The sequence below is a fragment of the Artibeus jamaicensis genome, unplaced genomic scaffold (genome assembly GCF_021234435.1).
Source record: "Artibeus jamaicensis isolate MK-2021 breed Jamaican fruit bat unplaced genomic scaffold, CSHL_Jam_final contig_471, whole genome shotgun sequence".
NCBI lineage: Eukaryota > Metazoa > Chordata > Mammalia > Chiroptera > Phyllostomidae > Artibeus > Artibeus jamaicensis.
Window position 1 is genome coordinate 1,726,155 of NW_026521850.1, and position 138,600 is coordinate 1,864,754.

At 63.7% G+C, this 138,600-nt stretch overlaps 1 protein-coding gene and 1 long non-coding RNA gene across 4 annotated transcripts; one reads left to right on the top strand and one right to left on the bottom strand.

Moving 5' to 3' along the window:
• Positions 1-207: 207 nt before the first annotated feature.
• On the bottom strand, positions 208-56,692 carry LOC128627823 (uncharacterized). 2 transcript variants are annotated; one of them, XR_008392115.1, is made up of 3 exons: positions 56,567-56,692; positions 1,820-1,999; positions 208-1,615 (listed from the first exon to the last, which is right to left on the bottom strand). It is a non-coding gene; the product is annotated as an uncharacterized LOC128627823 (long non-coding RNA). The 2 variants fall into 2 exon arrangements; XR_008392116.1 differs by lacking the exon at positions 56,567-56,692 and adding an exon at positions 3,990-4,080.
• On the top strand, positions 45,086-74,776 carry OLFM1 (olfactomedin 1). 2 transcript variants are annotated; one of them, XM_037127757.2, is made up of 6 exons: positions 45,086-45,413; positions 58,241-58,390; positions 62,290-62,445; positions 64,291-64,510; positions 68,961-69,067; positions 73,182-74,776. In XM_037127757.2, the coding sequence occupies exons 1-6, from the start codon at positions 45,348-45,350 to the stop codon at positions 73,854-73,856; spliced, it is 1,374 nt and encodes a 457-aa protein (XP_036983652.1). In that variant the 5' UTR covers positions 45,086-45,347; the 3' UTR covers positions 73,857-74,776. The 2 variants fall into 2 exon arrangements, with proteins under 2 accessions (XP_036983652.1, XP_036983650.1); XM_037127755.2 differs by lacking the exon at positions 45,086-45,413 and adding an exon at positions 55,892-56,341.
• The last annotated feature ends 63,824 nt before the right edge of the window (positions 74,777-138,600 follow it).

A 138,600-nucleotide genomic window follows, 5' to 3' on the forward strand; every position in this document is an offset into this window, starting at 1 on the left:
GATCTATCCAGCAAAGCTTTCATTTAGAATAGCAGGGCAGATAAAGTGCTTCCCAGATCAGGTCAAGTTCATCTTCACCAAGCCCTTATTATATGAAATGTTAAAGGAACTTATCTAAGAAACAGAAGAAGATAAAAAATAGGAACAGTAAAATGACAACAAACAATTATCAACAACTGAACCTAAACAAAAACAAACTAAGGGAACAGCTAGATCAGGAGCAGAACCATAGAAATGGAGATCATGTGGAGGGTTAGCAGCAGGGAGGAGGAGGGAGGGGGAAAAGGTACAGGGAACAGGAAGCATAAATGGTAGGTAGACTATAAACAGGGGAGGTTAGTGTGGGAAATGTAGAAGCCAAAGAACTTATATGTAGGACCCATGGACATGAACTAAAGGGGGAGAATGCTAGAGGGTGGGGTGCAGGGCAGAGGGGAATAAAGGGGGGGAAATGGGACAACTGTAATAGCATAATCAATAAAATACACTTTAAAAAAACGAAAAGAAATTGCTGCTTGGTAATGGTGGTTCCCCAAACGGTGTCCCTGTCAGGAGGGACGTCCCCTCTCGTTCCACCAGCAGGCTCCCTGCAGAGCTGACTTCTAGTGGAAATGCCACAGGCCGGAAAAGCTTTGCGCAGAAAAGCGCTCCTTGCCAAATCGCAGACACGAGTCTTCGAGCACATCCAACCCCAGGAGCGTGACTGGTTCCTCAAACGGACACGAAGTGACCATTTTAAAAATGCCAGCTGCACAGACTCCAGGGATGAGGGAACTCGCACACCTCGAGCAGACAAACCCAAAGTGTGGACTTCCGCTGCTGGTCACAACCAAACCGAACGTCCTTGTGAAAACAAATAAATATGGACAAGGCTCAGAGGCCCCCTCGGTCAGCCCTCACGGCCAACAAAAGACAGAGGAACGCCCAGGGTCAGAGGCCTCGGAGTAGAAACCCGGAGATTCACTGCGGGCCGGCCGGGAGCCGGGGCAGCCTCTCAGGGGCAGAGCTCCAGCGCGACCTGTGTCTCAGGCACGCAGGTGGGTCCGGGGGCGCCGTGGAGCAGGTAGAAAGAGTGAAGACGCAGAAAACGCCTGGCAGGCACGGGATGTGGTGACCACAGCAAAGCGCCCACGTGGACGGAGTACCTGGGGGAGGGCCAAGAATCGTGGCTCGCAGGAAGCCTCCCACCCATCCCAGAGAAACCCCAAGGCCAGAATAAAGCCTAGAAACAGACACATAACAGGACAAGACCGAGTCCGTCAGGGCCACGTCTAAAATCAGACTTACAAGACTTTACCAACACCCAGCCAAGTCCCGAACCACCACAAGGCTGTAAAGTACCAAACCCGTCCAGACTGCCTCCTACGAAAGCCCCGATGCTACGGCCTGTATCACACAAACTAGGCTAACTTGTGAGTCTTCCTGCAGTTGTGAGACACCCGTCTGCTGAGGAAGGGAAGTGCCGTCCCAGGACCTGTGTGGATGGGGTCAGCCCGGGGTTGGGGGAACTGCAGGGGCCCCTCCTCACGGCTCCCGAGTCAGGGACCCCAGCGGTCACAGGAGATGCTCCATAGCCCGCCTCCCCGGCTCTGCTCTCTTTCAAAGTCGTGTTTACCTGTGAACATAACATACACACAAAAGTGTATAATAGGAATGTGCCCACGTAAGGTTTCTATCCTCATGTGGCCCCCACTCAGGAGGAGAAGGAGCACAGTGCCAGCCCCCAAGTCCCGCCGTGGCCCTTCCCCTCCCCGCCCACCGCCCCACCCTGTCTGCTCCCAAACGCCATCATTGCTTTCCCGACTAGTCATGCACTAACCTCCGCAGGCCACTGGAAAGCCGCTCTGTGTGTGTGGGGGGGGCCAGCATCACATGCCCTTGACTCTCGCTTCTTCGGTGCCCCCGCCCTGCGTGTGGCTGCCCACAGGGTGCACGGGGGACAGAGGGGTGGCCGCTGAAGTGCGTGGGTTTCTTCTGAGGTGGTGGAGACACCCTACAACTGGAACGAGGGGGCGGGTGGGAGCTCTGTGCGTGCGCTCCACACGTGCGAGTGTGCGGTTTTACGCAACGTGAACTGGATCTCAGTGAGGCTGTTTTAGTTTTTAAATAGCTCTTTTTAAAGATTTTCTTTATCTACTTTTAGAGCAGGGAAGAGAGGGAGGGAAACATCAGTGCGTGGTTGCCTCTCACATGCTCCCTACTGGGGACCTGGCCTGCAACCCAGGCGTGTGCCCTGACTGGGAATCGAACTGACGACCCTTTGGTTCCCAGGCTGGCACTCAGTCCGCTGAGCCACAGCAGCCAGGGCTCAGTACGACTGTTGAAGAAAGGGAGAGGGAGTGCTGGGAAGAAGGTGGCCGCTCTGGCCTGTGGCTCCTTAGACAGGGGGGAGGAGTGACCCTGGGGACCGGAAGGAAGTGCCTCCTGCCTCCTGCTCTGGGTTTGGGAGACCCCAGCGTTCTGCTCCACCCAGTGGTTCTCGCTCGTTGCCCGTCCTTCCCTACGCCCAGTTCTCCTCCCCAGCCCGTCAGCCCCTTCTCTGCCCGGCCCCCGGGCTGGTGCCCACCCCCCACCCCCCGGCTTGGAGAGGGGAGATGAAACCCAGCTCTGGGTGGCCTGGAGGTCACGGGGCCACGCAGTCCCCAGGGCTCCGTGGGAAGCATCCCTCACCCGCAGGCCCATTTCAATTTCCTGGGGATAATAACCCCACTCAGAGCAGCACCTGCCAGGCCCCCCGAAGACAGATGACCGCCGTTTGCAGGGGAGTAGCCCGCGTCAGAGTAAATTGGAATTCATGTCTCAGGAGGCAGGTGGTCTGCTCGCAGCCCCCTGCCGCCCTCGGCCGGAGGACTCGGCCCCGCGCAGACTCACGAGACAGTGCTCCACGGGAGGACCCCGCTCGCCTGCGTCCTGTGTTAACACCTTAAGCGCGAGCCTGGAAGCCCCAGAGCACGGGGAGAGAGCACCCTGTGCTGCCGTCCTCCCCCCGGGCAGCGCAGGCAAGAGGTCAGTGTCACCTTCTGGAAACTCAGGGAAAAAAATGTCAGGAAGTAGGGGTTCGTGGGTATGTGTGCATGCGTGTGTGTGCGTGTGTGTGTGGTGGCTTTGGGTCAGGTGCATTTCTAAAGCTTGTGGACAGACTGCAGAAGTGCAGACACGCTCTCTGCCCAGGAAAACCAGTCCCAGCCCCGTCTACCAGTCTTTGGTCATAGTCCGCTCCCCTCTGGTCTCACGGACACGCCGCTGCCCCCTGGCAGGCGTGTGGCGAGACTGGGCTGGGACAGGCATGGAGAAGGCACACACGGGGACCGCCACCAGGTTGAACGCACACGGTCTCGCCTGGGGCTCCGCACTCCAAGCTGTGGCACAAACAGTCACTCTGCGTGAAAGGGTGGACGCGGCTGCCCACGACACTGGCTCACAGCAGCGGGCTTCATCTTTTTTTTATAATTTAATTTTTTTAACTTTTTTTTTTAAGACAGAGGGGAAGGGAGGGAGAAAGTGAGGGAGGTTAACATCAAGGTGCAGTTGCCTCTCACATGCCCCCCACTGGGGACCTGGCCTGCAACCCAGGCATGTGCCCTGACTGGGAATCGAACTGGCTCAATCCACCGAGCCACGCCAGCCAGGCTGGGCTTCATCTTTAACCTCACGTCAGGGCAGGACCGGCCCTGCTGAAGCGTGCTCGGGTGCGGGTGGGATGCCTAAAACTAATCACAGACGTGCATTGCCACGGGAGGACGACTGGGTGGAAGGAAAGACTTACTGCATGTGAGCACCTTCTCCTACCCTCCCCCACTCCCGGGCTTCACCTGCTGTACCAGGTTCTCTGCCCAGTGGAGGGGACACAGGGCCTGGACACCCAGAGCTTCCTTCCATCCTCCCAGCACCCCTACTCCCTGTCATCCCAGTGACAAAAGACGGCTGAGGGCAAGTGGGCAGGTTTGCAGGCTCATGCAAGCCTGGTCCCTGCTGGGGTTCCTTCTCACCTTTTACAGAGGCCAGCTCTCTGGCAGGCAGGGAAACCCAGCCACGGTCGAAGGGGAGTCAGTACCATTCTGCTCTGTGTCTGGGGAGAGGAGAGAGCACGACCCAGCAACTGCAAGTGAAGAATCCCAGGGAAGCCTCTGATTGGCTGGGTACTAGCCAATCATCATGATGAAGGGAAATGGGGGTTGTACTGCTGGACCAGCACAGGGGAGCAAGGCTCAAGCAGGCTGACCAACAGGTTCCTTCTGCCTGGAACTGTCCCCATATCAGCAATTTCCATGTCCCAGAAACCCGTTAGTCCTTTGCAAACCAGATGGTGGGTCACTAAAAGTCAAGGCTCCATCTGGAAATTTCCAAGTTGAGTGAGTCGGGTGAGGAAGTTACAGGCTGTGTCTCCCGCATTTCGTTTGGGTGGTTTCCCCACACAGCGCCGTAAGAAGAGACACTTTGGAAGGGAACGCCAAGAATGAGGTGAAACAGAACCGGGGGTGGCCTGTGGCTTGTCTGAAGCATGCGAACCCCACCCGAGTTCACAGTTAAACAGGAACCGCCTCGTGGGAACCAGAGCCCCTGCTGGCCTGGCCTCTCAAGGACCTCCTCTATCAAGGACGGCTGGCCCCAAGCAGCTCAGCTGACATTTGGGGTCACACATGCTTCAATGTTGGCCACCGCAGGGTCCCCACTCCAACACGAACTCCTAAGGGATGTGGGGAAGCGGTCACAACAGCCCCCCGCCCAGTGGATGTTGTCCCAGGTCCAGGGCAGCCCAGACGTCTGGACGCTTCAGCTCCTCCCCCGCAGGAACAGGACCCAGAGGCCCCCCACCTCCCCTTGACCTGTGCAGACGGCAAGGAGAGGACATCTCGGCTGCCCTGGTCCCTGGGAGCTTGTCCATGGCAGGAGTGGCCCTGGAGGTCAGCTGGGCACGCTTTCGGACACCAGGGGCTGCAGAAAGGAGCCCCCCCCACATCAACCTTCCACAGGTAGGTGTCAACCCCGCGACGGAAGACGTGGCAGGAGGAGCTACCCCTGCGTGCCCAGTACCAATAACCTCACCATCTCCTCGTCTCTAAAGCTGGGTGGGGGGAGGGGCCTGAGGCGATGGAAGGGCTCCGACTGCAGCTTTGCAGGAGGAAGACCCTGGTTTTCCAGATCCCGGCGCTGTCCCCCCACCCAGCGTCCCCAAGGGGCACTCTCCTGGGAGGCTCAGATTTCAAATTAGTTTTGCTTCCTCCAGCGAGATCTCTCTGGTTTGGCTCAGCTCAGGGGATGCCAGAGATCACTTGATTAAAATAATTCACGTCCCCTCTTAACGATCGCTGAGCTTAACCTTCCCGGAAAGGCCCCCCGACTTTGGAAGGCGCACCGCTACTCACTGGGGGGGGATGAGGAGGGATGTCCCCAGGCCCAGGCTGATGCCCCCTCTCCTTTGACTAGGGGAGCAGGGTCTGCAGGGGGCGTTCGGGGTTCTGGGACTCTGCCCGGGCCCGTCCTCCAGTGTGAGCTGGGCATGTTGCCGGTGCTCCCGGTGGGTGTGGTCCCGGAGGGCCCTCCCCGTGGTCTCCCTGGTCTCTGCCTCTCTGGCCTCCAACCGGACAACAAGACACCAGAGAGGGGCGGGGCCCCAGAAGTTCCCCGGGTGATGTGGGACGTCCACCGGCACAAACGGGGACTGTCCCCATACGCTCTGTGGGCCCTTCTGGCCTGCAGATCACGTGGTGGGAGGTCACTCACTTGTCAGCGACAGTGTGAGGACTTTGGCCACAGGTACCTGGGACAGCCCCAGACAGGAAAGAGTGGGGGCCTCAGGAAACGTCAACAGGGACAGCTCACCCCCCACCAATTCCCCTTGGGACCACCTGTAGGAGTTAGTGGGAACTCCACACTGAGACAAGGGGGTTCCATCCACTGACCCCTCCTTTGGAACAGGTTTCCAGAGGGGCAGAGCACACCCAGCTGCTGGCCAGGGAGGAGACGGTTTCCACCCCCCCACAGCAGCCTGAGAGCCTGGGTCCCCCCAGGCACCGCCCCCATCGGGGCCAGGAGGCCGCGGCGTCTGAGGGGCTTTGCTCCGTCCGCCCCTCACGCTTCCCCGTGTGGCGCACAGCGTCCATCTCTGCCCAGAGTCTGCCGCCGGCCCTAAGGGGCCCCGTCCCTCCTGAGGGGGTCGAGCAAGCTCACTGGGTTGCCCGTCGGTAATTAAGTCCCCACACAGCTGTGGGGCAGATGTCCTGGGACGATCGGTCTCGGGAGTGGGAGGGTACTTCTCAGGGGCAAGGTTCTTCCTGGCTGACCGTCGATCATCTCTGCACCCCCACCCCCGCCCGCCGAGCCGGAAGTGCCAGGTGCAGGGAAACTGAGTCAGGCGTGCCCCCCTGCCCCGTCCTCTGGTGCAGACTAGGAGGAGCTAAGTGAGACCCATGGGGTCGCCTCCTGCACGAAGCCTCTGGTGGCAGCTCCAGCCTCATCGGGCCGGGTCACCTCGAGCCATGCCCCACGTCCGGTGGCCGCTCGAGGCCTCGGACACCGAGCAGACAAAGCCCAGTCCGCTCGGTTCCAGCACCTTCCTTCCCGGGGGTGGGGGGTGGGGGGTGGGGGAGACAGACGGTGGTCCATGAGACACGGCCTGGTTGGCATCCCCACGGTGGTGGCAGTGTGAGGCTGTAAATAATATTCTCTCAGTGCTCAGGACAGGATTATTATTATTCACCCCCTAGTTCTTGGATCCCTGAGAACTGCCAGGGTCCCCTCCCTCCATTCCCTTGATGACTGAGCAGCCGGACACCAGCAGGTCTGACCAGTGGATACCAACACAGCCCATCCTCCAGTCCCCAAGGTCCCCCACACGGCCCCTGGTCCAGGCCCGCAGCAGGAGGGCCTTCCCCAGCGGACGTCCGACCTTTGCTCTGAGAGTCCCGGCCTCCGTTCTGGTGTTAAGAGGCCATTGACAAACGGAAGGACAGTTGGAAATACCGCCCTGGACATGTTCCTGGGCCATGAGTTTAAGTGGGTCACACGAGCAGATGTGCAGGGCACTGTCGCTGGCTGGACCTGTCACGGTGGGTGGGCCACGGCTCAGCGGCCTGTCCCGCAGGCAGGGCCTGGCCTGGGTGGTCTGAAGGGCGGGGCCGGTTCTCTGAACTGCATGGGGGTCCTCGTGCGATTCTTTCAGTGGCTGAGCTGGCTGGCTGCAGACAACGTCACCACCCTGCTGGGGACCGCCACGCACCACAGAGCTTCTTTGTTGTCCTCGGCAACGGGGACAGGGTCTCACTGTGTAGGGCCGAGACTGGCTGGCAGCTTTGATCAGAGAGCAGAGCCGCCAGGAGATGGATCTAAAGAGCTGATTACAGGGACCGGCCTGATGCAGTGGCTGGAGCCAGTGGCACGGTCCACGGGAGGCTGTCGCTCCTGAGCCTGCAGCGGAGCCTGATGCCAGCAGGGCGGCCAGCCGGTCGGGAAAGAGGGGCCGTGGGAGCTGCTGGGGCACAGCTTTGCTCCTCAGCCGCAGCTCCCACAGAGCACCCTGCCGGAGCAGCCCCGCCCCCTCATCGGGGGCATGCCCAGCCCAGGAGATGCAGACCCCGGGACGGAGCCCGGGGGACACGGCAGCTGCCACCCACACCCGCAAGACACACCAGCAGACAGGTGACAGTGGGCCTGAACTGCCACCACACCTGGGACTGACCCAGGGCCCAGTGCTGGAAGGGCAGTTCTGGGCATCAACGTGGCCCGGGCGGATCACTGACGGAACCCCACCACAGCCGGGCATGGGCTGACTCAGAACGGCAGGAAGCTCGTCTCCCCTTAGACACTGTGTCGGCCTCGCACAGCCGTGGGAGCTTCCAGGCTCCCGGTCACCCCCTCAGAGGGTCCGTCCTGCCCCCTGCAGGTCGGCGTGTCTGACACCGGAGCCCCACCCCCGGGTCCAGCTCGGCTCGGTGCTCCCCTCGACGTCGCCGACCCTCACTTCTCCCTCCGCATAACGGGAGCCTGAGCTCGGGTCTGCCGCCACCTCGAGGGCTCATCGGAGGAACGGCCAGTGGGGGCCTGGGAAGGACGGCGCTGCCAGCCACGGTCGGCACGGTCGGCATGGCACAGCACGGCACTGGGCACTTTCTACAGCTGTGACGAGGCCATCGTCCCCTTCCCAGGCAGGGACACTGAGGCCCAGACAAGTCAAGTCCCTTACCCCTGATCGGGCAGAGGTGGCTGAGCTCAGAGCCGGCCCCCAGGGTCGTCAGCCCCGGTGTGGGGAGCAGCTGGCACAGCAGATGGGCCCCGCCACTCAAGGGCGTCTCAGGCATGAGTCATGTGCAAAAACCCGCACCTCGCTGTCTCACATGTGTGTGCACACACCCCATGGTCTCATGCACATGCACATGCAATCACACCTCCCAGCCTCACACATGTGTGTATGTGCACACACATCCCATGATCTCAGGTGTGTGCACACCCACACCCTCACACATGTGCATGTACACACACCCCATGGTCCACACCTGTGTGCATATCCTGTGGTTTCACGTGTGTTTGCACATGCCCACAGTGCACATGTGCATCTATGCCATGATCTCACACGTGTGCATACACCCCACAGCCTCACACACAAGCACTGCACATGCCCACAGTCTCACATGCTTGCACACACATCCCATGGTCTCACACACATGTACTACACAGAGTCTCACATTCTTACACACACCCCACAGCCCTGCACACGCGTACATGTGCGTGCACTCCATGGTCTCACACATGTGCACATATATCCCACAGCCTCACACACATGTACTGCACACACCCAGTCTCACATGCTTGCACACACATCCCGTGGTCTCACACACACGCACTGCACACACCCACAGGCTCAGACATGCGCACCACACTCTCCCTCTGACTCATCCTGGGGCACAACTCCCCCCTCCGGTGCCTGAACTAGAGGGAGGAGCGGTCTGTGCGCGGCCCTCCTGCTGAGAACGGCGCTCTGCATGGGGGTGGTTGGCCGCCCAGCGCCAAGTGCCGGCGGTGAGAGGGAACAGGCCGCTGTGTCAGGTGTGGGAATAAAATGAGACCCAGTGAGTCAGCTTTAGAGACAGACCGGGGTCCTGGGTGCTGGACATGCGGCCAGGCCACAGGGGTGTGCTCACCGGGACCGGTGACAGGGCCCCCCTCGGATCCTCCCGACCTCACCCCCTCTTATCTACCAGCCCTGCCGTGGCCGGCACGCTCCTCCGCAGGGCCCTCCGCCTTGGTCTGCTTGGCGGCGGTCACGAGCTCCGGGACGGCGGTCTGGACAGCGGACACTCATGGTCTCGCGTCCGGAGGCTGGGCGCCCGAGACCCAGGCCCGGGCAGGGCCGGCTCCTCCTGGCTCTCCCCTGGGCATGCAGACGGCCGACCTGTCCCTGTGTCCTCACAAAGCTGTCTTCCCTCTGCTCTGTCTGCGTCCAAATTCTCCCTTTCGTGGGGGACATCGGTCATGCTGGTAGAGGCACTCCCGCTTAGCCTGGCTTTAGTGACCTGTCGTGAAGACCCAGTGTCCACGCACGGCTGCACTCCGTGGTCCTGGGGGTCAGGACGACAGAGGGTTGGGGGACACCGCTCAGCCACAACACTGCCCTCGGCCCTGCTCCCCTCCTTCTCACAGAAACCGTGCCCACGCCTGCTGTGTGCTGAGCGGGCCCAGGGGACATTGGGACAGAGCGTGGCTGAGGCATAGCAGGGGCAGATCGACCCCACCCCGAGCACAAGGCTGCCCCGGGGGACCACCCCTCAGGACAGGTGTGGAGTAGGCTCCTCGTGTGTCCATTTATTCAAAACAGAGGCCCCAGGCAAGTGCCAAGCAGGGCCATCGACCTCCTGGGGCACCCCCGGTCCGGGAAGGCGGGGACGGCCCCGGGAACTGAGAGCAGGGTCGGACTCGAACGCATCCAGGAGGCCACCCCCTGCCCGGTCTCTGGCCCGTGGTTCCCTGAACCTGGACCAGGTCTGTGCCGGGCCCAGTGAGAGCCCTTGGCAGGTCCTGCGGGGGACTGAGGGAACGCAGGCAGGAAGGCGCCTCTCTCTGGTCAAGTCTGCTGGGCCAACACGCGTGGCCCTCATGGCTGGGGGGATGCGGTGTGTGGAGGTAACCGCTGACCGAAAGCCTCGTCCCTCCGAGGACGGACTCCGTGAGGAGCAGGCGGGGAACTGGGGAAGCGGCTGCGGGGCCGTCCCACGCCCGAGGCCGCCTGTCTCCGAGCCTCAGGCTCTGCTCCCGCTGCCCGCACCCCCTGCAGCTCCCGGAGGCGGAGGTGGTTCCCGGGCCCTTCCAGGGCGGGAAGCAGCTCTTTGCTCGGTGAGAAGAGCCGGTCCGAACGGACTGGGAACCATGAAAATGACGTTCATGGAGCCAGACGGCGCGTGCTCCCTGCCACGGGACTGCCCGCTGGCTCATGGGAGGCCACTCGGGGGTCCCAACGCAACCAGATGGACGAGCTGAGCTCAGTGCGCTGAGGCCTCGGCTGGTGAAGAACTGCTTTTCCACGCACATCTTTCACTCCCCACCCAGCGTGGGCTCCAGGTCAGCCCTGCCCCGCGGTCACCGGCCAGGACTCGGTGAGCAGTGGGACCAGAGGTCTGGGCGGGTCCCCACCGCCAGGGGACCCGGGCCGTGTCCTTGTCTGGGAGAGGAGGAGGCTGTGGGCAGTCTCGGGGGCTCTAGAGAGGCCCCATGAGGACAGATCGGGGGGACAGCTGCGGAGCCCGACACACTGACTTGAAAGTGGCCGCTGTGCCCAGTGCGTCCCAGCTCAGGAAGGGCAGCAAAGGGTCGTCCACTGGTGAAGGGCAACGGGGTACAGGCCCCCCCTCCCTGAGCCACAGCCCACGTCCGAGCCTCGGAGGTGTCAGCCAGAAGATCGGGGACCGCACGGGGCCTCTCTCAGAGCCCCCTTGAGAGGATGGGGAAGGCGCCGATGCGACCCAGCCGAGTGTCCCCACCTGGGGGATGCCGGAGGGGACAGCAGAGCTCCATGCTAGCCTTTCCCAGCAAGCACGCCGCCGTTCAGTCCTCCACGTGCAACGGCAAACTGAACCTCGGACTCCCTGGGCTCGTCCCAGCTGCCCGAAGTGAGACTTCCTCCTGATGGCCGAGGCTCCTCTCCCCAGCTCCCAACTCCCCTGCAGTTATAAAAAGCGTGTCTGTGGGCAGGCACCGGGCCCGGCGTGGGCAGCTGCTGACAGCTTCCCGGAGTGGGGGACGGTGACGGCAGAGCGACCAGCCCCGCAGCGGGACCGCGCTCCCTGCGCCCACCCCCCCAACCAGGCTGCTCAGATGAACCTGTCGTTTGGCTGCTTGTGGGAGGAAGGGCTGCCGGGAGGAACCTTATTTTTGCTAGTTCTGCTTTCTCGGTATTTTAAGGTTCTGCAGTGTCAAATTCTGATTCCTTTTTCTTACAAGTGAAAAAGACACCCCTGGGACGATCCTCTGTTACTCGACCTCAGAGGGCAGACTTCTAAACAAGCCAGCATTTGCTCCCCCTGGACAGGACATGAGAGGGGAGAGGACAAAACCCAGATTTGGGCAGAACATCAGAGCCTGACTGGTCCCCTCCCTCGTCCCCTCCCTCGTCCCCTCGTCCCCTCGTCCGACCTCCCTGAGGTAGGAGGGATGAGGCTGCATTCCAGCCCCAGAGCCGCCGGCCTGCTGTGCGGGGCTGCAGCCCACCCTCCTGCTGCGCCTTGCCCGAGTTCACTGTCCTGTCTGCCTCGGCCAGGCCGACCAGACCAGACGGGATCTGGCTCGGAACAGGGGCTGTGCACTTACCAGCTTCTGCTCAGTGACCGACGGGACACTCACTCGCCTTTGTACGAAAAGACCAAGTTGAGGGAAGTGCCGGAAGCTGGGCGACCAGGACCACTGGAGGGGCGGGGGGGTGGGTAACGGCACTGCCCTGCGCCCCCCACCCCTCGGCCCTGTGAAGGCTTCTCCAACCATCGCCCCACACCCCCTGCCGTCAGCGCCCCTGGGTGCTCTCTGCCAGGCCTGGCTCTCCCCGGCGGCGGCGACTGCTGGCGGCCCTCCAGCCTCAGCTGACCAAGATTCTGGGGGCAGGTGTGGGCTGGGCCTGCTCTGAACCCACCTGTACCCACTGATTGAGAAGGAACGAACAAACGAACAAACAGCGTGTCCTGAGGGTTGCCTCACCCAGGGCCCTGACAACAGGCCGGGCGTCCGTTCAGTCCTGGCCGGGCCACCCTGAGGTCACAGGGCCTGGGGGGGGGGCATCCCCGGCCATCAGCCCCATCACCCCACATTCCTAATGAGGTGATGCTGAGCCGCACACAGCGTCTGTCTGATCAAACTGAAGTTCGGTTCCTCACGGAGACGCCGAAAGCGCCCTCAGCTCTTGGCCACTGGGCACGGGCCCGTGGCTCCGGGGGTCTGGGCGGCTTGGCCTGGTGCCTTTGACCCCGACGCCCTGCACACTGACCTTCCGTGCGGCCCAGGGGCGCTCTCTCCCCCACTCTCCCGACCCTCAGCGGGGAGGGCCGGCCCTCGGCGGTTCCGGAGCAGCCCTGGCAACAACTGGAGGACCCCAGGCAGGACCGTTTATCAAACAATTAACGGTGTCGGCAGGGCCATTATTTAAATGGCCAGCCACACGTGTAATCAATCCTTAATGAAACAATAATCAGGCTTCCCAGTCGATGGTTGTCCAGCCTCTCCCGAAGCCTCCCCAGAACAGACAACTCACGACCCGGCTCCTGCCCGCGAGGCCCCGCGACGGCCGCCTGGTCCTGGCCCAGGGCGTGTAGGGCAGGCCCAGCAAAGCTGCGGGGAGGAGGGGCCAACCATGCACACGGCGTCCGCTGTGCCCACGGGCGCCCAGCGGCCCCACCCCCACCCCGGCAGCCCCCCCAAAGAGCACAGAGCCCCTCCAGACACACCTGCCCAGGACCACTCTGGCCGCCTGCAAAGGTTGGAGGGACACTTGGGATAAGGCCTCGGGGCATTGGAGTGTCCAGTTTGCCTCCCTGAGCAACCATGGCTGATTCCCGGCTTCCCCACCTGAAAGGAGGGCGTGGGGGGCACTAGGCCCCCTGGGCAGCTTCCCTCTGATAGTTGGGTCTGGGATGGTTGATTCTCGGCCCAAGGGTGCTGAGGCCGCTTCTCTCCTGGGCGCCCCCCTGGACCACAGCCCCGCCGTGGCTCCCTGTGCAAGAGCAAGCCTCGTGCACCCCCAGCCCGTTTCCGGACTCCGACACCTTTACCCCCCTTAGTGCTCATCCTCCCTCCCACTCGAGAACTTCCTCTGCCTCTTCTGATCCTGTGGGTGTGTCTTGTTTGTCTGTCTGTCTCGCTCTTCAGTTCTCGGCACCCAGCAGTCTGGCTGCACCCCGGGGCAGACAGCACCTCCCTGGGGGACTCCTGCGGGGGGCAGGAGGTGCAGAAGCCCCTCCCCCTGCCTCCACGGGGCGAGGGGAGGTGACCGGGTCCCATCCAGGGAACCCGAGGCCCCTTTAGACCACCTCCTTCTCTCTCCACCCAATTCCGCACACACACTCCTCACAACTCACCTTCCAAAAGCGTACATCTCACAGTAATCGCATTGATGAGGCCCCACCCGCTCGGACTCAGTCAGCTGTCAGCCCCCCATTACCTCACAGCCGGAATTTAAGAGTTAATTGCGAGACCTGCCGGGCGGGTCTCGGAGGGCAGCGGCCCTGACCGGCTTCCTGCTCCGCCCACCTCCCCGGGCCGGGCCACAGTGGGCATTGGCGGCAGTGAACGCACATTTGCAGAACAAGTGTTTCCAGAGAAACCTTCTCTCGGCTGGAGCAAATTAAAAACTCGTCTGGCTTCCAGCCAAGAGGAAGCGATAAGAACATCTTGAGACAACTAGCAAAAAACACCCTCAACGAAAAACAAAGACACACTGTACCCACCATGGTCTAAAGACATCTCACAACAAAATAAACATGCCCCAAACGATGTGAACAAAGGAGGTAAGCCCTGTGGCTCTCCCAGCTTGTTCTAGAACGTTCCCAGGTTGCAGCGAGACAGGCCAGGAGGAGCCAAGTTCTCGCAAAGCCAGGGGAACGCAGCTGGGGGTTCAGGGAGGCCCAGGCGGAGTCCACGGAGAGTTCCGGAAGCCCGCGTGTCTGGGCGCCCACCTGTGCGGGACCTGCCCAGGGAGGTGCCCACGAACAGAAACAGGCGGGAAGGAGATGGACAAGGGCAGGAGCAGCAAGCTGACCCTCAGCCTGAGAAAGCTTTGTCACATAAGACAAAGACGGTCGCAAGGGAACTCTCCCCAGGGTCACACAGGACCTGGTTCCGATGCAGGAGTCGTCCCCACGGCGGCTCGGACAGCCCAGCACTGACGCATCTGAAGACACAGCCTCGGAAGCACACAGAGCCAGTAGGGCAGCCCCGCGGGGGCAGGGGTCCGTGCGCTGGCCACTTCCTGGAGCTGGGCAGCCGGCTGCCTGAAGGGGTCTGTCCCAGGCAGCGTAGGGTCTGCCACGGCTGGCGACAGAAGGGCCCCTGGCCAATCGTCCTGGGGCGGGGCAGGGACGGGGGTGCAGAGCACCGCTTCGCAGCCGCTTCACTCTCCACCTGTTCCAGTTTGTGAAGCTAGTCAGTCCCCCACCCGGCTCAAGTCCTGGAGCCCCGAACGCTGCCCCCCGGGTGAGGAGGGTGAGAGCAGGGGTTGGCTGTTGGGCTGTCACAGAGGGGGACCCTCGGCTGGGTGTGGGACGGGGGTGACAATCGCACTGAAGGGAGCATGCTGACTCCCCAGGACGGGGTGCAGAGGGGCTGTCCCCCGACTTCATGGTTCAGCCAGAGTCTCAAGAAGGTCCCATCTGACACCGATGGTCGTTATCCTGAGTTTTTCCCAGAGTGTTAAATCATCTGCACAGACGGGCACGATTTCTCCCAAGGCCCCCCTTCCAGTGGCTTTGCAGCTCCCTCCTTGAGGGGTGCGGGCTGCTTCCCAGCCCCCATTTCTGGGCTGACCTGGAGACCTGCTCTGACCAGTAGGAGTTGGGGGACCAGCTGTGGGATAGACGGGTCTCTCCCTCATCTCGCTGCCCCAAGACACTGAGGGCTGGGCCAACAGTCAGCCCCCACCGCCAGAGGTGTGAGTGAGGCTGTCTGGGGCCCTCCGGACCACCAACAGCCAGGACCCTGCGAATGCCAAGGGGCCCCAGGTGGGGCCAGCAGAACCACCCGACTTACCCACAGCCCTGCAAGCAAACAAAACAGTCACTGTTTCAAACCCTGGTGCGAAAGCCACCTCTTCCAGGAAGCTTTCCTTGATTTGCCCGCTGCCCCCCACACACTGGCTCTCCTTTCTCTAGGCCCCTCGGCGCCCTAGCGAAGTCCGCACTGTTGCCGGGGAAACGCCTTCTCACCCGCGCTGCCTTCGCTCTCGCTCTCCGGGCATGCGTCTCCACCCCACGCCCACATCAGAACAGTCCCGGGTTGGCGACTTTGGCAGAGTGGGGACTCAGCGCGTGGCTGTCGGCCCTGGCTCGCCCTCTCTCCAGTCCCGGGGTGGGGGGGGGCCCACCTGAAGGGCGGGGGGCGGCTGAGCTCTCGCCGCAGGGGTTCAGCAGCGGGGAGGTGCAGCTCACCTCGGTCCCTCTGCACGTGAGATGAGCCAGAGGGGCTCGACCTGGGCATGCGAGCCGTGCCCTCGTGTTTTGCACGTGGGTTCGGGGGGCGGGGGGCAGGGGCCCCGGTTCTCACTGCTCCCAGCTGTCACTGCGGATCATCCCAGCACCCGGCTTCCGAGGTGACATTTCAACTCCTTCACCAAATGACGCCCACGGCGCCTGGCGCGCACAGCCCTTGCTGGCAGAGACACTGCACAATGTGCAGGGGAAAGTGACAGAATCAGGGTCCCCAGAAGAAGAACAGAAGGACGTGGGCAGGGGCCCTGGGGTTAGAAATGAGTCTCTGGAGGGAGCCAGCCTTCTCTGCCAGGGAAGAGGGGCCACCTCCCCCTGGTGCAGCGTCAAAGGAGCAGCGTGACCCCCTCGGCCTGTCCCCACTCCAGGACAGCTGATGAAAGGCTGCCTGGTTGCAGGTGCACGAGAAAGCCGCAGGAGCCCAGAGGTGGGCGCAGGCACGGGCGCGGCAGCGGCCGCCCCACGGGGAGGGGCTGTGGCGCACCTGTAGTCCTCCATCAGGCCCAGGGTGGGAGCCAGGTGGCCGGAGGCGGCATCTTGCTGTCACTGCCGGCTGGTGGCAGAAGTCCCCAGGGCCCTGCCGGATCGGGTCACTGCACACAGGGGGAAGGCGGGTGTTCTGTGCTTTGGCACCAGTCTGCGCTCTGCCGGCCCAGGTGGGGCCCCGCCCTCCCCCGCCAGGAGGAGCGACTCCCAGACCCGACTCTGGGACTGCTGACCCCCAAGTCCCCAGCCGGAGGGGCCAACCCCTGAGTTTCCAGGAGCAGGGTGGCTGGCTTTCTAGACAACGCTGCAGACCACCTGGGACCCCAGCAGGCCCCTCTTCCATCGCTTCAGAAAGACAGCCGCTTCCCGCCCCCTGCCCAGCCTCCAGGCTGCACGGCCCCCAGACCCCGAAGCTGCTAATGTTTGCAAAATTCATCTCCAGTTGTATCAGAAGGTGTTAATTAAAATGACTCACGCTGCAGTGAACGGAGCCAGATCAATCGGGTGTTTTAGCAAATTGGAGCCTCTCTTTTCCCTCGGGATCCGAGCTCCGGGAGCAGAAGGGCAGATGAGGGAGCCCAGCCGTCTTCCCGGCAGGGCCGGGGGGCCTGTGCAGGGGGGACTCAGCCCCCCGCAGACCGGTTAGGAGGGGCTCCTCTTGGCCTGGCCCTGGGCCCACCCTGACCCCCTCTCGGTCAGCACTTTGCAATGCCAGTTTTGTTCGTTCCTGAGGGACCCCAAAGATAGCAGGGATTCACCGAATCCCTGCCAGGTGCCAGGTGGGAAAGAATGCGGTGGATGGATGGGACACCTTGGGGGGCTTGGGGGAGACTGGAGGGTGGGAGGTGGGGGGCAGGTAGGAACAGGGGCAGGGGGAGGGAAAGAGGCAGGAATGGTAAGAAATGGGAGGGAGTTCGTTTTCCAAGAAGACAGCCTGTAAGGTGCACGTGGGAACGACAAGCCGGGTGCAGGAGGGGGGCCTGGAGAGGTGGGGGACGGGAGGCTTTGCTCCAGAGAGGGTCCCCGGAGCACACTGAGTGGGGCGCCCAGCAGGCAGGGCTGGGGGGACCCGCCTTAAGGAGCCGGATTTTTCTGAGCTGGGACGGAGCCTGGGACAGGTGGGGCGTGGTCACCCATGGTCAGCCTGCTCTGTGGGCAAGGACAGCGCGCTCTGTCCTGGTCATCCAGGCACTGACCCCGGACGGTGGCCTGCTAAGGAGCATGACGAGTCCGAATCCTGGAGCTGACCGATAAGGACACGTGGGGAGTCGGCTCAGGCACCATCTGGCTGAGGCAATGAGGACAACCAGATGCGGGGATGGGCACGGGGGAGCGGGAGCAGAGGGCATGGGGCCTGGCTATGGGGCGGTCACCGCGCGGCTCGTCACAGTCGGCGTGGACAGTAGAGACAGAAACCCCGAGGCAGCCACTGGTGAATCCCGGCCACATGCTCAAGGCGGGAGCAGCCCCCTGGCCGGGGGCACCCGGCCACCCCTGCCCCAGCTGGCGCCGCCTTACGCTGCCTGGGCGGAGGCCTGGCGTGCGGTTCCCATGTGTGCGGAGGGAGGGGCCTCGAGATCCAGACCAGAGAGGGGCAAACCCACCTGCAGGAGACTGGGAGCCCCGGCCGGGCCGCTCAGGGGGTTGGCGCCGCATCCTAACACACCGAGGTTGTGGGTTCAATCCCGCGTCAGGGCACATACAAGAAGCAACCAGTGAATGCATCGATAAGTGGAACAACTCGGTGTTTCTCCCACTCTCAAGTCAATAAATAAATTTTAAAATGTTTAAAGAGAGAGAGAGACTGGGAGGGCTTCCCAGGGGAGGTGGTGTGGTGGAGGCTCAGGGCCTGTGGGCGTTTTCGGGGTCGGAACTCCCCAGTGGCAAGGGCCCGCGCTGGAGCCGGTGGACGGAGCGTGGCCCCGGGACGCCTGGATTGAGGGTTTCCGACCTCCAGAACTGGGTGAGAACAAAACTCTGTTTGTCGTAAGTCACCCGTGACGGTGGCCCCAGGAAGCAGACACAGGGGAGCGAACCCGAGTGATCCCCTCCCCAGAGCGCTCGGCCCCCCACGTGGTAATGGGCCTTTCCCTGGGGGTTCCGGGGGGAGGGGTGCTTTCCCTTTCTCTGTCTCTGGGTCTGGGCACAGACCTGGGCCACCAGGCAGGTGGGGGGGAGGGGCCAGGCCTCCGCTGGATGGGGGAGGGGCTGCTCCAGCCCAGCCCCAGCTCCCGGAGCCAGGCTCACAGGGAAAGGGACCCCTCCTTGCCAGCCCCGCCCCCCACTGAGCCAGAGCTGCGCTGGGTGTGTGAGGGGGGCCTGAGGGGCGGGGCCTACGCCCTGCCCAGGGCTGGCTTTCAAACGCTGTAATGTCATAACTAAGAAAATAATTTCCCCAGAGAAGCCTCCCATCTACAGTGTACAGAATAATTTGTTATTTTGAAACTCCTGCAAGATTTATTTGATTAAAAAACCATCAACGGGAGTTTTTAATCTGCACATTTGCAGAGAATTCTGGAAGCTTCCATCTTATTAAAATGGAGAGACTAGCTCGCCACGGGCCTCTGATGGCACCGTCCCCCCCTCCCCATGTCCGGCCAGCCGCATGGCCCCCGCCACGCAACATGCGCGCCCGGGGGAGGCCCGAGATTAATTCTTCGTGGGGCACTGGACCGCGAATGATTTTTCTGTTTACTTATGTGACTCTTACGCAAAAGACGGCGGCATTTAATCAAATCCAGACCCACTGCAAATTACGCTAGATAAACAGTGCGAAAATTCAATATGCTGTTGACTGTTTGTGTACACACCCATATATATTACTGATATATGTGTTTAAGAGTAGCAGCCTAATTCGTATTGTTAACTCTTTGCAAACAGTTTTGTATTTCCAAGGCGCTGGCTTGTAGAAACTTCGATGCAGTTGCGGTGGAGGGTGCCCGGTGGCCGACCTCCCTCCACGCCCACCCGCCCCCCAGCGGAGCCTCTGGGAGGGACATGAGGCCCTGAGGGGAAGGGCTGCACTTGAGTCTCTTCCTCTCTAGCATCCAACGGGGCCACTGAGCCCCCCAAGGGCCACCCGAAATGTCTAGAAATTTTTGTTTGTCACAGCGTCTGCCGGCGTCTGGTGGGCGGAAGCCAGGGCTGCCGCCAAACCCTAAAAATGTCAGTGATGCAGCGCCAACGACGGCGGAGCCAACGCGGCCGAGGAACGGAAGGCTCACTGAGTCTCGACCTCTCTCAGCGCCGAGCGCTCCGCCGTCCCCTGCAGCCTGGAGGGTCTTGCCCGTGTCCATGTTCCTTAGCAAATGCCCTGTTCTTCCTCAGGACAAACCCCGGGACCACCAGAGTGGGACTCTTGGTGGGGCTCCCAGGGCCCTCCTCCACAGCCCCTTAGATTAGAGCGCCCTCCCCAGGACATGTGCTGGCTGGGCGGGGACGAGGCTGGAGTCTGCTCCTCCGAACACTCGTGAGCCCCCAGGAGATGTCGGCTCCATCTTGTTTTCTTCCGGTTTCCCAGAAGCCACACAACAGCCAGAGCCTGGCGGTTCTGAATGAACGTTTGCTGGCTGCGCACTCGGATGGATGGACAGTGGATGGGTGGATGGAGGATGGATTCACTGAGGGATGCAGGGATGGACGGATGGGTAGTGGGTAGGTCGGGAGACCTAGCTGTATTCTTTTTCTGCCACCAAAGGGCTATTTGGCTCTTGAAAGCTCAATGAGGCCCTCTGGGGTTGCTTCCTCGGTGGGCAGTTAGTCTGGCGAGGGCCAGGGTCATTTCCAAGCAGAGCTGCGAGGCCCCTGAGCGCCCTCTGGAGGGGACCTTGGGGCCGTCAGGGGGGTGTGCTGGGTGCTGGGGGAAGGGCCACCACTCACAGAACTCCCTGTGACTTCTTTGTCAGATAACCTTAACTGTTTCGGGCAGGTGTGTTTTAAATATTATACGGGACACACTTATACTGAAAAATTACTTGTTGTTTATCTAGAATTAAGTTTTACACAGACACCCTGTATTTTCATGTGCTGAATCAGGTGACCTGAGGGGGAGGGGGAGGAAGGCTCTGCTCCTTCCTGTGGAGCAAGAGCCTCTAATGCAGAAATAGAAAATCTCGGGCAGAAAGGATCCTCAGTCCCCGCAGCAGCCCCCGGGGTCCTGTGAAGCCGGCAGAGGCGCCTCCTGCCCCAGACAGCTGGGCGGTGCCCGGCTCGGCCTGACCTCCGTGGGCGTGACCCCAGCCCTCCGCCCGCCACCCTGTCCTGGTCCTCCGCTTCCTTTCTCGGCCAGGCCTCTGTGGGCAGAGGAGGGACCCCCGTCCGGGCCTTCTGAGGACAATCCCAGGCCCCGTCTCCTGCAGCCGCAGCTGGGCTTTGAGACACAGGGACAGTGAGGAACGGCAAGGCGTTCCTGGAGCTTCATGCTCCTTTGTGGGGTTTTACGCGCCCCAGGAAACCAACAGTTAAAGGCTGCCGGGGAGGTCACCGGCCCCCAGAGAGAGTTCCAGATGGAAGACCAGGTGTGTGGGAAACCAGCCGAGGTTTAGCTGAGATGGTTGCCCGGGGCTGTGGCCATGGGTGTGGCCATAGAGTGGCCGGGAGGGCTCAGTGCCCCGCAGGGATCTGTGGGAAGCAGAGGACCGGCTGGCCCTCCTGCTCGAGTCTGCGGCTTCCCTACCTGACCTCGAAGCCGCCCCTGGGTTTCTGGGGTCAAACTTTGCCCACTGTGTCCCATCCTCTGTCCACCCAGGAAATGTCCCATCCCTGCCGGGTGCTGGGAAAGAGGTGCTCCCAGCCCTGAGCCCTCAGGGAGGCAGATGGGCACCTCGGGGTGACCCGGAGCATGACCCTGTCTGAGGGCATCAGGGGGGTTCTCCCCGGGAGGCGGCTTCCAAGCTGAGTCCTGAAAACCAGACCGGTGTTGGGGAGGGGCAGGGGGTCAGGGCCAGCCAGGGTGGGGCGGGGCCAGGAGCAGGGCAGCACCTGGGGGGCCCGAGGGGGCTGCAGCTAGAATAGGGGCGCAGCTAGCCCTGACCGGAAGGCGCTGTGGATGTGGGGAGTGGGTTGGGCAGCAGGAAGAGGAGATGCCCTGGCTTCTGCTTCAGGGACTGTTACTGGGCTGCCCGGGAGGGGGTCTCAGGAGGGCTGCCCTTGGGACAAACGTTCTGGATTTCCTGGGTCTGAGGCTTCAGCAGAATGTCCGGAGAGCAGAGGGACCCCCCGGGCCTTCAACCCGGTGGCACTTTTCACCGCCCAGGGGCCTTGGGACAGCCCAGCGCCAGCCACCCCTTTACAATCGGGGGTGGGATCTAAGCCTTTCAAAGCTCCAGGGAGACGGACATGAAGCCAGGGTGACACAGACAGGCCACTGCGGACTGTCCAGGAGTGAATGGCCACCAGACAGACGCCTGCAAACCGCCCTGCCTCCTCGGGCCAGGGGGGAAATGGCGGGTGCCACGTGTCGCCCTGGTGCCCCCGGGCCTCCTCTTGGTTGGGATCTGCACCTGCCGGCAGGGGGTCCAAGGTGACCCCCACACCAGGCAGCCTCTCGCCCAGCATGCAGGCCCTCCCTGCAGGGGTCCTGCCCCGCAGCCTCTGTGTCCGGGCTTCTGTCAGACGGAAGGCGGCTGTGGCCCCGAGCACGTGCCGAACGCCCCCTGCCAACCCGAGACACACTGGTCCCCCTCCGCCCGGCCCGACGCCGGGACTGCAGATGCTCTCGGCCTGAGCAGGTGCGTCTCAGCCTCGAAGGTGCAGACGAGCCTCCCTCTCCGCGGCCCAGAGTGAGGCGGGCCGCACAGAAGCAGGCTCAGTAACGGGGGCCACGTGCAGCGATCTCTCTTCTTTGGGGTCACGGAGGCGTTTCTCGCTCGGCTGAAAATACCCTGCACTGAGTGTGAAGGCTGGGCCTCGCAGCCTCGGCTGGCCGCGTCACGCAGGGAAGGGCTGCGTGACAAGGACAGGCTTCCGTGGGGTGGCACCAGGGTGTGCACTGAGGGCGCGGAGATGTCAGGACGCCTGAGTGGGGGCGGGGTGCGCCATGGTCCCTCCCCCGAGAACCCAGCACCGAGGGGTTAACCCAGGAAACGAGGGCCAGCCCTGCTGAGGCGCGGGGAGCGGGGAGAAGAGGTGCTTAGCTCTGACACGGAGCCCACGGCTCGGGGCTCCACCCTGGCTCTCCCCAGAGTCGTGTGGGATCGTGCCCCCAAGTTCACCGGCCTGCGGCGGAGCCCCCAGGACCTTCGAATGTGACCTTATTTGGAAATGAGGTCATCGCCCATGCAGTTCGTTAAAATGAGGTCACGCTGGAGTGGGGTGGGTTTCAGTCCAATGGGACTGGTGACCTGGTAGGACACTGAGAGCCCCGGCTGAGCGGCTCAGTGGGTTGGAGAGTCATCCTGGGCAACAAAAGGTACAGGTTCGATCCCCGGTCGGGGCATGTCGTATGGGAGGCAACCCACCGATGCTTCTCTCTCTCTCCCCCTTCCTCTCTCTCTAAAATCAACAAACACGGGGGGGAGGATTAGAAAGACAAAGGAGAAGAGGAGAGACCTGGGGGAGGATGTCGGAGACCACAAGTGCTGGTGGAGGCTCCGTGACACGGGCGGACGCAGGCGCCTGCAGGGAAGACGCCTGATCTGGGACCTCTGGCCCCCAGACCGAGAGCAGCAGAGGCCTGTGGTCCCAGCTCCCCGCTTTCGGGCCGAGGGCCACCGACACATCCTCTCCCTGGGCAGCCTCCCCTGGGAGTGACTAGCGTCCCCCGCACACAGAAAGGGAGGTGGCAGCAGGGGACGCCTTCTGCTTCCTCGCGGCGCCGTCCTGTCCCCGGCATCTGGGAGCACCGGGCTCCAATCCGGTCCCTCGGGCCGACAGTGACGGTCCCTCAGCGCACTTCCTTTGGGGGGCACACGGAAAGTCGGGGAGACTCCCCCTGCATCTTCGAGAGCTGCAGAAAGCCCAGCTGCTCGTGGTGCCCTGGCCTGGGTGGCAAGCCTGGCTGAGTCCCCTCGGGTTCCAGACGCCCTGCCCGCCCTGGGGCGCCCCAGATCTGACAGATACGGGAACCAAAGAGATAGGGCTGCCACCAGCTCTCCTGGGGAGGGGGGAGGGGTGGGGACAGGGACTTCCCCTTGGGTGGCGCGGCTGGCCTCTCTGGGGCAGGCAGGTCCACCAGGACAAGGTGTACAGGCCCATCAAAGCATCGTCACCCCAAATGTCCTTCCCACTCCGTGCAGACAGACAGGGACGGTGACACACATGGTGGGGGCCGCGGAGGCAGAGACTGAAGGCCCTGAACCCGGATGGCAATGTCCCCGCAGACGACCGGGACCGAGTCCAGCCAATTGGTGGCTCAGAGCCAGTGTAGGTGGGTGTGAGGGTCCCTCTGGGCCCCCTAAACATGCAGGTTCCCGGGCCCCAGTTCTGGGTCAGAGGGCTGGGCGGGCCGGGAGCCGCAGGTCCGGCCTGAGCTCGTCCATCCACACTCCGTTGCACGGCCCCCCAAACTGAGGACCTGGCTCTCCAGCTGCCCCCACCTGCAAACCCTCCCACAGGTAGGGGGGCACCCAGCGCTCACCTGCGGCAAGTTCTCGACACACGTGTCTCAGTTTCTTCATCTGTCCAATGGGAATAACGTGAGCACCCGCCGAACCGTGAGGGTTAAATGCGGGGCCGGCGCAATCACTCGCTCCTGCAAGGTGACGGTAGCCGTGGCGACGAGCCAGCTGCTGCAATGGGATGCAGCCACCCCCACGACGGGAATGAAATCTTGCAGCAGGGATGGTCCTCCAGGGTGTCGCGCCCAGTGAGATCTGTCACACGGAGACACACCAGCCCCGTACATCCTCCCTCCAACGCGGAGTCCAGAAAAGCAGACAATGGAGGAAACAAACCAGACGGAAATGGACCCACCAAACACGCGCCGCGGGTTGTCGGAGGGGAGGGTCGGGGTGGGGGTAAAACAAATAGAGGCGGAGGAAAAACATCCACACGTAAAAAGGAGCCAGCTCCCTGTTCGGAGAGGACTTCTTGCAAAGGAGATGTTCCTTTCCATTCATTTTTCAAGAGCAATGAAATTTTTATAAATACTAAGTCCATCAGTGAATGGAGTCGACATAATGCTCCATCTTGTAGGCATTTAATTAAATGTATGCGCTAAAAAAATTAAGTGTCCCAGGCCCCGCGTGCGTGTGTGACGAGACATTCGGGACGTGGCGGCGGCGAAAGAGGACGCTAGTGAGGCCGACTTTGAAACATCGGACGCTCTGGGCGGAGCACGAGAGCCTCCGGTCCCAAAGGCAGGTCCGGGGCTGCGGGCACCGTCTGTCCGGGAGCCCGCCCCTCTGGAGGGGGGAGAGGGAGGGACGTTTTCCTCTGAGGCCCGTCCCCCTCGGGTCGGGGTGGGGGTGGACGTGGACGGATATAAGCAGAGATTAACAACGCGCTTCAGGCTGGTCTTGGGTTTTCAGAAAAGTCACAAAGACAATACGGGCGAAGTCCCTGTGGGCCCTCTCCGGGCCCCTCTGCCAGCAGCTGGGGTGGCCCCAGTCCAGGTGTCACAAGAAAGAAGCCACATTGGCTCCATGATCCTCGAGACCCAACTTCAGACTTCAGTTATGACGCCTAAAGACCTTCTCTGTCCCAGGACCCGCCAGGGGACCGCGAGTCCCCGTGGGCTCCTCTGCGCTGGGGCAGTGTCTCAGACTGTCCTCGTGTTCCATGACCTTGTCGGCAACCAGGGGGACTGGTTGGGGATTTCACAGAAGGTCCCTCCATCGGGATGGGTCGGACCTAGTTCTCGGGTCCGTGGCTCTGGGGCACCCCCCAGGCTCCTCAGGCTCCAGGTTGTCCAGGAGTGGAGGGTTTTGGGGGGAAGACCGGAGGGGAGCGGTCTTTCTCATTAGATCCTGTCGGGCATGTCTGCTGTCCCCTGCCACGTCACCTCTGCTGTTGACCCTGACCGCCTGGCTGAGGTCGTTGTGCCAGGTTTCTCCTCTGTGAATCTACTTTTATTTTCCCAAAAGGGGTGCATTTCAGTGTTAGCATTTTGTATAGGCCCAGACTCATGGGGCCCTTCCCCCGGGCCAGGAGTCCCCCAAAATGCCGTGTGTGACCCACTTACTACTTGTTGCCTCCTCATGAGACTGCTGGGATGCACGTGGGACCACCACCCACGAGGACCCTACAAAGTGTCCAGGACCCCCTCCCGAAGAAGAACAGCAATGAAAACAGCAGCATCAGCATTCCAGGCCGGCTGCTGCCGGCCGGTCTCTCCCCCGGCCAGCATGGCCGCCTGCCCCTCAAGCTCCGGGCCTCTCTCAGAGGCACAGGGTGAGACCCACGGGGCTCAGACCCCGGCTGGTGAGGCCCAGACCACAACCCTACAGCCCCCCTGCCCTCCCCAGCGTCGACATCCCCGCCCCACAGCTCTGCACCGCCCAGGGGCCTGTGTCTGAGACGCATGATTCAGGGCCGATGATGGTGACTGTCTAAACCTGGTGTCCCAGCTCTAGTTAAACAGGCAAAGAGGGGCCAGGCCCTCTCAGGCCCAAGGGCACATCTCCTCCCCTGTGGCCCTTCCACAGCGAAGGACGGGGCCGTGAGCTGCCAGCACCTGTCACTGGTGCCCCGGATTTAGGAGACGCCCCGAGGGTCCAGCTCTGAAGCCGAACTGGGGCGCCCGAAGCCAGGCCACCTGCTTCGCTGCTCTGCACTTCCCACAGCTGGGCTGCCCTCAGCCCGCTCCTCCCCCTGCCCACCCCCATCCCCCCTTCAGGGCCACTCACAGCTGCGTCACAGAAGGGGGAGGGAACTTGCACAGGAGCCCACAGAACCAGCGAGCCGAACACCGTAAGGACAGAGAACCAGGCGGCTGGGAATCACCGTGGCTCCCGGTGTGTGCTCAGGTGCACAGGTGTTTCGGGAAGCAAAGCCACCTGCCGCCACCTGTGAGCGTCGGGAGGGAGCTGGAGGCCAAGCGAGGCTGCTTGTCCCCGACCCCTGGACTGGCTGAAGTGCGTCATCTGGAGGACAAACTCCTAGAAACCAGTGACAGCACTCGATCCTCCATTTCTCAACGTCCCCAACCTCCACAGGGCAGGACTCTGCACGTGGCCGGTGCACCCCCCCCCCCCCCCCGCCCGCTCTCCATCGTCGCCATCAGCTGAGCCCCCAGCCTCAGCCAGGGCTTTGGTTACTGGCAAACGGGTGCCACCCCTCTCTGGGACAGACCCTTCGATTCTCTGAGTCTTCCTAAGTGCCCCATGTCACTGGCCATCCCCGAGCAGCATGACTTCGGTGGGGATCAGGGAAGTCACCTGCTGTCCAGGGAGGGAGCAGGGACGCCCCTTTGTCCTGCCTGCACTGGCTGGCCACAGCGCCCCCCAAATGGGGAGGCTTGGGGAGCCCGGTGATGGGGGCACTTGGACCCCAGGAGGAGAACGGTGGAGCCCAGCACCAGGACAGGCAGCGATGCCCAGGACCCGGGGACCGAGGGGCGGTGCCAGCCATGTGCACCGCGGCAGCTGCCTGAGCCTGGGCCAAGTGGGTTTCTGGTGGCCCCGACCACCCACTGTGGTTTCTCACACACCACCCGGGTTCCTGCACTTGACCTGTGCCTGCTGAGCGGCGACCACAGGCCAGCAGGGCTCACGGGCTGCACGCTCCTCCGGGAGAGGCGCACATTCTCGGGCTCTGGGCTGCCTGCGCCCTGTGCGTGGTGATCTTGCCAACCTTGCCGGGACCTCCGACTCCTGCTCCAGCCCCTGCAGACGCCACTGACTCGGCTGGAGGCAGCGGACGGAGGCCACGGGGCCCGTGGGCCTGACCCTCCAGCCAGCTTTGGCTGGACCCGGGGAGTACCCAGGGTGAGGAGGGGGACAGTCAGGCACACTCTCCCGGTGCTTCAGCTCCGTCCTGTTGGGGGGGTGTGGTCTGCGGGCGCCCGCTGGCCCAGAATCTCCAGAAAGCCTCTTTCTGATTGGATCCTGCACTTTCATCACTACGCCCCTGAGTTCGGGGAGCAGCTGGCAAGGGCGGAGCCCCACCTAAGTTCCCGTGGACGAGATTTTCCACGCGGGCCAGGTCTCCCACATGCCCACTAACTCCCACGGTGACAACCAAAGGCCTTCAGTTAGAAGCCACTTCCCCCCGTGGACTTCAGAGCATTTGGGGCTGAACTCCGAGGAGGTCCAGGCGGACCGGACCCGGCTGGCAGGGCCGTCCACCGTCCTCCTGCCAACGACGAGAGCACAGCAATGACGATAATGCTGGCTGGTGTCTGCATGGACTTGTCCGCCTCCTGGCCCAGCCTTCACCTCATTTCATCCAGAAAAGACCCCGGGGAGGGGCGGCCACCGCAAAGTCACAGCGTGAAACCCAGAGGCACAGAGACAGCTCGCCGCGGTGCCCGGGCTGGGGCCCTGGTCTTCAGACTGGTCATGCGAGGGTCTCCACGGCCCCAGGACCCCAGGCGGATCCTGCCCTCCCTGGAGCCCTCCACCCACCCGGGTCCGGAACCCAGGGCTCCGACCGCCCTGCCCATGGGCTCCCACTCCCTGCCTGTACCACCCTGGAGACCGCCAGGCAGCGGGGCGCTGAAGCAGCAGCCCCGGGGGCCTCGGTCCCGGCAACCACACTCCCCACTGGCCGTTCTTGTGGTGCCGGCCTTTGGGTCAGAGCTGAAGGGACCCCGGAAATCACCTGGCTGTTTTCAGATTTGAGGAAACCTAGGGGTGGGAAGATGGACTCACAGACCCGCTGACACCCACCCAGCGGCCCCATCACCATCACCCCAGGCCCAGGCTGTCCCCACCTGGGCTCCCGCAGTTCTGAAGGCTGGGCCCTCGTGACCAGCCGGCCCAGAGCTCCCTTTTCATATGGGGTGGGCCACTCCCATCTGAGAGGGCCACTCAGGGGAGAGGCCCCCTTGGGTGTACCCACCCCCTCTCCCTCCTCCCCATGCCCCCTACCCAGGCGTCTGCCTGGGAGGGCCCCCTGGACCGAGCCGGCCTGACCGGAGCCCTTTATCTGCAGGAGCTCCCTGGAGGGTCCCTGCCCACCGCCTGTCATTTGGTGTCATGTTTCCAAAGGGACCCCTCTGCCCGCCTCCCACCTGCTCTCCACCCCCCCCCCCACTGCGGACTGGGCAGACGCTGGCGCTGCCCCCTCGAAATGGCAATACTGACCTACATGCCTCCCAGCAGGCGGAGGCTGCCGGTGCGGGCGCCGCCCCCCGCCGCCGGCTCTGCCAGGCCTGAGTCGTGAAGGGCGTTCTCCCAGGACTGCTGACACACGCAAGTCGCCGCTCGTCTCGGCGCTCACGCAGCGGACACCCATTTTACTAAGCAGCCACTTTGCCCCAAGGGGCCGCGGAAGCCGGCACCAGCGGCTGCGGTGGGGCAGGGTCCCGGCGGGGAGGCCCCCCAAGGGTGAACTGGGGGCTGAGCGTTCCTGGGAGAGGCTGCGGGCGGGGACGGCTGGGGCGGCACCCTCGCAGCCCAGCAAGAACCTTCCCAGTCGGGGACAGGAGGGGACTGGGAGAGGGCACCGAAGACCGGGCTGGGGTGGGACGCTGGCTCGGATGGCCTGTAAACGGAGGCTTGGGAACCGGAGGGGCCAGCAGGGTGTGAACACGGAGACCTGTCCCCTGACACGGACGCTCTGCCCTGGCCGATTCCCGTGCGGCTCAGTGAGGGCGAGTCACTTCCACTCGGGAGCTCACGGAGCCTGCAGCCCAGGCTCTCAGAGCAAAGTGGGGGTGAGCCCCGCTGGCGGCTGCCTGGCAGGCTGCGGGGAGCTGACCCAGAGTCCCACTTTGAGGGCGGGGCGGGCCTGGGGGCCTGCATTCACCGGCCACCCAGAGATGCCGGGCCGTGCTCGGAGAAGTGCTGCCTGGGGCCCGGTCCCTGCCGGTGGTCAGCCCCCTGGACACCTGGCCACGAGGTGGGGGCCAGGGGCTGGTCTGCAGTGGGAGCTGCAGGGGCAGAGACGAGGTCCCTGGTGTCCCTGCGTGAAATGCTGGCAAAGAACCACGTGGGAGGGATGAGAAAGGGGTCTGTGCTGCCAGGGCCCATCTCAGGGGGAGGAGAGCGTGGCTACGGAAGGGCAGCCTGAGGGCATTTCCGAGAGACCAGACGGGGGGGGGGGTTCCAGGTGGTTCCGTGCCGGTGGACACACGACTGTGAGCGTGTCCAGACCACAGAACTCTGCAGGACGGCGAGGGCACAGGTCCCTGCCTTGGGCTCAGAGACTCACCGGCCCCCTGCCCGCGGCCACTCGCCCCGGCTCCTCTGCTCCTGGCACCGTGGGCCCGGGGGAGTCCCGCTGAACTTGCCACCCCCTCCTCCCCTCCTCCGCCGTCTGGAGCCCCCCGGGCCAGCCCCCTCTCCCCACCACTTCCTGCCTCCCTCACACCCCTTGTGCTGACGCGAGGCCACTCCTTTCCCCCTGGGGAGGTCACCCTGTCCTCATCCACCTCCCCCTCCAGGCCCATCCTCCACCAGCTGCCTTCAGAGCACAGACGGCCACACCTAGAAAAGTGTAAGGCCTGTGTGCACACCGGTTGGTGCACGCTCATCTCCTTGCTCCGTAGCCGAGGGACTGAAAGCGGCGCCCGGACCTTGGCCTCTACCTCCACCCGCCATCAGAGGAGCAGGGCTCCTGGGGACACGGCTGCCCCGGGGCCAGGCAGGAGGAGCCTGGCGCACCTGCAGGAGGTGAGGGGCGCTCTCACGCCCGACACTCTGTCACACACACAATCACACCCTCGCACTCAGGCGCACACGAGGCTGGGGCCTGTCACAGGGACGCAGGGCAGACCCGAGAGCTCCCAGGGTCCCAGGGTCCCAAGGTCCCAGGGAGGACGGTGGAGCAGCAGCGGGAAGGAGCTGAGCCAGTGGCCGGTGCACAATGAATATGCATGAGTGGGCGCTGATGGGGGAAGGGCCTGACCTGATCGGTGATTGCGGAGGAGACAGGCCTCTCCTGCAGAATTCCAAACGGTGCCACAGCCGCCCGCCCCACCCGACTCCTGCCCCTGCTGGACACTCAGCTCAGCTTCCTCCCAGAAAGGACAAACTCAACGGGCCTGTCCCTGCCCCGGGCCCCCTGATGGGGGTTGCTTGGTGGCCCTGAAATATCAGTGCGTGGGGCCAGGTGTCACAGGCCTGTGGCGGGCCCCGGGGCAGCGGCCAGCACGTGTCCATGGGGCGTGGCCATGTGGCTTATGGTGGGCAGTGTGTTCTCTCCACCGGAGCGGCAGCAGCGGAGCCGTTGTGCACGGCTTCAGGCCACTTCCTCCGGACGTTCTCCCGATGCCCAGCCAGATTCGAAGAGGGCAGGCTGGCCGGGCACAGCCCTGGGCCCAGGCCGCCTCGTCCAGGTGCACTCCGGCCCCAGCCCAGCCGCCTGAGTGGGCCCTCCAGCACTCGCGGCTCCTGCAGGTGGGCGGAGCGGCGGGAGTGCCCGGCGGCCCCCGTGCTCACCCCATCCCAGGAGGATTTGAACAAACTCACTCTGGATGCGACGCTGGCTGGAGCCGCCTCGTCCCACACCCCCATCTGACGAGATGCCCCATCCACATTGTCCCCAAGGACAGTGGCCCGCGGCACAGGGGATAGAAGGTGGGGCAGGAGGGCTCTCAAAGGCACGACAAATGTTCTCTGAATGAAAGGCCCGAGCTCCGCCCCCTGGCTGGGCCTGGAGCCTGCCCTTCAACACCCCGTGGGCTTGGACGGTGTGCCCCGCGGTTCTGGTGGGAGACCCCCCGTGAGCACAGGAGACAGGAGCCGCGCTGTCCAGGCTGTCCCCGCCGTTGCAGTGACGGGCTCGGACCCCCCCAACCCGCCTCCCCAAGTCCCAGACGTCCTCAGCCACCCCTGCCCTCTCCCCCCGATGGCTTTGTCCTGGACTGTGACACATGCCCATCCTGCCCCTCCACCCGGCCCTTGACCCCTGGCCCCTGACCCCACTCTCACAGGAGCTGATCACCTCTGTCCCCCAGGCTCAGCCGGTCACTTGGTACAGCCGGGAGAGGGGGACGGAGGTGGAAGATTTGGACAAACTGGAGAGGAGAGGACGCCACACCTGCTGTCCAGGGGGGCGGCCAGGGAAAGTCAAGCATGTGGGGCCGAGAGGGGCTGTGATCGGCCGCAGGAGCTGGAGATGGCCCCACGGGGGCTCGGTGCCACCCTGCCCCACCCACAGCCCGTGCCCATGCCTGGCTCGGCCCAAAAACCACCCTCAGTGTTTGGAAGACGCCCCAAACCGAGGCCAGGGGCCACACTCGTCCGGGGGGGACTTTCCACCGAGCGCTCGGCAGGCTGCGCCGCACACCGGGATGAGCTACGACAGCCGGAAGCCAGTGGGAGTGCTGGCACGGCCCAGGCTGCCCCGGGAGGCCTGTGGTCTCAGGGAGCCTGGGGGGGGCTGGGCACCGCAAACCCGCCTGACCACCCTTCCAGAAGCCACCCCCCTTTGGGGGCCGTCTCAAATTGGGGAACCAAGGCCGTGTGGCCGTGGCTCTTCCCTTCTCCCACAGACTCGGGCCCTGGGAAGGAGGCCCACCCGCAGCGCACGTTTCATGGAAGTCCCAGGAGGCCCCCCCACCCACGCCGCCTCTGCGTCCCGGAGCCTCGCCTCAGCTCAGGACAGTGGCCACGCTCGGACGCTGGGCACGGTGTCATCCCCATGGCATCCGTGTTGCAGTGAAAAATGTGGGGACGGCCTAAATGCCCAGTGACGAGGGGAGCTGCTGCCCGAGGCTGGTCCAGCCCCAAACCCAGGCTGGGGCCTTAAGGGGCAGGTGTGTGTGCGCGGGGCGGGGTCTGAGCGCCCTGAGCCTTTTCTCCCCGCCCCCGCCTGGCCTGGCATGGGACACACTCGGGAAGTTCAGCCGCTCTGAGCCCCAGGCAGCCAGCCCGGCACAGGCCCCCAGCCTCCTCCGTGTCCAGCCCTCTCTGGTGAGTGCCTTCACCCCTCCGTCCCAGACCCCAGAGCGCCCGGGTCCCCCAGGTCCCGTCCTGTCTCCTTGCACCATGCTGTTTAACTGTTCTGCTGGAAGTTTCGGGGAGACGCAGCACCAGGGCCCGATTCTTTCCTCCCGGCCCTTCTGCAGGGAGCCCACGTCCACCAGGGGTGGACGGCCAGGCGGCCAGCTGGAGCCTCAGTCTCAGAAACCAGCAGGCCTGTTCGCAGAGGCCGGGGGCAGGGATGGGAGCCGCAGACAGGTGGGGCGATCCTGCCCCGCCTTCCGCACCCTCCCGGGTGGTGCACCATCCCCGGATCCAGGCAGGCGCGTTCCCCAGTCCCGAGGTCCTTCCTCCCACCCCCTGGTAAAGGGGCCCTGTCTGTCCCCATGGGAGCAGACTGCCCCCCACCTGACGGGGTCCCGGTGGGGTCTGGATGGCCCTGGGCCTCCACGGCCGCCCGGCCCCTGCCTCGCACACCGTGTCACGGCATTTATGGGGACGGCCGGTTGCCGTTCTGTGGGCAGCCTGGGAGCAGAGTCACCTTTATCAGGGGTGACAATTTCCCAAGCCCTCCCTTGTGGGTGGCAGGTCCCTCCATCTCGCTTCCTTCTGGCCCAGAGGTCTCAGACCTGCGCTGAGTGCTCGCCATTTACCCTCTTTTACGGGTTTTTATGGATGTGAACCCTAGGCCTCCAACCAGCAACTCGGGGTGAGGGAGCTGTGGCACTTTGGAAATGGGGGGGCACAAAAAGCATGACGAGCAGGGATGCATGGCTAAAGGGGTGGACGGCCACCCAGGGGGTGAGGCGTCTGGGGTAGGCGCCCGGAGCGGCCCCACCCCTGGCCCAGGGCCTGGAGAGGAGCCGCCGCCCCCCGCCCCCAGCCCCCTGCCCGTTGTCTACAGGAAGTCGCTGAGCTCCTGAGATGTCGGGGGCGGGGTGCAGCTGCATTCGCCAAGCCGATTAACGAGGGGCACTTCTGGGGGGCACCTGAGCCCCACAGGGACGGGTTCTTGTAAAGAAAGGCGCCTGAGAACCGGGTGGTTCACACAGCAGCATCTTCGTGGCCCAGATGAAGTGTGTGAAATGAAGGTGCCAGGAAACAGACATTTCCTTCTCTGAGTGGCTTTGGCAGACACGGGTGCACTTCCCAGGCCCCCGTGCTCCTCTGTCCTGCCTGGTGGCCTTCCGGGGGGACAGACGGCGCAGGGCACCTGGTCTCCTCGTCTCCGGTTCCAGGGTGGCCGAGGGCAAGGACGGCCTTCCGTCTGTGGGCTCGCGGACCCTCGAGTGTGTTTGGTGGGCACCTTACCGTCCCACCTTGGCCTGAAGAAACTTTCCAAGGTCTCCAGGCACATGCCTGACTCAGTGCAGCCACCCCCCGAGGGTCCCCCTCACACCCTTTCCGAGTCACACGTCGTGACCTGTGGACGGTTTCCCGTACACAGCCCGTCTTCTCTTCTGGCGGGAGGCCCCTCCCTGAGATCCGCCCTCTGCCGGGCTGTGCTAGCGCCTTCCCTGTGGCAAAACACGGAACAGCAACGGTCCCCACCCCGCCTTGGGGCGCATACACGGCTCAGGGGCATTAGGGACAGTCACACTGCTGTGCAGCTGCCGCCACTGTCCTCTTAGGACTGTCCGCCTTCCTACAGGGACGCTCTGTCCCCCTGGAGCCCCGCACCCACCCGCCCCACCATCCACTCTGTCTCTATAAACCTGCCCCTCCTGAGAACGTCACATGAGTGGGGCCGCACAGTCCTCGTCCTCCCTGTCTGGCTCAGCTCCCTCCGCGCCGTGCCCTCCGGTCAGTCCACCCGGCGGCCGGGGGCGGGGCTTAGCTGGCCCGTCAAACTTTCCTGAATCTCATCGACAGTCAGAAATCACTTCCCTTCCAAAGGTGATCTTAGTTTTGGGAAAAGCCGGAAGCTGCAGGATGCCAAATTGGGGCTGTAGGGGCGCCGAGTCACCGGGGTGATTTGATGTTTCGCCAAAAAGAACTCTGCACGAGACGTGATGTGTGAGCAGGCGCCTCGTTGTGACGAAGCTGCCGATCACCAGGTGCCCACAGCCGCGGCCTCTGAGTCACCCGAATAGTTTCCGCAGAGCAACGTTCAAGCTCAATGCAAAACCTGAGGCAGATTCATGGCTCTGCTCGCTCAGTCATTCTGAATTCGACGGCTACACAGGGCACACGCTCACTCAACAGCATCTACCACCCCACTGACTAGTACAGTGAGGTCATCACTGTTCACGCCTGCGTGTTCCAGTCCACTCTCCTTGGCTGCCCGGTCACACCGATGTCACGGAAACCATTTTCTTCATAGTAACAATGGCTGGACTTTCTCTGGACAGACTCAAATGTGAGGGACTAACCTGTGGTCACCGAGAAGTGTGGCTGATGGCCCCTCCTGGGTGAGGCTCGGTCTCACGGAATGGGAGAGCCAGCGGCTGGGGTGGGGGGGGGACACTCTGGTGTGGAGCCCTGGGGTGCAGTCAAGCCAGAGGGTGCATTTCACAGAGATGGGCAGCAAGTTCACCCCTGGGGCTTTGGGCAGCCAGAGCCGGGCCCTGCTGGGCCCGCAGGACCACGTCTCCCCAGAGACCCGGGGCTGCTCTTTAGGTCTCAACACGGGTCCCGAGAGAAGCGTGTCAGGAGGCCCTTTGCTCAGCAGATGGATCTGCTGACCTTGACCCGCAGACCCCTTGGCCTCCACTGGCCTGGAGAACGTCGCCCTCGGCTGCCCTGCAGCACCTGTAGATCGCGGCTCTGCCACCCACCTGACCCTGCTCGGGGCGCAGAGAGACGCTGTGTGAGGGCAGGTGGGGGTCCCCTGCCTCTAGAGTCGACACAGCTCAGAGGAAGGGTTGCCCCACGTGATCAGCGCGATGCAGGTGCCCCCTGGCCCCGGGGGGAGACCTCAGGCCAGGAGCTGGCTGAGTGGGACCCAGGCACCCCATCCTCTGCCATCTGAATTTCCACAGGTACAGACTCCAGGTGCAGGCCGGAAAATTCCATCTCCGCAGGACCTGGCTAGGGAGGGAGCGCTCCTGCTTCGCCTTCTGGCTTCCCCCACCCTCCCCCCGGTGGCCACCAGGGTGGGGACGCCACCGACCCATTTGCCTAGACAGGAAGCGAACCGCCCCACATGCCTCCCTGGGCGGGAGGGCGCTGAGGACGAGGGCAGCAGAGGCTGCGGACGCACGGACCGCCAGCCGCCCGAGTCCTCCACGGCCGCGCCCACCGGGGGGTCCATCGCTGGAAGAATGGATGCTCCGTGTTGCAGCAAATGGGGACAGAGCGACCTGCTCACGCTGAGAGAATGGAGCTGTTCGATCGATACTCTTCCCCAGTGACAAAACAGTCTATTATCTAAATCCATCACCTCTCCCCGCAGATGGACTCGCTCCCGTCAGGTGCGCGTCGGGCAGCGGCTGGCAGCGGCGTTGGCGGAGGGAGACTGAGCGGTCCCCGCGGTGGGAACCCTGGCTCGGCCCCGGTGGACTTGTCGGGGGTGGGGGTCGTGCTCACGCCCTCTCCCACCAACATCCCCATTTCCAGGAGGGAAATCAGCCCGACCCAAAACCTCCCTCCACTTCAAATTCGTGATGGGAAACAAACTCTGTGGGCACTGGGGCCGGTGCCCCGCCTGACCGCTAACCCCCCACCCAGCCCCACCCTCACCATCGCCAACGCCCCGACTGCTGGGTCACGGGAAGGCGAGGAAACTGAGGAAAAACTCGCAGTGACCAGAAACAGACACGCTCCCCGGTGCAGCCGGAGGTGACCGGGTGGAGCCCCCGTGGGGTCCCCGGTCTGTCAGGGAAGGCGCCCCTCCCACTGGCCCCAGGGCAGGAGGGCCAGGGTCCCGTTCTGCATGCGGAACCCCCTGCATGTGGACACTGTGAACGAGGCCAAGAGCAGTGTGTGCAAACCAGTGTGGGAGAGAGACCACTCCTGGGGTGACCGAGAGGGCCGGGTGGGTTCAGTACGGGAGGGACTGCGACCCTTCTAGTTTGAAGCCCCCTCAGAGCAGAGGAGTCACCGGCCCCGCTCTGCCTTCCCACTGCCCCTCAGCCGGCCGTGCTGAGCCCTCTCACCTCAGGTCACGACCTTCACACGGGCCTGTCCTTCATGCAGTGCCCGTACCACCGGGCCGCGTGCTCAGGGTCATCGGGCCCCCACCCTCAGCCCAGGGACCCGAGAGCCAGGACAGGGGGGTGGGGGACAGAGTGAGGTGAGGCAGACAGCGGGGGTGGGGGGCAGGGGAGGCTCCGAGGGCCCGGGAGGCCTGGTTCAACCGCAGCACGATTTTCGGGGTCCTCCCTCGGAATCTGCCTTCACGTTTCTCACGGGCGACTGGCAGCCACAGAAGCAAAGGAGCCGACGTCCACGGAGCCCTTCGGGAGCCGCTGGCACCCACTCACCCCATCGTCTTACATAAAAACGACAGTCCTCACTGCCCTGGCTTCCGGCTGGAGGGACCGCAGGAGGGGACCCGGCAGAGAGCAGAGACGGGGACCCCCATTCAGTGTGGACCCCAGGGACTCCCTGGGACTCTGGCTGGGCTCCGAGCTCCCGTTCATGGAGCCAAAGAGAAGCAGGCGGGCGGGGATCTGGGTCCTCATCTTGGGCAGGACGCAGTTGGGACCTAACTATGTGCCGACCCTCTGAACAGACACGGCAGATGAGAGTCTCGTCCCGAGCGATGACAGTCCACAGAGAGTCGGGAAAGAAGGACGGGGTCACAGGCAGAAGGCCCGGAGAGGGGCTGGCGTGGCAGCCACGTGAAAACGGACGGCCGTTTGGAAGCAGGCTCAGGAGGAAGGGGATGTGCCTTCAGGTGAGTGGGAGAGAGAAAAAAACCAAGCAGAGAAACAGGAAATGTATCTGAACTGAACGACCAAACGTGCACTTCACACGCACCGGACGCGCTCGGCGGGCAGATCAGAGATCCCGGACCCAGCGATCGGTGAGCTAGAGCTCGCTTGCCACGAAGAAGGAGAGAAAGACACGAGGAAGTGGACAGCATATACAATGGACGCGTCCTCTGTGTGCGGAGAGGGGACAAAAGCGCCCGCCCCCAGGACTCTGCCGGAACCGAGGAGTGGACAGAGCCTTGGACGGAGGAGAATGGACGCGTCACTTCTGGGCCAGCTGCACGAGCTTTCCCCAGGGTCCCACAGAACAGGACCTCGGTGGGGGGTGTTCTCGGGCAGAGTGGAGGATGCGGGCAGGAAAGCGGGTCTGCCGTCCGGAGAGATGGGCGTACAGGTAGACGGGAAATGGCCGTTTTCCCCTTAATGTCTTCAAAACAGACGCCGGCTAAAGCAAAAGCGGACGCCGCCCTTGGGTCCACAACACGTGCAAGGTCATGTCCAGCGTGCTGGACAGTACTGGCACTGGGCGGGGGTGCAGGGGGCTGCAGCTGTCAGCAGAATGACACCGCATTGACCCTCGGCAGCCGGGCACCCGTTTGGGAGTGCGCATTGCAAACCCTGAGTGACCGCGAAAATCAAGTGCAAAGATGTATAGCTTACAAGTTGAGAGGTTTGTGAAAGTGGAATTATTTTTAAAAGACAGTCAAATGACCCAAAACAAAGGGAAAAAAGAACAAGAAATAAACAAATAAAAACAAAAAACAAATGTCAAGTGACGCCCCTAAATATTAATGGAATAAGCCCTCCAGTGAAAAGGCAGGGCTTCTCAGAAAAGATTTTTTTAGAAAAGCAAGACCCAATGTAGACCCGGCCGCAAGAGAAGCACTTTAGATCCAAAGACCAACACAGGCTGGGGATGAATAGAGGGACGTGCGTGCCACTCAGGTGGTGAGGACAAGAAGTCAGGTGGCTCACTGAGTAAGACGGAACAGACTCCAGGACACAGGGGGCCGCAGGAGTTAGGACGGACATTTCACAAAGACGAAAGGCTCTGTCGGGAAGACACGGCCGTCCTAAGCGCATGCCCACTGGGTGCCAGAGCCTCGGACGGCAGAGGCGACCCCCGCAGAACTGAAGACCAGGACACCGCCCTGCTACTGTAGCAAAACGTCCACTCCCACCAGTGACAGAGGAGCCAGGGAAGAGGGCATAGAAAGGGAGCCCTGAGGGACACCACCCATCACCTCGACCTACCTGGCACCGCTCAAACACTGGGTGCACCCGGTCGGAGCCCCCGAATGGCTGGCCCTGGCTGGTGTGGCTTGGTGGGTTCTGTAAACAGACATGCGGAGGGTTCAACTCCCGGTCAGGGCACAGACCTAGGTTGTGGGTTTGGTCCCCAGTGGGGGGCACGTATGGGAAGCAGCGATCAATGCTTCTCCCACTCTCTCTCATTCCCTTCCCCTCTCTCAAATCAATAAGCGTGTCCTCAGGCCAGGAGAAAAATAAACAAAGCACAACAGTAACAGAATCGTTGTTCCCCGTCCACCATGGAACTGAATTAGAAACCAGGAGTAACAAGGTATCCAGGAAAGCCCCCCCCCCCCCCGCCGCGGAGGTCAGGAGGTCAGTCGCGTGGAGATAGTCAGTGCTCTTGGAAGAAGTCTCGGCGGGAATCGGAAAGCGTTTCAAGCCAAACCGCAGTAACACGCACCGTGTGGCAGCCCCAGGGCCTGCGGCCAAAGCAGCGCCCACAGGAAAACCTGCCACGTTCACCAGCTTCTCTGACAAATGCACGAAGGCGTCACATCAACAACCGACAGCCCTGCCTCAAGACTGAGAAGAGCAGAATCAACCAGAGTCAGCAGAAGGGAGAAAAGACTAAAAATAAAGAAAGAGCCCTGGCTGGTGTGGCTCAGTGGATTGAGCACTGGCCTGAGAACCAAAGGGTCACCGGTTCCATTCCCAGTCAGGGCACAGGCCTGGGCTGCAGGCCGGGTCCCCAGTAGGGGGCGCACGAGAGGCAACCACACATTGATGCTTCTCTCCCTCTTTTTCTCCCTCCCTTCCCCTCTCTAAAAATAAATTTAAAAATGTTTTTTAAATAAACCAAAAAAATAGGAAACCAACAAAAAAAGAGAACATTAACAAAGTCGAAAGCTGATTCCTTGAGGAGATCACACAGCAGGGTCGACCCTAACTAGACTGAACACAGGAGAAAATGAGAAAAACAAGTCATTAATCTCAGGAAAGAAACACGGTGGTTATTTCAGATCTTAAAAAGATGAGAAACTATTATGAGTCATTACATGCCAATAAATTCAAGAACATGAAAAATGTAATAACTTCATGCTACCCAACCTGACAACTCAGGTTAGAAGGGCAAATTTCTTTAAAAATACCACCCACCCAAACGTACACTGGACAAAAGAGAAAATCTAAACGTCTCTACAGCTATTTTTTAAAATGAGTTTTTAATTAAAAACAATCCGACCTTCCCACCAGAAAAACAAAAAACAAACCCAGGCCCAGATGGTCCCACAGGTGAATCCGACCAAACACCCAAAGAGGGACGTGGTCACCTCCACGCAAACCCCGTCAGGCTGCAGAAGAGAAGGGACAACTTCTCGCCTCTCGCCTGGTTTTACGCGGCCGGCGTAACCCCAGCGCCAAACCGACCAGGGCGTTGTGAGGAAGACCCACTTGGACAAACCCACCCTCCTCGAGATCGCAGGCAAAGTGTCCTCGCCTTGGGGGCGGCAGCGCACAGGAGGACAAGCCGTGATGGCCACACGGGGTCTGCGTCAGAAAGCTGGGAGGGCTTGACCTCCGAGAGTCAGTTCTGTGTTCCACCATGTTAACAGAACAGAGGAGAAAACCCACTGATCATCGCGTAGACACAGAAAGAGGCATTTAGCCAAGTTCAATGGCCAATGACAATCACAACATCCTCAGCCAACGAGACCAGAACGACACAGCCAACCTCTGGCACGGACGTGAAATCGACAGCGAACGCCAAACTTCACGGGGTGACTGCTGTCCCCCTCCGCTCCTGAGCCAGGCCAGCACCCTGCCCTCGCCGCTCCTGGTCACTGGGTCCTGGAGGCTGCAGGGACCGAGTGAGGACGACACAGGCACAGGAGCAGGCAGATCGGAACAGGAGCCGACCAGGCCTGTCTGCGGGAGGCACAGCAGCCTGTGCGGTGGCCTCCGGGTGGCCACAGGAGGCGGCCCCTCTGGGCCCCGGCGGTGCTGGCCCCCCCTGCGCTTCTTCTGAATCTGCGGCCACCAAGCAAAGGCCAGGGAAACATGACCCCATGTGCATGGGGTCCTTCACCTGGGGACCCTCCCTGCCGGGCTCACCTCTCGGGGCCCCCGAAGGCGCTCCGTCCCACCCCTGCGGCCCCCAGTCTCTTCGCCCACATGGGGACTTTGGGGACAGAACCCACAGGTCCGGCCTCTACTTGCCTCTCCCCTGAGCCAGGGGTGGCCAAGAAGGCCCTGGATAATTTTTCCTAAGTTGCGGGTTTGCTACAGGATGCCAGCCTGCCTCCGATTCCGTGGCTGCTGCTGACAGAACGCTGGCCCGAGAGACCATGAAACTGATGTGTCTTCTTCTGTCACCTGTCTTACTAAACCAGGGGCCTTCAGTGTTCGTGCCTGCTTGTTCCCGATGGCTCCCCAGGGACAAACAGTGGGCAGGTGCGGCCTCGGGCCGCTGGGACGTCTCTGAGGGTGGCGAGTCAGGGCTGAGCGGGGTCCCTTTCCAGGTGGGTGGGGGGTTGCTGGGAGGACGATGGGCCACGGGAGCCCTGAGGGCCCAGGTTTGGGCAGCCTCTTCCATGTCAGGTCCCGAAACCCTGATCCGGCGACACCCCTCGCAGCCGCCTCCGGTCCCTCGTCTGTAGCCCGAAGCAACAGTAGAGACAGACACCAGCTGTGGACAGTTTGGCTCGGGTCCTGGAGCCGGTTTGCCGGGCAGGGGCGCCGTCTGGGCCCACTGAGGCTCTCGTCTCCAAGGGCGGCACCCAGACAGAGGCGGGCCTCCAGCCAGGGGAGGGGACCCAAGGTCAAAGCTGACCTGACCCCAGCGTGGCCTGGTGCTAGAGTGACAGCAGGAGTTTGGGGACCTGCAGAACCACAGTTCGTCCCCCACAGGGACCTGCCGCAGGCCCTGGGGTGACTCTCAGGCCAGACTCGGGGGCACTGAGTCGGGACCCTGAAGAGCAGCCGTGGGCGGCGCCCCGGCCTGGCACTCTGATGTGGTCCGTCCCCTGGTTGGCCAGCCCCGGACAATGGCTGGAGGCTCCTCCGCGCCTCTGCTCGGTGTCTCCCCCCAGGTCGCTCCCACCCACGACACCCACGCCAAGCCCCTGACTCCCCCTTCGCCTGCTTCTCCTCTTCACTGGGAGCCCCAAACCAAGGCTCCTAGACTGTCCCTGGCCCCCACGCCCACACCCGGCCATGGGCACATCCTGTCCCCACTCTCTCTCGGGACACAGCACTGCAGGTTCCCCCGCCCAGGCCAGTGCCGCTGTCACTCTCGGGGCCCTGTCGGCCAGCCCCCAGGTCCCACCCAACCATGCCCCCATTCCCTCCCCAGGGAGACAGAGACTCAGAGTCCCCCCAGTGCGAATCACACCCCACGGCCTCCCTCCTGCCACCCTGCCGGCCACCTGTCCCTGAGGACAAAAGCGAAGGTCGTCTGAGGCTGGCAGGGCCCCCGGGCTCCGGGCCCCACTGCCCAGCCCCCGCCCCCCGCCGGGCCTCCGTGGGCACCGTCAGCGAGCCTCCAGCCCCAGCACCCCGTTTTGTGGCTCACAGCACTCCCCACAATCAATATTTGCCTGGTTCTCTCCTTTGCTTGCTCAGTCTCCACACCTGCCAGAGGCTACATGAGCTGCTCTCTCTCCGAAAGCCATCCTGAGACCGGCCCCGCAGACGTCACCTCCTGTGGGAGGGGGGTTGTGTCAATGCGATCAAGTTGAGGGTCTGGAGGCAGGGACACCACCACCTTAAACGTCGTTCGACCCATAGACGGGGCGGTGTGAACATGCGGGGGGCTGAGGGCGAGCCTGATGGCCGGAGGGGTGTGGCCACCAGCCGAGGGACACCGGCAGCCCTGGAAACTGAGGCAGGCAGGAAAGAAGGACCCTCCCAGGAGCCTGGGGGGGGGGGAGGCGGGGGGCAGCCTCCGACACCCAGAACCAGGAGAGAACACCCGTCCGTGGGTGCAAGCCCCCAGCCTGGGGCCCTTTGCCCCGGCAGGCGCGGTCACAGGTTGAGTCCCACACAGGGGCCTCTGCTTTGCTTCAGGGGGCTCCGAAAAGGGAGAGAGAAAAGCTACAGCAATAAACGCCTTCTCCCACCAGACGGAAGTCAGAGCGAGGAAGAAAAACACAGCAGGGGGGTCCCAGGATGGTGTGGAGAGAGCCACGTTCACACGGGGGAGGGGAGGCAGCCAGCCTGGGACAGTGACCAGGGCCGGGAAGGACCCCGAGGGTTGGAAGCCCACCCGTGGGCCCACAGGGCCCCAGTGGTGCAGAAAGGCAGCCTTGCATCCTGGGGATCAGCCCGTCCCCATCACCTGGCCGGTGCCTGTGGCCCCAAGGAGGAGGCTCTGTCTGGTCCCACTCACCACACAGTAGGTCCTCAGTTCACAAGCCTCAGTTTAACGAGGACCATGGTGCCAACGGGAGGCTGGGAGGGAAGGGCCAGGCCTGTGGGGACTCAGTGGGTCGCCCGGCTGGGCACCCGGAGGAAGGTGAGGTCGGGCAGCCTGGGGCTCAGAGCACACACAGGACACCTCTGGCGGGGTTGGCCCCATTTGCTAGGAAATTTTCAGAGAGAGAGAGAGGCGAGTTGGTGCCGTTGCCTTGGCAACGGCTGTCACATTGTAACCAGGCTGGCGGGAAGGAGGCTTGTCTTAAAGGAGCACGAAGCCCATCGATTGCTGGCTTCCCGAGTCGCAGCGGGAAGTGGGCTCCTTCCCAGGCTCAGCCCAAGTTCCCCTGGGGGGCAGCGGGAGAGGGGGTGCGAGGGGGGTCTGCTGCACCAGCTGATGAGCAAAGCGGCGTCCCGTAGCTGGACACCCACCGGGCCACGTCCTGGCACCACGCAGGGCCCGGGGCTGGTGGGCGTACAGGGACTAGGTAGCTGCCCCACCCAACAGGCTGCCCCTAGGACCCAGGCCGGCGCCTGCCTCCGCCTGCCTCACTCTGAGTCGCCCCGTGGCTTCCCAGGTGGGACAGCCAGCAGCTGAGAAGGACAAGACTCTGACTGGTCAGCCGAGAGGGGTGGCAGTGTCCCTGGCTGTGGCCACCTTGTGCCTGGAGTTCAGAGGACCGGCAGGGGAGACCAGAGGCAAAGACCCCCGGCCAACGAGGACCAGCGGCCAGGGGTGGTGGTCGAGGGAGCAAGTGCAGACATGACCACCCGCAACGGGGTGGGAAGAGCGTGTGCACTGCCCCCCACGCAGGGCGCTCCCCGCCCCTGCGGCCTCTCAGAGGCTCCCTTGACTCATGGAGACCACGCCGGGGCGGGTAGAACCGCAGGAGGGGCAGAGAGAAGTGGGACCACACACCCCGTCTTTCTCTTTTCTGGACTCTCTGACCTCAGGATCTCAGGGCCCACCTGCCTGAGGGCGCCCCACCAGGAAGGGCCAGTGGGGGGAGGGGTGGAAGTCCAGCCCACCTGGCTGGTTGGGGCTGTGGCCTCAGGGCTCAGAGTGCCCAGGGCAGAACCCTCAGAGAGGGGAGCCGAGGTAGCCCCTCCCCGAACCCCACCACCTGCTTTCTCGAGGCCCCTACGCTCAGGTCCCTCCTGAACGCCTCCTCTGTGCCAGGTGGCAGGGTGACTGGCAGGAGGGGGCCTCTTGTCCTCACTGCTCTGGACCTGGGCAGGTGGCCCCCTGTCGGCCCCCCCCACCCCACAGGCCCCTTCCCTGCCTGAGACGGCGGGGGGCGGGGGGCAGGTGGACGCGCTGCCTTGTGTCACTGTCTGGCTGTCAGCTGTGTCCCTCGCAGAGTCAGTTGTGCGGAGGCCAAACTGAAAACAGGGACGGCGTAGACGCGTCTCCACCACGATCCCCACCTCGGCGTCTCAGGAAGTGAAGGTGGTTGGGTCTCTCTCCCAGAAGGAGGAGCAGAAATGGGGACTGCGGACTCGGGAGCGGCTCCTGCGGGGCCTCCGGGGGGAGCGGAAGGGTGAGGAGGGCCGGGAGGAGGAAAGTGAGCCTGTCCCCGCAGCGGGGGGCGGGGGGGGGGGCGACGAACCTCCAGGCCTGGGGCCGAGAGGGTGGGCCGGGGCTCAGGGGATCGGGAAGCACAGGCTGGCTGGCGCGACCCTGTCCCCGGTCCCGGCTGCAGGCAAGGCTGCCTGGGGAGGCAGAGTTGTGTCCTCTGCTTCGTCCGCACGCTCGGGCACATCACCCAAAGCAGACCCATCCGGTCCTCTGGTGTCTGTGCGTCCCCACCCCCCATGGGCGTGCACAAGCCGGAACCCAGGGCAGACCCCCAGCTGTGCCCTGAGTGGACAGAAGCCCCGGGTCACATGGCCGCTCCCACCTCAGGAGAGCAGCACGAGGCTCGGGTCCTGCCCTCCAGCTCCCAGGCTCCGTGTCCCCAACGAGGGGCGGCCTCTGGCAGCAGCTCTGCCTTTCTGTCCCCGCCTCCTGGAGACACCGCGCCTTTCATTCCAGGCCAGCACCCCAGCTGCCCCTTGGCCCCGCGGCGCTCTGCGGTCCACTCCCTGCCTCTGGAAGGCCCGGCCCGGCGCTGTCCACCCTCTAGTCCTGGTTCCAAATCCCAGGAGCGGAGCACCCCGCCCCCACCCCCGCACCCTCCCCCCTCCCGCCCGCAGCTGCGGTCCCGAAGGATGGCCTTTCTTCCCGCGTTAAATTCCCCCGCCTTTTTGATGTCACATCCTGTCCCGGCCTGCTTCCCCGCCCGCGGCCGCCGCCCTCCCCGGTCCCCCGCGCGAGCGTGGCGCGCAGGTCCCTCTGCGCCACCCGCCCCCGCCCCTACCCAGCAAACTTTTGGCACCGCCGCTGGGCCGCGCCTCCGAGCAGAGAGCGGAGAGCCGCTGGAGGAGGGGCCGCCGCCGCTGCCGCCCCGCCCGCCGGCCCGCCCCGCCCGAGACCGTGGAGCGGGGCCCGATCAATATGCAGAGCGGACGCTCCGCGCAGCAGAACCCGCGCGCCGCCGGCTCCGGGTGCTGAGGGCGCGGGGACAAGGCCAGGCGCCGCGGCGGAGCCAGCCCAGCCGAGAGCGCGTCCGCGTCCACGCACCCGCCGCCGGCGAGCACCAGGCTCCTGCACGCCAGGACATTGGAGGCGGCAGCGAGACATGCAACCAGCCCGGAAGCTCCTGAGCCTCCTCTTCCTCATCCTGATGGGCACCGAACTCACTCAAGTACGTGCACCCAACGCCATTTTCCTCCCTGCGCGCGCGAGGCGCCCGCCTGGCCCCCGGGGAACCTGGCAAAGTCGGGGAGCAGCTCAGCGCAGCGGGCGCCGAGCCCCGCGGCTGGGGAGGACGCCAGAGTGGCCGCACTTGGGGCGGAGGGAGGGGTGCAGACCGACGGAGACTGGTGCCGCCGGGTTTCCCAGGACCCCCAGCCCTGGCCCAGCCAGGCTGCGCAGGGGGGCCGCTCCCGCTGAGAAGTTCGGAGACCTGCGTGGGGGGTCCTTCGGCTGCTATTGTTTCTGGGGGAGGCAGAGCAGGGTGTCCAAGCACCCGGTGTTTTCAGAGGTGGCGCTGCCCTAACTCGCAGCCCGCACCCCGCAGCCCGCACCCCGCACCCCACTCCTCTGGAGCATCCCTGCCTCTGGCTGTAAGGCTGCCCTTGGGGCTCCCCAAGCCGAGAAGCACTGGGACTCGTGCCTCCAGGACCAGACTGGGAAGGGCAGGTGGCAAGCTGGGCTGGGGTGCGGTGGGCTTGGCAGAAGGGCTTGGGGGTGGCCGCCAGGCTCCCGGGTGAAGTGTGAGCGGCAAGCCGCCGTGAGCGCGTGGAGGACCACTGGGCATTTCGCGTGGGCTTGCCGTCCCAGAGCCTGTCTCCGCCGGGCGTTCTCCATTTTAAAGATGCGTCTGGGGCTGGCGGGGCCGGCCGTCTGGGAGCGCGGCTGGCAGAACCGCTGGGGCACCAGGGTGCCGGGAAGAGCCGCCTGCTTCGGGGGCCCGGCTGCTCGCCGGTGACATTAGAATGCCCTTTGGATGGTGCCGCTGTGCCACGCTGCGAGCTGGAACACCAGCCCTTCGGAGCGGGAGGTGGTGGGCATCAGAGCCGCCGCCTCGAGCCCCAGCGGGCCCCCGTCCTCCCTCCCCCCACCTCCCTTCCTCTCAGAACAAAAGAGGAAACAAAAGAGAAGAGAAGGTTAGAGGTGGATCACGGGAGAGAAGGCTCTGGAATGAGCTCCCCTGGTTTTCCTGAAGCCTTCTTCTACTCCTTGTCTCTCCCTGGGAGGTGCAGCCCCAGCCCCGGGCCTGGAGGGCTGTGTTCTTGCCCCTCATCCCCTCAGAGGCCCCAGCCAATCGGCCGGGTCCCCGGGGAGGCTCAGCCTGGTGTGGGGGACAAACCTCCCGGCCGAGGGGCCGGCTGTGCACCGGGACCGCCAGGTGCATCCACACCCACGGACAGGGCACACCCAGGCAGGTGCCTCATCTACACATCTCAGGGACCGGAGGACCCTCCAAGCCTTTGCCACGGCCCTCAAACTTCCAGGCACCCTAAGCCTTCACCCCCAGACCAGAATGCCTAACTCCGGAGGGCCCCCTTCCTGCGCCTTTTTAAAGGTCCCCTCTTCTTGCGGAAACTTCTATTCAACTTCGGTGGGAAGCTTTGTGTCGGTGGTGAGAGCATTTGCCCGTCCACGTGAAGGGTGCAAGCCGTCCATCTCTCAGCCGGCCCCTAACCCCACCGCACGCACGCCTGCTTCCCTGTGCAGAACGCCCGAGCGTTTCAGGACCCTGGGCAGCTCCCCGGGCCAGGAAGGGAACTAACTGCCTCTTCCTTCCAGAGGTTCCTCTTGCTGAGGCTGAGCCGCAGGGCCTCCCCCGGGACTGTGTGCCTCGGCACAGCCAGCCGGGGGGAGGCACCGACCACCCACGAGGCGGCCACCTCGAAGGTTCTGCCTTTGGGGGGCAGTCTCCTTGGGAGGCCCATGGTCCCTGATGGTGGGGGGATGTCAAAGCAAAGCTCAGTGTCTGAAATCGCTGTAGGTGTCCCAAGTCCAAGAAGGGGGTCAGAGGCCAGCTGCCTCGGCCACCAGCTCCAGAGAGCCGGGTCCCACCGGGGAGGCTGAGCTGGGGTCGGACCAAGCTCCTCTCACCTTTAACAGTGACCTGCGGGGCCCGGGGGAAGCATGGGTGCAGGGCCGGGGTGCTCTCTGTCGGAGAGTTGGTGGGGACACGCGTGCCTTCCGGGTCCCAAAGTGGTTCCATCCGAGGAAGCCCCGGGGCAGGTGTCTTGAGAGCAACACTCGTTACCTGGGGAGAGGACGCAGTACCTCTGGGCTTCAGGAGGGGGGACCAGGGTCCCGGCGGCTGGGGCTGAGCGGTGTGGGGTCTGTCCCCTATCCACTCTGTCCCCCATCCACCCTTCTCCTCTCCTGCTTTAGGGAACCGGCTCCCATAGCCACACCTCGCTTTCAGGGCTTCCCCCCCCAAGGGATGCGAGGCCCCAGGGCCGCTCTGATTGCAGATTAGCCTGAGTCGAAACAGGAGCAAGGCCGAAACATAGGGGTTTTACCTGCACGTTGGGAACACAGCCGGAAGGATTTTGGCAGACGGGCCGCGGTGGGGAGGGGGCGGAGCACATGGCTGGCCATCTGTTCTCCCGACAGCTTGCTTTCAATGAGCCACTCAGTCAAATGCCAACTATGGATCGATGGCCTACTACGCGCCAGGCCTGTGGGCCCGGGCAAACTCTGGCCTCAGTCAGAAAAGGGGTTGACGTGGGGTCGTTGACGTGGGTCACTCTGCGGTTTTCAGCAGAAGGGCTGGCATTTCCTGCTCCTCCAGAAGCACCGCAGGGAGCTTCCCAGGCCGGCTGGGGGGGGGGCCTCTCCGTCCTGGGGTGGGGGCGCTGGGGCAGCACTGGGGCTCCCTGAGTGCCCACACACCTCAGACCCCTGCAGACACAAGCACGTCCCCTCTAAGTTATGGCCTGAGAGGACTGGGAAGCTCTGGAACAATGACCTTGAACCCAGCTGCCCTCACTCTCCCCCAGGGCCACCGGGCCCTGTCCTGTAACCTTGGAAATGCTCCTGACCTTTCAGCCAGTGCTTCCACCTTTGGACCAGGCTGGTGGCACTCGGTGGTTCCCAGGGGAGTCCCCTCCTGTGAACGCAGCCCTGTCCTCTCAGCTGCTGCCCCCACCCCACACGTAGCTCTCGGACACCAGCTGGTCGCGGGGAATGCGGCCACACCTGGGGTGCGATGCTGCGGGAGTTTGAGCCCCATGTGCCATCTGGCATCCAGGCCAACGGGCTCTGTGGGGAGACCCGGGGCCTGCCAGGATTATTTATTTAAGAGGCTCAAGAGAGCAGAACCAAGTGGGGCCTGAGGGGAGAGAGGAGGGAGGTGTCCTCCTCAGAGCCGGAGCAGGCCTGGGCCCGGGAGGGGGAGGCAGCCTGGGCCCGGGCGCTGGAATGAGCCAGGGCAGGAAGGCAGGGCAGGGGCAAGCGGTGGGGCTTCGCTGAGGAAATCAGTACCGGGGGGAGGCAGGGCCCCTCTCATGAGCTGCCAACCCCCGGCCGACATGGGGGGCCTGCCGGAGGGGGGATGAGGGGGCCACAGGGGGAGGGGTCCCAGCTATAAACGAGCACAGAGCTTCGGCGAGCCCGGGCTGTGCTGGTCGGGTCTCCAGGCCTCATAGGGTGACCACTGGGTGCTCAGACCCCAAGTGTGATCCTCTGTTTGCCGGCCCAGCCACCTGAGTGGACAGGAGACCCTGGCCTCCCCTCGGGGTGCACAGATGGGGCGGGGCCACAGAGGAGCCCCTGGGAATCCTGCCACCCTCACACTCGGCCCCTTCCATGGTGGAAGACCCCAGCCCACACCCTTGGACAAATGTCACGAGAACAAAACACCACAGTCTGTCACCTGCCGGATGAGCCGCCCTCCTGCCCACCGACCCCAGCTTCCGAGCCACACCCGCCCTGGACATGAGCGGTAGCGGGCATCGGGGTTTAGAGAGCAGCGGGTCTTTTCCTGAACCAGGCGGTTTGGAGCACGTGGGATTTATTCTGGGTTTGCTCTGCCACAGCAGGGGCTGGCCCCGGACAGGCGAATGTACCCCACTCAGGCCAGAAACCCCCTACGCCAGGCCGCCGCTGGTCTCCACGTGGACACTTTGCTCCTCACTGAGCGGCCGTGAGCCTCTCCCGATCGGGGAAGGCAGTGTTCTGCCTGGGGTGGCACGTGTTACTACAGCCACCGGGCCCTGGAGTCAGTACTAACAACACCAGGGACAGTAACACAAAACTCATTACCAGCTAAACTGAATCAGACCCACGGCCGCCCTGCGCCAGGTGGATGGAAGGAGCCGATTTTCAGCTCCCAAAGATACCCAGTGGGTTCTCTTCACACTCTGAACCCAGAGGCGACAAGGTCACCCCCATGTAGGAACGGCCAGGGGAGGGGGGCGTCCAGAGGGACAGGCGAGCCCCCGGTTTCAGCTCCTGACATGCAGAGGACACTCGCCGAGGTGGGGGAGTTTCGGCCGCATGTTAGACTCCAGCCTGGAGCGTAATCAGAGCCAAGTGTGGCCGTCCCCAAAACCCGTGTCATCGTCCTCACCCAAGAAATGAGGAAGCCGAGGCTTGTGGCGGCTGAGCACCCTGTCTAGTGGCCCGGAAGCAGGTGACAGTCCCAAGTGGAGTCCCAGGCCCGTCTGGCGCCCGTAACACCGAGTTCGTGTTCTTGTTAAGAAAGAGAGAAATGAAAAGGAGGGAAAATGGCCCGGCGTCGCCGAGAACGTGAAAGGGAGGCGCCTGGTGCCGGTGGCCGGACCACACCGACCTGTGCACGGAACCTCTGAGAGCCAGGCCTGGGGGGGGGTGCTGTCTCCCTCTGGCCATGTGGCCCAATGCTCGCCCGCTGCCGCCGACCTTGAAACTTGGCTGTAGCTGCGGAATGGCAGGGCTCGGGGAGGACGGCTGGGCCGGGCCCAAATGGGCCGGGCCCAAATGGGCCAAGTCCTTCCGACCACTGAGGAGAGGTGACCTTGGACGAGTCCCTTTCCCGCTGAGGACCGAGAGCAGAGAAGACCGGGACACAGTTGTACTTGGCTCGTGGCCCCAAGACCAGGGAAGCCTTCTTGCACCATCTGCCCTTCTTCTGCACCTGGGCTCGGTCTCATGACAGCCGCCTCGGTGACAGTGGGTACAGCGCCTCCGCTCTCCAGCAGTGCCGAGAGGACATGGGCTCCTCTTGCTCCGATCTGGGCGCAGGAACACAGACCGTATCCAGCTGTGCGTGGTCCCCCAGGGTCCGGGATGAAGGGTCCGGGCGACAGACCAGCCTTTGTCTGCCTCCAGCTGTGCAGGCGAGAGCGTGGCCTTGGACGCGCTCACTGCACGCAGCACCGCCCCTCCCGGCGGGTTCGGGGAGCACACCGGGGCCCCTCCAGGCTCCAGCCTCATTCCTCCAGTGTGTGTGTGGCGGGGGCTTCTGGGAAGAAAGTGACTGTCACTCGTTTCAAGCCCTGCGTCAGGTGTCTTGGGGCAGAAGAAAGAGCGGCAGTGTGTTTACGAGCGTGATCGGTAACTCACCGAACACCCCAGGGTGGTGGTCTGGACTCAGAGAGACAGAGCTGGCACCTGTCAACAGCCGTGCGCTCCAACGCCATGTCCCCACACCCAGCCACCCAGCCCCAGCTGGCAGCCCAAACCGTGTCCTGTTGACACAGTGGCAGCCGGGCCAAGGGTGTCTGTGAGTGTCATCGATTAAGTCACTCGCTGGGCAACCCCCAGGATTTCAAAACAGGCAGTTTCTCCCGAGACAGCAGCAGCCTTGGGTGGCGGTGCCGTCTGTGCAGCCGCGGTGGCTCAGCAGGCAGGGGTCCTGGTGGGTGTGAGGTGGCCACACCCGGAGAGCACGAGCTCCAGGGGAAGGAGCCCCGTCTGCGGAGCGGGGCGGGGGTGGGAGCCCCCGGAGTCCTCTGCTCCGGACAGACGCCATATCCCAGGCGTCCCCTGTGCCCAGCTGGACCCCCCGGGCACCCAGAGGGTGCCGTGCCTGCTGGATTCTCTTGTCCAAGCCCTTCCAAGGGCCCCGAACGCAGTGTGGAACTGTCCCGAACAGCAGTGCAGGGAGAGGGAGGGCCGGGGGGAGGGGCAGTCCGTGCCACCCCCCAGCTCTGGCCGGTGGGCCTGCTCAGCCCCCCTTACTCTGCATGTGGCTCTGAGGCTTCCGCTCAGACGTGGCAGCTGTCCCCTCAGCCTCCCTGGCCAGAACGTCAGGCCGCACGGCCAAGCCCGACGTCCGGTGGGGAGGCCCTGTGAGGCGTTGGGCTGTCAGCCAGAAGGAAAAGCCTCTCACAGGACTGGCGTGCGGAGCAATCGGGTCCTCTGAGCCCGCCCCCTGCAGCCCCTGTGGCCACAGGAGGGGGCAGAGTGAAGGGGACATGAGGTGGGGCGGACCGTGGTGGTCCTCTGAGGCGGCTGGGAGAGGGGCCCCTCCCTCTGCTCCTGGAACCTCTTCCCTGCAGAGACAGGGCACACCCAGGGCGGGCACAGGGTGGTGGGGGCAGGGCGGCCGCAGGTGCCCCTTCCTCCTCCACCCTCCTGCCACCCCCCCTTTTTCTGCTTCCTCCTGCCCCTCCCCATCTGGTCCTCCTCCTCCATCTCTGCCCTCCTTCCTCCTTTCTCTCCTCCTCCCTCTCCCTGCTTCGCCCACAGTGTGCAAATAGCTGGGGGAAAATGTGGGTATTTATAAACGGCCAGAGAGCATCGCACTTGGTCCTTTGGGGGTGTCACTCCGCCATGCAGCAGGGGCACGGGTGGGCCCCGTTTCCCATCTGGACTGGGGACACTTGGGTGTGTCGCACAGCTGTGGTGGGGCGTCTGTTGTCGCGCTCTGGCACCCCGCGCGGCCCCTCCCCAGGTGGCAGGGTGCTCCCACCGCTACGTGACGTCAGCGCTGGTTTGCAGAGCCGAGCAACCCGGGGTGGCGAGGCTGGCATTCCCGTCGGCACGTGTGCTGGTGAACTTGTGCGGGGCCCACCGTGGTCAGGTCACGGCCTTCCCACGAGGGCCTAGGAACGTCCAGCAGAGACACGTCTGGTGGGCGCCATGCACCTGGCCATGCGGGCGACAGGTGTCTGTGGTCGGGCAGATCGCGCCTGGCCCGGGACCGGGGAGACTTCCCAGTGGCCGAGTGATGTGGTGTGAAGGCCTGTGTGCCCCTCAATTCCTCGTGCTGAAATCCTCACCCCCAAGGCCGGCCGCATCGGAGGCGGCACCTTAGGGAGATATGTCCTCCTGAACGGGATCAGAGCTTCATAAGGGGGCTCCGGGAGCCCCCCAACTCCCACTGAGTGAGGACAACGAACTGGGGAGCGGTCCCCACCACAGTGTGACTGGGCGGCCCCTCGATCTCGGCCTTCCAGCCTCCAGAGCTGTCGCAGTGAGTGTCTGCTGTCTCCTGTCTGTGGCATTCTGTTACAGCCGCTGACGGGACGGAGACACCGTGCATCTGTGGGCACAGACGGGCCATGTGTCAGAGCTCGGCCCAGGGGTAGCCGGCTCACCCCATGACCTCGGACAGGTCTCGTCTCCTTCTGAGCCTTGCATGGAGCAGCAGGGGGCGGTCGGCAGGGGCGCCACTTGGGGCAGCTGTGAAGCTCAAAGGGCCCGTGCAGGTCACGGAGGACGCGTGGGCGCAGCAGCTGCCCTCAGGATGGTGGTGGTCGTGGGCAGCCACAAACAGGAGCCCTGGCTTCAAGGGCAGCCCTGTGTACACTGGGATTTAGATTCCTCCCTGGGCACCCAGGGTGCTGGCCAACGCCTCGGGCCCTACGTCCCCAATGCGGTCACTCTTCATCGGTCCTTGCTGTGCGTCTAGAAATGCTGTGGAGCCTTCTGGATCCGGTTAGACTGGTCTGGGGGCTGAACCCTCTCCAGTGCCCTGAAGGCAGCGTCTGTCCTACAGAATCACAGACCGCAGCCCCTGGAGAGAACTTCGCTGAGCCTTAGATGAGCTGGGAGTGGCCGCCCTGGACCGCCCAGCGGGTGCAGGCAGCAGGAAGCAGCCACAGCACCCTGGTGCAGCCCCGTCCCATCCCCATGCCCCACCTGCGGTGGGAGTGGGGACCCTGTATCTGTCCAACTCTGTGAGGAGGCCGTGACTGGGATGCAAAGGCATGGAGGGGTCAGCTTTGCCCCCCATTGCTCTCAAAGTCTCTGGCGTCCCGGATCCGCTTAGTCCCCAGGGAGGCAGGCGACCCAGGATGGGGCCACATCTGACAAGCCCAGCAGGAGCCGAAATTTTAAAAGGCTGCTTTCTCAGCCGGCTTTAGGGGATGCCTAAGCCCTTTCCGGGCCCCCAACATGACTGTGAGCCCAGGAGAGGTAGAATGGGGGTCTCAGACCCCCCAGCACAGCCCCAACGGCCTGTCTCCTGGACAGTGGGAGGGACTCCCTGGGCCGGGGGCTCCGATGGCAGCCCGGCAGCCCTGCGGCTCTCTATAGCAGCACTCAGCGCCGGCCGAGGCCCATCTGGTCTGCTCCGCTGCGAGGGGAGAAGCCAGCTGAGGTGCACTCCTCACGCTGTGAGTGCCCCCCAGTCCTCTGGGGACACGAGGGGCGCGCAGTCACGCAGAAGCTCCTGGAGACCAGCGGTTTCCTCTGTGCCTGCCCGGTGTGCGCCTGGCGGCCTCTCCGCACCCCCACGAGAAACCGCTGCAGGAACATCTACACCCACGTGGTCTCCTGCCCGTGGTCTTTAGCCACGAGCAGCTCGGAAGAGAGGTGGGGAGAACCCTGGGGGCACCGAGCCCCCCGCCCCGCTGCTCCTTTCAGCCGAGGGTCCTCTCTGGGCACGTTTGGTCTGGTGCCCAGCAGGGAGGACACGGACTGGCGCCCTCACTGGAGGGCCATGCTGGCTCCTGCCCTGACTCGGTCCACACAGCACCCAGAGAGGAAGGTCACTATCATTAGAGCCGTTCGAGATGAGGAAACCGAGGCACAGAGGGCTAACCCCCTTGGCCAGGGTCGCACAGCCACCAGCGGCAGAGGCAGGGCCACCCGGGCTGCCCAGAGCCCGGGTCCGGCACCGAGGGGCCGTCCTGAGGGGCTTTTCTCCATTGTGTCTTCGGTGGGTTGAGAGAAAGTGTCCGGTCACGCTGGTGTCTGGCTGTGGAAAGCGCCCACGACCTGCTGCTGCGGGGCGGGTGTCACGTCTGCCCTGGGTTTAGGGCCCGCTGCGTCTCCTCTGCGGTCTGGGGTCTGCTGCCCCGCTGTACGTCCCATCTGGCACTTGGGTGGTAAATATCTGCGGCTCCTGCGCCGACGGCCTGAGGGTTCTGTCGGTTGGATTGGGCTGGGTTGGGCCCAAAAATAAGTGGTCGCTGCCTCTTCTGCAGGGGAAAGTGGTGTGGGCTGCCCGTGCGTTCTGGGTGGGAGCGCAGGGCTGCGGGGAAGCTGAGGGCCCCGAGGAGGGGGCGGGGCCCGGCCGGCTCCCCGCGAGCTCGCAGTACCAGCGCGCGCTGCGAGGTGGCGCCCTTCCCCAACAGTTCGATCGGTGGCTCCCGGCCCGGCCGCTGCCACCGCTCCTGGCCGAACATCAGGAAAACAAATCACCGAAACCCCTTCTGCTGGAGGATCTCACACCCAGCGCTCCGGCCAGGGCCATCCCTGCGGCAACTGAGTCCCCTCTAGAAGTAGGGACCGAGCCTCGAGGTGATGCCCCTGGCAGGGCATCGGTAGGGCCGGCTCCCCCGCCCCTCGGACCTCCACCCAGGATGGGAGGCGCATTCGCGGAGCGGCGTGGAGGGGTTACGGGGTGCGGGTGCGGGAGGCCTGCGGGAAAAGCCCCCCTCCGGTCGCCTTTAGAAGAAATAAGCCCCGTGAAGGTGTTTGACGCCGTCACCCTGAGCCCTCAAGGAGACTCCCGCGTCCTCCTGCTGAAGCTGCAGACGCCTGGGGGCTGGGGGCTGGGGCCGGCCTGCCCTGCCCTGCCCCTGCCTGGGCACCTGGACTGGGGCCCCAGCCCAGCCCCCAGCCCCAGCCCCGGGGCCGCACTACCACACCACTTGTGGGCGGGGTCTTTTAGCGCCTCTGCTGGGGTGCCTGAGCCCCAGTCCCACACCCAGTTCCCGCTCGGTGTGTGCTCGCCCCTCCACCCGCACCCGGGAGCCCACGGGTGGGCGCCCGCGCTGGCAGAAGAGCCCCTCTTCCCAAAGGCCTTCCAGCACCCGGCTGCCCAGGGCTCCGGAGCGGCTCTCCCTTCACACCCCCGGCGCCTCCCCCAGCGCTGGGCTGCTTTTGCAGCCGCCACTAGCTCGCCCGCCCGACCGCTGGGAGCCTGGAGCTCCCCGTGAACGAGGTCCCCAGCAGCGGGCTCTGGAGGAAGAAGTGTGGTCTCTGAGGTCCCGGGTCGGCGCCGCCCCGCTGGACCCGGCCCGAGGGCGGCGAGGGGGCGGCCCATCGGCGCAGCTAAGCCGCGGGAGGACTTTTATTATTTCGGGGTGGCGGTCTGTCTGTTCTCCACTGTCACCCCATCCCAACTCCTGGCGACTGAGGTTTGCAGACCTAACAGCCAGCAGCCAGGGGGCGGCGGGGAGCCGGAGCCGGGAGGAAAAATCCACCCATTTCCTCGGCAGATTGCGTCGCCGGCCTTGTCCCCGCCTCCCGCCCCGGCCCCCGCGCGCGGTCCGCCTGGCGCTCAGAGTCGAGCCGGCGGCCCTTCCCGGCGGAGGCAGGGCGCGGAGTGGTGCGGCGGGCGCGGCGGCACCGGTGCCCGCACCGCGGCGGGGCGCGCAGAGGCCGCCGGCGGCCCTTCTCCCTGCTCCCGGAGGCGGCGCACCATGGCCGGGGAGCGCCGGGCGGCGGCGGGCGTGCGGCGGCGGGCCGAGGGGGCGCGGGGACACGGGCGGGCGCCCCTGCCCGCCGCGGTGCCCGCCGCCTGAGGCCGCCCGGGGGCGCGGAGCCGGCGCGGCGCGGGCGCAGGAGGCGACTCGAGGCGCGATGTCGGTGCCGCTGCTCAAGATCGGGGTCGTGCTCAGCACCATGGCCATGATCACCAACTGGATGTCCCAGACGCTGCCCTCGCTCGTGGGCCTCAACACCACCCGGCTCTCGGCGGCCCGCGGCGGGACGCTCGACCGCAGCACCGGTGTAAGTGCGCCCGCCGCCCGCCTTCGCGGCCCCCTCCCTCGCTCCTTCCCCACCCCGACCCAGGGCTGGGCGGACGCGGCCGGGGAACCGGGCACTGGGGCAGGGTGTGGGCAGGGGCCAGGGGGCGGCTCCTCTGCGCTGCAGTGGCGACCCTGCTCCCCACGCGCCCCGCCGGCCACTCCCGCCGGGGTCCCCCCACACTCTGGCCACGCTTCCCTGCTTTACCTGGTCCCCTCTCAAGGTGGGGGATGCCGGCTCCCGGACTCACTCAGGCTTGGAGTCCTCACTCAACTAACGACAAGTTCCTCCTTGATAAGGTTAGGACTCTGAGGCAGGGACTTGGGGACTTGTCCAAGGTCACTGGGCAAGTGAGGGCTGGAGGCGCAGCCGCTCCACCCGGGTCTGGCTGGATCCACCCAGGGTTCCGAGCGAAGCCCGCCCTACTTTGTAAAAGCCGGACTCGACCGGCCTGGCTCTGGGCTGGGGAGCTGGTACCCTTGGCTGCCTGTGCCTCCGGAAGTCCCTAAGCGCCTCTCCCTCCTTATCCCCACAAGAAGGTCGGTCCAGAAAGGGTGTAGAGGGGCCCGGGGCCAGGCCCCCGGCTGCCCCTGGTTTTTCGCGGCTGCGGAGATCACCCCTCGCCTTCCGCGCCCGCCCCCCTCCCGCCCCGCCTCTCTTCTCCAGGCTTGGGGGTGGGGGCCAGCGTCCGGCTGCTCCTGGGCAAGGCTGACTTAGCGGTGGGCGAGTCGGACCACCTCTAGTCCCGGCTGAGGGCCCAAGGAGGGGTGCGCCGGGCCGGCCGGCCGGCCAGGAGCGGGAAGGAGAGGTGAAGGACACGGCTCCTGTGCCCTTTTGTCGCTTTTGAGGGTGCAGAGCTCTGGGAGGAGGCCTCCAAGGGACCCCCTCCTGAGACGCTTATCGCCTCACCTGACGTGTCAGAACTGCACCTACCGCCTCCTTCACAAGGACTTGGCCCCGCCTCTGGATGGGGAGCTGCCGGGCTGGAGATGAATGAAATGGAATGTATCCCCACTCCAGTTTCTCCCCACCCGACTCTCAGGTCCCACGCTAAAAATAGCCCAGGTGACCTGAGGCCACTGGGCAGGCTGCAGGGGCCTCCGGGAGGGACTGGGGCTGTGCTCTGACCTCCGCCCGGTCAGGACCACCTGAGCTGGGCTGCAAGGTGACACCGGCCATTCACACGCTGGTCTCTTGGTAGCCCTTGGGCACACCTCAGGACTGGGTGTGACACCCGGCACAGCACGTCCCCAGAAACTTGGGTGTTGGTGACATCCACCAAACGGCTCGTGGGTGGCAGCCTGCACAGAGGTGGCCGCCTGGCGTTTTCTGGGGCGGGCTGTGCCAGGCGGCCAGTGGGGCCAACAGGCTGCTGGGTCCCGGCTATTAACGGCGCGCCAGCAGGCACTTCATCTCCGGAGCAGCCGAAGGAGGCTGCGCCACCCCCTCCCCCCTCCCCCGCCTGCCTTAAGGGGAAGAGATCTTGTTTCTCGATCCCGTGCCCACTGTGAGCCAAGCAGCCTGCCCTTCCTGCCTCCCTCCCCTGCGGCTTCGGCCCGGGCTCGCCCCTCCCTCTCTACCTCACGGGCCCATTAGGTCACATACCAAAACTACGATATCCCTGGAATTCAAAAAAATGGAAACAGTTGGGCCCGTTTGGCTCCCTCCCAGCCCTGGGGCCCCTGACGGAGACTGTCTCTTTGTTCTCGGGGGGGGGGGGGCCTCTTCCCTCCCCGCGGTCAGAACGTGTCTTGAGATCACTTCCCTCTGCTTTTCCCCCAGGGGCGGTTGTAAACACCCTTCCCCGTGCCCTGTCTCACCTCTCGCTTTCTCTCCCCGCCTTGCCCCGCCCCTGCCCCCTCACCCCGCCCCCACCTCCAGGTGTTGCCCACCAACCCTGAGGAGAGCTGGCAGGTGTACAGCTCCGCCCAGGACAGCGAGGGCAGGTGCATCTGCACAGTGGTCGCCCCCCAGCAGACCATGTGCTCACGGGACGCCCGCACGAAACAGCTGAGGCAGCTGCTGGAGAAGGTGAGTCTGTGCGTGTGCATGGGTGCGTGTGCGTGCGTGTGCTCACACACCAAGGCGTGGCAGCCTGCAGGGTCCATCCCAGCTCCACTGCCTCACTGTCTCCCGCGGGGGATATTCGGGAATGAAGGAATGACCAGGTGGGGACGCCCCAGGGGTGGCCCAAGACGATGCACGGGGGGGGGGGGGCCCAGGGGGCTGTCTCTCCCAAGGTGCCCACCCCCTGCAGTCCTGAGGGCTGTGTCCCGAGCAGCTCCGAGGGTCCAGGGGCGCTCGCTACTTGGATTTTACCCAGGGGGGCTTTTTGCCCAGCCTGCCTTTGCGTGGTTGGATGTAGCTGTGCCCCCGTTGTGGATGAGTCCTTGGTACAGGGACGGATTAAGCTGTCACCTTTGTAACCCGCCTGGGGACAGCACAGAGCAGTTACCTTCACAAGAGCTGTGTGAGGTGGATGAGCTTTCCGCCCCCTTTCAAGAACTGGAACCTCGGGTCCAGGCAGGGGCCGACTCACCCCACGCAGACTGCTGCCTAGCGGGGGCGCTCACACCTGGGTCCCGGCTGCCCGCAGGCCGGTGGCCTCCGCCCCGCAGAGGCGGCCGCTCTGGCTGGCAGGGCCAGCTGGGCTCCGGGCACAGTCCACCCCCAGAGCCCTGGTGCTCCTGTCCTGAGGGTCGGGGCCCCCTGGGAGCTCCAGGGGACGGGGGGAGTGGCGTGCCCTTCCGTCCCACTCCTCGCCCTCCCCCAAGGACCGGGCCCCTCACTCCCCGAGAGAGCAGGGTCACACCGCACACAGCTCACACATGCAACACCACCACACAGATGTGTCACACACACACACAGGCACTCACACGCACATACATCACACACAAGTACACACCCCACACACCCTACACACATACGTCACAGCCTCACACAGGTCCTCGCACACACCCACCACACACAAATGCACACACCTCACGTGCACACCAACACACACACAGAGCAGCAAGGCCGAGGCTCTCCCCTCAGGTGGGGACAGAGAGCAGCCTTCAGTGGACACCGGCCGGGGCGGCCCTGGCAGCCGGCAGGCAGAGCAGGTCCTGCCGGTCCCCAGGGTCCTCTCCCTGGCCGCTGTGGAGCTCGCCAGAGCAGCCGTTCCCTCTGGCAGACGGTGCCACAGGTCCCTGAAGCCTGCTCCCCTCTGAGGGACGGTGTCTGTGTTCTTTAGCCACCGAGTAAGTCATATAAAAAGAGTGAAGGTAAAACACTCTCACCAGGTTCCACAAACATTTATTAACAGCAGACAAGACCAAAGCCTAATTAAGCCTTTAATTATTCAGAACTTCGGAGGAGAGAGGTGGAGCCTGGAGGGGCCTGTGGGGCTGCAGGGGCCAGGAGTCGCTGAGACCAGGACCTCCAGCTCCGGGGAGGGGACAGAAAGCCAGTACGGGCTTCCAGAAAGCTCCAGAAGCCCTGGGACCGCAGGCCCCCTGGGACCCCAGGCCCCCGAGCTCCCCTTCCCGCCTGCTCCTAGGCCCCCGGCGTCAGTGCTGAAGCAGCGGGGCCGGTTCACACCCCGGCGGGCGCCGTGCTCCACAGGGCAGAAGCCGTTTGCTGTGAGAACAGTCCAGCAATCTGCTAGCAAGGGGCAGGGATGCCATCTGCTCCTCCTCCGCCGCCACCGCTCGGTCGGGCTCCCTGCCACCCTCCTCTTCTCTTGGCTGGGGGCGGGGCACAACTGGGGGCTGCCGTGCAGATGTGGCCCCCACCCTCCCTGGCCGGGTGCTCATCCCCAGTGATGGGGAGGCCCCCCTCCGTCCCATGTCTGCACAGCGGCCCCACACCACAACCCGCCCGCCCACGGTGGGCCTGGGCCTGCACCCAGCAGCTCTGGCCGTCCTTGGCCCGGAGTCCCAGGAGGCGCCGGGGTCAGGGTGGAGGGCCACCGGGTGGGCGGGGCCCTGCTCCCTGTGCTTCAAAGATGCGCACAGGCAAGGCCCTGCGTTTGACAGGCGAGCTCGGCGGTGAGGCCAGGCCTAGGGCCGTGGCTGACCGCTGTGTGACGGCAGACAAGGTGCTCAAGCCCCAGACTCTTAGGGCTCGCAATGGCGCCCTCCTCCCAGGGCAAGATAAGTGACTGACGGGCGCAGTGTGTGGAACACCTCCCATCAACATTAGCAATTAGTTATCCCCGCAAGGCTGGGTGTGTCCGCAACCCACCCCCGATGCCGACAGGCGGCGAGAGAGTGGACACCTTCAGAGAGGGGCCTCAATCCTCCACCTCCTCCCAGGCGAGAGGACCCCCCCAGTTGCGGTGACAGGAGTGAAGGAGGCCTGGTCCCCTCCCTCAGTGGGTCTCCTGTCCAACAAAGTGGTTATGACAGGTGTGCGGGTGCTGTGCCGGCAAGGTGGCATCGTTTCCAAGTTCTACGCGGCCGCTTCAGGCTCTGCGCATCAGGGAGGTCTCCCTGGAGGCAGTGCTATTTGGTCTGGGCCTTGAGGGGCAAAGGGAAGCAAACATGACAACTTTTCTCAAAAGAAGTGTGGCAGTTATGGGAAGTGACAGAATAAGAGGGGTGAGGGGCATGGGGAGACTTAGGTGACAGAGCCCGTACGTCGTAGTTCCCACGAAGCGTCTAGAGAGAAAGGGTCAGACAGGGTCTGCCTCACGGGCTGTGTCCTGCCCCCGGCACTTTTGAGCGGAATTCGAGTGCGTTCCTTTCAAATAACAAGCTACAAAACCCCCGTCCTGTTTAACTACACGATGAACCGGTTTACCCTCACCGGGAAGACTTTCACTTGTCTCTTATTTTATTTTACTTTATTTTGGGGGGCGTGGGGTGCACTAAGAAGTGGAAACCATGCCACCAGGCAAAGCGGAGCCTCATACCCAAACGATCCTGTTCCTCCAAGGGGGAGTATTTCCAAAATCAGCAGAAACTCAGAAATGACGGTTCGCGATTAGAGGGGAGGTCCCTTCGCCCCTCGAGGCCAGACTGGACTCCGAGCAAACGCCCCGCTCGCTGCCCGCCACTGCGACACCGGCAGAGCCCCGCCCCGCCCTGCGCACCCCCCAGCGTGCTCGCCAGCCCCCCCCACCCCAGTCACAAGCCGACTTCCTAAAAATAACAAGCAGGCGGCTGGGTGGAAACGGTTTTCTCCTGAGCTCCCTGGAACCCTGTTGAATATTAAAGTTCCGTCCTGCAGCGAGACTCCATTCAGACCTGCCTGTAAGGGTGCAGAACAGTGATTCTTCATTTGCTGGGTGATTGATTCCTGACTTTGGGCCTGAACGTGCGTGTTTGCAGAGCGGGCGCCTCCCTGTTATGTTGCCGGGTGTGATGGATGGCGCACGGGTTGGGGGAGGAGGGCCCGCCGCGGGGTCCCACCGAGCAGCCCCTGCTGCTTCGTTCCATGAGCGGGCCCAGCCAACACTCCACTCGAGGCACCCAGTGGGGCTTGGTGGGCAGGAGAAGCTGCACCTGGGCTGGGAGGGAGGGGGCCACGATGCTGTTCCTCCTCACGGAGGCCTCTGTTTGCCTGACCGATGTCATCCTGCAGAATAGAGTAGGAGCCGCTCCCGAAAGAAGGGGAAAGTAGGCCTGGAGCCGCAAGCCCCCCACCCACCCCGTGCAGAGCTGGGGCTCCCGCCCTGGTTTGCACCCTGGTCTGCACCCTGGTCAAACGCCCCACATTGGAGAGGGAGAGGGAAGGGTTACCAGACCGACTGGCTGCGTTTGCAGAGCGCTGGGTCCCCACAATCCCCAACACTGGGATTAACTAGCATAGTAAACAAGGTGCTGGCCCCTCCTGGCTCCCAGCGTGGCGGCCACGTGGAGAGGCCACTGCCGCGTATTAGGAGGCGAGTAAGACCGCGGGCACTCGCCACGGCTCCTTCCTTGAACCCGTTGCCTTTTTGACAGGTGCAAAACATGTCCCAATCCATAGAGGTCCTGGACCGGCGGACTCAGAGGGACTTGCAGTATGTGGAGAAGATGGAGAACCAGATGAAAGGGCTGGAGTCCAAGTTCAAACAGGTGGAAGAGAGTCATAAGCAACACCTGGCCAGACAGTTCAAGGTGCGTGTGTCCTTCCCCCTCCAGGACGGCTTGTTTCCCCCCAGCCCCCCCTTTCCCTCTAGAAGTAGCGATTGCGGGGTGGGGGGGCCCAGCAAGGCTGGCTCTCTGCCGTCCCTGGAAAGGGACACGCTGCCCGCACCTGGGGCTCCTGCAGCCATGAGTCCTGGGCCCTGGGCTGCTGGAGCCAAGTCCCAGACCAGCTGGGGAGGGACACCATCCGCCCCTGTCGCTCCACAGCTGCCGCAGGTAAACCCCGTTAGGCGAGGATTAGCTTAATTGATTAGAGGCCTTTCCGAGCTGGGATCACTCAGGGCTGTCTTTCACATCTGGCCTAATTTGGCTGTGACCCGGCTGGGCTCGCTGTAGCGTCACAGGGAAGAGAGAGACACCAACATCTTTCTCACTCCGTGGTAAGTGTTCCTTTTGCCCAGACCGCGCAGCGTCTGAAAGCCAGAGTTTGCCCTGAAATTATATATACGTACAGATGAGTACGTATGTATACATACGCCCAGAATTAATGCAGCCTCGAAATTATTAGACCGAGAAGGGATATGCACCTTCCTTAAGGTATACATGCATGCTAATGAGCAGCCGAGCCCAGATGAAAATGAGCAGCTCCGTCACCCAGCCCCCCCCCGACCAGAAACGCTGACACTGCGGCCTTCGGGGCCCTTTCCCTGCCAACGCTTCCCTTTGATGTGCTCCTGCGTGAAGCAAGAACGAATTCGCTTTTAAAGCCATACCTGCCATAGACGAAATGGCAAGCTAATGAAGTTATAAATCTGTGTTATGAATAAAACAACAGCGGGCCGCTCCCGAGCAGCAGAAGGAGCGATCGAGCTGGTTGGCGGCAGGCGGACGCCTTGTCCTTGCCTCTGACCGGTCACATATTATCCCGGAAAGAGATTTTGACCTGCCTGACCGAAAAGAGTTTGTGTCTCTCCCTGAAATGCCAGCACTCCCTCCTCTGGGGTAGAGTCAGGGTCCTCCAAAGAGGAGGGTGTCCCCCACAGCCAGGGCTAGCTGCTCCTTGGCGTGGGCGTGAGCACAGGCCCCTCGGCTGTCCCTCCCTGTCCCCAGGCTCGGGGCACAGCGCCTCGGGGGGGAGAGAAACGCAAGTCTTGCCTAGCACCACGCTTTCCTGGCATTGAACATGTCCCCGGCAGTTGTCACAGAATCTCTCCATCCACCAGGCAGTGTGTTTGGACTAACGCTAGCACGGAAGTGTGATTTTTTTTTTTTAAGTGACCGTGAACCTATCTGTCTGTGAGTGGCTATCTGTGTGAGGCAGGCTAGTGAGGTAGCTCTTCAACGGTCTTTCGTTTTCTTGCTTGCAGGGCTAACTTAAAAGCGTTTTTTCAATGCCGCAGTGACTGAAGAAGCGTGTGTCCGTGTCCCCATGAAAGAGGGCCAGACAGCTTTTTGCACCCTGCATTTTTACTATTACTTTCCGACACTTAGCGCCATTTCACTAAGGAACCTTGACACCGACCGCGACCCTCTTTTGCATGTGACTAGATGCATTCCGTGAGCCCTTTGAACCCTGTCGATGCGATTTTTGAACACGAAAAGAAAAAAAAAAAAGAAAGAAACTTTGTGTATGTGACTTAAAGCATGTAACCTTAAGATGTTGCATTCTACCTGACAATAAAGACCTTCCCAAATATGATGGTGTTCCGAAGACTGTTTCATGTGCTCTCCTAACTCTGTGGGACTGGACGGCGAATGGCCGCACCCGAGGTGGGAGTGTGCACGCGCCCACGCGCGTTGGGCGGCCAGGCCCCGGCAGGGCGTGACGAGTTTTTGCACGCATCGCACTGAACCCAGCTTATTTTAACCTTGCAGGCGATAAAAGCGAAAATGGATGAACTTAGGCCTTTGATACCTGTGTTGGAGGAGTACAAGGCCGATGCCAAATTGGTTTTGCAGTTTAAGGAGGAGGTCCAGAATCTGACGTCAGTGCTTAACGAGCTCCAAGAGGAAATTGGCGCCTATGACTACGATGAGCTGCAGAACAGAGTGTCCAATCTTGAAGAGAGGCTCCGTGCGTGCATGCAAAAGCTAGGTAGGCCCAGCACCCTGCGGGGCGGGGCGAGGCGCGGCCCCGCCCACCGAGGTCGCACCGGTGCCAGCGCGGGGGCGTGGTGCTGAAGTGGACAGCGCCCGCCTGGCTTCCGGAGCCCAGGGCCGGCTCCGGGGCAGGGCCACCGGGACAAAGAGGCGCGCGAGCTGCCCCGTGTGAGCAGCGCAGGACCCCGCCGTGTGCGGAGGCCAGCCCCCAGAACCCCCCTGAGCTGCACATCTGGGACAAATAGGATGATGTTGGATGTTACGAAACCACCTGAAGAGTGTGTGCACGCGTGCGTGTGTGTCGGGGCGAGTTCTTAAGACGCGAGGTGTTCAGGGCACGGACATCTCAGATTCCCTCCAGGTCGGGGATGAAGGCTGGGGAAGCTCAGATGCGGCACCGAGCGTAGAAAAGGGCACATGGAATCACACCACAGTGGGACAGGTCCCATCCTGGGAAGGTGGGACCGGGGAGCCCCGACCTCCGATCATATTTTCTAAAAGTCCCCTTGACGTGGGCCGGCCCCCTGCGTTCTCCCCGGTGCTCGAACACCCACCTGCCTCACCGGCCTTCCTGTTACTGTCTCACAGCCCTCCCCATGTCAGCGTCCAAACCCACTTTTCCACGGTGCCCTTGAAATCCCACTTCCCCTCCTAGGCTTTCTTTGGAAAGCTGAGCTGGCCCTTCGAGCTGCCGGCTGTAAGACAAAGGTCACTCATTTTCAGAGTGTCTTTCGTAGAGCAACGCGGGGCACCTCTGCTCCTTGAAGAAGCCACCCTTTGGTTTCTCTCTGATGTCCCGACTTGGCCCCCTTTTCATGCAGCCCACCCCCCCACACGCTCCCTTCCTATGAACTGCACCTCTTCCCCAGAAGAAGAAGGGCCACACTGAGGTCAGTGAGAGAGAGAACGAGCCCTGGGCCAGGGCGTGGGGGCGGCCGGCCTTCCCGCACGGCTCCCCCAATCTAGATTACCTTCAACTCGGCCCTCGGTTCCCTCGAAGATACGCACCTTTCAGGCCCCCCCTCCCGAGAAAGCCTGAGGCGTGTTGGCTTGGAGAACGGATCCGTGTTAATGAGCGAGTGTCTAATGTGTGTTTCCAGGACGTGCTTCCTGGTGCCCCAGTGCTGGTGTGCAAGGGGCTCGGTGACTGGGACAGTCACCAAGGGTGGGGGGCTGTGGGCTGGACAGCCTTGGCCAGCCCGCTCCACGGGGGACATTCGAAGGGTGAGCGTGATGCTGGAAGTGCCCGTGGGTGCGGGGCTGTGTTCGTGGCGATGGGGCTGTGCGGTTGTCTCTGTCGGGCACTGTCGGGTCTTTGGCTTTCTGCCCGCGATGGCCCTGAGCTCCCTGTCACCACCCTCTGTCCCAGACCCTCCCAAGTCTTTCGCCGTGGGGTCCCTCTTGGCCTCTGAAGAACCCAGAGTCGAGGAGGGGTATTTGTAATTTTTGCCCCCAAAGCAGCCCCCCTCCTCGGTATTCAGGCTGGGTAACCAGGGAGAAAACAAGATAAAACCTCCATATTTTGCCATGAATGGGTCCGGGAGCATAAGGGAAATTGAGAGCAACAAGTTACAAATGACAAGCAATGAAGGGCCTTTCTGAGGGGCACACCGCCCCTCCTGGGACAAGCAGTCTCGCCACCTGGCCTAGTTTTAGAAGCTGGGTGAGTTCTCCTCATGGCCTGGGGTCCTGGGTCTTTCATGTGGTCACCCTCCGGCTGCTAAACGGCTCACTGGGGAGTGGAGAGAAGGTGGCCAGGCCCTCAGGGGCCAGTTCTCCCTGCAGCAGGGCCACCCCTTGACCATACCTCTGCATTAATTCTCTCCTCGAAGCCTGGGTATGCAGACAGACCTGCTGGGCTGGGGTCTGCAGCCAGGGCCCCAGGGTCTGTAGGGAGGCGGCACCATGCAGACTCAGATGAACGGAGCTGCGAGACCCCATGTAGGGGAGGCGGTGAGTGCCACAGGTGACCAGCTTGGGCTTCGCCTGTCTCCCTCTGTGGAGCGAAGGTGGCAGAGTCCCTGTGCCCTGGGGTTACCATGCATCCATGGGTGTCATTCACGCCACGGCTCCACACAGTCACCCCCACGGCGTAGGTGGCAGGATAGGTAGGTAGGTGGAGGCATACACGGATAGACAGACAGACGAACAGATAGGCGGCAGGCAGACTGACAGATGACAGACGGACGGACGGACAGGTCCAGCAGCTGCCGCTGCTTCCTCGCCTGGGTTTCTGTTCAGACTCAGCAACTCAATCGCCCCCTGGGCGCCCTGTGGCTGCTCCCTTCAGCCTTTAGTTTAGCCTCGCAAGTGGGCAGCGTCTCGGCAGCCTGTCTCCCTGCCCGGGGGTCGTGACAAGCCCAGAACCGGGACGGCAGCCCTTGGCCACAGAGCCAGCGCTGGCAGCTGTCCCCAGCGGGCAGATGTAGCTGTGATGGCCGCAGGCGGGGCGGCTGCACCGCCTTCCCCGCCCTCTGCTCGGGTTCCTGGGGGGAGTCCGACCAGGCCCCCTGGGCTCGTGCTCAGTGGGTGCGTCCGGGAACCCAGCTCCCACTCAGATGCTTGCCGAGTCCCCCCAAAACCCCCACACACACCCTGAGCACCCTGACGACAGAAGAGGGCCACTCCCGGGGACTGCGTGTGTCTGCACGGGGCCGCGAGGCCCTGCCCTGGGTTTGTTTAGATCCTGGCAGTCCCTGAGGTCTTGGCAGAGCCATTCTGGATGGAGAACCAAAAATAACTCCACTCAGGCAGGGCGGCCTCCAGGCCAGGACCTGCTGCCAGCCCCTGCTGCCAGCCGTGTGGAGAGCAGGGCCCCAGGGCTGCTGGGCCCGCCCTGCCCGCTCTCCTCGGCAACTTTAGGGGGTGGCACTCGGCCCGAGCCCGGAGGCCTAGGGCAGGGGCACCAAGCCCAGGACCCGCGACCTGCTCCCTGAAGTAGCCGGCTCCCCTTCCACGTGGCCACAGGCCGGGAGGTCCACGGCATGTCCACGGTGGTGTGGCCTCCATTGAGTGGGCCCCCGTGTCTGGCTTGCTGCCCGATGCCCCCCATCGCCCAGCTGCTGTAACCCTCACCGCCACTCTCCCGGGTGGGTGCCGTCATTGTAGACCAGGGACAGGGATAGCTGTCCCCGTGCCACAGTTTGCCTCCCGCCCCCTCTGCTGGGACAGATGGTGAAGCAAGGACTGGGGAGGATCTTCCGAGAGGAAAACTGCCATCTCGAAGCACCCGAGCGATGAGTCGTGCCCTCCTCCACTCGTTCGTTCGTTCGTTCATTCACACCTTTGCTCTGGACCCCTCTCGGGCTGGGTCTTGGGGGACAGGTGACCACAAGCTTCTTGCCCGTGGCAGTAAGGCCCCGTCACTCAACGTGGCCCCAGGACACATGTGGCCACTCGCACATGTCCGTGAAGACGGAAGGTGGGGTTCAGAAGGGAGAGGTCCTTGGCAGAGCCGCCAGTTTGGGTCCAGCCCCGAAAGACAGACAGGAAGCGGGTGGCATCACAGGTGGAGGGACAGCTGAGCAAGGGTATGGGGCAGGGAGATGGGCCCGTGGCCAGGGCTCTACGCGGAGCTGGGGCGCTGACCCACCGGTTCACCTTTGGGGTGGGATGCAGCAGGCCAGGCCTGGGGGAGGGGAGGACGGTACGGAGAGCTCGTGTCCCCCGGACGCCCTGTAGGGCTCAGGAGCTCGCTGCCCTGGAGGCTGGGAGTGTCTGTGTGCACAGGTCAGCAGCAGGTGGGGCAAGAGGGTCCCTGCGGCATGGCAACCACCCAGGACCATGAGGCGCAGCCTGCAGGGCCCACGGGCTGTGGGAAGGGCTGGGGCTGAGGCAGGAAGGCTGGCGTCCAGCTTCGGCAGTGCCCGTATGACAGGGAGGCCCTGAGAATGTGCCACCCCGTCTCCAGCCTCCATCTGTGAGCTGGGAGGGCCCGGGGGTCACGTCCAAGGTGCCATGCCTCCCAATCTGTCCCTGCCCTGGAGCCCTGGCTCTCTGGCCTCTGGGAGTCTTGTCCAGGCAGAGGGGCCACGCTCACCCTCCAGGAAAATCTCACAGGCTGGGGGGGGCCCCTGGTTCTTCTCGGGTCAGCTCCCCCTGAGGGGCGGGAGCAGAGAGGGGCTGCAGGGAAGCCCCTGCCCTCGCTTTACGGACCAAACGGTGGCTCACAGCATCCTGCACGGAGTCTCACTACCTGAACGCAGCGTGCCCGGTGGGGAGCGAGGAGAGGAGGTGAGGGGCGGCCGCCGCTCCCTCCCCTGCTGCTCTGGCCTCAGGTGCTTCTCTGGCCCTCAGCACTGGGTGTCACCAGGAGGAGCCAGGCGTGAGCTGCCCTCTGGCAGTGACCTCAGACCAAGGGCACGGAGGGCACCGTGCATCCTCCATGGTGGGCCGTCGGTCGGCCGAGGGACTCACTCGTCCCCTGCGCTCTGGCTCTCTTCCAGCTTGCGGCAAGCTGACGGGCATAAGTGACCCCGTGACCATCAAGACGTCCGGCTCGAGGTTCGGGTCCTGGATGACCGACCCCCTGGCCCCAGAAGGTGATAACAGGGTAAGTGCCCCTCCGCTCGGCCCGGGCCTGGGGGTTGTAATGAGCCTGTGCCCTTGTTGGACGAGGTGGTCTCCACCCCTGGGGGTCTGGCTCTCACGCCGTTTTCAGTGTGCCCACCGCCCGGCGTAGCACGCCCAGGCTTGTGCACCGAGCCTGGTGGTTTGTCACAGACCAAGGGGCCGGATGTGAGCATGATGGTGGCCGAGGAGGAAGCAGCAGACCCCGAGGGGCCTCCCCAGGCCTGCGTCCCTCGGGCTGGGTGGATGCTCAGCGTCCGAAACCCTTCAGCCGCTGTCCTGTCCACCCAGAGCCTCTGCCCTGGGAGGAGCGTCGATTCAGCCTTTCTCGTTCCCACGACATCATTTGTGCTTCATCTGCCGATCCTTTCCTGCTGAGGGAAACTCCTGTCCCTTTTGATTTAAGAAGCAGACCCGGTTTTCTTGTTTTTTTCCCTGGACTTTTCCCGCTGGGGTAAAAACTCAAAACAGAGAAAGAAGCAAGTGCTGTACTTACCTTGATCAGGGGCCCCTCTGGGGCGTGGGGAGATGGGCCCGGCGGGCTGAGAGCTGGACACGCCGCCGGGCACTGTGACAGCGGGTTTGCAGCTTCCTCCGGAGGAAGGGTCCGCCCGAGTTCTCGGTGCAGGAGGGAAGCTGCGCGAGTTTTGCTGTCCTTTCATGTCCAGGAGCCTGACCGTTGTCACCCACGCCCAGCAGTCGGGAGCCCCTTTCCTTCGATGGTTTGCGGGCCATTTAGAGAACCAGCACCAGGGCGGAGAAAACACCCAACTGCCTCCGGGGGGACTGGGGAAGAGGCTGGACCATCCGAGACCCTGGGAGCCGCTCTGGGGAGTCTGGCCTCTCTCTGCAGAGTCCCTGTCCCGACATTTCGCAGGCGGCACCAGACATGGCCTCGTGTACATGAAACATGGCCCTGCCCTCCTTCTGGGAAGGACAGATGTGGGGACAGGACTGCGGGCTTCTGGGGACCTCCAGGGGGAGGAGAGCCCGGTGTCCCCCACACGGGGAGCCGTGTCTTCCTGGACCCTCCCCCAGGGTCTGCCGGAGGCGGGGTCCGGAGGGCACATCGACACCGTGGGGTTCGGGCGCGGTGCGGGAAGGTGGTTATTCTTTCACCTTCTGTGTCATGGCCGCTAGCTGGTGCCTCCAATTTTCTGTGTAATTGGCTGATGGTCCATGTCCCACCCAGGAAACCCAGCTCTGTCAGAGAGTGGTGAGTGAGGAGGGGTCGCGTGGCCTGCCCACGGTCCAGAGTTGGCAGTGGTTTCGTTAACGCAGGTCTACGGCGGTCTGAATCTCCTGATGTGCCCCCTTCCGACCCCCCGGGGGGGGGAGGGGGCAGTGGCCTGGTGCCAGAGGGAATGACCCTGGTGCTCAGGACCGGACCGTGCCTGGCGCTGCAAACAGGCCCCTGGGCCCAGTGCGCTGGCACTTCGCTTGGTCTGAGACAGCGTCCGCTCGTCTATGCCGAGAGGCCGGGGCCAGCGGGGGAGCGCAGTTCATCTCCCCTGCTTTTGGGGTGGTGATGGGCGCTCCTGGTAACGAGACATCTGCTTTCGGCTTGGCGACCTGCTCACCCTCCAGGAAGGCGGCCCTGGGGAGGGACGGAGGAGGAGGGCGGGAGGGAGGGGGGAGCGGGGCTGGCAGGGGCGCTGCGGCCTGCTCGGAGCTCGAGGTGGGGGGCAGGTGGCAGGCCGGGCGCCAGCTCCCAGCCTGTGAAGTGGCATGTGCCCGGGTCCTGCCAGTGTTCAGGGAGAGACTGTTGTGTTTGGTTGCTCCTCTGCGTTCTCCCATCCAGTTCTGATTACACACACACGCAGGAGACCAATAACTCGCTCCAGAAAAAAACGGAAAATCAATGTCTGGTCCACGCAGGCTGGGAGGGAGGGCGGGGTGGGGCGGGGTGTGGCCAGAGGCCCAGGGCTGCCAGGGCACCCTGGTCGGGGCCCAGCTAAGCTATGGCAGCAGCAGGAGAGCTCGCCCAGCTGCCCGGCATTAGCCCGGGGACCCCCCTCGGCACCCCCGGAACCGGGGCTGGGGACGGGAGCCCCTGAGCAGTCACTGGGAGACTCGCTGCGTTTCTACGCTGGGCTGCGCCCCGAGCTGGGCCCCAGGGGGGGACACAGGGGCAGGGACTGGCCTCGAGTTCTCACGGCGCAGCTGCAGCGGTGGCTTCCAACTTGGCTTGTTCATTACAACCCGTCAGCAGGATTATTAAAATCTTGGCACCAAGGCCGCAACTCAAACCAGTTAACCAAGTGGGGCGGGGCTCGGACCCAGACCCCGGGCCGTTCAGGACCTCCGGGTGAAGCGTGCGGGGCCCGAGGACCCCTGCAGAGGACCGAGCGTGGTCCAGTGCACGGTGACTGGCCGAGGCCCCGTCCGAGCGTCCAGCCGCGCACCCGAGAGCGTCAACCAAACGCCGGTGCCCGGCTCACCCCCGGGGGACTGGGACTGTTCTGTGTGGACTGGTTCTGGGCGAGGCCAGGCAGCAGGGACGCACCTGGAGGTGACAGGATCCCATCTGAGTGGGGACTTGGCCAGGAGGGGGGAGGAAGGAGGAGATCAGAGCAGTCTGGGACGGGAGCCCCGGTCACAAGGCCCCGGGGCTTCCAGTCACGGGCCTCTCTGCTGTGCCCAGGGGCTTCTCACTGGCAACCCGGAGGAGCCCCCAAACCGAGAGCCGGCTGCTGAACATCATTCTCCCTGCTCCCTCAAAACTGCAGTCTCCTGCAGCGTTGTTTACTGGAAGGCAGGGCGGTTTAAAAATCCTTAATAATTTGATGCCTATTGCACCCGGTTCTGTCCACAGGAAGGAGGCGATAGATGTTGGGTAAGGGGGCACTCGGACCCTGCCCTGCTGCTGGGGGCTCCGTCCTGGATAGGGGTGGGGGCAGGTGTCTGCACACGGCCACAAAGTGCCCACCTCGCCGAGACAGCGGACAGTTTTGGAGGTCAGGAGAGGGTTCGGGGGCGTCTTTGAACTGTCTTCAAAGAAGCAGTGAGCTCCCCGTCTCGGGAGGCAGGCAAGCAGAAGCAGGAGGGCCTGTTCAGGGTGACGAGGCCAGGGGCACGCTGCCCTGCACCCTTCCTGCCCCTCACAGCCCAGCACTGCCTCCGCCCTTATCTATGACCTCATCTCGGAGGCTGAAAATTCAAAAAGCCTCAAGTAGGACCCAGGTTTTTTTTAATCTCATTAGAAACAAAAAGCACATCTGAATGGATGTCTCAGGAACACGGTTCTGACTTTAAAAAATTTGAGCACCCGCATCACGCCACACCTGAAAACTTCCATGCCAAGCCTCCCCGGCAGTGGGGGGCGGTGGAGGGGGGACCGGGGTGGGGGCCGCACACGGGGCGGAGGGGGGCAGCCGCCAGCCCCGCCACTGAAAATGGCTAAAGCGTCTTGTACAAGGTGTAGACAGTTTTGAGGCAGTTGGCGTTTAAGCGACAATGCGAATCCTCATCCCGTCACCCCAGATGGGGGCCGCTCCCGGGATTGGCCTCCGGGGGCTCGCACTCCTGTTGGGGACGCCGTCTCTCACGCCCTGAATGACAGTGAAGGCCCTCGCTGCTGTGTCCCAAATGCCAGCTGCTGCCACAGACCCCCTGGTGGCACGGAGAGCGTGGGAGGGTGCCCCTGCCGGCGACCTCGATCACGGGTCGGCGCCGAGATGCCCGCTGCACGTGCCCAGGCCTACGACGGGTCAGGCGGCCATGCCCTTCCACACGCCGCCTTGCTGGCCCGGGCTTCATACCTGGTGGAGCTCCTTCCCCCCCAAGTCAGTGTGAGCCCCCACTGCGCGCCCGGGGCCAGGGTGAGAGCAGTGAACACACAGGTGTGCCCGCAGCCCGGGGGCGCCCAGCGGAGGGCTGGCCCTGGTGTCCCTCGCCACCCACGGGAGACTCGGGTGCCGCCCTCCCCTGGCCGGTCCCCAGACGAGACGTCTCTTCGTCTGGAGTTTTGGACGGGGGATGCAGCGCTGTGCCCCTCAGTGTCCCTGAGGGACCCAGGTGCTCACGCTCCCCTGGGTCCCTCAGCGCCTTTGGGCGCCCGCCCCGGCGGGGCCGCTGACGGTCTGCTCTGCCCGCAGGTCTGGTACATGGACGGCTACCACAACAACCGCTTCGTGCGCGAGTACCGGTCCATGGCCGACTTCATGGCCACGGACAACTTCACGTCGCACCGCCTGCCGCACCCCTGGTCCGGCACCGGCCAGGTGGTCTACAACGGCTCCATCTACTTCAACAAGTTCCAGAGCCACATCGTCATCCGGTTCGACCTGCGGTCGGAGAGCATCCTGAAGATGCGCAGCCTGGACTACGCCGGCTACAACAACATGTACCACTACGCCTGGGGCGGCCACTCGGACATCGACCTCATGGTGGACGAGAACGGGCTGTGGGCCGTCTACGCCACCAACCAGAACGCCGGCAACATCGTGGTCAGCAGGCTGGACCCCGTGTCCCTGCAGGTGCTGCAGACCTGGAACACCAGCTACCCCAAGCGCAGCGCCGGCGAGGCCTTCATCATCTGCGGGACCCTCTACGTCACCAACGGCTACTCGGGGGGCACCAAGGTGCACTACGCCTACCAGACCAACGCCTCCACCTACGAGTACATCGACATCCCATTCCAGAACAAGTACTCACACATCTCCATGCTGGACTACAACCCCAAGGACCGCGCCCTGTACGCCTGGAACAACGGCCACCAGGTCCTCTACAACGTCACCCTCTTCCACGTCATCCGGTCCGACGAGTTGTAGCCGCCTCGGCCCGGGAGCCGGCGTCCCGGCCTCGCCCCCCGCGGACGTCCCCGCGACGCAGCTGCCACAAGGACACCGGCGACTCCGATCGCACTGATCCAGGAAACGCGCGTGTCTCCGGCTCGGGCCAGAGGGCGACGGATTTGGGAGGAACCCCGCCCCCAACTTTGCAGCTGGAACTGCAGCCCGGGGCTCCCTGCGCCGCCCTGGCCCCTCTTCAGTCAAACAACGAACTAACGGAGCCGGGCCAGCTCTCGCCGAGGACACCCCGCTGCGGGGGGTCGCATGGACCTTCCCTTAGACCGTGGTCGGTCGTGCTGAAAGGCGGGCTCGTCGCGTCCAGGGGCGCCGAGCCGCCTCTGCGTCCGGAGGGGTGGCCCGTGCCCCGTCGCAGCCGCCGCCCCTCCAACCGTGTGCTGTGTCTTAGATTAACGTGCTGAAACTCCCGTAGCCCGTGCCCCGTGTCTAGTCCCCGCCACGCAGCGGCGGCGGCGTGCGTGGCTCAGGCGGTTGCGATGCCGCATGCGCACACGCCTGCCCGCCGCGTGTCATGTGCCGTGTGTCCCTGTCCCTTGAGGTGGTGGCCCCGTCCGTCCGGTGTGTGCCGTGGGTGTCGTCATGCAGTGCCGTAGTCGGGATCAGTAAGTGGGTGGTTCTTGTTGCTAAAAGAAAACTCCTAACCAGTGTTCGCCCTCGTAGAGATGCCCCAGGTCACTGTCACCAGAGGGACCGTCTCTTCTTGTCCAACGATGCGACCTCGCAGCCACAGACGAGACACGCTCCTCCGGGGAGGCCGGGTCCCCACAGGAAGGGCGCGTCCCCCAGGGCATCGGTGTGCGGAAAGTACATTTTTTTAAGTTAAAAAGAGGGGAACTTTGTACTCTCCAGTTATCTAAGGATAATAAACGTAATTAGGAGATGGTCTCGCTTCCCTTGTCATTTCTGAGGGTTCTTTAAATGCTGGGTTTTTCCAGAGCCTCAAGGACAGGGAGTATGAGGCCCCTCCCAAGGGGAAGGGCGGCCCCCCCTTAAGGGAGTTGGCAGTGGACACATTCCCTGGGGTCTCTGACCACCCATCCTCCAAAGTCGGAGCCTGGAGCTCCCCTCCCGGTTCAGGGGATTGGAGTCGGGGCTCCTCCCCAGGAGGAGAGGAGCTGCTGACTTCGCCGGCCAGGGTCCCCCAAGGCCGCAGCTGGAAGGAGTCTGGCACGGGCCCCGCTTTAGATGTGGCGAGGGGACACCAGCAGAGACCCGGCTGGGGTGGGGGAGGGGGACCCCAGGCTCTCAGGCCAGTTTGCTCACCCGGGGCTGAGGTGGGTATAAGGAGGTGACAGCTGGCCCCCGCTCCAGGGTCTGGACCCCCAGGCCTTGGAGACAGAGGCCTTGGGACATCCCCGGAGCCCAAGCACCAGGGGTTCGGGCTGGGCCCTGTCTTCCAGCAGTTCCTGAGGTGTCAGCGGGACAGGCCATGCATGTCCCTAGCCCTTCTGACTTCCCCGGGGCTGTGTGCCGGCTGGAAAAGGGACACTGGGCCTCCTTTCACAAGACAGCTCTCAGGACCGGGCCTTGGAGGTGTGAGGTGTGGCGTGGCCTCTCCTCCCCTCTGCCTGGGGCAGTGGCACCAGAATGCCAGGCAGTGACGCAGGCCCCGGGGGACGCCAGTGGTCCCCGGGGGCCTGGCCCAGCTGGCACTGCCCTCCGACCAGCGAGCAAATGAGCCCACACTTCCTGAGCCTGTGTCATCCGTCCTGGAGGGACGGCCGGCTGGTACCTGGCAGTTGTTGGTGGCACATAAACAGCCGACGTTCCCAGTGCTCCATCCAGGCGGAGTCGGCCTGAGGGCGTCCAGGAAGCCTGGACGCAGCCCCCGTGCCCACTCGGAGGCTGGAGCTCCCTGAGGCTTCCTGGCCCCCCACCCTGCCCTCAAGAGCCTTCCAACTACAGCCCGAAGTTTGTAGGTGCACCTCACCCCCTAGGACGTTAGGGTCATTTGGGCCTGTCCCAAGACCTCAGCCAGCTTCCCAGATGGAAAACAGGGTGGCCCTGAGCCACTGGGGCCGGGGGTGGGGGCCAGGAGAGCTGTGGACACACTGGCCATCGTGGTACAGCAGGCCCCAACTCAGTATCAGGGCCACTGGCCCACTCCAGCCCCCACCGGCCCTGTCTCTGCGCCCCTCGAGGCCCTCAGGGCCCTCGGCGCCCAGTCTCCAGCTCGGGTGGGCACAGACCGTCTCTCAGCCCGGCCCCACGCCTGCCCTTTCCACCTGCCCACGCCCCGCTGTGCCCAGCCACTCCCACGCAGGCATCCCCCGGCTCACATGGCACAGGCCCCGCCTTCAGGAGGCGTCTGCTGCCCTTCCGCAAGGAGAAGCCCTGCTTCCCTCCGAGACCCGCCCAGTCCTCCCCATCTTGCTCCCCTGTGTGCCCTGCTCCCCAGCGTCTGAGACTCTCTTGCACCCACATACTCTCTGGGACCCACCACCCCCAAGACCAAGGCCCCCGAAGATCCTGCCTTGCTTTCTCGTCACTGCCAGTGATGGTGGCGTCATGGAGCAGAGTCCGGGGTGGGGGTGCCCAGTCCTCAGTCAGGCCCACATCAGCCAGGTGCCCCTCCTCCCACCTCAGTGGGACCAGCCTTCAAGGGACACTCTTAGACCTGGGGGGGCTTTGCACACTTTTATGTCCACAGAATGTCTTGGGCCGAGACACTGCATGATGCCCTGCCTGTAAGAGATGGCAGCTGTGAGTCTCAGGAGCCCAGGCTCCAGCCACACGGCCCCGGAAGCCACCGACTGCTCCGGCCCCGCCCCGGCTCAATCAGCGGGATTGTCTTGTAATTACCGCTGCAATTACCAGCCTATTTCTCCGCAATTTACCCTAATGACAGAGGGAAAAACAAATGTACAAATACCTGTTCTGAGTCACCAGAAGGCAAAATAGTGGCCCGATGGACCCAGCATGGATTTACCATCCGAGGCTCAGGATGTGCGAGGGGAAGTAATCCTCCAGGGCATGGAACACGCAAGAAAAATGGTCCCGCCAGCGAGCAAATAAAACAGCCAGCCTGCCACTGAGTCTCCCAGATTCCAATAACGGAATATGTTGGCTGATGGCGGAACAGCTGCAGATGAGTTCTCTTTATTAAAAGTTGGGCCTGGAGACAGAATTCAGCCACTGTGTTGGGTGTTCGGGGGCCGGAGTGAGAGACTCTGTCTGGTGCAGCCGGTCCTGGAGTTTCCCGATTTCCCCAGGGGCCCTGCTCCTGAAGGGAGCCCGTGATGGGCAAGCCACACGGGTGCCCAGGGAGTCCTCCTGGGGGGATCTTCCGGAAGGCGTGTGGGAGGGCAGCTGCATGGGCGGGACGCTGGCCTCTGGGGTTTGTGGGAAGTCCAGGGCCACCTCACGGGGAGAAGGGGACTGAGGGCCAGGGCTCATTTCAGACAGCTGAACACCCCGGGACTGGGCAGGCCGCGTTGTCTGGGGTGTCGTGCAGCTTGGGTCCCCTTGGAGGTTTCCCGTGGGAGCCTGTGCACAGATGGCCCTCAGAAGCCACATTAGTGCCACGCCCCCCACCGTGTGTCCCTGTGACCTGACACGACCTTGCAAGAAAGGCACCAGGCTCTGTGGCCTCAGATGGGGGAACCCCCCCTCCCCAGCTGAGGGCCCCGCCCACGAGGGAGGGGCCACACCCACAGGAGGGCACTGGCTGCCTATGGGTCCTCACAGGTCACCGAAGGCGGGGGGGTGCTGGGCAGGGCCTGAGCCAGATTTTGGTGAGGGTTTTTCCTTGTGCTCCTGGAGCAGTGAACCCCCCCAGAGGCTTTGGAGCGGGGATCTGGGAGGGGCGGGACTTCCTCCTTCTGCCACTGTGTCGGATCAGCAGAGGGGACCGAGGTTTAGGGACAATGTGTCTCTGGAGAGCTCTCTGTTCTCGACAAAGTGGAAACCCCGAGACCTCCGGGACCTGCCCAGGCGCGGGCCCGTCCCCTGGGGCACCTTCGGGGGCCTCCCCAGGGCTCAGTTCTTTCCATTGCACGGGAGCCCACCCAGCGAGACCGGTCAGCAGCAGGCCGGCCTGAGCCCCCAACGATGCTTCCCGCCCTCACAGCCCATTGGCAGCCGGTGAGTCACCGGACGCTTATTCATCACACAGCAGGCAGCGGAAGGTGCCAGAACCGTGTGCGGGCCGCGATCTGGGCTTGTCCTCCAGCCCCTGACGCTGGTGAGTCATGGATGCCAGGTGGCACGGAGCCAGGCGGCCGAGGGGGGCGACCTTCCTCCGGGCGCCCACCACCCCCCATCCGGCCACGTGCACACACGGTGAATGCAATGCAACAACACACGCGGGCACACACCCACACTCCAGTACACCCGGGCACACACAGACACACCAGCTGATCCAAGCCTCCAACCAGGGCGCTTTGGGGCTCGAGCCCCCTCCCTGCAAAACGAGAGCTGTGCCCACCCAGCCTGCACCCAGGGCAACCTCTCCCTTAAAGGCCTCATCCTGCCCGACCGTCCGGGACCCCCAGCCCAGCCCAAGCCCCACGTCATCACAGCTGTGGGATCACAGCCATGGGCTCCCTCCTGCCTCCTCAGCACACACCCCGCCTGGGGCCTCAGCTCCCTCCCCGACTCCCAGCCTGAGGGAGGGGTGCTGGGGGCATTCTGGTGACACTGGTGGGTGCCCCCCATTCTTGGGGAGGTGGCCCCAGCTCTACGGCCCCTCTGCCTGGGCTGGCGGGAGTCCCAGACTTCACACGGGACGGGAGGACTTCAGGGGAAGAGCGCTTTGGCCCTTCCCAACCACCCACTTTTCTCTTGGGATGCCCAGCCCTCCGCCCACCTCCAAGCCCCTGGTCTCCCCACTCCGCAGGCAAGAACAGAAAGGGCCTCCTGAGCCCAGCTGACTCTGGACAAGCTGGGCCAGCTGGTGGGGGCGGCATGCAGTGGGTCCCACGCCCAGACTCCCTGCCTGGGTGGGGCTTGGTCCACACCTGCCTTCTCATTGGCCACTTGCCAGAGGGACCTGCTCCCCACACAGGGCCTTTCTTCCTCTATAGCCCACTGAGGGAGGGAGGGGGGAGGGAGGGGGAGGGAGAGAGGGAGGGAGGGAGGGAGGGGCCCCGCCGCTGACGCTGGGAAAAGAAACAGTAATCTCCTTATTGATCTTTTCCTTCCCACCAAGGGCTTGAAAATAAGGTCGCCAAGAATGATGTTGCTCACGTTCTTCATTGTTTCATTTTGCTTATTGAATTCTTGGTTTTCCCGGAGGCCCCCCCCCCCATTCTCTCCCACAGCTCCCTGCTCCAAGGACACGGCGGCTGTGTCTCGGCAGACCTTCGGGAAGCTCCTTCTCAGCCAGCGACGTGAGTGCTGACCCGTCAGCCGTCCCCAAGGCAACATGTCGGCTAAAAGCGCCCACCCCCACCCCGTGCCCCCCGTCCCAGCCTCCATCCATTAGCCAGACGACTCCAATCTCCGGCTCCCGGCTGCATGTCTCGAAAACGCTGGCGCCTGTCGTCCCCGCTAAATCGGCTGTGGCAGGCCCTAATCGAGAAGAAAACTGGCTGCATCAGGTCAGTGGAAGGAGCTGACGTTCATTCGGGCAGAGCCCGGAGAGGAGACAGCCAATTACAGTTTCACGGTGGCACAGCGGCCGCAGGCCCGGCGGGGGACTCTCGGAGCCTCAGACAGGACTGAAGACAGCAGGAACAAGAGCGCCCCCCAAATCCTTCCTCCCAGAAACCTGTCTGTAGTCTGTGTGGGTCCCGGGGAGACCCGTGGGAAAGCCACCCTGGGCGGTGACCCCCAGTTCTGTTCTGCCGATGTTCACTGCGCCCCACTCCTTGCCAGCACCCAGACCCGGCTTCTCTGTCGGGCAGAGACAGAGAGACGACTCAGGAGGAGCTCGCGAGTCCCCGGGTCCCAGCACGAGGTGGGAGCTAATCTCACTGACACAGGGAGAGTGAAAGAACAAGAAACCGAGGAAGCCTCTGGAACCCTTAACAAAACCCAGGCATAAAGTCAGCTAAAAAGTCCATTCCTGTAAGAAACACCCCAGTCTCCGCCCCTCACCTTCCCCAGCTCTTCTTTCTCTCGGGCTTTCCGGGGGCTGCTTGTCAGCAAGGAAGTCAAACCCCCGCCCCCCGGCAGCTGAACACCCGGGGGGTTTCTGTGCGCCGTGAAGAGGGTGGTGGAGCCTGAAGGCAGTGACCTGGTCAGGCGCCCGCTCCTGCACCGGCCTGGGGTGTGGGGGTGGGCACTGCACCGGCCCCTGAGGGGCGTGGGATCCAAAGCTGCGGAATGAGTCGAACAGGACCCACCCTTGGGTCCCCCAGAGCGGGCCTAGCAGAGCCAGGTGGGCAGCCAGGCCTGGCCCTGGGCGGGGGCACAGGGTGGGGGCGCAAGGTGAGGACGCCTGCCCGGCCGGTCGGCCCTCGGCGTTCCTGCCCACTGAGTGCCCACGGTGCCCCCCACCGGAGGCCCGAGCCCCCCCAGGTCAGCCCCTCATTCTGCCATCACGGGTCGGGAGGCTCAGCCTGGCCGTGGTCGGGCGCCTCCCTCGGGCCTCGGGGACAGGGTGGCTGTGCCGACCACCTTGCTGTGCTCACAGACCAGCCTTACTGTCCCGCGGCGCAATGGCCAGCGTGATGACCGCAGTGCAGAGCCACAAGGCCACACTGACAAAGAAATGGCACATACTGGGTCCCCTGGTGCCGCCTCCAGGGCCACACGGCAGAAGCTCACACCCTCACGCCGGCCCTTCCCTCCGCCTGGCACGGTTGCCCCCCATGCACACGTGGCCAGCTTTGCCTCCACGAGCCGGTCATCTCGTCTACAGCAGGGAGTCCACCAACGCATCTGTGAGCGTCTGTCCTGCCCCTGCAGGAGACAGCTGTGAGGGAGCTGCGCCCTTCTCACCGCCTCCCCGGGCCAAGCTCTGCGCCCCCACACTGCGGGTGCTCGGCCAGCATTTGCAGAACAAGGCAGTGACCGCGGGCAGCTGGTCCCGGGAAGGCCCAGAGAAGACGGCTCGTCCACGCTGGGACAGGGCCGTCGAGACACACATGACTCTCCAACTCCAACGGAACAAATCCTTGCAGGCCCCCGGGAGGTGCCCACCGTGAGTTGACCCGTTGGAACAAGAAGAGGGTCTCTCCCTCCCCTGCCTCGGAAGCACCTGACTCTCACTGGGGAGACCGGTTACGTGGCAGGGCATCGGGGTCCTTGAGGCACCCGGCTGCCATTCATCTCCCTCCAGCTTCTCAAAACCGAGAGCTGGGCCACACTGCAGGCAGGACGGGCGGCCCCCGGGACATCCTGGGTCCCTGCGGGCGTGGGGGCCTGTCACACACCCTCTTCGCTGTGGGGGGCAGGGGGCTCCCTTCCGGGCTCCCCAGGGCCCCCGGAGCACAGCGTCTCCTCCGACATCTGACAGCAGGCGCAGGACGCAATCCGGTGTGTGAATTATTCAGAGCAGCCGAAATCCGAGATGAAGGATGTGAAGGATGGAGGCAGTGAGTCGGAGACTCAGACAACAGAACTGGCGCGCGAGCACTGTCAGGTCGTCTCGAAAACAGATTAGCAGTGAGTTATGGAAACACTGTTTCATTAGATGCAACCAGTTGTTTCCAGAACGATACTCATAAATTGTTTTCCTGCACACGGTTTGGCCGGCCGCTCTGTAGACTCTCCCCAGACGCTGGCGGACGTCCGCCTCCCTGCCGCCTGGTACCTCGAGAGCTCATGGGCCCAGAGGCCCTGCAGCCGGTTCACGTGTGGAGGCAGTGCAGGTGCCACGTAGATCACACTCCCACACAAGCCCCTCAGGAACATCGCTCCCTGGCCCCAGCCTGCATCCGGGCCATGGAGAAGCCAGCCCGCCCCCGGCCTGACCCCAGCTGAGACCCCAGCTGGGACCTCAGCAAGGTGCCTGGGCAGCCTGGGCTAGAGGGAGGGACGCCTCCCTGGAACCACATGGCCCCCTCACTATAAAATCACCCTACTGGGGCGCTGCTAGCTCCGGGTCTGCGGCGTTCCTGGGGCCGGCCGCGTGCTCGGCCTGGCCCCGGAGACCCTGCTCATTCCAGCTGCGAAGGCTCGTTTTGCCCCAAGATGGGGGTGCCTGTCATGGGAAAGACTGGGAGCCGGGGGTGTACAGATATCAAAACCATTAGGTGGCAAAGGAACCAGCAAATGCCTCAAGGTTCTAGAATTTTCCCCGCTTGTCTCTCAGGGCAGCAGGGCCACGGAGCCTGGCCCTGGGGAAGCGGACCAAGGCCCTCCTCGTCACGCCGGCATGGCCACCGTGCCTGGGACGTCTCTGCAGGACTCCAGGCATGAGAAGGAGCTGGGGGGAGGGTTGGGGTCTCCCCCTCAGACAGGCTTGCTGAGCCCCGGTGAGGCCATGCCTCGCACCCTCCCTGCCCCTCTGAGCGGCCAAACACTTTGCTCAGCAACCTAAGGCCCTTCTATCTTGATGTCCCCGGGATCTGTGCCCCGGGCGCCCGCTGCGTGGAGGACCACGCCCGGAGCCACGCAGGGAGCACAAAGACCCCTCGCCCCAGACGGCCCGATTCCACTGCTCTGCTGTGCTGGCTGATGGGGGCCGATCTTCCCAGGGCAGACTGTGGGTTCAGGGGCTTCTTGGCAGACTCAGGGGGGTGAGTTCACGGGGGTCCACATGGGGTCTGACATAGGGGTCCCAGGTGCAGGGCGAAGGCCAGAGGGAGGCAAGTGGGGGGCACCGAGGACACAAGGCAGCCGAGAGCGGGGCCCCCACGCCGGGGTCTCGGGAGGAGCTGGCTGGCCACCTGGGCCTAGGCTCCACTGTTGGCCCAGTTCTGGGTGCGGCCCCTCCAGCCTCAAGATGTGTCCCACTGGGGACAAGTGCAGGGAGGGCGTCTCCGCTGAGGTGCGGAGAACCTCCCCTGGGTGGTGAGCTCCCCAGCACTAGCAGTATGCAAGCAGCGGGGAGGAAATGAGTGGTGGGATGTTAGCAGAACGGCCCCCTGCGTGACAGGGGCACCGGATTGATGGAATGACCCACACGGTACGTAAATTTGTCTCCAGGAAGGGCAGCCTCTACCCAGAGTCTCCTCAGGGTGGTCTGCAGGAGCCGTGCTGGGTCGGGGTGGGGGTGGGGTAAGGGGGGGCTTCCCATCGGCCCCCTGCCCGGCCCCCTGTGCATCTGTGTGGCACAGATCGGTTTTCAGTGCATCAGCGGCAGGGCCGGGAAACCTCTCCGGCTGGGACGGCCCTGCCCCCCACCTGCTCGGGGCAGACAGAGCCGCCCCCGCAATGACCTTCCAGCCTTTGCCTCTCGATTTTATCGATCAGAGAGGCCAGCCCGTCGGCCTGTGCCGGGGAGAGCACCCACTTGCCGCCGTCGCTCCTTAGACACACGCTGTAAAATGGATTGCTCGCACAAAAGGACGACATAAACCGCCGGCCAGCGGGCTTCGTGAGTCCGCCGACTTTATAAATCAGGGACAGGAGCTGACAAGGACTGTTGGTCTCCCTTTTGGGAGAGAAAAGGGCCGGCTTCTAACCCGAGAATGAGGTCGGCCCAGGATTCCCCGGGGCTGCCAGAGCGTGCGGCGCGGCCCCAGCCAGGGGGCAGCGGGATTCTAAAAGGCGTGTGTCGAGGTGGAGGGGGACAGGCCCATGTTGCTGAGACTCAGGGGTCCAGGGCATGTCACTGCTCCTGGGGAGATGGGAGGGCCTGGGACCCGCCTTCCCTGCATCGGGCACGGCCACCCCCTCTGGCTGCTGGTCCCATGAGTCTGGGTGCCCCAGCCTCCTGCCTTCCCTGCCCTTCCATGGAGCTTGCAGGGACCCAGGTGCCTCCCTCTGTGACCAGGAGGGTCTTCACAGAGGCGGAAGGCACCGTGCAGATTCACGGCTGTGTCTGAGTCTCACTGGCCCGTATTGGTCCCCTGACCCCACCCTGCATGTGAGGGAGGCTGGGAGACGTGGTGGCCTGGATTCTGGGGAAGTGGGAAATGGGGGGAAGGGGCCAGTCCTCGCCATGGCTATTGAAATAAAACAACGTGTCTTGGGCCCCCCCAGGGGACACCAGCTGTGGCTTCACAGAGGCTAGGGTGCGATGTGGGCTGGGTGACCGCAGGCAGGCGGCCAGGCGGCTCCCCGTGAGCAGAGCTGGGCGGACCAGACGCACCGGCCAGTCCAGGGCCCAGCCCCACTGGGCACAGCCACCCTGTCGCTGTGACATTGGCGCGTCTCCCCTTGTGCTGACAGTGCACAGGCCCCGACTGCATCCTGTCACCCTGCAAAGGGACCATGGGTGGCAGGGGATGAGCTCCCACTCCACACCCTCAGCTGGGAGACCCGGTAAGCACAGGCCATCAGAGAGCAGCCAGCTGGCTTAAGGACACAGGCCAGCCTGCTGGAGGCAGGGCGGCAATGGGCGCTGCGCTGTTGGCGGTCCCAGGTGACGGTGTCCTCCCCCGCAGGATGGTCCTGGCAGCTGTGCACGCCCCCGAGCTCTGTCCTCAGCACCTGGGAGCAGGGTGCAGCTGTGCACCTGTTCCCAGGTGAGCGCACCGAGGGGTTGCAGGCATTTATCCCAGGGTGTCTGGCTTGGAAGGGACTGGACCCCACACCGGGCCCCCAGTGGGCGCCCCAAGGGCTCTGAACAGGCACAGGCCGCGCTGGCATTTTTAAGAACACAGGTCGGAGGGGGAGGCAGGCAGCCTGAGGTCCCCACCCCCCAGACCATGGAAACTAACCAGGCCCTGGGAGTCAGTCAAGAGATGGGCAAGCCCGCGCCAGAGCTCGGGCATTCTCCGGGACCAGGAACCCAGGAGGGACCCCCGCAGCCCACCCAGCACCAGCTGCTGGGTCTTTCTGGACAAGTCTTCTCAGGAGACTGACCCAGGCGAAGGGGGGCGGGACGGAGAAAGGCCCTGCTCTGACCCAGCTGGTGACAGTCTGGGTGCCTCCTGGTTGCGAAGGGCCAGAGACCCCCGCCACCGGGCCACACCAAGGGCACCACAGCCCTGGCGCCCCCACGCCGTCCCTGACCGCGGCCGTGGGGCACTGACGCGGACTCTGAGCCTCTGGTCACATTATTTGTTTGCTTAATGTCGGCGGGAGAAGCCGGGAGTGATCACCCGTGTGAACAAGCAGTTCATTCTACATCCGTCACGCTGTCCCGCAGCCACTGGTGGGAGCAGGCCCCGCCTCCTTCCACGGAGCAGCTGCCCTCAGGCCGCGTAACGAGGCTCCGCCCCCCGCAGCCCGGCAGGGTGGGGTGGGCGTCAGCCATCGCTCTCAGGACGCAGGGAAGCTGGGGTGATGGGGTCAGGCTAGGTCACACACAGGCAGAGGGGCCTGTGACTCTGGAGGCAGAATGACAGCCCCCCAGGGACACCCACGTCCCTGAGCCCATGATGAGGGGCCTCACACAGCCAAAGGGACACCTCAGACGTGATCGAGTTCAAGGGGTTGAGGTGGCAGGTGACCCTGCACAATGGAGGGTGCTGTGTCATCACAGGGTCCTCAGAGAGGGAGGCAGGAGGACACAAGGGGACGGAGCAGAGGTCAGAGGGAACTGGGGCTCGGCGAAGCTGGAGGAGGGGCGGAGGTGGAGCGTGAGGCCCACAGTCCTGGGGGGGGGGCACGCCCTCAGTGGGAAACAAGCCACCAGTGGGAGCGGCCGCTGACACACCGACTTCGGGACTTACTTCCAGAACGGTAACCGCACAGATGTGTGTCGTTTGGAGCCACCGAAGGTGTGTCATTGTTCCAGCAGCCCCAGGACACTCCTGGGGCAGCCTCCACGGGCCCCACCCACTGCCCCCTGGGACCGGGGAGAGGCGGAGACTGGGTGGAGCAGGGGAGGGACACAGAGGGGCAGCTGGGCCCCGCAGAGACACCACAGCCCAGCTCAGGGGCCTCCCCCGGGAAGGGAACCCAGAGCCACCCCCGCCCCCGCGGGAGGGGGAGGGGGGGTGCAGGTGCTGCAGCTGCGCAGGGAAAGCGTTGTGTGCTGCCGGCGGGCACAGGGGTGGGGGGGTCCCCTCACCCTCCTGACAAACCAGGTGCGGCACATCACCCACAGCAGGGCCCTGGTGCTGCCCCCAGGGGCTGGGTGAGTGGGGGAGCCGGCACCTCCCCTGCGGCGCCTCCCCTTGCCTCCTGGCAACAGCGTCCTGGGAGGCTGGTCCCAGCCCCGGCGCCAGGCCTGGCTCAGGGAGAAGGGTGGAGAAGGGAAGAGACTGACGGGGAGATGGGTGTGGGGAAGGAGGCGCTCCTGGCCTCGTCCGACCCCTGGCACTGTTTGGGGAAGCCCCAGTGAGGACGGAGGGACCGCTGCCCTCGACTCCCCAAGGAGCCCCAGCAAAGGTCCCCGGCTTTCAATCCCAGTGCTGGGTCCATGGTGCCTGGTAGTGAACTTGACCTGCACTTGCAGCAGCTCCTGGAGATGGAGCCCCTGCTCCAGGGGGAGGAAGGGGCCCGGATGGAATGACCAGGAGAAAGGACTGTCTGATAGCACTGGCCTCATCCGACCTGGAAGCCAGAAGCTTCTGGAAATCCCTTCTAACCTGTTCTGTGTGACCTCATCTCCCCAAGGATCGGGCTAAAGGACACCCGAGGGTTGGCGATAAGTTTAGACCCGGTGGAAGTGCCGAGTCACGCTGGTCTGTTTGGAAAACGGAGCTAATTAAGTTACCTCAGCCGGGTGCAGGCTGGGCTGCGGGTGGGCTTGCGGTGGGGGCCGCCCACAGTGGAAAAACCTGCTGAGTTCCGCTGAGGCTGAGCCGTGTGCCCTCCCCCACTGAGCGGAGACCACTGGGCCTGACCGAGGGCTTCCCGGCGGGGCTGGGACCCCAGGGCCACCGAGCAGGTCACAGATGGAGGGATGGCAGTGGGAGAGGAGGCCAGGGGAGGGAGGTCCCTACCCCCCCCTCCCAGGGAGATCAGAGCCCAGAAAACTCAGGCGCCTGCTGGCGAGCACAGCCCACTTCCCCAGGGGGCGCCCTGAGGACCGGGGGCCGGGGGAGGGGGGCGCTGACACAGGGTTCCCAGTGGAACCTGGGCCCTTCCACGGGACAGGGAGAAATGCATTTCATGGCCCATGCCCGGGGGACTGTGGTGAGCCGAGGCTTATTCGGGAAGGCTGCCCCTGGGTCCCCGAGTCCCGTCTCCCTCCGTCCCGTCATGGGAAGAGTCCAACCGTGTCCCCAGCGAGGCCAGCGCAGGCACTGGCCAGAGCCTCTGCTCCAGGTTGGCACTCGGGCCCCCGGAGTCCATGCGGCCTGCCGAGGCCGGGGGCTGCCGGACCCGCAGAGCACGTCTTCGCTGAATTTCCAGTTAACGAGGGAGCTGGCGAGGGAGCGCTCCTCTCACGGATACGATCCAGGCTCACTCTTCAGGCCTCCGCTCAGAGTCGCCTGCCCAGGCCCCTGCCCTCGACCGCGTCTCCCGGGCTCCGTCCTCTCAACATGGTTTATTCTTCACATGCTCCTGGCGCCACCGGACGTGGCATCTGCTCTCCCGGTTTCTGTCTCCATCCACCCAACACTCAGCTTTGAGGAGAATACTCTGTCTGGTTCTCTGATGGACCCCCCTATGTCCTCGCCTCTCTTCCCTCCTTCCCTTCTCTCACAAGGACACTTGTCCCTGGACTTCGGTGCCACCTCCTCTCGAGAGCCCCCGCCTGGTCCCGTCTGCAACGCTCTTTCCAAGCGAAGTCACAGCTGCAGACTCCGGGCGGGCACACTTTCGGGGGCCGCCTTTCCCCCCCGTACCGTGTGCTTTTCCTCCTTCCCATGTCCCACTGCCTGTGAGCCTGCAGGACTCTACGCCCCTCCCCTCTCTACGAGGCACAGCCCATCTGTCCGTCTCTACGTCCACCCTCCATGCCTGGCGCAGGTGGACACCCACAGACTTAGCCTTCGCTCCGTGCGATCCCAGATCCCAGGCAGCGTGTGAGGGACAAGCAGGTGTCCCTGCTGGGCCCCCAGCCCCGGGCCAGCACACACCCAGCGAGGACACATCTGTAGACCGACCCAGCCTCCGCCCCGAACTCCCTCGTTTGTCACAGCATGACCCTGACAGACAACCTGGGCGCACGGAGGTCAGACTCCCTGAAGGACTTCCACGTCGGCATGCGGCAGATGTCCAGGCCTCTGCTGGGCAAACTGCAGGCCGGCCTTGGAACACAGATGGACCTGGCGGCGGTGACTCGCCGGTGGGCAGAGTCTGTGGGCTCATTCCCACAGCTCCAGGGGCGGCCTGGGGGCGAGTTCACAGCCGGGCGGGGGGCACATGCTGGACCTGATTTGTCATAGTTTTGCAGACGTTCACGAGGGAGGCAGCCATGGACGTGTGACCCACGTCTGCTGGCTGGTGGCACCTCGCTGGCAGAAGCGCCATGGCAACAAGGCATGTGGGCTCAACCCTGCCAGCCCCGGGCAGTTCCTCACAGAGACCCGTGGGGAGCTGACGCCCTGGGTCTGCTCCCACAGACGCAGTGGGGCAGGCTCCTGGCCCCTCCACCTGTCCCAACCAGGTGTGCCCACACACCTGCCAGGAGCCCGGCCGGCCAGGCCGTGAATCAGAGCTGTGCCCAACCCCTGCCCCCAGTCCCCTAGGGTGCCCTGCCAGCTGGGCCCTGGCCGTGTGACGGCCCCCTGGTTTGGCTGCATGGCCCTGAGTCTTCCGTTGTCCGCCTGCCGCCCCCTCGCTGCTGAGCAAGACGGGGCGCAGGGGGCAGGCGGGGCAGGGCGTTGGGGGCAGCTCTGGGAGGGGCGCGGAAGAGAGTGCCCCACACTCTCAGGGCGCCCCTCTATAGGGACATGCCCAACGCGGGCGCCACCGTCCCCTTTTCCTGGAGGCGGAGATGAAGGCTTGGAGCCGGAATCAGTGGGGGCCACACCCACTTCTCCTACCTCATCCTGAGACGCGACTTCAGGTCCCAAAGTGACACTGACAGACTTCACTGTCTGCCCTCCCCCAGCTTGAGGGCCGACTCAGCCCGGCGGCAGGGGCGGGGCGCCACGTGTGGGGCGGGGGCAAGGCAGGCCCCTCCTCTTCCTCCGTGATGGGCCAATGGGAAGACGTCAGAGAGGCACGTGGCAGCTGCTGAGGGGGCGTAGGTGGGAAGCATGCACACCCAACTGGGCCAGGGGGCCTGACGGCTGCCCCCCAGTCCTCCCCATCCTTTCCTTTATCCCCAGCCCTGCCCCAGACAAATCTCCCTCCAGCTGGGAACTGCTAGCGGCTCAGAGAACTGGTCTTGGGAGCAGACTGACTTGATGGCTAGAGTGTCACCCCAGGCGGGGGTCCGGGCGCGGGTCCAGACACTGGCCAGGAGGTGCCCTCTGACAGCGGGTTTCTCTGAAAACAGGACCGACCCCATGGGGTTGGCGAAGATTGTCTGAGCAGAGATGAACACTGCACTGTGTCATCATCAATGCGACCATCGCGGCCAGGGGAGAACTCAGAGTCTGCACCCCCCCCCCCCCCCCGCCTTCCCTCTCAGCCCCTGTGCCGCACCCGCCCTCGGTCCCCAGCACCCCTACACATCTGCATCTGCCTGTGCTGTCCCTCTTCCCAGATGGCTGCCTCCTGCTCTCTGCCATTGGAAGCATCCTGTCTCAAACCATTCTCCACCCTCTCGCATGACATTTGTCACAGTGACTCTGAGGCTGGAGCCACATTGAGGTCCTCACCGAATGTCTAGGGCCTGGTGCAGCATGGGGCCCGCCTGCGGGCGGAGGAGTCAGGCCCAGGAACCAAGGCCCCTGCACCTGCTGTGCATCCTGGGCAGCTCAGCACACTCTGAGCCTGTTTCCTCCTCTGTAGAAGGGACTCGGGAAGGTGACCCCCTGAGGTCGTGCAAGGGCCAGAGGAGGGTCTCAGGAGAATGGCCAGCACCCCTGCTCTGGAAGGGAGACTGCCCTGGGTTCAAATCCCAGCCCCACCTCCCAGCTGGGACCTGGGCATGTCTCAGGACCAGCCAGAGCCTCCTCTCCGCCATCTTGGGAAGGTGGGGTGGGCAGACCCAGGCCCGCAGGGCTCTGGTGTGGCTTCCACAAGACATACGAGCTTCCCGACTCAAGGCCGAGCACCCGGGAGAGACGTGGCGGCTGTCCCTGGGGATGACTTTGCTAAATGCCCGATGAGACATCACCTGAACGGGTTTCACCGTCTGCACCCTGCTCACCTGACGGGGGGGGGGGGGCCCAGGGGGGGCGTGTGCCGCCTCTCTCCCGCAGGCACAGGCACACAGACCCACGCAAGCATGCACATGGAAGGCGCACATGCACACACCCATGCAAGCATACACACAAAAGGCACACGTATACACACATGTGCGTGCACACACATAGAAGGGTCAGAGGAGGTGCCTGAGTGAGGCTGGGTGGGCAGTGGCTGGCGTCTCTGTGGCCGGCGGCTGACCCCGGGCAGGAAGACGGATGGGCTGCCTGCTGCCAGGAACTGCAGGGGAAGCACTTCTTCCAGCCGGTTAACACCAGTTCTGCTCCAGGCTGCGCTGCGCATTCTCAGTGGGAAAGGGGGGCTGCAGGGCAGCGCCTCCCCTGGCAAGGTCAGAGACACCCAGAGACTGGCGATGTCCTGGGCCGGGTGGGCCAGGGCGGGGTAGGCCTGGCCGTGCGGCCCACCCAGGGGGGTGGCCTAGGCACGCTGGGCCTGCTTTTCCTGAGTGTGAAATGGGACCAGGCCGGGTCAGGGGTCCGGACACTGCAGGATAGAAGGCTCCCCTGGGGGCGGGTTCTCCTGCCCAGGACAGCCTGGCTGGCCCAGGAGCGGGTGCAGCGCGATCCTGGGGCCACAGCTCCCAGCTGAACGCATGCAGATTCCTCGGGAACGTGCAGGTTGAACCTGGAGCCCACTGTTTGTGGAAGGTGCTGGGTTTCCTCCAGGGCCACTCAGCACTGAGTTCCACCCCCCAGAGCCCCATGGCTGCCTCACCCTCCCGTCCAGGGGCAGAGCTGACCCAGGGCACTGGCATTCACTGAGGTTTCCTCACCCACAGACTGAGGAAGGTTGCTTAACGTGTCCCTTCCTTAAAGGTTCAGTGAGGTGGGGACTGGGTGGGAGCCTTCAGTTACATGGCTCAGGAGCCTGACCGTGGTGCATCCCACAGATCCAGATTTTTTTGTCACTTAAGCTAATGGTACGTCCAGCGGTCTGCCATCCAGGCCACAGAGATACCAAAGCCACTGGCTCAGCCTCTTGGTCACAAAATGGCTGCAACCGCCCCAGACATGATACTCCTGTTAGGCTGGAGACAGAAAGAGGAGAGAAGCACAGAAGATACCAGCGGCGGCTCCTGCTTCCTGTGGCCAAGAAGACAGCGAGCTCAGGAGCTCCAACCCAGGCGTGTGCTCCCCTCTCCGCCAGCGCTAACCTCGGGGGCATGCTAGGCTCTAGGAGGTGGAGTCACGAATACTACAGGTGAGCAGGGTGCTGCGCCGAGCAAACACAGTGTTCTTGGGGTGGGGGGTGGGGTGGAACAAGCCATGGTGCCGGCCATTCCAGGATGCCCACAACCTCATGAGATAGGATGGGACACGGGACAGAAGGGCCTGCACTGGGCTGAACTGGGGTCATTTTCTTCAGTGAAGTGACTCTGAGCACACGTTCCTTACGGATACTCGACATCCGGGCTACATCTGGACTAGCCCATCCCTCCTTAACTGCGCAGACTGGCCGTAGGCCTGGGCCTGCGCACTCAGCGTCAGCCGCGGCGTGGGGGCGGTGCGCTGCTCGGCCATGGCGCATGCGTGCAGGGCTCTCAGCACGCCGCTTCCAGTTAACCGGGCTGCATCCGGGGCTCACACTGCGTCCCTGGGCTCACACTGCAGCTGGGGCCCCTTTGTTCTCGTTAGAGCCCCCAGGGTGCAAGGCCCTCCAGACAGGGCCTGTCTGGCCTGGCCATAGGTGGGCATCCTGCCCGTCCCGGAGCACAACGATCTCTCTGTTCCCTGAAAATCACCAGTTTTGGACTTGGACCAGCTACCTTGCCGGAGAGAACGCCAGGGGAAGGACCGGCGCGGCTGCCATCTCCAGCTCCCTGCGCTCTGGCAGAGCGGGCCATCTCCCCCGCGCCCGCCTCCGGACCGTCCTACAGAACCGGCAGAGCTCCGCACCCGCCCCCTGAGGCAGCTGCCACAGCACCGCATGCAGCCTGAGGCTGGAAAGCAAACCGAGGACCACCGAGGGGGCGAGTCTCGGCTCCAACTCTTATCAAGGATGCGGACTTCTAGAAATAACTCTGAGCAGAGCAGAGCTCAAATCCCACTTACAGCCCATTCTGGGGTTTGAGATGAGCCTCAACGGGGGTGTTTTCTCTGTCTTCCCCTCCCTCCCCCCTCCTCCTTTCTTTCCCTGAAATAACACGAGTAGCAGCTGCCTCCCAAGCGTGACTCTGCCAGGGACACGCGGAACGCCTACCATGCACGGTCCCGTGTATCTTCAGGACGCCGCCCCTGGCAGCAGTCACCTCCCCCACTTCCCAGATCAGGAGGGCTCAGAGCAGAAACCGCAGCTCGTGGCTGCACAGCCTGGGCTCCACCTGGAGGCCGGGGCTGTGGAGTCGGCGCTCACAACCGTCCGCTGTAATATGCCTTCGACACGCTGTTTCAGCTCCAAGGTGGTAATTGGAAAACGTGAAAAGAAAAAAAATTCACTGGGTTCTTTCCAAAAACAAACAAACAAACAAACCAACACTTAGAAATGCAGTCTGTCCCACAGTGTTCTCTTATGTCTGGGCCACAGCTGAAAGGTCAGGGGGCAGGGAGGGGGCAGAAGAGGTGGCTTGGGGCCCAGCCCAGGGGCTTTTCTGGCTGGTCTCAAGGGTCACCCAGACCCATGTGCTCAGCCGCCAGGAGGCCAGAGGGGTGAGGGCGCTTAGCCTCTGGGGAAGCAGCCCCATCCACACTCCGGGAGGACAGTGCGCCCCTGAACAGGGTGTTTGTGGGGGAAGGTCCGAGATGGAACTGGGTGAGAAGCAGGGAGGTGAACGGGAAACTGTAGGTGATCTGTCCCTCCCCACACCCTGCAGGTGCTGGGAACTGTCTCTGAAACCACCAGGGGGGAGGCCAGGCACCACGCACACGCTTCCAGGGAGTGGGGGTGTCTCCCAGGGCCGAGGAGACTCCGGTTCTTCCTGTTCATTCCAGCAATGAGACCGGAGGCTGGCGCTCCGCTGCCAGGGCAAAGCCCCAGGACACGGCTGACCTCTGGGACCCGGAATCCCTGGGGCTGCTCACCGTGGGGGCGGGAGGCAGGGCGGTGAGCAGTCCAGAGCCATGTTCCCATTGCTCCAAATGTCCTTCAGGCGTCCAGACTCCCTTGAGGAGCTCGTTCCTTGTCCGAAGGTCGAAGGACTGGTCCCCAGCAGCGGAGATGGGCACTGTCGCCATGATAAAGAGCGGAAACCCACTAGCTGCCAACACACTCCCAGGTGGCACGGGCTCCCGCGGGGCTGCGTCACCAGGCAGCGGCCCCTGTGCCACTGCCTGGTTACCCGGCACAGCTGGCCATGATGTGGGGGCCCAGAGAGGAGCGCCCTCCACTGGGGGGGGGTGGCCACTGCTGGAGATGGGCAGGAAGGACCAGGGGGCAGCAGCAGCGCCTGGGTGCCTGCCCCCCACACATGGGGTGGCCCCCCTCCGCACTGGACTCCATCCAGCCAACTGGGGTGATGTTAACATCCTCGGGCCTGCGTCCGGAGAGCAACCCAGGGCCCAGGGGAGGAGGGTGGATAGAAAACCCACTGGGGCTTGGCAGGACTGTGAGGCTTGCATGCGGCGGGTCATTTCTCTTTCTTAGCCACCGGCACCTGGACAGAGAGCAGGCAGCCTTGGGCTGAGGTCGGGGGACAGGGAGCGAGGTAGAAAAATACGGAAGCCGAGCTGCAAACAGGATAAACACGGTGACTGACCGGGTGTGACGGCTATTTATGAAGGAGGCACTGGGGCCATCGCAGCCCAAATGTGACGGATGGGGCCCCTCCAATGACACCAGCTCCCTGGGGCCCACGCCGTGTGGCCCTGGGATGGGCCCCGCCCTTCTCCAGCCCCCACTGGACACACCCCAGGGTCAGGGATGATGCAGAGTCCACCCCGTGTCCGGCGTGGCAGAGCCCCTCGGCAGCTGTCCGTCATGCTGGGCGTGCCCCAGTGTCCGACGGCCAGCCCCAGCCCGGCCGGACAGAAGTGTGAGTCCTCAGCTAGCCCAGAAATGGAGTGGGGGAGAAGGGGGTTCTGAAAACGAAAGGTGAGACGCGGCATAAGGTTCTGACTACTGTGGACAACAAAGAAAGGAACAAGAACATTGCTGTAGGTTTGGGCGGAAACGGTTTTATTTGACAGGAAGGAGAAAACCCCCCTGTAGCCTGTTGCTCTGAAGAACCCCTGGCTGGGGTGTGGTCCGAGGCTTCCGGCGTCCCACCCAGGTTTGGGCACGCGCCCACCTGCTCAGGGGCAGGGCAGGGGGCGGGATAGCCAGGGCTGTACAGATGGATTGTCACTGGCTGGGTCACCTGCCTGTGCGGAGCCCTCAGGAGCTACAGCAGGAGTGGAGCTGAGAGGGGTGGCGCCATCTCTCTTCTTTCCTCCTCCCCCACCAGACTGGACACTGACCCCACTCCCAGGATTCGGGGGCAGACACAGAGGCCAGAGCAAGTGTCACACCCCCCACCGTGACAGAGAGCCGGTCCCATCAAGGTGAACCTCGGAACTCACGTTCTAACATCACAGGAAGTGACATGCTCCTGCTCTTCCTGGATGGGAAGGTGGGGATAGAGGACAAGGGGTGGCTCCCGGCAACCATACTGTGACCATGAGGGCAGCCAGCCCAAGGACTCAAGGACAGGGCATGGAGAAGGCCGAGCCTGGAGGAGCACAGAGCAGGACCTGACCACACTGCAGGGGACCCAGAGGCCTCTGGACACCTCAGAGAGACGACGAAATAAGTCCTCATTGTCGAAACCAGTTGCAGCTGGATTTCAAGTCTCCTGTAACCAAAGCCTCCAAACCAACTCAGGTTCCACCACTGAGCCCAGAGTGGGCTCGCCTGCCTGATTCATCCTCGGGACATTTCTGTGACCAGGACAATGGCATTTCCCCTTATTACAGATGAAGGCATGGAGGTGAGGGAGGCTCAGCACACACAGGGACCACGCACCCAGGATGCGGTGGGGTCAGAATTTGGTAGCATGTCTGCTTGACACCGGCACTGGGACCCCGCCTCGCACCCTGCTCTGCCTGGAGTGTGGGAGCCAGGGCCGTCCTGGGGACAGGAGGCAGGAGAGACGCTAAGAGGCTGTCTCAGAGGGGAAGGAGGCCAGCCTGCACCCACGCTCCGTGGCTGGCCAGACGTCGTCCAGTCCCCCCAGCACCCATTGGACAGCCGCTGACGGTGGATGGACCGGAACACGCCGGCCCTGTCCACCAACAGAGCAGTAACGAGGCCACTTGCCCACCTAAGAAATGAACCTGTTCATTATTCCCACAGAAATGCCTGCACAGATTCCCTCTGGGGAGGGGAGCCAGCTTCCAGCAGGCAGTGCAGGGGGAGGTGGGCGAAGGCCGGCCACGGGCTGCAGCCACAGCCCTGGGATGCTTCCGGGAGGGGGCCCTGGAAGACACAGATGGTGCTGAGACCCAATTCAGGGAGTTGCGCAAATGCCGTTCTGAATTCAGGTCCCCTCTGAGCTCCCCCAAAGTCTCAGTGCAGGGGGAGCCCTGTGTGACTTCCTGTGACTCAGACCCCACTCAGAGCCCGGGCTCGCCTCATCCCAGCCTGGCAGGCACCCCTAGGACACAGGAGGGACAACCGACTGAGCTGCGACACTCGCCCCCCACCCCCACCTCCACCCAGGGAGCCTCAGAGGCCTGTTGCCGTCCCTGCGGCTGCAGGACAGCCGGACCCCAGGCTCCCTGCTGAAACCCACAGGTCCAGGGGCAGCCGTGAGGGCGTGCGGTGGGGGCCTCGAGGGCAAGCAGCAGCCAGGTGTGTGGTTGGAAGGGGCCAGGGCCCTGCCTCTCCCCCAAGGCCCTGTCCTCTGCAGGGCGTGGGGGGCACCCCGCGTTGGGCTGATTGCCTGTCGCAGCAGGGCGCCTCCTCCCTCCCCCGCCGTGTGCATGACTGCGGAGCCAGGATGATCGTCAGCGGGTGGGCTCCTGAGGAGGTGTTGGGGGCGGTTCTCTTGGCCCAGTTTTAAAGATAAATTTGTTAGCTCCTCAGCCGTGAAATCACACATGAGGCGGGTGAGCAAAACGGGAAAGAAAGTGTGATAAACAGAAGCCCATCTGCAGGGAACCGGGACACGTGTGCCCTCCTCGTGGAGTTCAGAGTCGCCCCCCACCGCACGGAGGCCGCGTGGGGGCCGCGCCCCACCCAAGACCCCAGGAGCACCTCGGGCCCCCTTGGAGTTCCGGAAGCTGCTGTTCTCCAGCGTGGCTGGAGCTCTTCCAATCCCTTCCCTCGGGGGAGACCTGGGGACCGGGGACCAAGCAATCGCAGGCACAGAAAAAGCCACAGTGGTGTGCTTCACGGGAAGGGTTTCGGGCAGCGGTGGCTCGAGTGTGATGTTTCCCCAGACAGCGGGGTTGGTGGCGGTGTCGGGGAGCTGTGTCCAGCGTGACAGCAGGTAAAGAGGCCAGGGACCACCCGTCACCGTTGTTGGAGGGAGGCTGGGGCTCTGGCCCGTGTGGTCCAAGCTTGGCCTGAGTGCAGGCCGTGGGTCCCAGGGAGGGTGGCCCCCGTGTGGCAAAGGCCACAAATCTAAGTCTGGGGGGACACCTCCCAGCTTGTAAACTGCAGACAGTTCTGCGTGAACAGCCCTGAGCCCCGTATACCGTCTCTCACACTGGGGATCCTGGCCCAGACACACAGTGGGGCTGCAGAGTGGACACGCCCCTCCCCTCCCTGGAGCCTGCTGGGGGCTGTGGAGCCTCCCTTGCTGGCCTTGCCCGTTGGGTGGGGACTGGGAGGCAGGTGCCCCCTCGCAGCCCCAGCCCAGCCCCCACGCATGGCCCACGGCGCCCGGTGGGAGACAGAGCCGTGCCCTCGCTTCACGGCAGAGCCTCGCTCCTGCTCCTCTTCTTGCGAGTTTGCTTCTGTCGATGGAAATTCACCAGACTCCTGAAGCCATGGATGACTTTTAATATTATGGGACTTCTCCACTTCTCACTAATTTAATTTCTGAGGCCATTAAAGGCGGCCCGAGAAACACCATCTGTTGAGTGGATGAAAGCCTGCAGAAGGAATTTCAGCAGCAAGGCGGTAAATTTCCACTTCATCAGGGAGCGTGGGATCTGCAATCAACCCGCGGGAGCGCCGAGACGGCAGGGGCCTCCGCACCGGGCCTCCCCACCGAGCTGCGTTCCTGTCCGGCCGTCAGCCTCGGCCGCCCGCCCTGGCGCGCGTCTCCGAGTGCTTTCAAAACGGCCGGAAGGCCAGTCATCGGGAAACTCAGTACCTAAGGGGTTTTATTATTTTTATTCTCATTCCACCAGCCCGGACTGCACTGGGTCTTGGCGACAACTGGGCGCACCGCTGCTGGGGAGCTTCTCTGGTCCCGACTGGAGAAGCCCCCCACCCCCTGCTCAGCGGGCGGGTCGCCCCTGTCCTCGGGTCCCACCGCAGAGAAGGACCTGCTGGTCTGAGATGCAGAGATGAGCCGGGCGGGTCTGACGCCAGGCGGCCCCTCCCCCGAGGACCTCCCTGCTGCCCAGTGAGCAGCCATTCAGCAGGCGCCGACAGTGCACCAGGCACTGGGTGACAGAGGGAGGCAGAGCCTGTCCCCACAGAGCGCACAGCGAGCGCGGTGCAGACAGAACGCCGGCGGGGAAGCGCTGGGGCCCTCAGAGGCTGGCGGGCAGCGTGGGGTAGGGGAGGAAGGCCCTGGCAGGGGTGGCGGGGGACCCCTGAGCCGAGCTTGGAAGGAAGGAAGGGGCCTACTGGTGCAGAGGGCGGCCGCCAGGTCAGACCCCGCCTGGGCCCACACCATGAAGGTTCTCATGACCTGGGACAGGGGAAGGGCAAGAACCCAGGCCATGTGTGTATGTAGCTGCCCGACCGGAACGTGCCGCCCGCGTCCATGAGGCACAGGCGTGTCCATGCAGCACAGGAGTGTCCATGCAGCACAGGTGCGTCCATGTGGCACAGGTGCGGCAAACCCCAGCACCAGCCCCTGGGAGCCGGCAGCAGGCGCTCCCACCCTCACACCACGGAGGCTTCATGACACCCAGACCCACATGGGTCCTGGGCCACCTCCCTTCTTGAGCAGCTAATGGCGCCTGTACCCGACACATCCTCATTTGCCTGTCACGGTCCGGGCCACCATACACCCTGCCTGGTGGCCCAGGGGCCAGGCACTGCCAGCTAGGGGCAGCCCCTGGGCCCCTGAGTCTGGGACTTGACTGGATCAGCCAGTGCCCAGGGTCCTGCCTGCCACGCCCAGGCTCCATACGCATACACACACGGGGCACACGCATGTGAGCACACCCACACCTCAGCCAGGCCGCGGGGCCCATCTCTGAACAGGATTCTCCGTGTCTGGACGAGCCCCCGAGAGAAGGAGCCAAGTCAGCCCCCGAGGGAAGGAGGGTTCACTCCATCCCCACCCGGGAGCCCAGCGCACCCAGGGAACCCTGGGAGATTGGGTACCTGTGCCGGCCCCTGAGCCGCCCTCCCTCTCCAGCTGAAGTCCCTGCTCCCTGTCACCCGCTCCTCACCCTCCCCCAACCCTCCCCCCCAGCCTGCCTCGCCCTCTCCCCCTCTGGTCTGAGTCCACCCAGACCCTGCCCGGCCTCCTCTTCCAGGGAGCCCCCACCCGCCCTCTCCCTCCTGTCTCCTCCCCACGGCGGTGAGTCCGTGTCTTCAGCCGAACACACCTACGGCCCCGAGCACAGGTGGGTCTTTTCGGACGGAGGGAGCTGGAAGGGGCGGCGGCAAGGTGGGGCCGGTGAGGGGACAGTTATCGATGACAGGCAGCGGCAAGGAGGAGGCTCCGGCTGCCTGCTCTGGCTCACCCACCGCCCTTCCTTGCCGCAGGCCTGACCGGCCGGGGACCCCCACCCCGCCCCCGGAAGCACAGTGCTCTTTCTGCCCAGCAGTCCTCTCCAGCCCCAGGTGCTGTGGTCTGGAATAAGTAGCAGTGCCCGCGGCCCCCCACCCGTGAGCTGTACGCAGCTGCCTCCTCCCTCACCCTGGCCACGGGCTGTCCACGCCCTGTGGGGCTCCTGCGTGGAGGTGGCCAAGCCCTTCAGCTCTCATTAGCCCTCCCCTGCCAGCTCTGGCTCATCATCTGCGATCACCCTCATTACCGGCTGACACCTTCATAATTAGGCAACGCCTCCGCCGGGCGGCTCATCAGCTGGGAGCACCGTGGCGTGACTGCCAGCCAGAGGCAGGGGTCAGGACCCCCACAGAGGATGGTGCAGGGCCTGGCAGGGTCTAGAAGTCCCCAGGGGAGCCTGGGAGCCCCCCTTAGAAGTGGGACTGGTGCTGCTGACAGGATGCCGCCCTCGGGGACCCCTCCCATCGCTGTGACATTGGGGGGACTCACTCTGTACAGGGCCCCGTAGTAAGCGTTTGGGGCCTGCAGGGCTTAGGGACTCCGTCTAACCATGCTGCTTGTAGCAGGAAGCGGGAATATGTGAACGAATGGGTGGGCCCGTGTGCCAATAAAACTTTATTTACAAAACCAGGCTGGGGCCCGGAGCCGCTAGCCTGGAGTGGTTGAGGCCACTCCCAAGTCCAAGGAAACCCCATAGCTCAACCACCTCGGCGTCCTCTGATCTGGTGTCCCCAGCCTCCTGAGGACAGATGGTAGGAGGCAGTGGTGGGACATGGGGCAAAGGGAGGCTGGGTCTCTCAGCTGCGCCCCGTCTCAGAGCACCTGCTTTCTCTCCTTCCAGAGGGCGCCCCAAGTGTGACTCCAAAAGCTAACCAAGAACAGGACACCCACCGCTGCTCACCACAGAGCAAGGGTGCCAGACCGGCCCCCAGCAGCAGACATCGACGGGCGCGGGCAGACCTGATGGGCGCTGCTCTTCCTGGCCACCCTGCCAGGTCCCCGGGGCTCTGCTCACAGGGTTCCCTTTCCCCAGCTGGTGAGGTGACCGCTCGCTCAGAGATGCCCCAGGGCAGGAAGCAGGGAGCCTGGGGAACCTGCAGGGGGGGGTGACATGGCTCAGGAAGCTGAAAAAGCAGCAGCACGTTCGGGGGGAGGAGGGGAAATAAGACACATGGCCTGCAAGGGCAGCGCTGGGAGATGCAAACAGAACCACTATTCTGGGCGCCCGAGCTGGGACCTAGGAGTTTGGACCAGCAGGACTGAAGGGACCCAGCCCTGGCCAGGTGGCTCTGTCAGTTGGAGCAGCATCCTGCAGTACAAAAGGTCGCATGTTCGATTCCTGGTCAGGGCACATCCGTAGGTTGCGATTCGACCCTGGTCCGGGCACACAGGGAAAACAGCTGATCGACGTTCTCTCTCTCAAATCAATAAACACACCCTCGGGTGAGGATGAAAAAGAAAGAATGGGGGCCCCACTGAAGTTCCCAGGCACCCGCCGACACCCTGACAGGCTGTGCCTTGGAAACAGAGCTCATCGAGTGAGAAAAAGCACTGTAAACCGACCCAATGAAACATGAAAAAACCGCACGGACTGCCACGCGTGGGGGCCCTTCAGAAGCAGGGGTCCTCTCCAGGGGGACGACCAAATCCAGACTCTCAACATTATAGTTCCACAGTGCCCGGCACACAACAAAAACGGCTCCCCGTGGGAACGGCCAGGGACGTGCGACCTACACACGGGGCGGACACGGTCGGAAGGGGCTCGCCCTGAAAAGACCCGGCTGTTGGGAATCACAGCCAACGTTCGAGCAGCTCATACAAATGTATCTGAGTGCTCGCAGACATGGCACCATTAAAAATGAATAGACGGGAAATCTCAACAAGCAAACAGAGCCTATGAATGAGAGTCAAGTGGAAATCCTCGGGTTAGAGAGCTTCCCCCGGGTGCAGTGACATCCGCCGGCTGCAGTGGACAGCGGGCGGAGTGCAGCTGCCGAGAGCACCGGCGAACCGCGGGTGAAGCCGGAGGAACTGCTCTTTGGAACAGAAGAAAAGACACTCGGGACCAAGTGACAGAGCCCCCAGGAGCCATGGGGAAGGCCGAGAGAACCGGAGTGGAAGGACCGAGGTCAGAGGGGCCCCAGATTCGGTGCAGAACAGGAGACGAGCATCTCCACGTGGAGGAAATTCCAGAACACAGCACCTGGGCGGGCCACTGCCAAACCGCCGAGCGCCCCAGAGGATGGGAAACGCCACCTCCTGGGAGGCCTCCCGAGTTGTGTCCGGTTCCTCGTCAGACTCAGCAGGGCCAGAGAGCCCGGCCTTAGGGGCACTGACAACCCCAGTTTCTCCGTCCAGGGACAGTGGCCCTTGAAAACGAATGTGAAAAAAGACACCCAGGTTGAGAGGAATTCTCCCCCCGGCCCTACGAGACACACTGTCCACACGTCTCGGGGGAAGACACTGATTCCAGGCGGGCGTTTCTCCGGAGGGAGACGGGACAGCTATTTCCTCTTCATTTCCTGAGAACACGGCGTCTGCCTCCGGAGGCGGGACGCTGAGGACGATGCCCTCCCTCCGGGCACCGGCCAGGATGCACGGCCCTCGGCGAGAACCTGTGCGAGGACCGTGCCCCCTGAAAACCGCTGTGTCTGATCTTGGTCCCCGCACCGTGGCTTTGAGAGAGTCTGTCCTTGTTCGTGAGGAATGCACGCTGAGGACAAAGGGCTGGCCATGTGGTCCCGACTGACCCTCAGATAGTTCCAGGAAAAGGGCAGGTGCATGTGTGCGTGCGTGTGTGCGTGCGTGAGTGCGAGTGCGTGTGAGAGAGGAGGGACACATGGTGCAGGGGCCTGGTGCTGCCCGTGCAATTTCTCTGCAGCTGGAAAATGGGGCTTTTTTAAAGGGCCGTGTCGGTCGGGCTAAGGATGGGGTCTGGCTCTCCACTAAGCAGTGAGCTCGGGGAAAGCAGGGGCCTGGCCCAGCGGGGCTTGTCTGTCACAGGCCTTGCGCTTGTTGGAGTGGCCCCCGTGGGGAGTCACCAGACATCCCCGATGGGGCTGGGGGCCTGGAGGCCTGGTCCCGCTCAGCTGCCCCAGGTCCCAGACACCCTGGGTCTCTCCCTGGCACCCCTGCCGGGCTCTGTCTGTCTCTCTCTCTGTCCCTGTCTGCCTTTGTCTTTTTATCTCTCTTTCTGGAAGACAAGCCACCCTCTCTGGGCTGGACAGGTGAAGGACAGTTGCCATGCACCATGTGGGGGCCATCAGAGTGGAAGTATGCCATCAGCAGACCTCTGGCCCCAAAGCCCTCACTGGGGACAGCTGCAGTCCTCGGGACACCATACGAACTCAGGGCTGAGCCAGGATGTCACGGCTCTGGGGACGTGCCCAGCTGCCCCGCTGTGTCCCCAGTGCCGGGCGCAGGTTGATCGTTGCCTCGCGCTGCTGACTCACCTGCAGGCCGGCTGTCTCCAGGTGAGCCGGAGCGCCCTGAGGAAGACCCCCCCCCTCCCATGTCCCTCACAGCCTCCCCCATCCCGGGGACAAAGTCAGGGCTCAGTGAACAACCGGGCCACCAGGGACTGAACAACCAGGGCCAGAGACGCCAGAGTCTCAGACCCCGAGAAGCAGGTCAGGCTGCCAATGGAAGAAGCACAGCCCAGCGGGGTCCCAGGCTTGCAGGCCAGGTGCTCCGCCATTCCTGGACTGAGCGTTTTTCACACCGACCTTTGCCACAGCCTGACCTCCAGGGGACAGGGCCTAAGCACTGAGTTTTCTGTCACACGTGCCCTGCAGCGTCACCTGGGTCTCCTGTCTGCTGGACGCTGGTGGCTTCTCTCGTCACCACCGCCCTGGGGACAACTCTGGGACAGGCCTGAGGAGCTCAGGGAGGATTCTGTGGCAGGTGGAGTTGTGACGGGAGGGGTGGCAGGGGGCCCGGAGTTCTGCCCGGTCCTCCCAGAGCTGCCCCAGCCGGAACCTGCACCCACTGCCGCCCAGGGTCCGCACAATGGGCAGGGTCATGGCACCGGGCCCCGGATCCTGCCTCGGTCCGACCAGCCGCGCGGGCGGCAGGGCCCCTCCTCCTCCGACCTCCCTCTCCCCGCCCTTCCCAGACCCCCGCCTCGTGTGGGTGGGAATTAAAGGACAGGCGGCGAGTCAGGGGCCACCCTGGTGCCACTACTGCGTGGTTGCAGGCGGGCGGGGCTAGGACATCTGTTCGTTTCTCAGCGAGACGGTCTTGACACCGAGACACAGGGAAGAGGGGACGGGCGGCTCCCACCACCTGTCCCCGCCGCCACACCTGGCCCGGCCTGCAGGAGCCGGAGCTCTGGGTCACAGGGATGGAGGGAAACGTTCTCACCTGCCCCTCCCGCCAATGTCCTCATCCCTCGGAGGGGACCGCCCCGTCCTTGGGAGGCCTGTCCTGGCCATCTGGCCCTTGTCGACTGCAGAGATGAGGGCGGAGCAGCTGGCCCAAGGCTGTATATTGCTTTTCGGGGTGCGGCACAGCGGGGGCCTTGCAGGCTGAACTTCGGGGGCTACTCAGCACTAATCATTCTGGAGTGGACAGGAACCCGGGAGCTGCGGGGGTGTGACCCCCAGATACAATGTGGGGGTGGCAGACACCTTGGGGCATGTCACCCCCAAGTTCTGCTGGGAGGAAATGCTCCAGGACAGAGATCCCAGGATGATATCTAAGCGGGTCCCGGGATCCCAGGTTCTCAGGGTTGCAGCCCCTCTCCCCGACTTGGCAGTGAGCGGTGGGTGCCCTGGGGCCCGTGCCAGAGGCCAGGGGCGGGTGTGGACAAGCCCAGGACCCCAGCCCCTGGGGTGGGGGACCCATGTGAGCCCCAGAGCTGGTCCTCTCGGGTGAAGGACTACATCCCAGGGTGCACCCTGACGAGGGGGGAGCCTGGCAAATCCCAAAGCACTGCCATTGCCAGAGGCCACGGCCCAGGACCTCCTGTCCCTCCCAGGAGTTCTCGGCCCCAAGCGAGGCCCAGGAAATGCCCGGAGGAGCAAGGCCCCGGTGCTGGCAGATACGTGTTGCTTGGAGTCGGGCCCGGGGAGAGGGGACGGGTGGGGCTGGCCTCTGGGAGTCCCCCACCCCAGGCTGCGTCGGCCCAGTGACCTCTCAGCCTCTCTCCTGGGCCTGCGTTCATCACCCCGAAACTGGGCTCAGCGGGACCCTAGTTTCCAGTCGCCATCCGAGCGGTCCATCTGAGCCTCCAGCGGAGGCCGGAGCTCCTGACCGCCCCACCCGTCCCAGGCTGCGTGGCTCTGAGGTTCGTGCCTGCTGAGGGCCGCAATGCGCTTCCCAATCTCCCAAAACTGTTCCTGAAGGAAGCCGGGGGCCCTCTGGCTTCCTGGAACTCGTCCGAGAGCCAGAGCAGCCGAGCAGGCGCAGGCCCTGCAGCAAGGGCGGGGGACTCAGAGGAGGGGCCGGCAGGGGGGGGGGCGCAGAGAGTGCCGCCGGGACCTCGGTCCCCCTGCTGCCTGGGACCCCTGCTTTCTGAAGGGGTCACTGCAGCTGCCTCACCCCGTGTCACACCCAGCCTGACTCTTAGCTGTGACCCGGTGTCGTCAGCAAAGTGACCACACAGTGCCACAGCGATGGACAGATGTGCCCGAACCTAAGCGGAAAATGCCCGGTGACGGGCGTGAGCGCCGGCCCGACAGACTTGGGCGGACACAGCAACTTTCCGCAAGAGACGGTGCTGGCTGGGAGGGTCAGGAAACTCAGTCTTCAGACTCTGAATTCTCCAAACTCTTTCTGCAAGATCCATGGATTGGTCTTCTAACCAGAAGAAAACAATACAGCTATTTTAAGGCTGGCAGTCGGCACCTTGAGGAGGGGGACTGTCACAGGCTGAGTCATCTGGGGCACTGAACAGAGCGGCGGAGGGACTCGGCCTCACTGAAGCCAGGGGCCGCCCCTGCCTGGATGCAGCAAGCCCTCACCAGGGACGGGGACCAGGGGACCCTCGAGGAAGGACCCAGGACAGAGTGGCGTGGGTGGGAGGGAGGAGGGTGCTGGTCCCCGACAGCCACGAGACAGCTTTGTCACCAACATATGGGACATCCTTCTGCTCTCCCCAGCTCCTCTCTGCCAACAAAGAGGCATCAGCGAGAGGCCCACACTTAAAAATACACCGCTCGTGCCGCACCCCGATGGGGCGGGGCAGGGCGGGGGAGCAGCGGCACGGTGTCCCTTTTCGAAGTGGCGATGGGGGTGGGAAGGTTCTGTCTTCCAGACAGTGTCCTCATTGAGCGGGGTCTGCAAGAGCCACTCACGCGCCCGTGACCGGGCCCCTCGAAGCCTGGACACCAGCAAACAGCCCTGCTCTTTCCAGCTGGCCCAGGTGCTGGGGCCTGGTGGGGACTGTCTTCCTGTTCTGCAACCCCCGTCTCTGCTTCTGCGAAGAGCGGGCCCCCCGGCCCCCTACATCCCCCAACAGCCATGGAGGAACCCTCTGACAGCGCACGTGGGCATGATGGATGGCAGGCTACGGAAACCGACGCTGGAGCTGGCCGTACACTAGCAGGTGCGGCTGGGAAATTAAACCCGCCCCCCCAGCTCATTCATCACTAGACCCTCACTCCGGCCCCCTGCCCAGGGTCGGCCGCCGCGCCCAGAGCAATCTGTCAGCGGGCGGCTGTGCTGTCACGAGACCTCGAGTCACGGCGTCTCTCTCCAGGAAGCCCCGCGCCTGCCCTCTGATGCAGACTGCTCCTTACAAGCCCTGCTCAACGAGGATTTCACTGAGGGGTAATAAGGCAGGAATGTGTGTTTAAAGGACAAACCTTTGTTGGAATTAAGCATCATTGAAATAGTCACTTTGCTTTCCTGGCACAGCCCCACCCGGCCAGCGGCCAGGGCTCTGGAGGGTCATCGGTTATCTGCTCATTCACCGTGAACAGAGAGGCAGGCGGGCGCTGCGCTCCCAGTCCCCATTTTGCGACCCTCCTTCCAGGCCTGTGGGCCGAGGTGTGAGGTGCAGACGGGCCCCAGGGGTCTGGGGGGTCATGTGACCAGTTCTGGCCAAAGAGGTGAGAGCAGCCTTCCGGGCTCCCAGGGTCCCTCGACCCTGTGCTGGCAAGGCCACCGGTGGGAGAGTGACAGCATCAACCATGGTCCCCCGGAGAGGGGCCGGCCCCAGAGCCATCTCTGTGTGGGAAGGGAGCCTGCGTCTGTGACACCACTGAGGACAGGTCCCTGGTCACCACAGAATGACAACCTGGTGAACGCCCTGCCAGGGGCCCTACCATATGCTGGGTGGGGGGCGGGGGGCGGCTCCAGGCCAAGTGACAATGTGGGTCTGGCCCGGTCCGCCCAGAGTCAGGGGGAACCTCAGAGCCGCTCCGACTTTTCCATCTTGAAAACGAGGGACTGTGTCCCCAGGCAGGCGGGTCACCCCCAGCGAGCCAGAAGCAGAGCCCCGGCTCACCCGGCTGGGGCCTGGAGCCCAGGTTCCCAATGGCCCCCTGGGTGGGGGCATCCTAGGAGCCTTGGGGTGGGCCTGGGGGACTCACATGGAACCCCTCGGGACAAGGCCAGCAGGGGTCAGACGCAAGGAGTCCCACCTCCCGTCTGACCACCTGGCTATTTTCTGTGCTGTGTCCCCCAAAGGTGCCCGTTGAGGTCGGGACCTTGCGGAGCAGAGCAAGCGGGGTTGCAATGCCAGAGGCTGTCTTTCAAACATCATCTGATACCGAGGCCCCGGTGGGGCAGGAGAGGGGCGGATTGGGTCTGTCTGCCCGGGAAACTCACCGGGGCTGGTTGGGGGAGCCCCTCACGGCAGCTGCGGACAGCCTGCTGCGTGCCTGGCGCCCCACGTCACTGAGCCCTGAAATTGTTTGGAGGGCAGGCGGACCGGCGAGAGCAGCGGACTTTTCTTTGTGGTGGGAGAGTAGAAGTTCCTGCTATGAACACGTGACATCTTCTCGGGGGTCCGGAAGCTGGTCATGAATCCAGGGAGGACCTGGGGGACCCTGAAGTCACCCCACCCCACCACCCGGAAGACGCTCCGAGTCCCCGGCCTCATTTCCAGGAAGGTCAGTGGCCGTCCCGAGTACCTCTGCAGAGTCCTCCTCTCTCTCCTCCGCAGCAGCCGGGGCCTCTTTGGGCCGCCTGGAGCGCTCATGGGTGCCCTGATGGGGTGCGGTTTGCACGAGGGCCACTGCACACGGGACCGGGTTCAGGGGCTTGTCTGCGCCCCAGATGGGAAGCGGGGCAGGCATCTGGCCTCAAGGACACTCCCTGGCACGTCCCCTCAGGGACTCAGTGCCCGCCATGTTCCCCCATCTGGAGTCCAAAGCTGGGGAAGCCAGGACCCCCACACCTGCCTGGGGACCCCGGAGCAGCCCCTGGGAGGATGCCACTTCCCTCAGGAGACATCAGTCGCTGTCCACCCTCCCCAAACGTCAAAGCCACCCAGCAGAGTTCTTTCAGAACCCGTCTGTCCCTGCAGGGTTCCCTCCTTCCTCCAGCACGAGCCCCCCACCCCACCCCACGTGGGGTCAGGGAGCCTTCACGCCTCCCCACGGGCAGCATCTCTGCCCGTTTCCAACGTGCAGAATAAAAGACTGCAGAGGTGCCGACAGGCTGGATAAAAATAGTCCTGTCTGCGAAAAGGCGAAAACCTGCGGAGACGTGCAGGGCTGGGGGTGGCGACTGGAGCCCGGTCTCTGTCCCCCCGGCTTTCTGCGACAGCTGGCCCTCCCAGACGCTGGTGCCGACCTGCCAGCACCTGCAAGGGACACGGGTCAGTGGGGTGGACGTCGCCCTTGGCCCAGGAGGCAGGCCGGCCGGCCTGGACTCTTAGCTTGACACAGACCAGTTGCTAAGTCAGGGACTGGGACTCCCACTGAGCGGCTTTTCCCAGGGGCCCCTGTTGCTGTAGGAAGAAAGGGAGAGGGAAGCAGCCGGGTCCCAGCCACGGACCACACGCTCGGATCGATCGGCAGCCGTCCCTCCCCCTCGTGGAGAAATCTGCCTCTGTCACGCCAGTGCCAATGTCCACGCCAGCCAAGCCATCCTGGGTGAGCTCCAGAGCAGCGCTGGGCCGAGGAGGGGCTGCCCCACAGACCTGCAGGGGCAGAGATGGGCGGCTCTGAGAGCCCAGGGCTTTCAACCGGTGGGGGCGTGGGGGGTGGGAGGGGCGTGGGACCCCCCCCCCCCCCCCCCCCCCGCAAAGCGAAGCCCAGCCTGTCTTTGCTGAATCATCACGGTGGGTGAGTGTTTCTGGAACCCAAACCCCCTGCAAGCTCTGGACTGAGAGTTTCCCAAGGACCGCAGACACAGCCTGGGAGGCTGGGAGGCTGGGGCCAGGGCCCAGCTGGCTGCCCAGGTGTGTTTGCAGGGTGAACCCTGAGCTGCAGACGGGACCGCTCTGAGGGGTCTCCGGAGAAAACGGAAGGAAAGCCCCTGCGGTTGGTCACAGGGACTCCCGGGCCCCATCACACCCTCCACTCCGCCCTCTGGTCTCCGGTTCTTCCCGCTGCCGTGCCCAGCTCTCCGGGGCGGGAGGGGAAGCAGACGCCCAGGGCCCAGGCTGCAGGGAGCGCAGACATGACACCCGAGTGGGCATTTGAGCCACGCTCCGCTGCCAGCTGTTTACCCTGGAAGCCAGAGATTAAAAACAATGAGCGGAAGCTCCGTAAAGAACGCGCGGCCCAGGCGCGCGGACTGATTCCATTTCCTCCCCCTGCGGGGACTTGCGAGCCCGGTCCGGGGTGAAGACAGGAGACGTCGCAGCACAGGGGGCGGCCCACGCACAGGGGGCGGTCCACGGCCGGCACCGGTGATGCAGGTCATCCTGACTCAGCCTGCACCTGCCCAGGGCCGCCCAGAACAGTGTAACAGTGTCAGCGTCTGCTCGGGTGTCACCCACTCCCAGCTCCACTGCGGAGGAGGGGAAAGGCCGGTCCCGACCGAGCCCCACAGCGCCCCCCCCAGTCTCGGTTCGTTGTCACCAGCAAGAGTCATGAGAGACCCCGAGCCCCTGCCGCCACAGAGCCCAGGCGGCCACAGCACCATGGCCACCGCCTGGCCGCCAGCGGGAGCCAAGCTCCCACCCCCTCCAGTAGGATCCCCGCAGCGACCCTGACCAGTGAGTGGGTGGTCACCTCTTGCTGCAAAGACTGGGACAGTTACCCCCGAGTCCCGGCCACAGAAGGCAGCAGCAGAAAGCACCGCCTGGCTTTCTGTGGAGCAGGCGCTGGGGAGCCACCAGCGGGGGGCTTCTGGCTCAGGGTCTCCCTGGGGGCGGCCGTCAAGCTGGGGGCTGGGCTGCCTCATCTTCAGGTTTGAGTGGGCCTGGAGGGGACACTTGGCAGCGGACTCCCGTGGCTGTGGGCAACGGCCTCATTCTGCACCGCGTGGGCCTCCACACAGGGCTGCTGACCACATGGTGCAGGCTCAGCACTGGCCTCTGAGAGATGGGCTCCCAGGGCAGGAGCCGAGGCGCCTCTTACACCCTCATCTCGGGAGGAACCTAACACCCATTCTGCAGATCTGTGTTGGTCACTCAGGCCAACCCCCGTGCGGATGGGAGGGGACCGCCCAAGGTGCGCCACCAGGGGGCAGGCCACTGGCTCCCCATTTTACGAATGAGCAAGCTGAGGCTCAGGCCCGTAGGTCTGCGGCCTGAGCTCACGCAGTCGGTGAGGCAGACGCAGGCCGGGTCCTGGGACCCTCGCGGTCCCTGGGGTGAGCTCTGGCCTAGAACGGCCACTCGTGTGACCTTCAGAGCATCACTCAGCGACCTGGGCCTCAGCATGTTCCGTGGAGGAAACAGTCACGCCTGGGCCGTGACGTCTCCACAGGTCTATCGACGACGTGGCCAGCAGAGAGCAGGTTTGGGGACAGGGCCGAATCAGTCCCCAAGGGGCCCCCCCGGGGCCCAGCACTTGTCCCCTGACAGGCCTGCACAGCAGGCGGGAACCTGAGGACACGGCCCACGGGTCAGGGCGGGGCTCAAGGGTGGACCTGCTCCGGCTGGACCCCTTGTCCCCAGTCTTCCCAGGGGCCCCCTCACCAGCTCCCACCCTTCTGGGCGTGGACACAGGGACAGGCACAGGGGACGCTCCTCACCGGCCCCGTGAACGGCCCCTCCACACTCAGCTGCCTTCAGACACACAGCTTACCGTGGGCCCTTAGCTCCCCCAACCCGGGAAATGTTGGCCCCCCCACCCTGGGGGGCCTGCACAGCTCTTACAGTCCTGAGGTGCCCCCCATCCCCGCCGCACCTCCGGGACACGCTGCATTTGTCTCTTCATGGGCCCGAAGCGGGGGACGGGCTCCTGCCCAAGATGTGGAGCCAGCATTTCAGGGAGCGCAGCCCGCCACCGTGAAAATACACAGGGCCGTTTCTGCTTTCCTCCGACACGGCTTTCTGCCAGTTCTCACGCTCCGGAGTCACGTGCCCGTTCACTCGGAAGCGTTCCCAGCGGCTGTGACACCCGGGGGCTGAGGCGCTGCCTCCGCGGGTGCCGACGTGCCACCGGAGTCGGGGACACCCACCAACATCGCCGACCCCGAGTCTCACTCGCGTTCCCCGGAAACACTCTCCTCCTTAGTGACTAATGTGGAATTAAAACAAATAGAACACAGGTCCCCTGGCCCGCCCCCTCTCCCAGGCAGCAGGCGGAGCGGCTCCCTGCCGGTGCACCGTTGGGGGACATCAGCACTGATCACCGCCGGCCACCTCCCTGATAGTCTCCTGTCCCTCGACGCTCTGTGAGTCCGTCAGGGGCCTCCTGGAGGCTTCTCTGACCTCCCAGGGTCACAAGCTGCCTCAGCGTCCCATCCATGAAGTGGGGACGGTGGTGCTTGTCCCTGTCTCCCTCCTTCCCGCCCTCTGCGCACTCTGTCCCCGTGAAGATGTCCTCATCACCCAGGGCACTTGTTGTCCTTTCTGCAACTTCAGCTCAGATCGGGGTCTCATCGTGGGGCGTGTGGAGACAGGACCGGGGCCGGCATGTCCGGTCGCCACAGCCAGCTGCCCTGCCAGGTGCCCAGCCCTGGCTGTGCCTCTGCGTGTGGGTCACAGACCCACTGCAGAGGGTGGGCTGGCGCCTGGCAGCGGAGAGGAGGCAGGATACTCGAGAAAGGGCCATGTCTGGTCTGCGTTATCAGGGCGGGCGCGCCCCACACCTTGCTCAGCAAATCCTGGCTGGTTCCTGAGGCCACCTGCCTGCAGCCGCCGAGCCCACCCTCCTCCACAGCCTCCCGACATCGTGGTGGCACCAGGACGCCTTCCCAGCCCAACCTGGCTGCCGCACGGCCCACGTGGCGCCCTCACCAAACTCTTGGACGATCGGGAACACCGTGCAGGTCCCCGTTCTCTGGCAGCCAGGCTGCCGCACCTCTCTGCGCCCAGTTTCTTCCTGCAGAGGTAGGGAGAAGCAGGGACGAACCGCCAGGCCTGCTGAGACCTCCCCCCGGCCCCTCTGGTCCAGGCGTCCCCCCATTGCCTGGACCCAAGTCCCTGTCCAAGCCCTTCCCAGGGCCTGCCAGGCTCCCCAGGGTGGAGATGGCGTCTGGGTGGCCTCTGCACCCCTCTGCACCAGGCAGGCTGGGGGCAGCGCCTGTGTAAGTACCGACTGGATCCCTAGGTGGCCCTGCAGCCACGGAAACACCTGGACTCCCTGACGCCCTGGCCTACGTGCCTCCGGAGGAGTCATCTGACCCCGACAAAGGGCAGTTGGAGGCCTCGAAGCCGCAGGAGGGGAGCGGAGCAGCGTGGAGGCGGGCGCCAGGCCGGCCATAACTCCCGGGCCACTAAATTAATCACCAGGGCAGATGTGCAGGGACGAGGGCCGTCGCCTGGAAACGAGCTCCAGCTTCTGCAGCGTGCAGGTTTGTTAGAAGATCGAACCTATTCTGAAGAAAATGAAACAAGCCAGACAAGCTGCTCTTCCTCCTGCCGGGGGTGGGGGGGGGGCATGTCGGGGGGGGGGGGGCAGATGCAATCCGCCAGCTCTGGAGGCCCAAGGTTAACGAGGTGGAAGTCCGGAGGGGCGGTCTCCAACCAACTGCCGGCTGCAAAACCCAGTGAAGCACGGTGCTCCGTAACCCGGGCGCCTGCCGTGTGAGCGCATGTCCTTACAGGGCTGAGCGTGTCTCGGCTTCCCCACAGAAAGCCAAGTGCGTCCCCACAGAGAGTGGCATTCACCACCCCAAGGAGGGGGCTTTCTGCTCAGCGGCCCAGAGCTGCGTCACGCCGCAGTCAGCCGGGGCCAGCGCAGCTCTCCTCCCATTGCTGGGCCGGGCCGTGGGACCGGGGAGAGGGAAGGAGGGCTGGCTGAGGAGCCCCTGCAGCGGCAGGGCCCAGAGGGCTGCCTCCCGCCCCACCCAGAGCCCCGATGTGTGCCCCGGTGGCTGGCGAGGGAGCTGGGGAGCAGGTGTCTCCCCTGAGAGGGAGTGAGCATGGTCGTATGTGTGCTAATGGGGAGGGGGGCAGGTCCCAGCTCCTTAAATCTGTCTTCCAGCACATTCTGTTGACAAGGCCAAGAGGCTGGTGGTTGGGCTGCTTGGCTGTGGCACGGATGAGTCATCCGCCAGGCTTCCAAAAGAACAGTCTGGAATGAATCGACCTCCCTGCAAGGCTCCGCTTGCCTGCCTGCTTCGAGGAACTCAGGCAGAGTGTGGGGCCCGGTCGGGGCGCAGGCCTGGGCTGGGCCTGGTCCCCGGGTCCCCAGACGGGCACGCGCGAGGGGCAGCTGGTCGCGTCTCTCACATCGATGTTTCCCTCCGTCTTTCGCCCTCCCTTCCCCGTCTCCAAGTACATAAATAAAATCTCTTTAGGAAAAGTGCCCCTAAAGTCAGTGGGGCTCGAGGTGACTGTCACCTGTTAGGCAGGTCTCTCCGCTGGAACCCTCTGGTGGCAACCCTGACAACGGGAGGGCTGCGAGGGGTCGGGGCAGGGAGTAGGAGGGGCATCTCCTACCGGCTGCCGTGAATGAAAACTCGCTAAAAAAACTGAGAGGGCTAAAAATAACCCTGCTTTTTAAGGTTATTATTTTTTATTTATTACTTTTTAAAGATTTTATATATTTATTTTTAGACAGAGGGGAAGGGAGAGAGAGAGGAAGAGAAACATCAGCAGTGTGTGGTTGCTTCTCATGCACCCCCTACTGGGGACCTGGCCCACAACCCAGGCACGTGCCCTGACTGGGAATCAAACCTACGACCCTTTGGTTCTCAGGCCGGCACTCAATCCACTGAGCCACACCAACCAGGGCTGGAGATCTACTTTTTGAAAAAGTGGGAAAAAATTCCAAGGAAGCAAACGTTGAAACAAACAAACAAAGTAGCCATGAACCAGTAGGCAGGGAAAACACCGGGAGGGAAGCACTAGGCAGAGGGGGTCTGTGGGTGCTGCTCAGTCTTTCTGTCACCCTCACCCTGCTCTAAAAAACCTGCTCGTTCAAAGGAAACAAAGGAGGCAGCTCGGGCCCCAAGCAGACTGCAAGCAGAACGGCTCCGGCAGGTCTCACAGCCTCCTGGGGAAACGGCGAGGTCCGCCACTACGCCCTCGCTTCTCCCCGCCTCTGATTCATTTCTTTCCTGCACTGACTTTGAAAGTGGGGCGGGCCCGGGCCCCAGAGATGGAGCCCCGTTTCCGGAGGTTGGGAGGGCGGAGCAGTGCCCCACTGGGCAGGCGGGCGTTCAGTCTGTCAGTCCGAGCGCTGCATCCTGCCCGCGTTCTTCCAGAGCGTCGCTAACTAGTAGCTTTGGGATCGCCCCATGCCCACGCGTGTGTTTCGGCTCCCACGTGGGCGCTGTTGCAGCCCGACAGCTGGGACTAGTGGACAGAGTGGGGGTGGGGCCTCGGGATCCAAGCTCGTGCGCCTGTGCAAGTGCTGCGCGTGCCTGTGCGTGTTGGTTGCGTGTGTGTCTGCCCACACACGTGCCCACACTCTGAGTGAGGTCTGTGCAGTGGGCCAGGCTGCCTTTGATCAGAGCGGCTGCTGGGAGCGCGTGTCAAACTAGAAGACACTCGGCCTTTGGAGCCTGACAGCTTCAAAGTAAAAAGTGGGCCAGAGGGTTCCCTTGCGGGCTCCTGCACTTGCCCTACGGGAGACCACGCTGGAGCCACGCCCCAGCGCACGTGACCCCACGTGACCCCCATGTAGCCGCAGTGGTGGAGTATCAGCGGCAGCGGCAATCAGCTCTGCTAGCAAGCACCTGCTGCAGGGCGGTGGGGGCCGCCACTTCCCACCCACCTGGGCCACAGGCTCCAGAAGGCTAGTCAATCCTGGGGCGCTGGCACTGGTAACCATAGCAACGCAGGACGGCCCCACCCTTAGTCAGCTTACTAAAGGCTCTGGGCCTGGTCCTTTCTTGGGGGGGGGGGCAGCTGCCTGTCGCCCCCAGTGGTGCGACCCTGCTTTAAAGATGGGCAGTCTGTGACCCCGAGGTCACACCCTGAGGGTGGGAGTGGAGCCCAGTTCTGGCTCAGAAATTGCTGAGGGCTGGGCAGACCAGGGCAAGGGGGGTGGGCACCTGGGTGCAAAGGGTGAGGGCGCTCGCTAAGCAGGGGAGCCTGCCACCACCCTTCCCATTCTGGTCAGGCCCCGCCTCCTCACGTGGTCAGGAAAGGGCCCAGGTGGGGACCGGGGAGCCACGGTCTCTGAGTACCCCACTGCCTCCTGTGCCCCACCCCCCACAAGCACAACCGACCATCCAGGCCCATCCCCATGGCTCTCGGAGAAAGCCTGCCTGGCCCAGCATGTAGGGCCCAGCTCCATCAACTTCTAGAAACATCCCCCAACCCTGTCATCCCACAGCGCCTTCTCGGGCAGGGCTGGGAGCTCCTGGGCAGAGAGGTGAGGTCTCCCCACCAGACCCCCGGCCTAATCCGGGACCCAGTGTTAAAGGCAGCAGGAGGGCAGAGCAGGCAGGTCCTGCCCACCGCCCGTCATGGCTCCGCACCCCCGTGGGCACCGGGCCCACCAATCCCACCGCAGGTCAGTGGGGTCCATCTGAGGCCAGAGCCACTGGGAGCCCGAGGTCCTGGGGCAGCAGCCAGGTGCCAGGGCTCCTCTCAGCTCCTGGGGACCAGGACCGGACCAGCTCACAGTGGGGCAGAGGCCTCCACCTGCCCTGGCCCCCACTCCAAACACCATGCAGTGCCCAGGCTACCCACTCCCTCCCCCGCCTGCGCCGTGGCCACCACCCTGGCCCCTACGGCACCAGAATGGAGCCGTCCCTTGTCCTCCCCTCGTCCCTTCTGCTGTCTTTCCTCCCACCCAGCCATCTTCTTCCCAGGCGCCCCCAGCCCCCCTCCACTGGCTTCCCAAGGATGGCTCTTCAGCAGGTGCCTCGCTGAGGCTGTCCGGTGAGCCTGGAGAAGCGTGGCACCCTCACATCAGCCACAACTCTGGTGACGCAAGGGGCATGGCAGGCAGGAGAATGTGCCCGGTGCCAGGTTCTCTGTGAGGTCACATGAGCACCAGCTCAAGGCGCTCGGGTCAGAGCAAACAGTCACCCACGGACCCCCCACCCCCACCACTGCTGCCGACCGTCCCCCCACCCCGACCCTCCACTGTCTCGCCCTGCCCGTGGCAACGGTGGCCAGGCCCCTGCCACCCTCAATCTCCCTGACTCATTCCCCTGCCTTGCTGTGGCATATTAATGGTAGGTCAAAAAGTACTCCATCAGTTATCCTGAAGGCCTTATTTCATTTTTATTCAGCAACGCATAATCCTGAGAAAAAATAATCACTTATGAGACCAGCCCTGAAGCTCTGACCTGAATTCGCAGAATCGTGAAATCTCAGGACGGAAGGGGACCTCAGAGCTGGCCCTGTCCTTTCTCAGGTGGGGGAGCCGAGGCCCCGAAGGAAGAAGGGCCGCGGCCTGCCCAGCACGCCAGGGGGGCTGCGCCAGAGCGGGCTTGGCACCGTGTTCTCCGGACCCCCACCCCAGAACCCTCAAGTCCCGGGTGGGACGGGAGGGGCTCACCTCGGTCGACTCCTAAGAGAGCGAGTTCCCGGGCCTGGAGGTGATTCGGACGGAGGACCAGACAGCCACCGAGAGGAGATGCCGGAATAGCCGCCGCCCACTGGGCAGCCCCAGAACCAGGCCCGTGCTGAACGCACCAAGGTGTCCTCAGCCACACAGCTGTTTCCACGCGGCGGGTGGGGAAACAGAGGCGCGGAGCATTCCGGAGACTTGCCCAGTTTCCTGTTGGGGTTCGTACCCACGTTCCCTAGAGTCCGCACCTCCGTCACCCCCACCCCCTCTTCGGCTGTCCCTTCTTGGGGACTGCAGACACCTTTCTGAAGCTGTTGGAACCGGCCCCCGAGACATACACAGTGGGCCCGATTCCAGGCCCTTTGATGCTGGGGCACCAGAGCCCCATTTACGGACTGGGGTGGGGGGCTCGCAGACTGAGTCAGTGAGGTGCGACCCCAGCCTGTCGGCAGTGGGGGGCAGGGCTCCCAGAAAGGCCGCCTGACGCCCTGTTACCCTGCCTTTTGGGTAAACGACTGATGTGTTCTTTAGCGTGAGCACGTCCCCAGATTGCGGGGGATGTGCTTGTGCTGAAAGACTGACGGCGACTGTCGCCCCGAAACCCACACCTCCGGGCAGCGGGCGGGAAAGGAGAGTGCGTGGGGTGGAGGGCAGGTGGGGTGGGGCATGGTAACGTTTTAACATTTTAACGTTATCCAAACGCCAAGTCTGGTTTTTCCGGTGACCTTTCTCACCCAAGATAAAAAAACAAAAAACAAAAATCTGGACCCGTTTAATTCTACACACAGCCTGGTGTGGCTCTGTGGACTGAGCTCTGGCCTGTGATCCAAAAGGTCGCTGGTTCGATTCCCAGTCAGGGCACATGCCTGGGTTGTGGGCCGGGCCCCCAGTAGGGGGCACAGGAGAGGCAGCCACACACTTATGTTTCTCTCTCTTTCTCCCTCCCTTCCCCTCTGCCTAAAAATAAATAAATAAAATCTTATAAAAACCTAAATCTACGCATAAATGACCACTAAGTAAATGCTGGAACGTGCAGATTGCCTGTCCAGCAGCCTAAACGCCGCCCCCCAAACGTCCTGGGTTCCGGGGCCCCCTGTGTGCGCTCAGAGAAGCCCCAGGCCCCGGGGCTTTGCAGCAGCAGCAGCCTCCTCCCAGCCGGGCCTCGGTCCCGGGAGGCACCGTGTCCTGCCACCAGCCGCCCCCAGAAACTCCCCGGCCCTGGCACAGCCCAGCGACGCCCTCGTCCACCTGCCAAAACAGACTGGGAAGCTCTGCGGGCAGGGGAAGCAGACCTCCACCTCTCAACCCTCCGCGTAGGCCGCGGCCACCCGCCCTCCCTGGACCCTGGTCAGCCCACAGCCGAGGAAAAGCGGGGCGCCTAAAAATGCCTTTACTTTGGGGACAAAGGACCTGACAAGAAGGTTTTCACGGTCTGACTTTTGTCTGTACTTTAGACGAACCTTTGAAACTAGAAAAGGAGGCCGAGGGTTCAGAGCCGGCCGGTTCCCTCCTGCCCCTCAGCGTCCTCCGCCCTCCCTCCAACTCCGGCTCCTCCTTCTTCAGCCTCACGTGGGGGGAGGGGAGCTCAGACTGGGGGGCCAGGCCCTGCCATCACATCCAGGGTGTCACATCCAGGGCGTGACTGTCTTGTGGGAGATTGCAGCTGCGTGGTTCTGTCACCTAAGGCATCACGTGTGCTTGACTGTGACGTTGTTGGGTTTCAGCATCACTCGTCTGCCATCCTGTGATAAAGGACGTGGAGTATGACAGCTCATAAAGAAGGGGCGTCACTGGTGCCCGACCCTGTGTTCAAAGTCACACAGCCCACCGGCTGGGGATGGCCTGGCCCCTGCAGCTGCCCAGGCCCCTGCGCGGTGACCCTGCCCTCGGCCACGGGCCCAGCTCAGCGTGAGGACAGCCAGGGGCCTCAGCCCAGGCAGCAGGCGGCTGACTCGTGGGTCCCCCACCATGTCCACTGGCCACCCCCCTTGGGGCTCCGGAGAAAGTGAAGACGGCCCCCCGGGAGCTGCTGTGGTTTTAAAGGGAAATTTCGTTTGAGACCAAAAGTATCTTTGGTGCCACAAGAGCTGGTGTCGATTGTCACTGTGCCGTGTCCCCGAGCGGCCGGGACTGTGGGGTCGGACGGGCAGGCAGCACTGGAGCTGCCACCAACCTGCCAGAGCTGGTGGTGCCGGGCTTGGACAGGGTCCCCCTGAGCTCCAGCTTACGGCTGCGGTGGCTGTCCCCCTAGCCGCCCACCCTCAGCTCAGTGCAATCCTGTGACTTCCTGTCTCCTCAGCCCCTTCCTCCAGAGAATGCCCAGCATGCCCTGGGGCAGGCAGTGGGGTTCCACGTCTCCCCACGGAAGGAGGGAATGAGCGAGCGCACGCACTGCCGGCCCCGGGTCTGAGCCAGGTCTCAGAGAGCAAGCTCGGAGGCAGAGGGGCAGAGTTTGTCGAACGGGCCTGATTCTCCCGGCCTTCCCTCCTCCCGGGGTCCTCGGTCGGCGGCCAGCCTGCTGGGTGCTGGGTGCTGGCTGCAGCCCCGGGCCACCCCTGGATGCAGAGGACACGGAGGGCCGCCGAGCCCCCGCCACGTCCAGCGGGGGACAGGGACTCGCCACAGAGTGGCATGTGAGTGCCCAGCCCCACCCGTGCTCAAGTCGTCCATGTGGTTCCTCGTATCCACGCGTTTCTGGGTGGCCCGGCCTGAGCACCCCACCCACCCGGCGTTTCTCACGGTCTCGGAGCGAGGACCAGAGGGCATCAGGGCCCCCAAAGCACGGCCAGGGACCCCACAACCTGCCTGTGCTTAGAATGGGGAGGCCCCCAGAGCCCCAAAAGCAGCCTCCGTGGGCAGGGGCCACTCACCTGTGCTGAGCAGGTGTGTGGTGCCCCTCACTTGCAACCTCAGCTCGACAAGCTGGGAGCAGTAAAATGCTCACAGCTTGGCAAGGAGCCCGCCAATGCCCTGCCAGCCCCCAAGGCAGAGCTGGCTTAGGTCAGCGTCCACTCTGCCACGGGGGGCCCTGGCCTTCTCTAAAGGGCAGAAAGCCAGCAGAAAGCCTCGGAGACACTGCGGGCACCAGGAAGCAGGGGGAAGAGGCATTTGGGGGTTCTGAAGGGGCCCCGGAGGCTGTGAAATCGCACCGGAAAGGTGGCCACCGACCCCACCTAAACAGAAAGCCTGTCTCGGGCCCCTGGAGCCGCCTCCCGGCCAGCCGCCAACACCCACCCCCGACCCGAGGGGCCCCAGAGGAAAGTGCGGATGGGCACCCCCACCCCACCTGCACTGCGTCCGAGGCCTGGCCCACGCAGGGGGGTCGGCGGCCTGGAGAACGGCAGTGTCTTCGGGAGACATGGAGAAGCGTGGGGAAGAAACCAGCCGTGGCCAAGGCCTGGGGCACCTGTTTTAAAACCCAGGGTCCTCTGCTCGGCTCCTTTTCTGGGCTTTTCCCTCCCCCTCATTTCCCAGCCCCGAGGCTGTGCAAGGTCACTTGGTCCCTTGTTCTGTCAGGGAAGGACGTGTGAGCGTCAGAACCCGAAGGGCTGGGGTCCTGGCTCAGCCCTTCTCCCCATAACACGCGGCTTCGGACGCATCACTCGGCTTCTGCGTCTTTCTGCTGAAAGGGCAGTGTCCCCCTGCCATTCGAGGTACACGTGGCCAGGCACCTGGGGGGCCCCAGTGAGTCCCCACGGGAGAGAGTGTGCCTCGTGACACACCCAGCAGGCCATCGTTCCAGGCCCGCGGGTGTGCAGGCCGATGCGTCGGTTCAGCGCCGTCGGAAGGGGCCCCCCTGTCCCAGGGCGGCCTCTGTGTGGGGCGGCTCCGACACTGCATCAAGGGGGGGCCAAGTGGGCCACCAGGGGTCACAGCCACACCGTGGGCAGGAAGAGAGGGAGGCGGGCTGGGTCGGTGACAGGAGGGGAGAGCAAAGGGGGGGCCACCGAGTCCTAGGTGAGTTTTCCACGCACGGAAAAAGGACAGGTGTGATTCTCCTGGAAAGCAGGAGACCCGAGCACATGGCAGAACCAAGCACCTTCGGTGAGCAAGGAGAGTCCCGGCTGCCCAGCAGGGGACAGCCATGGTCCCACGGCTGCTCTGCCCGGCATCCGTGGGGCAGAGCTCTGGCTGGCTGACTGCAGAGCGACCTCGGGGCTCTGGGTCGGAAGATTCCCAGGGACGAATGTGATTTCTCTTCCCCACCAAGCAAGGAGCCTGTCCCTCAGAGCACCACCTGTGGCTGCTGTGGTTCTCGTCTTCGCCCAGGATGCGGGACCCCTGCTGGGGGTCCCCATGCCAGACCCGTGTGCTCAGCCCCTCCGGATGCTTGGTGTTGAGCCAGCTCGCGCATCACGCGGAGCTGCTCCTCGTGCATGCTGCCAAGCTGCAAGCATTGGAGACGCGTGCCCAGGGTGTCTGAGGAGTGTGGAGACTCAGAGTGGGCGGGGACAGCTGAAACTCGCGTGGGGGCGGGGAGTGGATGTGCCTCCACCTGGGCATTGTCCTGGCCAATCAGCTTCCCTCCTGGGACACCAGCAACACCCCGCCCTGTGAGTCAGGGTCCCATTCTGCCCCCACAATGTCCCCCTGCCACACCTTGACATCCACACTGGCTTCCTAATGGCCTCCACTGGCTGTCCCTCCAGGCCTGGCCGGCCATTGAGTCTCTCTGAAGCAGGTGCATCTGACACTTTTATTCTCCAGTGTTGGGGTCCCAGCGTCAGACAGACAAGGGGCACTTGCCGAGGACCCCTAGGCTCCCAGCCAGGACGAGGGCACCATCTCCCTGGTCCCGCACCGCCGGACTCCGGGCAGGGCAACACTTCCTTCCTGGCCAAAGTTCCTTCTCAGGGAAATGGCAGCATCGGACCCAATGACCCCTGAGGTCCCCGAGGCCCCGCAGAGCGCTCCTGCCCTGCAACCTGCCCACAGTCCAGGTCCAGCCAGTGTATTCCCACAGGGACAGCGCCCCCCACACCGGGCAGCCAGCTCTCCTCCCGGCCACGCTCAGGAGCAAGCGTCCATGGCCCCTCTCGCACAGGGGACCCCTGTCTTCGCACAAACCTTCCTCTGTGCAGCTCACAGTGCTGGCCTTGACCTCGACACAACCTGCCAGGACACACGAGGGCCCCGTTAGCCCGGAGCCCATTCAAAGGGTCTGAGCCTGTTGGCCCACCTTCCAGAGAGGGTCCTGTTCTCACTCTTTTGCTCCAGTGAGACCAGGTGCCCGACTCTACCTCGTCCCCACCTGGTGGAGAGGTGCACAGCCACGGCCCCGTGGGTCTGGTGGGCCTGCTTGCCACCCACGCAGCTCATGGCCATGTGCCCTCCACGTTGGCGGCGTCTGCAGGGCGGCGAGCTGCCAGGATCCCCCATCGGCTTTTTGACAAGTGCATCTCGGCCCCTCCTAGCTCACCTTTGGGACTGACCCCAAGGCAGGTGACTTGTCCCAGGCCCCTCTGGGTTGTGGCTGGACCCCAGGGCGCAGGGTGACTGGCGGCCCCTGCCTGTGTGGGCAGCTGGAAGCCCTGCCGGCCACAGCACGGGCTCGTGGTTGGCCTCCGTGACTCACCTCTGCTCCAGGCCGTGGGGCTGTGTTCTCTCTGGCGACCGGGCCCCAGAAAAACACCTGCCGGGGACACCTCCAACCTCAGCCCTGCGACCGCTCCCGAGAAGCAGCATCGGGTGGGGAGGGGCAACCTGGTCCGGGAGGATGTGCGGTGCCCTGGCCACAACCTGCCGCAAGTCCACCCGGCGGGAAGCCTTCGGCCAGGGAGCCAGGCTTTGGCCTGTGCCCAGGGGGGCGCGTGGGTTCCTCAGGCCCCGAGCCGAACGAGTGAGCTCTCACCAGGCCATGTAAGCACAGGAGGAAGCTGCCCTGGGAGGGGCGGGCGGGGTGGGGGGAGTGCTGGGTTCGGCCTCCCCAGGCTGACAGGTGCAGTGGGGGCAGCCCCCCAGCGGGGGAGGGACACAGGAGAGGGTGCGGGGAGCGCTGGGCACGCACAGCAGGGGCACGCACACTCTCACTGGGTCCTCACACCCCAAGTCGGAGGGAGACGCCCACTGCACCCCCTCTCCAGGCAGGTGGGCGGGAGCCCAGGGCGTTACGGCTGCCCCGGGGCCCCCAGACGCGGACAGACTGCTCCGCCGGAGCGAGCTCTCAGGGCTCGGCTGGCCGCCACGGGATGACTGCGTCTGCGGCACTGGGTGGGAGCAGCCCCGGGACCGTGTTCTCGGGAAGCACACATGTCCCCCTTTGTCTCATCACAACTACACGCAGCCCTACACCCCACACAGGTGCCCCTGCATGCCCAGGCATGCACACACACCATGCACACGCAGACACACGCCCTTACTGAAGGGTCGCTCTGTATTTGGCCTCCTGGCCCTGGGCAGGCGCCTGCGGCCCCTGGGAGGGAAGCAGCTGGGATGAAGACGTCCTGAGGCCCTTTGAGGTGGCCTCTCCCGTGACGCGTGTGCTCTGCTCCCCGCTCCCCCGGCTGCTGCGCAGGCTCACATCGCCTCCTTTTCATCCCGGGCCGCGGCTCACGTCCTGCCGAGCGATGGCGGCGGCGCTGTCGTCTGAGGCCGGGCTTTGACCAGAACGAGCGAGAGCAAACCGCAGGGGCCGGTGCAGACAGGCCGGACTGAGGCTGCTTTCATCCCCCAGGCTCTAGAGAAGCCCCCGAACTGACTTCACTCAGTCCCTTGCCAGCAATTTTGTTCAAAGCCTCCTCTCTTATTACATTCGCTCTTCGGGCCTCTTTGCCCACAGTGGCCACTTTATAATCAAGGGATTTTGAGACCTGCCTTGATTCCGAGCCCCCCCCCTTGGCCACGCAGCCGGCCTCCGCAGGGCCACCACCGAGTGAGGGCAGAGGCCGCCTGCCCTGTCCCGCCTCGTGCCCCACCCCCCACCAGGGGCTGCAGCGCCCCCTACCTCTGCCCCTCCCCTGCCCCGCCCAATGCCGCCCTGGGCTGCCCACCCCTCCGCCCTCTCCGAGGAGGACCACAGCTCCACAGGTCTTGCCGGCCTGCGTGCGCAGGGGCCAGATGGTAGCCCAGACAGTTTGGGAGGAGGGGGAGGAGCAGACTGTCTTCCAGGAGACCAAGCCTGGGGCGCTGAGCTCCAGAAAGTTCTCCCAGGCCCTCGTGGCCCCCTGGGCAGCACCATGGCCCCATCTGGGCGGCGGACAGACCCCGGCCACACTCCGGCTACCCCTGCTTGGGACACTCACACCCACCTGGGGACGTAACCCTAGGCTGGAGTTTTCCCGAGTCTGAGCTCAGGGGAAAGAAATCTCCAAAATATGAATTATGTATTGGGAACCCAGCAGAGCAATCAGGGGCAATAAATAATTCCGAGCTACAGACACATTAGTTAGCCGTACAACCCGCTTACAGGCCACAGCCGTCGCCTTATTAGTGCTGCCAGGCAGGGAGGCGAGGGGCCTCGCCACCGCCGGCCGCCCCCCGCGTCCGCCCTCAGGGCAGTGCGTCGCTGGCGCCCAGTGCTCCTCCAGTGCCCCCTCACCCCGGGGGCCAGTCAGGGGAGGCGCAGGCCAGCCCACCGGCTCGGGGGACCAAGGTTCCGGTGGCGGGGACTTCACGGTGTCCAGACTCAGAAGTAGGGGTGTTTACAGGGACACCACTCTCCGTACTAACCGGTCTCAAAACGTGCCGTCTGCCGGCGCCGCCTTGGTGGTGACATGCTGGGCAAATGAGGCTGATTTGGAAATGATTCGTGGTTCAGTCGAACATTCCTTTTTTAAAAAATAATTTGTTTAGATTTCATTTATTTTTAGAGAGAGGGAGAGGGAGAGACACATCAACCAGTTGCCTCTCATGTGTCCCCCAACCGAGGACCCGGCCTGCAGCCCAAGTGTGTGCCCCAACTGGGAACCGAATGGTCAGCCTTTCAGTTCACAGGCCGGCGCTCAGGCCACGGAGCCGCAGCAGCTGGGGCGAGTCCGGCGCTCCCCACGCCCCGACATCCCTGCTCTCACAGCTACTCAGCCACACCCCTGCACACACGTTGGCATCGTGACTTTGCCGTGTCGTGAGGATGACTCGATAAGCAAAGGTGAACCTCGACCCCCAGTTGGCAGGCCTGTCCCGGGCTGCTGGCTCAGGGAGGGTGGGGCGCGGGGTGGCAGACCGCATCCCTGTCACCGCCGTCACCCACAACGGCGTTCCGTGCGGCCTTCCATGGAGCCCCAGCTCACACACGTGTCGTAGTTGCAACACCAGTGTCTGTGCGCCGGGCCCCGAGTTGTTTTCCACACACATGACCTCACTGGAACTCAGTGTCATTACAAAGTCACCCTGGTCGTGACCCTCCGTACCCGTGAAACAAGGGAGCCCAGGGCCCCGGGGCAGGTGAGAGGGAGCAGCCACCACCGGGCCCCAGGCCTGAGCCTCTGAGCTGTTCAGACCCCGTCGCTCAGCTGGGCGGGCGCTGACACCCCCACACCCCCCTACATACTTTCACGTCAGGACACTGGGTCACAGGGATGACGTCATTTGTCCAGTCAGGGCCCTAGGGATTGGCAGGCCAGGGTGCGGTCCAGCCACCTTACCCAGAGCCAGCTAGCTGTCCGCCCGCTGGCCGACCCAGCCAAGCATGCGCCCACTGGCCTGGAAGGTGGGGGAGGCCCAGACCTTTCCGGGAGAGCCCAGGAAGCTCCGGCTCCTGGTCCCAAGGGCAGGCCCGGGGGCAGCAGGGCAGAGCGGCTTCCAGGACCGCCTCCCACCCCCGGCCGCCTCCCAGGCCTGGGGTCTCGGCACAAAGCACTCGACGGGCTCCCGGTCAGGAGCTGCAGTGGTGATGGCTGGGGGGCTGGGGTGCCTCCTGCTGGCGCCCTTGTCATCCAACTCAGGGGTCACGTTGCCAAGACACCCCTCGGTCACCACGCCCACCAGGGACTGGTCCAGTCGGCAGCTCTAAGAGCAAGCGCCTGGCCCCTTAAGTGAGACAGACGCCCGCTGGGTCTGTCCGAGCTCCTCACGGCGTTTCACTGCCTTAAAAGCTTCGGCTTTCTCTCTCTGGGTCGATTCTCTCCCAGCAAAATACTGAAGTCAGGCTTTGGTAGTCCACCACGGCGGCCCGAGCGCCCAGCCAGGCCCTCAGAGCCGGGCGCCGCGTCGATAGGTCAAGGGAGCTGGTGGCCAAGCGCTCCGGGAAGGGCGGGGCGCCCAGGAGGACGTAGGAACCTTGTCTGAGGACCCCCGCCGAGGGGCCCAGTTTTCCAGCGGGGGAAACTGAGGCATGGACTTGTCAAGATCTGGGGAGGGAGAGGAGAACCAAGCCCGATTATGTCTCTCAAGTGTTCACATCACTCACTCATTCATTCAGCTGTTCATGTCATAGGTGACCACGGCGCACAGTAGGCCCTCAGTGAGGGGGGAGGGAGGTGGGGGAAGGAATATCTGCTCAGGGCCCAGCACGGCTCAGCACCCTGACCCACAGCGTGCAGTGGGGAGATGGACCCCTGCGACCTTGCCCAGGGTGGGCGCTAGTAGACAAGCGGCGGGGGCCGGGAGGACGGGGTACCAGGGGTGTCACCTCGCCTGGCCATGGCTGAGCTGGGAGGTGAGCCCTGGGGAACACCGGGCCTGGGATGGGCCGACAAGGGTTCCGAAGCCCTGGGCTGAGTGCCTGCCCCAGGGGCTCCGGTTTAGCCAGTGTGAGGGGCAGGTATTCTCTGGGCAGTTCCCACCCTCCTCCCCGCCACCCCGGGGCTGCCCCCTCCCCCCATGTTCTTGCTTCCAGAAACCCAGTAGCAGCTGGCATGGGGGACAGGCCAGGAAAGTGAAGCGTTTCAAAGCCAGGTCGGCAGGGTGTCTGGGAGGCACTCCGGGGAGGGGCCTCCTGGACACAGCTTTCGGCCAGGACAGGGAAGGGGGTCACCACAGTCCTTCCTGGGCAGGGGTCTCAGGGAGGCTGCAGGGCACACCCCATGAGGTCAGCTCCGAGGGAGAAGGGCCAAGACGCCAGGTGGGGGCCGTCCACACGGAGGTGGAAGCAGAGCCCTGAGCTCACGGGGCCCAGGCTTAGCTTTGCCCCTCACGCCCATCTGCAGGATGGAGGTCACCCTTGTCCGGCAGCACCTTGTGAGTGCGGATGTGGCCTGTTGTGAGGAGGGAGGAGCCAACTCCCGCCCCGTCCAGTTGCCTCTCGGAGAGGCGGAGAGATGGCGGCTCCCAGCGGAAAGCAAAGAACAACGGAGATAATCATGTTTACAGCCAGGAGCGAAGACGGCCGCGGGCAGGCTCGGGCAGGGCCCCGCGCCCGGCTTCCATTTCCTGCTAAACAGCGCTCTGGTGCAAGGAGACTTCCAGGAAGATTAAGCTGAAAACCCACTTTTCCAGCGGCAGAGGGGAAGTTGCCATGGAAACAGCATCTGGCCTAGTCCCTGCATTGTGGAGATGAGGAAATGGGAGCGCAAGAGCCAGCCAAGCCCGAATGGGATGCCTCCTTCGCTCTCCCGGCTTGTGGGGGGAGGGGGGGGCCGAGGGGAGGGAGGGAGGGAACGGTCTAAAACCCGTGGAGACTTGTGCAGACAAGCCACCTAGGACTCGTCTGGGGCTCTTTGACATCCAGCCCCTGAGAACGGCTTTGACTGTTTTGTTGCCAAAAGACAAGCTCAGAGGTCTGGCGCCAGGACGAGCCGACCCGACAGACAAGGGCAAGCTCTCCCGTGCTGGGGGCTCGCTCCTGGGGGCTGCAGGCAGAACGCAGGGCGCTGGGGTTCACACGATGCCCGCCCGCCCCACAGGACCCGGGTCCGAGGGGCCTGCAGTGAGTTTTCTGTGCCCATCACCTATGTGCACAGGACACACTCAAATACATTTATCTATTTAATTCATGTGTGTGTTCCCACATGTTCACACAGGTATAGGGGTACTCGACCATATCTGCAGCTCCCCCCGCATGCCAGGCTCTGTGTCAGATGCCAAGAGGGGACAGAGAAGCACCCAGGTGGCTCCAGACACAGAAGAAGAGCACCTCCCATGTCTTGGGCCGCAGGGAAGATGCCAGGGAGGCTTCCTGGAGGAGGCAGCATCCAAGCTGAATTCTGTGGAATGGCTGAGCTGTGTGAGAAGGAGCAGGCCGCACAAGGGCCCCACATTGAGGATCGTAGTGCTGTGCAGCCAACGCAAGCAGAACGGCTGGGCAGGCCTGGCCTCAGGCCTCCTTAACAGGAAGGAGTTTGGGGGTGAGCCCCCCATGGGAAGAGTGTTTGGCAGTGAGAACCATCCCCAGCTGCTCGGTGGGGTCCAGGTGTCCCAGGGCTGGGACCGGAGCTGATGCCATGTGGAGCCTGCAGCTGGGGCCCAGGTAGTCCCTGCAGGGAGCCGGGGTTATGAAAGCCGGGGAGCTGAAAGGTTGGGGGCACAGAGGAGATGAAACAACCAGAGGCGGCCTCCCCAGGAAAGGCGGGTGCACTGAGGTGCTGACACCCCCGTGGAAACCTGGGAAAAAAACCCGGCCTTTGGAGGGAAGCGGGGTGCTAGAGGGAATTGGGGTGCTGGAGTGAGCGGGTCTGCAGGCTGGACGGCCGGGTTTGCACTGAGCTGGCAGGAGGCTGGTGCCGAGGTCCCAGGGGGTTCCTCGGAGGAAGAATGAAATAACTTACGCTTTCTGCAGCACGCTCTTGTTTATATGCAAATAGAGGTGTATGAAATTGCATCTGTTTCCAAATCTAATTTGGGGAACCATACCTATCTGTCACAGACATGCAGGGAAGACCAGAGAAGACACAAACGCCCTCGGTCCCACTCCGGCGTGAGGGGCAGGCAGGGTGCCACGGCTTCCCTCCCATCCCACACACCGGTGGGAGCCGCTTGCCAGCCTCCCGCCAGGACTAACGGAGGTGCCCTCCGAGGGGCCGGGAATGGCCTGGGCTCTGAGCGCGCGGCCTCTTCCAGGCCTGCAGCTTCCAGGTGTGAGCCCCGTCAGGACGGCCGGGTCCCCGCAGGAGCTGGGGCCCGTTGTTCGCTGTTTCACCAGGGGTGGATGAGAAGCTCACGGGGGAAACAGCCCCACTCTGCTTTCTCCCCAACCTGCACCCACGAGCCGAAGTCCACACAACAGCTTGAATTCTGGGCTCTCCCTGAATTCGAGTGCAGGACAGGCCTTGGGGAAGGCGAGTCCCCACAGGGCACCCATCTCAGGTGCCCACCGGCAGGTGGTGCCTCTTGCTCAGAACCCCAGGGAGCCCAGGGCTGGGGCGGTGGCTTCCTCCCGCAGGAGCCCCAACCGGGCTGCCCTTGGTCCCAGGTGGCCGGGGCCCCACCAGTGGGCTGCTCGGTGCCCTCAGGAACCAGGGACCAACAGCGACGACTGGAGCCCCATGCCAGGGCGTGCCCCGGAGGAAGGCACAGAGGAAGCAGCCCAGGTCCGGGAGACGCTCTGCTGTTCCCTGGCAGCTCCGAGCGCTCTTCTGGGCCAGGCCCCGGAGCAGGGCTCCGTGCCTGTCTGTGTCGTCTGGCGCCGTGGGGAGCAGAGCGAGCCGGCTTCCTCCTGTCCCCCAACTCTGTCCCTCAGCCCTCGGGCCTGGCCACAGAACCTGAGAGGGAAACTGCGTCCTCCCCTCTTCTCCGTGACGGAGCGCCCACCTGCGTGAGACCCACAGCTGGCCGGCAGCAGGACCCAGGAGGGGCAGGGGCACAGGGACCGGCTGGGCCATCAGCGCTGCAGGGGCTGGGGGAACTTTCCCTGGGCCCCTTGAACCTGCACCACCTGGGTGTGAGAGGACCCCAGACCTGGAGCTCCCTCACCCGGAGGGCAGGCAGGGTCCCTGCCTCTGGCCACCACCATCGCTCACCGCCCCCAGCCCCCCACGGGAGCCAAGGCAGGCCTGCGAGCAGGGCGGGCTGTGTATTTCTCAGGAGGAAGGGAGAGGAACTGTGAGGGGCTAGTGCCCGGTGTCCCAGCCCCGGGGTCTCAGGCTGCAGACCAGCCAGGTCAGAAGAGGACACCAAACACTGAGAACAGAATGCCTGGGTCCCCGAGCACACCTGCCAGCCAGAGTCCCCGGGAAAGGCCAGGAACCTGTCATACTTTGAGCTGCTCAGCACCCGGGAGAGGCTTCTTCTACCCTGTGCCCCCAGGGGCCAGAGAGGCCAGGGCAGCCCCTGCTTAAGGGTTTCTCTCCCACCACCACCTGCTATCCACTCCCACAGGCCCTCTGACCCCAGACCTGAGCCCCGGTGCACCTGAGGCTCCATCTCGGGGACCTACCCCCAGGGAGCAGGTGCGGGATTAGTGTCCCCAAGCCCCCAGGACTGAGAGCCGGCTGCCTGGCTAGTGGCCCCCTGGGAGACTTTCCAGAGGTCCCCCAGCTCCAGGGCAGAGGCGGCCCCCTTTCAGCCTCCACCCCCCACCCTTGGAAAGCTGAGCGGGGTCCTGGGAGCCCCCCACCTCCCACCGTGAGCACAGAGGTCTGAGTTCTCGTTCTCTCTCGGGAACAGTGGGGACGGGACTCGAGTCTCCCAGGGAGGGGGTGGAGACAACTGTCCAGACACAGCGGCACTGGGACTGGGCATGCGAGGCGACCGGGCCGTGACCAGGATGCGCGGCAGGTTGTCCCTGCGGGGGGCTGGTCACAGGCTGGCCCAGGAGACCCGGGTTCCTGATGAGCACGGAGGGCCGGCCCCCAGAGAGGCGAACGCTCCGCCGAGTCCCAAGGGCCATCAGCCAGCAGGACGAAAATAGCCAGGCCGCCTCTGCAGAGGTTCAGAGACCTGCTCATTGCTGGTGATTAGTCGAATGTCAATCAGTCCCACCCCTCCCCCTCCTGTCACAGCTGGTTCTTCCGAACTCTTGACAAGCCTCCCGGCCCATCCGCCGGCTGCCGAGCACACCAGCCGCCAGCCCAGGTGTTCCCGGGCTTGGCTTTAATTGCCTCCTTTTGCCTTTGTGCCCGGTAGGCAAGCTGTCAGGGGACCCGCACCCGAGAGGCCGCAGGTGAGGGTGCGCCCAAAGGCGGGGGCAGGTGGTTTCTCCTGGAGCCTGGCGAGGTCCTGGGGACCCTGGGCCTGGAGGCCCCCGGGGAGGCCGAGCGCCCGGGCAGCTGCCCCAGCCCAGCTCCATCTAGTCACTGCCGTCACGGGTGAGCAAAGGGGCCGCCCACCCGATAGGCCGGCCCTCGGTCCTCCTCACAGAGCCTCTGAAAATGCTTTTGGCAGAACACTGCTTCCAGTCCTCAAGCAACGCCACAAAAACACCGAGTGCCCGCACCCCGGTCTGCCAGATGCTCACGTTTCACCGTGTGGCAGAACTGTCTCTCTGGGACGAAGTGACACTGGAGACAGTCGCCACCGCCGTCCCATCTGCTCCTCACTGTGCAAACCCACAGCCCCCCCACAGGTGGCGCCTCCCCCCTCAGCGGCTGCGTGTTTCCTCCACAGGAGTGTGTCTGTGACAATTCCTGGCACTCGCCCAGGGCGTGACGTCTGCACAGATGGCATCTCACCCGCTGTGCCCTCTGCTCCCATGGGGTGGCCTGCTCGGGGGGCACCGTGGCTGCAGCTCCCGTCTGTGGTGGTCCCACAGACCTCTTCTCCGCTGGTCTCCTTCGGGGCTGCGGGGCGGGGTGGGGGGAGGGAGCAAGTCCGGAGCTGGCCAGTCCACAGGAGGGGTGGGTCAAAGAGCCGTCTCCCAAATGACCCCCAAAGCAGAGACGCCCGCTCCCGGAGCCTCGCCATTGCCCAGAGTGCCCGACGTGGCTGGTCTGCCAACGTCCAGCTGCTTTCGGTCCCTCCTGTGGGACCAGGCGAGGCCGCAGGTCCTCGGGAACCTCCGAGGGTCGCTCCATTCCCACTGCCGGGCCGCCTCTGGTCCCGTGTGCTATTGATCCAGCAGAGTCCGCAAAACGTAAAGATTCGGACAGGGAGCAGAGGCCACACCAGAACCAGGCAAACAGACCTCCTGACACAAAGGAGGACCACGCGCACAGCAAAGAGTCGATTTCACCAGGAAGCCGCCTCCGATGCTACATCCCTGGAAAGAAACCCGATCGGTGTCCAAGGACAGAGGCAGGTGGACCGTCCACCCTCTCGGGGACAGGCCACGCTTGTCGAAAACTCAGTGGGGACGTGGAGGCTTGAACCCGGTTCACGCGGACCAGCTGACCACAGTTCAGCCGGCACCCCCGGGAGTCAGCACGGAGGGAAGCGTCTTTAAGATTCACGACATCCCAGGACGGAAACAAGCAGCCTCAGCAAACACAGAAGCTCCGGGAGCTGCCAGACCACACACTTGTGGCACGAAGCAATGAAGTCGGCAATTAGCGACCAAACAACAACGAAGAGGAGGGCCAGCAAAGCTGTTGGGGAAGCAAGAAAAATCGTTCTGAGCAACTCGGGCTTCAAAGAAGGAGTCGAAATGGAAATTAGAATATATTTAGTACCAGAATGTAATAAAAATACTGTATGTCAAAACCGGAGAAACGCAGCTACAACAGTAGTCACAAGGAAATTTGTGATGCTAAATAGTTATTTCAGAAAAGCTGAAAATGTGTGAGCTAAGCATCCACCTAAAAAAACTAACAAAATCACAACAGACTGAAACAAAGTAGCACAAATTAATGAATGAAGTAGACGGCCACCAGAGAGAGAGAGCATGCAAAACCCAACGCAACCAGCCCCGACCAGTGTGGCTCCGTGGGTTGGGCGTCGTCCTCCAAAGCACAAGGTCACAGGTTCGATTCCCGGCCGGAACACATGCCTGGGTTGCCGACCAGGTTCCCAGCCGGGGTGCAGGCAAAAGGCAACCATTCCTTCTCCCCCTTTCTCTCTCTCTAAATATAAATAAAATCTTTGTGAGGTGGACGGATAGCAAAGCTTTGGGCTTACTGATCAAGAATAAAAGGAGGTGAGGGACAAATAAAAATACTAGAAATGACAGTGTAACGACCCCGGCAGCCGTGACGAGGAAGAGGACGGTCCACCACCCACGGAAGCCTCGGAGCAGCAGGGGCTGAAGCGCAGGTGAAAGTGACAGATCCTGAGATTAAAATGTACTTTCCCAAACTGACTCTGTCATAAATAGAAAACCTAAACGGTCACAACCATTACAGGAGCCGCATTCGTAATTTGACATCTTCCCCTGAAGAGAACGCCGGGCCCAGACAATTTCAGCCAGAGCCTTGACAAGTTTACAAAATGTCCAGTAGTAAATCAAAAAATCAAACATTACCCGTCAATCTGAGAGAGACAGGCCAAGGAACTGCAGAGAAGGGGGAGGGAGGGAAGGGAAAGATGTCCCCTCACCATCCCCCCCCACCCCCTGCCCTCCCCAGAGAAGGGCCCGAGGGACAGAGCGGCCTCCAGCCCGGCCCAGAGACCGTCGCCCCACACGCCGTCCCGCCCGGTCCGGACCGACCAGGACAGACCATGGGTGGTCTCAGCATCGAGTCCCTCCCAGGCGAGGAGGAGACCTGGGGTCCAAGGAGGGCTTGCTGGGCCCAGCCGAACGGGGTCCCCGAGAGCCAGGCGGCCCGACTTCTTGCGGGGACTTCTTTCCTACTCCCTGGGCTCTGCCCTCCCCTGGGGCAGGCTGCCCACCCCCCAGAGAAACACCCAGGCTGCTGCCTTGGAAGGGGGTGCACGTCCTGGGGGTGGGGGTGGGGTGAACGCTGCAACTCTGCAGTCGCCGCAGCCTCCCTGGCCCCCCACCCCCCTCCTGTCCTGGAACCAGCGGCAGGGGCCCCACAAAGCCCTGAGTGCCCACCTGCCTGCCGCCCGCCGCCCCCACCCAGGCCGCCTTCTGCACCCCTGGCAGAGAACTGTGGAGTGGAGGCTGGCACCCTGTGTGTGGATTTATGGGCTTAACTGGATTTATTCACCCACCCAAAGCCATGCAGAGGGCGGGTCCCCGGAAGCCACGCGTGGTCTGTCCGTGGAGCCGAGGACATGAATTTGCTGGGCCGGGACTGGCATGGGTGGTTCTGGCAGAGAGGAAGTAAAGGTCCGCCCTGCTCTGCCGAGCACAGGGCCCCAGGGGCCCACCTGAGGCGACAGACGGCCGTGGTCCCCGGAGGGACACGAGGGGGACGGGGGTCCAGCCCCAGTTTGAAACCAGCTCCATCGCTTACGGGCCTAGTGACCTTGGGCCCCCGCTCAGGGCTGGGGTTTTCTCACTTCAGGGTGGGGAACGCTGCGTGGGTGCTGGGGAGTCGGTGAGGGCGGCGGGGAGGGAGGTATGTTCCAGGCCCAGGGGCAGGAGAACCTGCAGCGGGAGGGGGCGCTGTGGCGAAGCCCCAGACTCCAGCATGAGACTCGCTATGCTTCAGTCTCCACCCCGCGGCTCTGGCAGCCAGGGCACAGCAGGGTGGGGGTCGGAGGGGAAGGGGGGGCACAGTGTCTTCCTAAAAGAAGACGGGAACGTGCTGGAGAGAGCTTCCCATAGTGCACTGGAACCTCATTAACATGCAGGGCGGGATGCAGTCTGTCTGGGGAGGAGCTTCCTTCCAAGGGGGAGGGGTGCGGTGGGGGCGGGGTGCCAGTCTCCACAGGGCAGCTCTGACGCCCCGGTGGTGGCTTGTTTCAGCCCCCTCAGATGGGACGGCTCCTCCCCGTTGTGCCCTGGATGCCCCCCGGGAGCTGGCAGGCCGGGAAGAGGACCCTGCGCCTGCCCTCCGGCCCAGGACGCCCGGCGGCCGGCCTCGGAGCCGGCCTTGCGGACCGGGGAGCCCTGGGCAGTTGCCAGCGCGCCCCGGTCGGCCAAAGCTTATTTATGTTTGTTTTTCTCCGCGCGGTGTTTTCCGTCAGCGCGGATGATGGATGGGTCTGCGCTGATGGATTTTTCAATCTGCTAACCGTAAAAAGATTGTGTTTTGACTGGTTTAATGCTCTGCTGTGGAGTGCGCAATGCGGGCGCAATAATCACTGAATGAGGATCTACAGCCCCGCAGGCTGAGACCAGGGAGCCACCCCCCAAGTCACACCTCCCTTCCTGCTGCGGCCCCTCCCACCGCGGCCCCGCAGTGGAGGACTCGGAACTGAAACCACACCGAGGAGCGGGGAGGTGTACATGTGTGTGCCAAATACCCACCTGTGCTCACACGTGTGTGTGCCAGGACATGCATCAACACACATGTGCACTGGTATTGCGTGGTGCATGCGCACATGCACACACACACAGGCACACACCAGCTGGCCCACACAGGCCAGGTCCCTGGACGCCAGCTGACCGGCAGCCAGGACCACGGCCACACCCGAGCACCTGCAGGCTCACACCTGAGCAGCGGCTGTTCCCACGAAGAGCTGACCCAGGACCAACCCTGAAGGACAGGGAACAGCAGACGCTGGTGGGGAGGCCACCAAGCCCTGAGAGAATGGAGCTGGGGACCCACAGGGGCTCCGGCTGGGGGATGGGCCACCTCTGGGGTCCCAGAGTGTGGCCCAGGCAGAGCCGACAGAATGGAAGCGGGGCAGCAGCCCAGGCCCAGGTTGCACTGTACCTCCGGGCCGAGAAGGTAACGGCAGCGACTACGTCAGCTCCCCGGTGCTGACTCCCGGCCAGGGCCTGACCAAGTTCTGCACAAAGACTGGGTTTCTCAGTCCTCACGGCCACCCTAAGGGGCAGAGGCCAGCACAGTCACCACCCTCATTCTGCAGGCGAGAGAGCAAAGGCTCGGAGCGCATAGGGCCGGCCAAGACCCCACCTCCGACACGCTGGGCCAGGGCGGAGACCCAGGTCCTGGCAGCCCGGAGTCTGTGAGACCGCTGCAGCCAGTGCCTCTGCAGCATGCTGCAGCCCTCGGCCAGTACGGCACCGCCATCCAGAGGTGAAGGCGCCCTTCTCCGGAGCTCAGAGCCGGAAGTCCCTGCAGCAGGATCTGCCATTGCTCCCGCTGGCAGCACGTCCCACCTGCCCGACTGAGAAAGCTCAAGTCACCACTGCTTGTCCTCAGTTCCTGAGAGCACCAGGGTGGCCAGCGGCCCAGGGCTGGACTGCGGCTCCAGCCGGGCTGCGAGCTCTCCAGCCACCGTCACACCGTCAGCGCCCAAGGACCCAGCGCCGGGGCTCCCCGCCCCAGCCGCCGGCCCGAAGCCCCCTCCCACCAGCCTTCCCCACCAACAGCTGGCAGGCCTGCGGCAGCTCTGGTGTTCTGCTGGTGAATAATTTATCACCATGCACAAGCAAGGCGGAGGGCATAGAAACACCATGGATACATAGGCGTGGCGAGCACACGAGTGTGTCTTTAACCCTTACAAACGGCCCCTCCGACCTGGCCCGGAATGAGAGCTCTCGGTCCTGAAAGCAGCCTTGTGCTGGTGGACATGCGTGCCGTCCCTCCGAGCGCCAGGCTGAGGTGCGCAGCCAGCCTCCAGAATGACTGCGAGTAGGTTGCTCGTGTTTTCAATGCAAAAGAAAATTTTATTTCTAAGAAGCACACGTGCCCTGAGGGGGCGGATGGTGGACGGATGGTGGATGGATGGATAGTGTAGGAGCCGGGGCCTAGGCATCCTGGAGGGTGGGTTTACCTCGCAGCTGCGTCCGGGGGCGGCTGCTACAGGGAATTCTCCGGACCACCGTGCCGGGGGAAGGAGCCCTGCTGCCAGAGGCCCCGGAGAGATGCCGGCAAAGCTGCTGCGTCCAGCCCTCCTGAGCCCTCAGGCCGATAGCTGGGGGCCTCTGGGAATCCCAGTTCCAGATCACGGGTCCGCGCGGCCCTGCGCCTGACCCGCAGGAGGGAGAGGGGGACTTCCGTTCTGTGCCCTTTCCCCAGAAGCGTCAGCAGACACAGTGCAGCGTCCCAACAGAGGGTCCCGGACCCTGGCCCGGTGGTAGTCAGGACAGCTCTGCTGACATCAGGAGCCACCCAGGAGGCCTCGTGGCTATTCCCCAAGCTGACTTCCTAATCTCCCTGCTCACCAGACATCTGTGAGATCAGATCAGGACCCGCACGTCCCCCTCACCTTAACCTAGTCACAACCTATAAGGACCTCTCTTCAGATTCGGCCCAAGGTTCCAGGCCTGGGACTTCGATGCATGACTTGAGGGGACGTAGTGCAGCCCATGGCAACACTTGACAAATGTCTACTGCATAGATGACAATGACAGTGACAATGACGATGATGGCGGGAGGTCCCCAGCCAGAGAGCACTCAGCTCATGCCCGATGCCCAGGGGGTGAGGAATGCCTCACCTCAGGTCATTGTCTCCCCAAGTCTTGAGGAAGCCTCACTGGCCCTCCTTCTCAATGAAGAAACCAAAGCACAGAGAAGATATGGAACGTACAAGGTCACCACCCAGGAGCCACAGCCATGACAAACCCAGTTCTGTGTGACCCCAGTCCAGCCTCTTACCCACTATGCTGGAATCTCAACACACAAAACACCTCCAGGAACAGTAACCAAGTTCCTGGCCCACGGCTGTGGCCTGGCACTGTTCCAAGTCATTTACGTCCTTCACACCATGAAATGTACCCTTCATCACAGTTGTGTGAGATCAGCGTCTTTAGTCCTTTTTCACAGATGAGAAAATTATGGCCAGAAAGATGAAGTCATTTGACAAACTGCTTAAAAGATGGAGGGTGATGGATGGTGGATGGTGGGTGAATGAATGGTGGATGGTGGGTGGACAGTAGATGGTGGATGATGGATGGATGATGGATGGATGGGTGGGTGGACCAGTGGGTGGATGAACAAGTGCCTCATCAGGATCCAGGTCCTAAGCCACGAGGATGGCAAGCAGACCTACTCAGGTGAAGCTGATCATGCCCCTGAAATGGTCCTGGGCCGAGGTCCCGGTCCAGCAGGTCTGCTCTAAATATTTGCTGAGCCAATGCACCGCCACCTCCCCGCCCTGTGCCTTCCTTCCATCACCCCCACGCCTTGCCCTCCTCAGTGGTGCCTCATGGTGACGGACTCACAGGGCTGTCCTCTCTCTGCAAAGACAGAGTCCCTCGACAGACAAGGGTCTCCTTCCATGCCATTCCCCGCAGTGACATGGACAGGCGTGAGCGGTGTCTAACTGCCCGGCCTTGAGTGGCTCCGGTATGGACGACTCTGAGATTCTATTCCCGGTCCAGGACCTGGGCCCAGGGGAACAAGGGGCAGCCCAGTAGCCACGTGGCCGCCAAACAGGCGTGGCAGCCACTAGTGTGTCAGCCTTGCCATGTGAACTGGGCCACACTGTGGGTTCGACAGAGATCGGAAGAGTATTGGCTTCAGACTTCTCATTCTTTGTGCGAGTGACCCCAGTCCTTTGTTCAGCGAGGATGTCTCTCGGGGCGGGGAGGAAAGGGACCACCACTCTTCCAGGACACACCCCAGACAGGCCAGCAGGGCCAACAGGGGGTGGCAGGGTGCCCCCAGCCGCTTCCACTGGGGGCACTGGGCAGCCTTGATGGGTGACCTGAGCCTGGGCCACCCCAAGCTCAGGAAGCTGGGCGCGAGCGTCCATTCTCGGGAACTGTGGCACGCCTCGCCCCGTTTCACAGGTGCAGCCGGTCAGAGGCAGGGCACGCGGTCACGCTCCGGGGAGAGAAGCATGTTTGTGCATCTGCACCGTCTTCACAGACCCACACGAATGTCAGTCACATGGGTGTTCCCATGAGTGCTGGCCACCATCTGTCCTCTGCTGGACTGGACACGCTGGAGGGCCTGCGCCTCCCCTCCGCCCTGGTCCCCTGGCCGCCCGCACGGAGCCTGCCACTCGGGGAACACGTGACGCTCAGTGAATAGGCTGTGAAAGCGGGGACGAGTTTTATAAAATTCATCACTGCAGGTGAGACCCTCACAGGCACAAACCGGGTATTTTCCATCTCGAAACCACTGAAATTTGATAGAGTATGTGAACTCAATAAATGTTGAAGTTCTGAATTTCATCTCAGTTAAATCGAGCAGCCTCTTGAAGGAACAGAGGGAATATTATTCAAGACAAAAAAATTAAGAACAAAATTTAAAACATAACTGAATGCTGGCTGCTGTGGCTCAGTGGATTAAGCACCGCACTGGGAACCCAAGGATGGCAGGTTTGATTCCCAGTCAGGGCACATGCCTGGGTTTCAGGCCAGGTCCCCAGCAGGGGGCGCATGATCTCTCGCACACTTGACACTGGGCATCTGGAAGGGAGGACTTTCAGGATTCACCTCTGAAAAAGCCAGCCGCACCTTCTCCTGCATCCTCCTGTTGAAATCAGAGCGTGGGGAGGTGCTGGCACCCGCCGCCTGGCACACCTCCCCGCCCCTCAACCTGAGCACCCGGACACTCAGCTGAGAGCTCCGTGGCCCTGACTCAGCCGGGCTGGGAGACCGTCCCAAGGGCTCTGCACTCCGGAGGACCCTCGGGCTGGTGGGAAGGTGCCGTCTGGTGATTTTCTGAGCCAGGACATGAGAGGAGCTGGAGGAGACGGAGAGCAGGCTGCGCAGTGTGGACTGCTGGCCTGACCGCTGGCTGTGACGTCCCCTCTTGATCTGGTGGCCAAGGGACTGGCAGATAGACGGTCACAGAGCAGGGCTGGACTGCTCTAGGTGCCAGGACCTTGCAGGTGGGGGCCCGCGGGCCCACCGTGCCTGTCATGAGCTGGTTGTCACTGCCATGTTGCGGGACACTCCCAGGGGAGAAGTGGGAGGCCCCGGGGTGCGGCCCCCTCACAACCATGCCCAGCTGAAGGGCAGTGCTGTGGGGCTGAGCGAGGCCCCGTGCAG

What these genes read in the sequence shown, in the direction of transcription:
- OLFM1 (XM_037127755.2), top strand. Translation starts at nt 56,192, where the DNA reads ATGTCGGTGCCGCTGCTCAAGATCGGGGTCGTGCTCAGCACCATGGCC. An exon ending in TGAGGCAGCTGCTGGAGAAG is followed by an intron (nt 58,391 to 62,289) that starts GTGAGTCTGTGC and finishes CCTTTTTGACAG; the next exon opens with GTGCAAAACATGTCCCAATC. An exon ending in CCCCAGAAGGTGATAACAGG is followed by an intron (nt 69,068 to 73,181) that starts GTAAGTGCCCCT and finishes CTCTGCCCGCAG; the next exon opens with GTCTGGTACATGGACGGCTA.